The sequence below is a fragment of the Festucalex cinctus genome, chromosome 1 (genome assembly GCF_051991245.1).
Source record: "Festucalex cinctus isolate MCC-2025b chromosome 1, RoL_Fcin_1.0, whole genome shotgun sequence".
Classification (NCBI taxonomy): Eukaryota; Metazoa; Chordata; class Actinopteri; order Syngnathiformes; family Syngnathidae; genus Festucalex; species Festucalex cinctus.
In genome coordinates, this window is record NC_135411.1 from 42,928,536 (window position 1) to 43,041,848 (window position 113,313).

The 113,313-nt window shown below is 40.2% G+C and overlaps 6 protein-coding genes and 2 long non-coding RNA genes across 12 annotated transcripts in view; 5 read left to right on the forward strand and 3 right to left on the reverse strand.

Moving 5' to 3' along the window:
- coa1 (cytochrome C oxidase assembly factor 1) overlaps nucleotides 1–1,898 on the forward strand; it is a 5,036-nt gene extending 3,138 nt beyond the window's left edge. For all 5 annotated transcript variants that reach the window (XM_077536392.1, XM_077536385.1, XM_077536368.1 and 2 more), the window contains one exon: nucleotides 1,293–1,898. In XM_077536392.1, the coding sequence (XP_077392518.1) occupies nucleotides 1,293–1,392 (100 nt within the window). In that variant the 3' untranslated portion in view covers nucleotides 1,393–1,898. The remainder of the gene's footprint in view (nucleotides 1–1,292) is intronic.
- Nucleotides 1,899–12,626: 10,728 nt separating this feature from the next.
- Nucleotides 12,627–16,087, forward strand: LOC144029907 (C-C chemokine receptor type 5-like). The gene is made up of 2 exons (XM_077535765.1): nucleotides 12,627–13,227; nucleotides 14,521–16,087. The coding sequence occupies exons 1-2, from the start codon at nucleotides 13,203–13,205 to the stop codon at nucleotides 15,612–15,614; spliced, it is 1,119 nt and encodes a 372-aa protein (XP_077391891.1). The 5' UTR covers nucleotides 12,627–13,202; the 3' UTR covers nucleotides 15,615–16,087.
- Nucleotides 16,088–27,835: 11,748 nt separating this feature from the next.
- On the forward strand, nucleotides 27,836–30,549 carry LOC144030234 (C-C chemokine receptor type 1-like). The gene is made up of 2 exons (XM_077536355.1): nucleotides 27,836–27,943; nucleotides 28,935–30,549. Exons 1-2 carry the CDS (start codon nucleotides 27,919–27,921, stop codon nucleotides 30,017–30,019), a joined length of 1,110 nt encoding a protein of 369 aa, XP_077392481.1. The 5' UTR covers nucleotides 27,836–27,918; the 3' UTR covers nucleotides 30,020–30,549.
- An 831-nt stretch (nucleotides 30,550–31,380) lies between these two features.
- cntnap2b (contactin associated protein 2b) lies at nucleotides 31,381–55,773 on the forward strand. Its single transcript, XM_077536341.1, has 25 exons — nucleotides 31,381–32,043; nucleotides 35,532–35,642; nucleotides 35,890–36,083; nucleotides 36,413–36,560; nucleotides 38,915–39,118; nucleotides 39,210–39,394; nucleotides 39,465–39,608; nucleotides 42,790–43,048; nucleotides 43,145–43,294; nucleotides 44,181–44,343; nucleotides 44,421–44,527; nucleotides 44,599–44,718; nucleotides 48,885–49,000; nucleotides 49,084–49,168; nucleotides 49,415–49,571; nucleotides 49,659–49,786; nucleotides 49,874–50,044; nucleotides 51,282–51,500; nucleotides 51,639–51,875; nucleotides 51,957–52,190; nucleotides 52,358–52,491; nucleotides 53,483–53,576; nucleotides 54,235–54,462; nucleotides 54,535–54,609; nucleotides 54,678–55,773. The coding sequence occupies exons 1-25, from the start codon at nucleotides 31,965–31,967 to the stop codon at nucleotides 54,875–54,877; spliced, it is 3,942 nt and encodes a 1,313-aa protein (XP_077392467.1). The 5' UTR covers nucleotides 31,381–31,964; the 3' UTR covers nucleotides 54,878–55,773.
- Nucleotides 44,762–48,701, forward strand: LOC144030265 (uncharacterized). Its single transcript, XR_013287225.1, has 3 exons — nucleotides 44,762–45,779; nucleotides 46,221–46,451; nucleotides 46,723–48,701. It is a non-coding gene; the product is annotated as an uncharacterized LOC144030265 (long non-coding RNA).
- LOC144030270 (uncharacterized) lies at nucleotides 45,548–48,507 on the reverse strand. Its single transcript, XR_013287226.1, has 3 exons — nucleotides 48,094–48,507; nucleotides 47,640–47,726; nucleotides 45,548–47,558 (listed from the first exon to the last, which is right to left on the reverse strand). It is a non-coding gene; the product is annotated as an uncharacterized LOC144030270 (long non-coding RNA).
- A 4,980-nt stretch (nucleotides 55,774–60,753) lies between the features above and the next one.
- On the reverse strand, nucleotides 60,754–91,640 carry xrn1 (5'-3' exoribonuclease 1). The gene is made up of 40 exons (XM_077536431.1): nucleotides 91,445–91,640; nucleotides 90,086–90,318; nucleotides 88,432–88,529; nucleotides 87,177–87,286; nucleotides 86,983–87,093; nucleotides 86,812–86,897; nucleotides 83,029–83,116; nucleotides 82,759–82,927; nucleotides 80,545–80,612; nucleotides 79,948–80,085; nucleotides 79,677–79,846; nucleotides 78,561–78,650; nucleotides 78,246–78,402; nucleotides 77,367–77,486; nucleotides 77,118–77,287; nucleotides 76,344–76,461; nucleotides 75,184–75,279; nucleotides 73,019–73,122; nucleotides 72,755–72,889; nucleotides 72,489–72,651; nucleotides 71,980–72,093; nucleotides 71,783–71,881; nucleotides 71,586–71,701; nucleotides 68,993–69,139; nucleotides 68,820–68,909; nucleotides 67,970–68,105; nucleotides 67,794–67,850; nucleotides 66,756–66,888; nucleotides 66,571–66,640; nucleotides 66,209–66,404; nucleotides 66,049–66,138; nucleotides 65,860–65,946; nucleotides 65,138–65,215; nucleotides 64,889–65,029; nucleotides 64,600–64,720; nucleotides 64,342–64,514; nucleotides 63,392–63,505; nucleotides 63,167–63,272; nucleotides 62,816–62,991; nucleotides 60,754–61,853 (listed from the first exon to the last, which is right to left on the reverse strand). The coding sequence occupies exons 1-40, from the start codon at nucleotides 91,517–91,519 to the stop codon at nucleotides 61,536–61,538; spliced, it is 5,061 nt and encodes a 1,686-aa protein (XP_077392557.1). The 5' UTR covers nucleotides 91,520–91,640; the 3' UTR covers nucleotides 60,754–61,535.
- Nucleotides 91,641–94,771: 3,131 nt separating this feature from the next.
- On the reverse strand, nucleotides 94,772–112,879 carry cop1 (COP1 E3 ubiquitin ligase). Its single transcript, XM_077536457.1, has 20 exons — nucleotides 112,146–112,879; nucleotides 111,766–111,825; nucleotides 110,012–110,109; nucleotides 109,274–109,338; nucleotides 109,042–109,161; nucleotides 107,454–107,522; nucleotides 107,263–107,322; nucleotides 107,037–107,113; nucleotides 104,840–104,903; nucleotides 104,634–104,748; nucleotides 103,253–103,388; nucleotides 101,739–101,882; nucleotides 101,547–101,655; nucleotides 101,351–101,432; nucleotides 101,068–101,184; nucleotides 100,222–100,339; nucleotides 97,094–97,218; nucleotides 96,785–96,945; nucleotides 96,613–96,657; nucleotides 94,772–95,653 (listed from the first exon to the last, which is right to left on the reverse strand). The coding sequence occupies exons 1-20, from the start codon at nucleotides 112,505–112,507 to the stop codon at nucleotides 95,636–95,638; spliced, it is 2,145 nt and encodes a 714-aa protein (XP_077392583.1). The 5' UTR covers nucleotides 112,508–112,879; the 3' UTR covers nucleotides 94,772–95,635.
- Nucleotides 112,880–113,313: the final 434 nt, after the last annotated feature.

Sequence of the window (113,313 nt, forward strand, 5' to 3'; positions counted from 1 at the left end):
AAAGTCTCAAAGGGCTTCACACGCCCACAGTTGACAAATATTAACGACATCCCCTCATCGAACCACAAAAGGGCAAGGAAAAACTTCAAAAAGAAAAAAAAAAAACAACCCTTGAGAAGGGGGCACAGATGTGGTAATCCCCCTTCCAGAATAACCAGGCTGCAATGGATGCCGAATGGGCAACAATTTACATAGCTTGTGATACTACACATTAGGAACTAGAATAGTCCAAAAGTCCATTTAAGAAGTTGAAGCACTCCAAGAAGATGTCATCAGGGAAGTTGGTCATCATCCAAATCCACATCATTCAGCCAAATGCAAGAGTATAAAAATGTGTCTTAAGACGTGACTTAAACGTTTCTACAGAGTTAGTAGCTCTGACTTACAAGGGTTGGGCATCCCAGAGCACTGGAGCCTGGATTGAAAACGCTCTTGAACCGCGGACTTCTTTTTAGCTCTTGGAATCACCAAAAGACCAGCGTTTTGCGAACGAACGTTTCGCGTCAGAACGAACGATACTATTAAATCGACGATTTTGGAAGGCGCCAAGCTGTGTAATGTTTTAGATGTAAGTAACAAAACCTTAAAATCGCATCTCAAGTGGACCGGAAGCCAGTGCAATTTGGCTATATACGTCTGATTCCACATTACTTACAGTATTTGCACAATTTAACTTGTAATATCAACTTTTCCTCCTTCATTTTCAATGGGACAGACATTGAACTTTTTCTAAGTATCACTTTCCACGCCCACTTCCATACATATAACTTACCATCATTACCAGGTGTCTTACACTACTCACACAGTTGGTAAAGTGCATTGTCCAGTAACCAAGAGGTCATAATTTAACAATTCATCTCTCAATTTACTTCATTCCACATGCATTCAAATCTTAGCATTAAGCTATTAGCTTTCAGCATTCCCACGCAATTTCTCCAGCAATTGCACTTAGTGTAGTTGTAACTATGATTGTATTTTACCCACAAGCACACTGTTTACTCTCAAGTCCTTTTCTGCTCTAACAAAACAAAAACACTCAATTAGTTGAAAAGCTGGAAAATTGCAGTGAGCAAGTGGTCACTGATGTCATTTATCAATATTCCACTCACCATATTGTATATATGCCCATATGTTTGGAGGTGATCATGTAAATGATAGTTATTTGGTAGGTGTTAGACGAGCAGCAAAATACCAGTTTTGACTTGATGTTAAGATTTGATGACAGACACCACAGTCATAGACAATTTCGCCAACTATTTTAAAGCCTGCATTGTTGTGTTACGCCCTATAAGATGGAGTGTGAAGCTGGCAGTTTTGAGGCTCAGAGAAGGGCAGATCATCAGTCTAATGGATCCTCCAGCAACACAATGCAGGACAGAGGATGCTGACTGACTGCATCTATTCGTCACATCTTCAAGGTAGAATTGACACTCCACCAATTGCTGGAGAGTGATGTGTGTTGGGCATTTTAGGAATATCAGCAAGGCCAAATTTGTAAGTAATTCACAAGCTCTTGTTTGTTTTTATCTTATGAACAAGTCGGTGTTTTGATATTAAGACAAAATGGACTACGTAATGTCTTCTCATTAACATTTAAAAATTGATTTGGGGGCACACAAAAAAAATATCAACTGACACACTAACCAAAACTTCCTTCATTTTCAATCAAGTACAATGTATATAGGAACCACATGTATAGTATGTAATGTATTTAATATGTATTGAGAGAAATTAGTTATTTCATGCTTAGTCTTTTTTTTCCTCCACAATTATTTATGTAATTTCACTATTTTTTTTACTGCTATGGAGATAAGAAGATTATCTGAATTTGTGTGTGAAATTGAGCCTATGAAAGTAAATTTAAGTCAATGTTCCAAATAAATGCCACAAAATGTAAACATTTTTGTTTGTTTTTGTTATAATTCTTTTTCTTTTTTCCCTTTTTTTTTTTTTTTTGAGAGCTCAGTATTATTTATTCGGCAGCCTTTCCGAGTTGACATATCATCATCGCGCTCTTTTTTTGTTTTGGGCTTGCGCGTTTGTGTGAGTTTGTGCTCTTTAATTCTCCTGAAACCTGTTATAAATCCCAGACCTTTCACCTTAACCGGAAAGTTCAGAGTCCCGCCAGAGTCGTGAAGTTGTCAGGAGACCAGTGGAAGGAAGGAAGGATGGATGGATGGATGGATGGATGGAGCGAGCAGAGTGAGCTTCACAAACACCAGCTTCCACTGATTCAGCGACCAGTGGGAGAAGCAAATTCTGTTTTAGTTTCAGTAGATTCTGATGTGGTAGCTCCGGCATGCATGAGAACCTCCACCAGAGCCGTCAACCTCGGCCCGACAAGACAAGCACAGCCCCCAGGGCCCCCAAGGCCGCGGCAGCACCAGGGCACAACCCCGCAGACCCTGTGGGGGCCACCGGCCGGAAAGCCAACCTAGAAGCCTGAAGCACACCCCCCCCACCCCCATTAGTCACGAATATGCGGATTTCGCTGCACCGCACCGTGTCCCAGCGCTCCAAACGCATCCTCCGCGCCGCCCCACGCACTTTCACACAAAGTACATTGACTGCAATGCAAACGCGCCCCCGAAACGCCTCCCCGTTTTTGCCGTGAATGCAGCATTAATGTCAATTGAAACAACTTTGCATTCAATTTAATTTAATTTAAAACCACATATTTTGAATGGGACTTTTTCTGGCTGCTGGATATTTGTTTTTCTTTGTACTTATATATGTATTTTTAGTTCATTTTGTTGTATGTGTTCGATACTATACGTACCGGTATCTTATGAACAAATGGGAAACGTGTAATGGAAAACTGCCATTAAATTCATGTAATTTAAGGGAAAACGACATATTGGAATACAAAGGGGACCAGAAAAGAAAATGTACATATTGGTCGGGCCCTAGTGTTGCTATCACGAAGGGTGGACATTCAACAGAGAAAGATGATGAAGCCATGCTAATTGCTAAGCTATCATACATGTAGTTTACAAAAAAGTTAAATAAGTGATTGGTTGATACAGTACACTTGTCACATAAGTCTTTCTGGGAGCGTAACCAACTTTAAATGGCAAAATCCATCCATCCATTTATGCTTACTCTTCACAAGGGTCGCGGGGGTGCTGGAGCCTATCCCAGCTGACTTCAGGCAGTAGGCCTGGTACACCCTGAACTGGCTGCCAGCCAATTGCAGGGCACACAGAGACGAACCTTCCACACTCACCATCACACCCAAGGACAATTTAGATACTTCATTTAACCTGCCACGTATGTTTTTTGGAATGTGGGAGGAAACCAGAGAACACACATTGGATAGAGAAAATAAAAAAAATAGCATGCCATGCCAGCTACCAACAGTCTGTATTTTTTATTTGTTGTTTTTTTGCTATCATAAAAAAAATAAAAATGTTTTTACCAGTTACAAATGTATTTTTTTGGTCTTTTAAACCTCGTGGTCATGCAGAATATACCTTTTTTTTTTTTTTTTTTTTTATTGAAATGAAAATGAAAGGATCACATTTAGTTTATTATCATTAAACCTGCTGCAGAACAATGTCCAAAAACATCAATAACCACATTTGTCAGAGATAATTGTTGTGATATGAGGAAATCAAATCTTTATTAGGGCCCGAGCAGCGACCGCTGCGAGGTCCCTATTGTTTTTGTAAAAATTATTATTATTATTATTATTATTATTATTATTATTATTATTATTAGGGCCCGAGCAGCGACCGCTGCGAGGTCCCTATTGTTTTTGTAAAAATTATTATTATTATTATTATTATTATTATTATTATTATTATTATTCTTCTTCTTTATTCTCCGCAAACAATCGCGATTTTGGGTACCTAAATATTCACGAAAACTCACCAAACTTTGCACACTCCTCAGGTCCGGCGAAAAATTTGATATTATGAAGTCGTTATAACAACGCGACTCTATAGCGCCCCCTAGAGTAGAAAAATACAAACCAAGCCCGACACGTTTGAGCTAGAGCAACGAAAATTGGCAGGCACGTGTAGCACCCCGAGACGCACAAAAAAGTCTATTGGGACCATGTAGCTAAAATGTACAGGAAGTGAGCTATGAATTTTTTAATGTCCAATTTTGGCCTATTTTGGCACATTCACTGTGGTCATGCTTTTTCCCCCTTTGCAAACATTTTTCATCCAATTGACTTCAAACTTGGCATTTATCATCTCAAGACCTAAGAGAACAGCTGGGCAAAACATCTTGCCTTTTCGAAATACTATACGACGGGGGCGGAGCATCAAATATTGCCTTTAAAATTTCATTTGTCCAGAAAGAGCAAATGCTTAATAACTCCCATGTTCAAGCTCCAAAAAATCTCAAACTTCTCAGGCAACGTAATAGTCACAGCCTGAAAACATCTATATGACAAAATTCAGTTATACATATAGCGCCACCTAGTGGTTACAATAAATGTCATACTTTACATTTTTAGCTACTGTGCTGAGCTTGTTGAAGGGATCCATGTGAAAATTGGTCAGAAAAGCCTTAAGATGTTGATCATGCCCCACACCGAATATTGTAACTTTTCGTCAAAGGGCGTGGCCGCTACGGTGACGCAAAATCTGAAGATTTTTCGTGAAAATAAAAGCTGCATTAACTTGACCGAGATCATCCTATCTTCTCAAAATTTCACACATTTGATGAGAGTCCAGCTCTAAAGACATCTACTAACTTACATTTCATCTAACTGATAGCGCCACCTAGTGGCAATTTTTTTTCTTACGAATTTTCTTCTACGTTTTTCTCCAAACACGTTAACTGGACCTACCTCATATTTGCTCAGAGGAGGGTTTCGGCCTTCATGATGTCACAACACGAAGTTTGTGAGTTTTCGCGAATTGCTGTAGGCGTGGCTAAGCGCTGTTCGCCAAGAAAACAACGCCAGTTTTGAGGGTCTAAACATGCACAGAAACTCCTGAAACTTGGCACACACATCTGGCCTGGTAAAATGAGCAATATTTTATTGTTGATTGTGCTATTTTTACAAAAATGACTCAATAGCGCCCCCTTGAAATTTTTAACGAAGCAGCCCCGGTTGTACGTTTAAGCAAGAACGCCGAATATTTTTAAGTGTATGAGGGAGCCCAAGACCTACAAAAAAGTCTCTTGTACCCATATGCTAAAATGAACAGGAAGTGAGCTACGAATTTTTGAATGTCCCATTTTTGACGATTTTTGCACATTCACAGGGGGCAGACTTTTGCCCACTTCTCCTACACGTTTCATCCGACTGAGTTAAGACTTGGCCTGGACCATGTCAAGACCTGAGCCAACGACAGGGGGAAAAATTTTGACTTTTCGAAATACTATATGATGAGGGCGGGGCATCAAAATTTGTGTTTCACAATGAAAAAGGATATGCTTGATAACTCCCCGGTACATGCTCCAAAAAATCCCAAACTTGACATGTATGTTTATCGTCAAGGCCTGAAGTTATCTCTATGACAACATTCAGTTATATATGCAGCGCCACCTAGCCCTTGAGGCATGAAAAAAAAATACCCCACATACGGTATTTTGTACAAAAAATGTACACTCATTCTAAGTGTGATAACTAAGTCATTTATGAATATTTTTTTAGTTTCCACCACTCAAAATGTTCACTGGCATCAGACTTATCCAAACATATATATATTTTTATTTATTTTTGATAGCCTCTATGGACATTAAAAGCAATATCGTGAATGAAGGATATGCTTAATAACTCCACGGTACATGCTCCAAAAAAAAATCCCACACTTGACATGTATGCTTATAATCAAGGCCTGAAGGTATCTCTATGACAACATTCAGTTATAAATACAGCGCCACCTAGCCCTTGAGGCTTATATAAAAAAAAATAAAAATACATCCCACATACGGTATTTTGTACAAAAAATGTACACTCATTCTAAGTGTGATAACTAAGTCATTTATGAATATTCTTTTAGTTTCCACCACTCAAATTGTTCACTGGCTTCACACAATTCCAAACGTATGTACGTTTCCATTTTGTTTTATTCATTTTTGATTGCCCCTTTGGACAATAAAAGTAACATTGTGCAATGAGTACAACGAGCGATGATGTGTATATACACTTTTACAAAAAAATACCAATCAGGGCAACTCATTGCCTAAAAATAAAAAAGGACGCTGATTTTTGCAGGTCTTAACAATCACCAAAACCCGTTGAGCTTGACACACACACTGGCAAAAAAATATTCTACATGTAAACGTTTATTATGCCATTTTCAAAGAAATTTTGCTTCCAATATGCCAGTACCCCAACGTGCCAGTACCCCAATGTGCAAGTACCCCAACGTGCAAGGACCCCAACGTGGCCCGGGCTGCGAGGGCCCTTTATAGCTGCTCGCAGCTCTAGTTAGGGCCCGAGCAGCTACCGCTGCGAGGTCCCTATTGTTTTTCGATCGGATTATTATTATTATTATTATTATTCTTCTTCTTCTTCTTCTTCTTCTTCTTCTCCGTAAACGATCGCGATTTTGGGTACCTAAACATTCACGAAAACTCACCGAACTTTGCACACTCCTCAGGCCCGGCGAAAAATTTGATATTATGAAGTCGTCATAACAACGCGACTCTATAGCGCCCCCTAGCGTAGAAAAATAAAAACCAAGCCTGGCACGTTTGAGCTAGAGCAACGAAAATTGGCAGGCACGTGTAGCACCCCGAGACGCACAAAAAAGTCTATTGGGACCATGTAGCTAAAATGTACAGGAAATGAGCTATGAATTTTTTTATGTCCAATTTTGGCCTATTTTGGCACATTCACTGTGGTCATGCTTTTTCCCCCTCTGCAAACATTTTTCATCCAATTCACATCAAACTTGGCATTTATCATCTCAAGACCTGAGAGAACAACTGGGCAAAAAGTCTTGCCTTTTCGAAATACTATATGATGGGGGCGGGGCATCAAATATTGTCTTTAAAATTTCATTTGTCCAGAAAGAGCAAATGCTTAATAACTCCCATGTTCAAGCTCCAAAAAATCTCAAACTTCTCAGGCAACGTAATAGTCACGGCCTGAAAACATCTATATGATAAAATTCAGTTATACATATAGCGCCACCTAGTGGTGACAATAAATGTCATACTTTACGTTTTTAGCTACTGCGCTGAGCCCGTTGAAGGGATCCAGTTGAAAGTTGGTCAGAAAAGCCTTAAGATGTTGATCATGCCCCACACCGAATATTGTAACTTTTCGCCAAAGGGCGTGGCCGCTACGGTGCCGCAAAGTCTGAAGATTTTTCGTGACAATAAAAGCTGCATGAACTTGACCGAGATGATCCTATCTTCTCAAAATTTCACACATTTGATGAGAGTCCAGCCCTAAAGACATCTACGAACTTATATTTCATCTTACTGATAGCGCCACCTAGTGGCAATTTTTTTTCTTACGAATTTTCTTGTACATTTTTTCTCCAAACACGTTACCTGGACCAACCTCATATTTGCTCAGATGAGGGTTTCGGCCTTCATGATGTCACAACACGAAGTTTGTGAGTTTTCGCGAATCGCTGTGGGCGTGGCTAAGCACTGTTCGCCAAGAAAACAACGCCAGTTTTGAGGGTCTAAACATGCGCAGAAACTCATGAAACTTGGCACACACATCTGGCCTGGTAAAATGAACAATATTTTATTGTTGATTGTGCTATTTTTAAAAAAATGACTCAATAGCGCCCCCTCGAAATTTTTAACGAAGCAGCCCCGGTTGTACGTTTAAGCAAGAACGACGAATATTTTTAGGTGTATGAGGGAGCCCAAGACCTACAAAAAAGTCTCTTGTACCCATATGCTAAAATGAACAGGAAGTGAGCTACGAATTTTTGAATGTCCCATTTTTGACGATTTTTGCACATTTTCAGGGGGCATACTTTTGCCCACTTCTCCTACACGTTTTATCCGACTGACTTATGACTTGACCTGGACCATGCCAAGACCTGAGCCAACAACAGACGGAAAAATCTTGACTTTCGGAAATACTATATGGTGAGGGCGGGGCATCAAAATTTGTGTTTCGCACTGAAAAAGGATATGCTTAATAACTCCCCGGTACATGCTCCAAAAAATCCCAAACTTGACATGTATGTTTATCGTCAAGGCCTGAAGGTATCTCTATGACAACATTCAGTTATATATGCAGCGCCACCTAGCCCTTGAGGCATGAAAAAAAAATACCCCACATACGGTATTTTGTACAAAAAATGTACACTCATTCTAAGTGTGATAACTAAGTCATTTATGAATATTTTTTTAGTTTCCACCACTCAAAATGTTCACTGGCATCAGACTTATCCAAACATATATATATTTTTATTTATTTTTGATAGCCTCTATGGACATTAAAAGCAATATCGTGAATGAAGGATATGCTTAATAACTCCACGGTACATGCTACAAAAAAAAATCCCACACTTGACATGTATGCTTATAATCAAGGCCTGAAGGTATCTCTATGACAACATTCAGTTATAAATACAGCGCCACCTAGCCCTTGAGGCTTATATAAAAATAAAAAAAAATACCCCACAAACGGTATTTTGTACAAAAAATGTACACTCATTCTAAGTGTGATAACTAAGTCATTTATGAATATTCTTTTAGTTTCCACCACTCAAATTGTTCACTGGCTTCACACCGATCCAAACGTATGTACGTTTCCATTTTGTTTTATTCATTTTTGATTGCCCCTTTGGACAATAAAAGTAACATTGTGCAATGAGTACAACGAGCGATGATGTGTATATACACTTTTACAAAAAAATACCAATCAGGGCAACTCATTGCCTAAAAATAAAAAAGGACGCTGATTTTTGCAGGTCTTAACAATCACCAAAACCCGTTGAGCTTGACACACACACTGGCAAAAAAAAATTCTACATGTAAACGTTTATTATGCCATTTTCAAAGAAATTTTGCTTCCAATATGCCAGTACCCCAACGTGCCAGTACCCCAACGTGCAAGTACCCCAACGTGCAAGGACCCCAACGTGGCCCGGGCTGCGAGGGCCCTTTATAGCTGCTCGCAGCTCTAGTTATTATTATTCTTCTTCTTCTTTATTCTCCGCAAACGATCGCGATTTTGGGTACCTAAACATTCACGAAAACTCACCGAACTTTGCACACTCCTCAGGCCCGGCGAAAAATTTGATATTATTAAGTCGTCATAACAATGCGACTCGATAGCGCCCCCTAGCGTAGAAAAATGAAAACCAAGCCCGGCATGTTTGAGCGAGAGCAACAAAAATTGGCAGGCACGTGTAGCACCCCGAGACGCACAAAAAAGTCTATTGGGACCATGTAGCTAAAATGTACAGGAAGTGAGCTATGAATTTTTTAATGTCCAATTTTGGCCTATTTTGGCACATTCACTGTGGTCATGCTTTTTCCCCCTTTGCAAACATTTTTCATCCAATTGACTTCAAACTTGGCATTTATCATCTCAAGACTTAAGAGAAAAACTAGGCAAAAAATCTTGCGTTTTCGAAATACTATATGACGGGGGCGGGGCATCAAATATTGCCTTTAAAATTTCATTTGTCCAGAAAGAGCAAATGCTGAATAACTCCCATGTACAAGCTCCAAAAAATCTCAAACTTCTCAGGCAACGTAATAGTCACGGCCTGAAAACACCTATATGAAAAAATTCAGTTATACATATAGCGCCACCTAGTGGTTACAATAAATGTCATACTTTACGTTTTTAGCTACTGTGCTGAGCTCGTTGAAGGGATCCAGTTGAAAAATGGTCAGAAAAGCCTTAAGATGTTGATGATGCCCCACACCGAATATTGTAACTTTTCGCCAAAGGGCGTGGCCGCTACGGTGACGCAAAGTCTGAAGATTTTTCGTGACAATAAAAGCTGCATGAACTTGACCGAGATGATCCTATCTTCTCAAAATTTCACACATTTGATGAGAGTCCAGCCCTAAAGACATCTACGAACTTATATTTCATCTAACTGATAGCGCCACCTAGTGGCAATTTTTTTTCTTACGAATTTTCTTGTACATTTTTCTCCAAACACGTTAACTGGACCAACCTCATATTTGCTCAGATGGGGGTTTCGGCCTTCATGATGTCACAACACGAAGTTTGTGAGTTTTCGCGAATCGCTGTGGGCGTGGCTAAGCACTGTTCGCCAAGAAAACAACGCTAGTTTTGATGGTCTAAACATGCGCAGAAACTCATGAAACTTGGCACACACATCTGGCCTGGCAAAATGAGCAATATTTTATCATGTATTGTCCTATTTTTACAAAAATGACTCAATAGCGCCCCCTAGAAATTTTTAACGAAGCAGCCCCGATTGTACGTTTAAGCAAGATCTACGAAAATTTTTAGGTGTATGAGGGAGTCCAAGACCTACAAAAAAGTCTCTTGGACCCATGTGCTAAAATGAACAGGAAGTGAGCTATGAATTTTTGAATGTCCCATTTTTGACGATTTTTGCACATTTTCAGGGGGCATACTTTTGCCCACTTCTCCTACACATTTCATCCGACTGACTTTAGACTTGACCTGGACCATGTCAAGACCTGAGCCAACTACAGGCAGAAAAATCTTGACTTTTGGAAATACTATATGATGAGGGCGGGGCATCAAATTTTGTGTTTCGCACTGAAAAAGGATATGCTTAATAACTCCCCGGTACATGCTCCAAAAAATCCCAAACTTGACATGTATGTTTATAGTCAAAGCCTGAAGGTATCTCTATGACAAAATTCAGTTATATATGCAGCGCCACCTAGCCCTTCAGGCGTGAAAAAAAAATACCCCACATACGGTATTTTGTACAAAAAATGTCAACTCATTCTAAGTGTGATAACTCCCATGTTCAAGCTCCAAAAAATCTCAAACTTCTCAGGCAACGTAATAGTCACGGCCTGAAAGCATCTATATGATAAAATTCAGTTATACATATAGCGCCACCTAGTGGTAACAATAAATGTCATACTTTACGTTTTTAGCTACTGTGCCGAGCTCGTTGAAGGGATCCAGTTGAAAATTGGTCAGAATAGCCTTAAGATGTTGATCATGCCCCACACCGAATATTGTAACTTTTCGCCAAAGGGCGTGGCCGCTACGGTGACGCAAAGTCCGAAAATTTTTCGTGACAATAAAACTGCATGAACTTGACCGAGATGATCCTATCTTCTCAAAATTTCACACATTTGATGAGAGTCCAGCCCTTAAGACATCTACGAACTTATATTTCATCTTACTGATAGCGCCACCTAGTGGCAATTTTTTTTCTTACGAATTTTCTTGTACATTTTTCTCCAAACACGTTAACTGGACCAACCTCATATTTGCTCAGATGAGGGTTTCGGCCTTCATGATGTCACAACACGAAGTTTGTGAGTTTTCGCGAATCGCTGTGGGCGTGGCTAAGCACTGTTCGCCAAGAAAACAACGCCAGTTTTGAGGGTCTAAACATGCGCAGAAACTCATGAAATTTGGCACACACATCTGGCCTGGTAAAATGAACAATATTTTATTGTTGATTGTACTATTTTTACAAAAATGACTCAATAGCGCCCCCTAGAAATTTTTAACGAAGCAGCCCCGATTCTACGTTTAAGCAAGATCTACGAAAATGTTTACGTGTATGAGGGAGCCAAAGACCTACAAAAAAGTCTCTTGGACCCATATGCTAAAATGAACAGGAAGTGAGCTACGAATTTTTGAATGTCCCATTTTTGACGATTTTTGCACATTCACAGGGGGCAGACTTTTGCCCACTTCTCCTACACGTTTCATCCGACTGAGTTAAGACTTGGCCTGGACCATGTCAAGACCTGAGCCAACGACAGGGGGAAAATTTTTGACTTTTCAAAATACTATATGATGAGGGCGGGGCATCAAAATTTGTGTTTCGCACTGAAAAAGGATATGCTTAATAACTCCCCGATACATGCTCCAAAAAATCCCAAACTTGACATGTATGTTTATCGTCAAGGCCTGAAGGTATCTCTATGACAACATTCAGTTATATATGCAGCGCCACCTCGCCCTTGAGGCAAAACAAAAAAATACCCCACATACGGTATTTTGTACAAAAAATGTAAACTCATTCTAAGTGTGATAACTAAGTCATTTATGAATATTCTTTTACTTTCCACCACTCAAAATGTTCACTGGCATTAGACTTATCCAAACATGTACTTTTTTATTTATTTTTGATAGCCTCTATGGACATTAAAAGCAATATCGTGAATGAAGGATATGCTTAATAACTCCACGGTACATGCTCCAAAAAAATCCCACACTTGACATGTATGTTTAGAGTCAAGGCTTGAAGGTATCCCTATGACAACATTCCATTATATATACAGCGCCACCTAGCCCTAGAGGCATAAAAAAAAATACACCAACTTAACGGTATTTTTACAAAAAAAAAAAAAATCCACATGTCAAGGTTTATCATGCCATTTTCAAAGAAATTCTGCTTCCAATGTGCCGTACCTAAACTTGCCAGTACCCCAACGTGCCAGTACCCCAACGTGCAAGTACCCCAACGTGCAAGTACCCCAACGTGGCCCGGGCTGCGAGGGCCCTTTATAGCTGCTCGCAGCTCTAGTTACTCTTGTTACACAACTGTGAGAGTTCGGTCTAAACTTTGGATAAGATTGTGTTTGTAAAATGTACTATAGTACATTTTATGACCAGACTATGTATAGTCTGGTTTTTGGTGTGCATGTGTGAAAGGTGGTATGAGAGATTTCACATGTATACTTTATCAAGTGAGAAGACAGATTTCCTGTAACTGTTGCACTTTTCTTCAATGTTTCCTATGACTGAAACTGATGATATCCAACCTGAAATACAAATAGCAGTAGTCAAGTGAGCTCAGGACCTGCATTTATGTTATTGACACGATTTGATTGCTGCACACCAATGTAAGAGGTGTATGTCTGAGTCATACAATATCCCAAATCATTTAAATGTTGCTCTGTTGTCTTCAAATTTCCATTTTTTTTTCTCAAATAAATGCTGACTGGTCAACATTTTTTCGTGACGTTGCACATGCACACACCCGACACCAAGTGTATGTGCACATTACATCTGTTTGCACGTCCCCTGTGGGTGCCGACCTCCCTACCTTCACAGTCTTGATTTGCAGCCACAGATTCAAAGTGCTTCTTTGTGGTCGCTGTCCTGTATGCCTTCCATGGAAAGCAGCTTTGGTAAGTAAAATGAAAAAGTGTGAATTTGCAGAAATAGTCAAACCAGGTTCTTATTCAAATGTAAATTGCCGTCTTTATGCCATATGCAATCATAATCTTGAATCAAATGCTAGTAATCTACTTATAACTTAAAGGCAAATAATACTGTTTTAAATTATGTCAATTTGTGTGTGTCTGCATAAATATAGGCTATCAATTCCTTGATATTGTGTGCATGTATCTTTAGAGGATATGAGAAGGACATATACTGATATTGAGCAACACCGTTTGAGGCAAATGGCAAATCAGCACCGTCTTCAAATAATGTTTCTTATTGACTGCATGGTATTTCCTCGTAATACTGTAAAACGATCAATCTTGCAACTGTTTCATTTATGGATCAGTTCCATAGGAAATGTGACTACTGACTACTTTTTACTTATCGGTACTTTTTATGATTGAATTTTCACCAATTCAGTATGCTGTTGTCTGTGTTGGAAATACCATCCAAATTTTTATTCCGATATGAGATGAGCAAATGTGCTTATGATATAATTAATCAAATCTTAATTGACTACTGAAATCACACACAAAAAAAGCTCAGCTTCATTGTGTTCCAACGCAATAAAAGTGTAAAATAAAACAATGTGGCAGTGACAAAGTTGTCTTATTTTTTTTAGGATTCTTCAATTCCTTCAATATAATAAAGCAATTATATTAAAAACAAATGATTGTCATTTTGTTTATGTGCAAATAGATTGTCAGATACCCTATCATCTGGTTTTCACAAATCTTACATTTCAGGTTGGTTCTTGTGCTACTGGGAATGACAATATAGGCCAGGTTTGCTGTAAATAAATTCAATAACGCCTCCTGGGATTTTGATCTGTAACATTGCTTTTTACTACTTTTATTAAAACTCCCGAGAATGAGTCATTTTGGGGAACAATAGTATTGCACACCACACCAGATGGTGGAGTCGGAATGATTTTCTGCAAAAGTCAGCAGTTTCTGTTCTCACTTTTGAGTGAGTAATAATAGTATTAAGTCATAACACACTCTCCTCACAACATGCTGGATTGTTTAGAAAGCAAGACCAATATTGAAATATTGAGAATTTGTCCTAATATAAGTTTTTATCCCTGGTTTCAGTTACAAATTGCTTTAGTAATTTGAAATTGTTCGTACCTGTGGTCTAACCATTTTCTGCATTATATGGCTTGGCATTCAGTTTTAACAATTAAGACACATTTGATTAAGTCCAATTAGCAAATTGTTAAACTAATGCATATTGCAAATATCTCTGTGCCTCAGAACAACCGCCAACGATGGACACGTTCGAAGATCAATATGCCCTCCTCTTGGAACTTCTCAACACGAATGAGACGTATGACCCAAGCTATGTGGTCAGTGAAACTGTCAAACTCTGCATGAAATCAAATGTCAATAATTTTGGCTCGCAATTCAACCCAGCCTTCTGCTATGTCAATTTCCTCCTGAGTTACATTGGTAATGGCCTCGTCCTATACATCATCTACAAGTATGAGAAGCTCAACACGGTGACCAACATTTTCCTGCTCAATCTGGTCCTCTCCAACATCCTGTTTGCCACCAGTCTCCCATTTTGGGCGACATATCATTTGTCTGAGTGGATTTTTGGTAATGTTTTGTGTAAGTTGGTCAGCAGCGCCTACTTCATTGGCTTCTACAGCTCCATTCTTTTCCTCACGCTCATGACCTTCGACCGATACCTTGCAGTGGTCCATGCTGTGGCTGCTGCTAAGAGCAGAAAGAGAAGCTATGCTTTCATTTCCTCTGCGGTGGTTTGGTGCATCAGTATTATAGCCAGCGTGAAAGAGCTGGTTTTTCAGAACGTGTGGAAAAGTCCTTTCAATGGGCTGGTGTGTGAGGAGTCAGGATACCCTGAAAGCACCATGGCATTCTGGCGTCTGGTCACTTATTATCAACAGTTTCTGGTATTCTTCCTCCTCCCTCTTCTCATGGTCGTCTACTGCTACGTCAGCATCACCGTCCGCATCCTATCCACCCGAATGAAGGAGAAATGTCGTGCCATCAAGCTCATATTTATCATCGTCTTCACCTTCTTCCTCTGTTGGACCCCCTACAACGTCGTCATCCTCCTTCGAGCCATACAGAGCTCCAGTCCGGATGTGGAGTGCGCTGACTCAGACAGGCTGGACTACGCATTGTTTGTGACCCGCAATGTAGCCTACCTTTACTGCTGTATTAGTCCAGTCTTTTACACATTTGTGGGTAAAAAGTTCCAGAGCCACTTTAAAAGGCTGCTAGCAAAGAAAATCCCATGTCTGAGGAGACACTTAAGTCTCAGCAGCCAGAGCACACGGAGCACGTCACAGAAGACGCCACATTCTGATTATGAGTACTAGACTGAGCCACACAAGTACGTGATGTAAATATACATTTGATGGAAAACAACGATAATGAACAGTCAAGAAAAACGTAGTGAAAATTGCCGTTGTAGTTTCTTAAGTAGTACTTCCATTTATTTTTTTTAATGGTTTGTCTATGCTTTTTTTTTCTTTTTTTTTTAACATTATTAATCGTTTAATTGTTTTATGTTGGTCTCATTTGAAAGGATGTTGACTTGAATATTACCTGGCTGAACAATCACATTTATGCATGTATACACGCACATTATTGGAGGAAAATTACTTGCTGGATTTTTATTTTTTATGTCTTGTATATAGTTTTGGAGACTCTCTCCTGGCCTCCGATGAAATGTAAATGCATACTGAGGTAGTAGTAGTACACATTGCATATGTCCATCACGTTATCAGAACATTCAATTTCTCTGTTGTGATGCATGCACCCCAAAAATATCACCATTGAATTGCTTTCTGTTTCCTCCCATCTTTGTGTGGTTCTTCTCTGAGTTCACAATCCAAAAACATGCACAGGCCTATGGGTTTGTTGAAAACTCTAAATTGTTCTTAGGTGTGAATGTACTGTCTGTGCCCTGTTATTGGCTGGCTACCAGTCCAAGGAGTACCCTCTCAACCCATGTCAATAATCTACAAGGGCCGAAGTGAGTTAAAAGTTGACATTTCCCCATTTCTCCATATGCATTCACTCAGATCACCCATCCACATACAGCAAGGTTAAGTTAACTGTTATTTCCTCCACATCAGGGTTCACCAACATTGCAGGTTTTGTCTCAATTTTGCTCCTTCTGGACCAAAACAGCATTGAATTTTGCCTAAATGTTGAATTGTCCCTGATCCAGATAGACTACTGAACCCTAATTTGCTCCCTGAGGACCTGGCATTGCCTTGCATGTCAACAGCCAGCCATTGGAAATGAGTGAATCTGTATTTCATCCTCACCTCCAGTGGTGTGCGATCAGCACTGACTTACCCCTGACAGCATTCCGTGACACAAGTTCTGGTCCAGTTTTGGTCAAGAGGAAAGTAGGCCGGCAAGTTGGCTGGGATCATGGAAATAAAGCGTTTTTCTTCTAAAAACAATTTGAGTTCAAAAGAGTGATACATTTGCATCACAATACTCCTTTCTGAAAAAAGTCAGGCGCCATTACCACCAGGCACTACTTTTCTTTTCGTTCGTATTACTGCGCGGCGTGCTGCATACAGCTGATAGACGCGCTGCATAGGGGCGCCTTCCGCCCTAATTATAGCTTTGAAAAGACAACTTGTAGATTAGTGCGCCTCTACCAGCTGTATGCAGGGCACCGCGCAGTTATACGAACGAACAGAAAAATAGTGCCCGGCGGTAATGGAGTCTGATTTTTTTTCTAGGGCGAAGTTTGGTGATGCAAATGTATGACCCTTTTGAACACAAATTGTTTTTAGAAGAAAACGCTTTATTTCTGTGATCCCAGCCAACTTGCCGGCCTACTTTCCTCTCGACCAAAACTGGACCAGAACTTGTCGCAAGATAAATTCTCGCGGTATTTGTGAGTTGACAAACTCCGGAGAATACATCTTGTACCGAGCCCGTTGATTTACACCGATCCGAAGCAATCCCAGAGCGATACTGTGTTTGGGGCAGGACACGCAACTGTGACGCAACCAGGAAGCCAGCGCCGACGCACGGGAACTCCCCCTTGAACTTGGAAATTCCACTTGCGAAGTTGGGGGGAAGGACCCCGACTTCCCCGTCCGACGGACTACAAGTGACGTCACTCTACAATGGCGACCACAGATCGTATCTCCAGTATGAAACTAGATAGCTTTCTTCATTCATGAATATTCGACATAACTTCACCTAACACAAGGTACGTGACAGTATGCCGCTACTCCCTGAATAAAATTATACTGTGAATTATTTAACTGTATGCCATGCTTATAAAATAAGTTTAAAACCATAAATGAAACAAAATTGCGAAAATATAAGTTTGCTGGAGGTCAAAATGAGTTTTGAGAACCAAAATAAAAACAGTTTATCACTATCCGCCATTTTGGTTGTTTACTTTCACCTCGAACACTTTGGGGAAAAGCCAACTCGGATATATTCGACTTCCGACCATCCTCGAATGCAGCATAACAAACAAACCTAACATGGACGAATGGACGCTACAATTAATTCTGTTCTTGCAGAACTCACCGTTTTCTTGTTGAATATTGAACAGCGAGAGGTGCTTTACATTTCTAGCTGGTAAGATTTTCGTGTGTTTCCCCCCTTTGACAAGAATAAAGATGAAATTTTCACCCGTGGCCGTGATTGGTTAAAACAAACGTGTACAATGCCGCATCGTCCAATCAGCTCGAATTATTGTACAGAATGTTCCGCCTTTCCCGAGCAAATTTCCGTGAAGGGGTACCAGATGGATGTTGCGGAGAACTCCCTTAAGTGAAGCGCAATAGCAATCTGGCTATTGCCAGGTTACCAATTCTGATCTCTGAGTCAAATCTTGAGCACGCCAAGTTTCATGTCATTCCGTGTGGGGGTGGGGCGGTGGCTGCTCCTAATGTGGGCTAAAGCGTGCTTAGCACACATGTAGCTTAGCCTAGCAGAGTACAAGTCACCCGGATGTTTACTGTCCACTTCAACTCGCCGGTGGCTCGATCGGCCAGTTTCATCCAGCTTTCGGTTGGAAACACATCTTTGGCGAGTCCTCCGTGGCTGTACTGCTTTTGAAGAAGTGCTTCTTTATTGTAAGGGGTAATTCCACCTTTGATGTCCGCCGTGGGACGTGAAAATTCCTCATGAGTTCTTTGTTGTCACTGACAGCCATGTCATTCAATCTGTAGTTTACGCACGCGATACATCACGATGATCCCGTGACTGTCCAAAATGGGCAATACAGTACTTAACGAAAAAATATTAATAAAAAGTGCTATAAATTCATAATCGCTCAACATAAATTGACAATTTTAACAGGGAAGAATTGAAATTAACCATTTCACAGAATAGCTGGTTAGTTTTTCACAAGTCTTGTGTTCCTTTAACCTCCCACAGGTCTGCACAGAGGTGTTATGTTATGTTATGTCAAAAGTATCTATAAACTTGTTGAGTCATAGTCATGCAGAATAAGTTTGAAAGCACAAATATACATTTCTTTGTTAAAAATCTGATGAAAGTGAAGGTAAACATCAAATGTTTATTATCACGAAACCTTTCACACATCAGAAAATCATCACATCCCATCTGTGAGGGAACATCATTGTAGTTGCAATATAAGGGAATCATATTTTTATCACTCTTGTCTCACCACAACTGTGAAAGTTTTGCCAACAGTTCAGGTTAGATTATTCTGTTTTGAAAGAGTTGTAAGATTTAATCAGCTTCCTGCTGTGCCTGTGTGAAAGGTTGTATGAGTTATTGACACATACTTTATCAAGTGAGAAGACTCATTTCCTGTAACTGATACACTTTTCTTAAATAAACAACATATATGATAGGTCTGTATGTAAAATGATGTCAGCACTAAAATTCACCCACCTGAAAAACACAGTAGAGGTTTCAGTTATTTTTATTTTTTTTAACGTGACTACATTTCACACATTTTGTGCAATCCACTTTTTGGGTGTGGCCTGCCTTTCCCTCCATCTCACCCTGTCGACGTCATTGATGGAAGGAGGCAAGCGTCGCAATGTTTCCTGGCTTGTTTTGTCACTTTCTATTGAAACCTAGTGTATGAAAACAATGACCAGTCATCACCAAAACATGCATATTATACACATTCCTACCCTTGTCCAATTTAACCTGTGAAAATATAATCAGCACACAACGAAACAGACAAGGTTTTTCGGAAAAAAATACTGGTCAGACATGGGGCTCCGTGACCCGGCTGTCACTCCCTCAGGTTGCCCTGTCGAAAACTTGACCTTTGAAAAATCCTGCATACCCGCGCCGTGCTAGTGAGGTCCAGAAAATGTACGTGTGGAAGGACTTTGAAAAATTCGGACCAGCAGAGCTCCAGCGAGGTGGCCAGCCTTCCAGCCGAGTGTGGCTGTTTTCGACGCGTCATTTTCGGTCGAGCGGTTCAGTCTACGCCCTTGAGATGGGCGTGAGGGAGAAGGTAAGTCACGCTAACCCTTTAGATTGAAATTGAATATATGACCTGTGAATAATTCAGGTTAAACGTAACCCCGACTGTAATGACAAGTTTGTTCCATATGATTTATTTGGTTATTACATGTACAGCGAACATGTACAATTGATTGGGGCCCATATGGGCACCATTTGGTCTAGTTGGGCTTTGGCTGGGCATGCATGGGCATAGAGTGGGCTTTGTTGTTGTTGCTCCCCATTTGGGCAATAGATGGGTGAAATTAAGTATGGGCAATAAGTGGGCTCTGGATGGGCTGCACTCAAGAATATTCAAATTTTGTACAATAACAGCATGTACGATAGAGCTTACTACCTATTCTATATTTCTTTACAGCATGATTTTATTTTTGAAAAAAAATCTATATAATATTTCAACTTAAAATTGGCACCTTCTTTAAAAATTTTCCCCAGATTTTTCAGGAAACAAAATTAAACCATCATCAAAAGGAGATGTACGAGATGATTTAGGGGGGGTTGAAAAAAAAAAAGACTGGCAATTATTTTAAGAGGGTGATGATATGTATTATTTGAACTATTAATGGTCCATTCCATACAAGTTTGATAGCACAAGATTAATATTCAAACCTAGAAGAAAGTAATGCACAGCATTCCGAAAAAGATATGGGAAACGTACATGTAACAAAACTAATGGAGTGACGGTCATGTAAGAACTTGCTTCGAGCCCCAAAAGAGATCATGACGTCCCAAAATGGCCGTTAGTGCAGCCATTTTGGCATGATAGAAAACGCATCTGCCACTTTGAGTAAACGGCAAACGCCACACTGCTAACTTCAATGGTATTTTGAGCACACTTAAAGGGGAAATAAATCTGGATTGTACAAACTTGTCAAGCCTTTGTATAATCAGATTTAAAAGCGCTCATCAGCAAGAGAGGAGCTAATTCCACATAGCAGCATCGCAGAGTTGAGAAAAAAAAGCACTCTGACACTTCATCGGCAATCCTAAACATGTCCACCTCACGCATGTATATTAGGGCTGGGAATCTTTGACTGTCTCACGATTCTATTCGAATACGTTTTTTGGGTCTACGATTCGATTCAAAATTGATTTCTGAATCTCGATTCAAACAATTTTCGCTTCAAAATTATTTGATTGACAAATGATTTCTACTTCTATTTACAGATATGCACAACATTAGTTAGAGTAGTTATTGATGATGAATTATGTTGGAAGCCACACATAGAAAATGTTAAAAGGAAAATGTCAAAGATCATAGGGATACTCTATAAAACTAAGGATGTCTTAAACATCCATCCATCCATCTTCTTCCGCTTGTCCAAAGGTGGGTCGTGGGGGCAGCAGCTTTTGGAGGGAAACCCAGATTTCCCTCTCCCCAGCCACTTCAACCAGCTCCTCCGGCGGGATCCCATGGCATTCCCAGGCCAGCCAAGAGACATAGTCTCTCCAGCGTGTCCTGGGTCGTCCCCGGGGCCTCCCGCCGGTGGAACATGCCCGGAACACCTCCCCAGGGAGGCGTCCAGGAGGCATCCGAACCAGATGCCCGAGCCACCTCAGCGGCTCCTCTCAACATGGAGGAGCAGCGGCTCGACTTTGAGTCCCTCCCGGATGATCGAGCTTCTCAAGGAAGAGCCTGGACACCCTGCGGAGGAAACTCATTTTGGGCGCTTGTATCCGGGATCTTGTTCTTTCGGTCACTACCCACAGCTCGTGACCATAGGTGAGGGTTGGAACGTAGATCGACCCGTAAATCGAGAGCTTCGCCTTTTGGCTCAGCTCTTTCTTCACCACAACGGACCGATACAGAGTCCGCATCACTGCAGACTTTGCACCAATCCGCCTGTCGATCTCCCGCTCCATCCTACCCTCACTCGTGAACAAGACCCCAAAACACTTGAACTCCTCCACTTGGGGCAGGATCTCATCCCCGGCCCGGAGAGGACACGCCACCCTTTTCCGACTGAGGTGGTCTCGGATTTGGAAGTGCTTATCCTCATCCCAACCGCTTCACACTCTTTACAGATTTCTCCAAACTATAATTTTTCCTGATTTAAAAAACAAAAACAAAATATAATAAGAGTTTATGGGTGAAAACTGGGCCATCTAATGAGCTGACTAAATGTGCCTTTAAATCTTTATGTCATGGTTCGGTTCTCAGCCTGTTGTGCTTTTTTGTGTGTGTGTTCCAGTGCCAACAACGAGGGGGGCGTTCCCCAGCCCCGCACATGCATCGCGTTGGCAATTAGGCCTTTAAAAGGACTCCGAGCTGCACAGCAAGCTGTCGGATTATTATTTGCTCACCTCCGTGTCCAAGTGTTCTCCGCGTTTTCCTGTTGGTAAAAGTTTTTTGAATCTGCCGTCGTCTTTAGTTTACTTGTATTCACGTGTGTGTTTCCGCGTCGCCTTTTGTTTGATATACTCGTGTTGATTGATTCCGTGTACATTTCGTGTCGTCCTTGCCGGTTGCAAGTGAGTTATGTTTTTCTTGTCCTTGCTGTTAGCAAGTGTTTTTTGTTACGTTAGTTCTCCTTGCCGTTTGCAAGCGATTTTGGTTATGTTAGTTTTCCTTGCAGTTGCAAGCGCTTTTTGTTACATTCGTGTTCCCTGCCTTTTGCAGGAGATTTGTGTTTTCCAATTCCTCCTTGCCTTTTGCAAGTGCCTTTTGTTACTTCCGTGTCCCTCGCCTGTGTGCAGGGACACCTCTGTAAATTTCGCCTACTTGCCTGCGAGCAAGCTTTTTGCAATCGGTTTATCACCAAAAATAAATCGAGATTGTTTTCCTCTTCTGAGCCTGCATTTCTGGGATCTGTTTTTCACCGACTCAGCTGAGTCGTGTCAGAATAATCCGACCATGGATCCCGCAGACTCGGAAAAGGTGAGACGGGCTTTGGCCAGCCAGGGACAACGGGTCGGGCAAACCGAGACCACCTTGATCGGTCTTCAAGAGGTGGTCGGCGGGCTAGCTCATCGTTGTGAGGAGATGTTCGGAAAACTCGAACAGCTCAGTTCCCGCGGGGTGCAGACCCCGGAACTTCCGCGTTCGGACACTGCCATGTCGGCGCTCCCGGTTACGCATAGAGAACCTGTTTTGCCCCACCCGTCACGCTACGATGGACAGCCTGGAGGTTGCGGTCAATTTTTGCATCAGTGTTCGCTCGTTTTTGACCAGCAACCGTTGACTTACGCTCGTGGTCCGTCCAAAGTAGCGTTCGTTATGAGCCTCCTGACTGGTCAAGCCGCTACCTGGGCTATGGTGGTGAGCAACGCGCGACCAGACCTTCGGTCCTCTTTTTCCAACTTTGTGGGTGAGTTTCAACGCGTGTTCGATCATCCGGTTAGGGGGAGAGAGGCCGGGGGTCGGTTGCTAGACTTAGTTCAGGGGAAGAAATCGGTCGCTGATTATTCCATCGAGTTTCGCATACTGGCCGCCGAGAGCGGGTTTGGAGACTGTGCGTTGCGGAGTGTCTTTCGTCGAGGACTTAATACACAGCTCAAGGATGAACTGGCAGTCCGCGACGACACAAGCTCGTTAGACGGTCTCATTGAACTCACGATCCGTTTGGACAATCGGATACGGGAACGGGGCCGAGAACGCGCTGTGGAGCGGCATGGAGCAGCCGCGAACGAGGACAGGTGCAGACTCTTCCTCAACGACGCCGCCGCCCGCACCCTTTCTGGACCGCCGGACAATGGAGGGGAGCCCATGCAAGTGGGTGGTGGACGTCTGCACCCAGAGGAGCGTCGTCGCCGGTGGCTCGCTGGTGCCTGCCTGTACTGCGGTCAACCGGGGCATCGAGTGGCGTCGTGCCCAGCACGACCTACCCGCAAGACGCGACCGACCGCCCGACTAGGGGGCCGGGCCGATCAGCTCCTGAAGGCCGAGCCGGAAGCTGACCTGGGTAAGCACGAACCGGGGAGAACCGAACCAAACCCACCGTCGGGGTCGTCACTTAGTGATAGACGGCTAGAATTGTCGGGGGAGCTGTCGGGATACGGGTTGAGTGTTAGGGTGAGTGCGTTGATCGATTCTGGGGCGGATGATTGCTTTGTAGACCCGTGTGTGGTGGAAGCATTAGGAAGCCCGGTAGAGACCTTAGAAAAGGTTAAAAAGGTTTTCGACCTCAACGGGCACTTATTGGCGGAGGTCCGACTGTCTACCGGTCCTCTGAACTTAAAACTCTCGGGAAATCATGAGGAAAGAAGGAGGTTTTTTATTATGCCGTCCCGTTCTGCGCCCCTAGTGTTGGGCCTTCCCTGGCTACGAACCCATAATCCGGATATAGATTGGGAGAAGCCGGCTTTGGAGAACTGGAGTCCCTTCTGCCATGCCCACTGTCTGAAGTCGGCAGGAGGGACTACATCGGTGCCAGCAAGTTTAACCCCCGAACCGGTATGCCTAGACCACGTCCCCAAGGAGTATCATGATTTACGCAAAGTCTTTAGTAAAGATCATGCACAAGCATTACCGCCCCATCGTCCGTATGATTGTGCGATTGACCTGATTCCCGGGGCACAGTTGCCGGGGTCACGGTTATATCAGGTGTCCCAGCCAGAACAGGACGCTTTACGGGAATATATTAATGAGTCGCTAGCATCTGGTCAGATACGCCCGTCCAAGTCTCCCGTAGGCGCGGGATTTTTCTTCATCGAGAAAAAAGATAAGACACTCCGCCCTTGCGTCGACTACCGGGGCCTAAATGATATCACAGTTAAGAATAAATATCCCCTTCCCTTGCTCGACTCAGCGTTCGCTCCGTTACAGTCGGCCCGAATTTTTTCTAAGTTAGACCTGAGAAGCGCCTATCATTTGGTGAGAATTCGGGAAGGGGACGAGTGGAAGACTGCATTCAAGACACCACTCGGACACTTCGAGTACTGTGTCATGCCTTTTGGGCTGACTAATGCCCCAGCCGTGTTCCAATGTTTAATTAATGACGTCCTTAGAGACATGTTGAACACTTTTTGCTTTGTGTACCTCGATGATATCCTGATCTTCTCACGCGATATTCACGAGCATAGGCAACATGTCCGCCTGGTCCTCCAGCGCCTATTAGAAAACCGGCTCTACGTGAAGGCAGAGAAGTGCGAGTTCCACGCCAAGTCTGTGCAGTTCCTGGGTTTCATTATCGAGGGAGGGCAACTGCGGGCGGATCCGGTAAAAACTCAAGCCGTGGTCGAGTGGCCGACCCCCAAAACCCGTAAACAGCTACAACGATTTTTGGGATTCGCTAATTTTTATCGTCGCTTTATCAAAGACTATAGTTTACGGGCAGCCCCCCTTACTAAACTGACGTCAAGTAAAGTACCCTTTAGGTGGTCACCTGTTGCTGAAGATGCATTTCTGAAATTGAAACAGCAGTTTGTAAACCCGCCAGTGCTCATCCACGCTAATACAGATTTGTCTTTTGTGGTCGAGGTTGACGCGTCGGATTCAGGAGTGGGGGCGGTCCTGTCCCAGCGGTCGCCAGAAGACGGGAAGCTCCATCCCTGCGCCTTCTTCTCCCGGCGACTGAGTCCAGCTGAGGCGAACTACGACGTCGGGAATAGGGAACTTCTGGCAATCGTCTTGGCTCTTCAAGAGTGGCGACACTGGCTGGAGGGCGCCAAGGAACCCTTTAGAGTGTTGACGGACCACAAAAACCTGGCATACCTTCGGTCGGCCAAGAGACTCAACTTCGCGGCAAGCACGATGGGCCTTACTGTTCACAAGGTTCAACTTTGTCGTGGACTACCGCCGGGGATCCAGGAACCAGAAGCCAGACGCCTTGTCCCGGATCCACGATGCGGCCACGCCGGAGGCAGAAACGGAACCGGTCCTACCCGCACATTGCTTTATGGGGGCAGTTCGATGGGAGGTCGAGAGACGAGTCATGGAAGCACAGGAAGGGATTGCTGTTCCGGAGGAGTGCCCGGCTGAGAAACTGTTTGTCCCTGAGCCGGTGCGGGCTGAGGTCCTCCAGTGGGGTCACACCTCACGAGTTGCTTGTCACCCGGGAATTAACCGGACTCTTGCCTTGGTCGGCCAGCGGTTTTGGTGGGCCGACATGAAAAAGGACGTTACTGAGTTCGTCAAGGCATGTACCGCTTGTGCGTGCGGGAAATCGTCCCACCAACCGCCGATGGGACTGTTAAGGCCGCTACCCATCCCGGCGCGGCCTTGGTCGCACATCTCGCTAGACTTTATCACCGGCCTCCCCCGGTCCAGGGGAAACACGGTCATCATGACAGTGGTCGACCGATTTTCAAAATTAACTCACTTTGTTGCCCTCGCCAAACTGCCATCTTCCTGGGAAACTGCACAACTCCTCGTTCGTCATGTCTTCCGTCTTCATGGCATTCCAGTGGACTTGGTGTCCGACCGTGGTCCTCAATTCATCTCCCAGGTCTGGAGGAAATTCTGCAAGCTGTTGGGCGCCACAGTCAGTCTGTCTTCCGGATATCACCCCCAGACCAACGGCCAAACGGAAAGGGCCAACCAGGACCTTGAAGCTGCTCTGCGATGTGTTTGCCTGCACAACCCGGAATCCTGGTCGTCGCACCTCTCCTGGATCGAGTACGCCTCGAACACTCTGCCGTCCTCTGCGACAGGTCTCTCACCCTTCAAGGCGGCGTACGGCTACCAGCCACCTCTGTTCCCTTCTCAAGAAGGTCCCGTCGAGCTGCCCACCATTCAACATCACCTCCGGCGGGCCCACAAGGTATGGCGGGAGACCCGAGCGGCGCTATCCCGTTCAGCGGCCCGCAATAAGGAGATTGCGGACCGTCGGCGGCGTCCGGAGCCTTCGTACCAGCCAGGAGACAAGGTCTGGCTCTCATCCCGGGACATGCGTCTGGCTGGCTGCTCAAAGAAGTTGGGTCCACGCTACATCGGACCATTTGAAATACTCACCATCATCAACCCCGTAACTGTGAAACTCCGTCTGCCGCCTTCACTCAAGGTCCATCCAGTGTTCCACGTTTCCCTCCTCAAGCCAGAGACTCCCAGCCCGCTGAACCCACCTGCACCCGCGCCGCCTCCTCCCCGAGTGGTCGATGGGGATCCTGTCTACACGGTCAAAGAAATCTTGGACTCAAGGTGCAGGGGCCGGGGCTTCCAGTATCTGGTCGACTGGGAAGGTTACGGACCGGAGGAGCGGCAATGGATCCCCCGCTCCTGGATCCTGGACCCGTCTTTGCTCGACACCTTCTATGCTGCTCATCCAGATAAGCCAGGTGGTCCGCCAAGGGGCGTCCGTTAAGGGGGGGGTACTGTCATGGTTCGGTTCTCAGCCTGTTGTGCTTTTTTGTGTGTGTGTTCCAGTGCCAACAACGAGGGGGGCGTTCCCCAGCCCCGCACCTGCATCGCGTTGGCAATTAGGCCTTTAAAAGGACTCCGAGCTGCACAGCAAGCTGTCGGATTATTATTTGCTCACCTCCGTGTCCAAGTGTTCTCCGCGTTTTCCTGTTGGTAAAAGTTTTTTGAATCTGCCGTCGTCTTTAGTTTACTTGTATTCACGTGTGTGTTTCCGCGTCGCCTTTTGTTTGATATACTCGTGTTGATTGATTCCGTGTACATTTCGTGTCGTCCTTGCCGGTTGCAAGTGAGTTATGTTTTTCTTGTCCTTGCTGTTAGCAAGTGTTTTTTGTTACGTTAGTTCTCCTTGCCGTTTGCAAGCGATTTTGGTTATGTTAGTTTTCCTTGCAGTTGCAAGCGCTTTTTGTTACATTCGTGTTCCCTGCCTTTTGCAGGAGATTTGTGTTTTCCAATTCCTCCTTGCCTTTTGCAAGTGCCTTTTGTTACTTCCGTGTCCCTCGCCTGTGTGCAGGGACACCTCTGTAAATTTCGCCTACTTGCCTGCGAGCAAGCTTTTTGCAATCGGTTTATCACCAAAAATAAATCGAGATTGTTTTCCTCTTCTGAGCCTGCATTTCTGGGATCTGTTTTTCACCGACTCAGCTGAGTCGTGTCACTTTACTGTGAATGAATAAGACCTTTTGGTACATAAAATGTCTGTTGCTTCAAAGTTTTTTTCCCCCAAAGAAATGCTAATTGGCCAACACAATATTATTACGTGACATGACATTGCACTTGCACACCAGTGTACACACACAAATACATCTGTACGCACATCCCCTGTGAGTGCCGACCTCCCTACTTTCTCAATCATAGACTCGAGTGCTTCGTTGTGGTCGTTGTCTGGTATGCCTTCCTTGGAAAACACAAGTGGTAAGTAAATGAGAATGACTTTTGCAATTAATTAATCAATGTTCCTATTAAAATGTAAGTTGGACATAAAATGAATTGCCTTTATATCATATGCAATGATGATCATGGAGCAAATATTCATCGCCTACGCAATACCTAAGAGCATATACTGTTATAACAGTTTGTGTTGTCTTTTTGTATAAACGTTATCATTGGCTATAATTTCTTTGATGCTATTGTATACATATCTCCTTGGAGGACAAGAGTATGGAAAGACCTTTTTCGATTGACTGAGTGTTGTTGTTAGTTCGGTATGTGTGATTCCAAATACAAAATGAATGTCTATTTATGCGGTGTAAAATGTGACCGTGTACTCCTATTTAATTGACATTTAGATTACAGTACTAGTACATATAAACATTATTTTGTGAGTTTGTGTATGTCCGAACAGATTGTCAGGTACTAAATTGCCTACTGTGATCTGGTTGGTTCTTTCTGTACTGGGTAGGACAATAGCCTAGAACAATTTATCATTAACATTACTTTACACTATTATTGTTAAAACTCTTGAACAAGTCAAAAGTAGTATTGCACACCAGATGGGAGAGTCAGAACATTTTACTGCAACAGTCAGCAGTTTCTCTTCTCTCTTTTGGGTGAGTCACTGCAATATAAACGTAACACTCTCTTCTCATAACTTGCTGGATCGTTTCAAAATCAGGATCAACACTGAAATATTCAGAATAAATTATGATTGCAGGAGTAGCTCTAGAATATAGTCTATATTCTTGGTTTGTTTCAGTTAGACATTTGCATTAGTAACTTGTAATTGGGCCTAGCTGTGGTTTAACCGTTTGATACATTTTACGGCTTTGCATCTAATATTGTAATTTCAGGTGAAGGGATGAAGATACATTTTGTGTTACTTTATTTTGCACACATTTACATCTATGTATTTCTTCAACAAGCGGACCATGCACTAACAAACTTTGCAAATATCTCTGTGCCTTAGGACTCTCGCTAAACATGTCCATGGTTGAAGACCCCTTCCTTGACATCTGGGACATGCTCGCGAATGTGACATACAACCCAAATTACGTGGACACTGAAACTGTCAAAAACTGTAGGAAGTCAAATGTCAATAATTTTGTCTCGAAATTCAACCCAGCCTTCTGCTATGTCAATTTCCTCCTGAGTTACATTGGTAATGGCCTCGTCCTATATATCATCTACAAGTATGAGAAGCTCAACACGGTGACCAACATTTTCCTGCTCAATCTGGTCCTCTCCAACATCCTGTTTGCCACCAGTCTCCCATTTTGGGCGACATATTATCTGTCTGAGTGGATTTTTGGTGAGGTCTTGTGTAAGTTGGTCAGCAGCGCCTACTTCATTGGCTTCTACAGCTCCATTCTTTTCCTCACGCTCATGACCTTCGACCGATACCTTGCAGTGGTCCATGCTGTGGCTGCTGCTAAGAGTAGAAAGAGAAGCTATGCTTTCATTTCCTCTGTGGTGGTTTGGTGCATCAGTATTATAGCCAGCGTGAAAGAGCTGGTTTTCCAAAAGGTGTGGGAGAGCAATGGGCTGGTGTGTGAGGAAGCTGGATACTCTGAAAGCACCATGGCATTGTGGCGCCTGGTCACGTACTATCAACAGTTTCTGGTATTCTTCCTCCTCCCTCTTCTCATGGTCGTCTACTGCTACGTCAGCATCACCATCCGCATCCTATCCACCCGAATGAAGGAGAAATGTCGTGCCATCAAGCTCATATTTATCATCGTCTTCACCTTCTTCCTCTGTTGGACCCCCTACAACGTCGTCATCCTCCTTCGAGCCATACAGAGCTCCAGTCCGGATGTGGAGTGCGCTGACTCAGACAGGCTGGACTACGCATTGTTTGTGACCCGCAATGTAGCCTACCTTTACTGCTGTATTAGTCCAGTCTTTTACACATTTGTGGGTAAAAAGTTCCAGAGCCACTTTAAAAGGCTGCTAGCAAAGAAAATCCCATGTCTGAGGAGACACTTAAGTCTCAGCAGCCAGAGCACACGGAGCACGTCACAGAAGACGCCACATTCTGATTATGAGTACTAGACTGAGCCACACAAGTACGTGCTGTAAATACACATTTGGGAAAAAGTAGCCTCTAGAAAGCATCTGTATACATGTACCCTATATGCAGCTTCACTGTCATTATTGCTTTCAATAAATTTAACGTGGCACATTAACATTGCAAACAAATTATAAAAGCATTACTATAAAATGTTTCTTTTGGCAATGTTTTTGTGTATATTTTATAATGCTGAACCTTTCTGGGCTACTTTCCCCATGAAAAATAAAGCTTTTGATGAACATGGAGAAACAATTGTGAACTTGAGTTGAACATCATTGTGATATGTTGAAATGACTTGAGGAGTCATTCTGATGACTGTATTTACAGTTACTTTTAGGATCATGCTGAATTTTTGTGGAACAACGTATTAAAGTAAGGAACCAGAGTATCAAAAGACACACACACACACACAGCATACTGGACATGCACGACACACCTATCACTGTAAAACATTTATGAATGATGTGTAAACTATTCAAGCATTAAACTCCAAATGGCTAAGGCTACTGTATATGTTGTGTTTTTATTTGCTGTATTATGCCACATTTATTGTCACAACCATTCACACAGGCAGACAAAGACAATAGTCATTTTTCATTTAAACCTTTTACTGAACTGCCAATATGGGTTTGAGAATGTTGAAAAGCTTGAAGGGAAAAAAAAGAACACAAATTTAACCGTGACAGGCCATACACATTTCTGCAAATATTTAAGTATATCTTTTCATAGGACACTACTGATGAAATGACAAATTGACAGATTTGACAATGAAAAGTAGACAGTGTACATTTTATATAACAGTGGAAATTTATTCTATCAAAATAACACGAAATAATAATAATAATAATAATAATAACAATAATAATAATAATACAAAAGTGAGTATAAACCACACCCAGTTATTTTTTATTTTATTTTTTTGCAGTATTCCAGTTACTTCACAAAAATTGGGGAATATCAAAATAAACATGATTGGACAATATTTTTTTTCCTGGTAGTCAGGAGGATATGACTCATTAGTGTTACAAGGTCTCAGGTGTGAATTGGGAGCAGGTGTGTCCCATGAAAAGATGTAATTAAATAGCTTCAGAAATGTGAGGGATGTACTCACTTTTGTGAGATACTGCATTATGCAAAAAATGCAAGATAACAGCACACATGATACTTACATCACTTGAAGCAATTCAGAATCAATATTTATCTAATAACATTACTAAAATAAAATAAATTAATAAATGTATGAATGTAGACGTGTTTTGCTCGCCAACCCCGGTTCTTCTCACCAGCCAATCAGAGGATGGAAAAATGCTGAGTTTATCGTGGGCCAAGTAGCTGTCCCTGTTCGGCATATTTGAAATCTGATTGTAGAGGCACAGCGATACGCCTTGCTGGCCCTTTTGCCAGCAGCTGGAATTACAGTATTGACTTGATTTTCTTTTACAATCATGCCGCAGGCCTGTGACCAGCACCTACTATGAATCTTTTCATGCGCGCCTGTTATTCCCTCGGGGCCAAGTGCGGAGTCGGACCCTTCTGTTCCCCCTCACCTCCTCCTCTTGATATTTTGGGGGCGCATAGCGTCTGGACCGTACCAAGTATATCGATGAGAGGGGGTGCATTGAATGCTCCGTTGCTTTATTTAGCGGTTGGACAGCTCCTGTCTGTGTGACCATGCACCTGGGGTTCGAGGCCACGAAACACCATTTTTTTCGAGGTGCTCGCTCACACCCGCCTTAATTATCCATAAAGGAGGTGCAAACAAATCCACGTAGGTAGGCCGATTTTATTTTTCAGTGTCTTTACAGCGACGTCTTCAGCTGTTAGGGCAGCCCGTCAAGAGGAGGGGAATCAGCAGCATCCCGCCTGGATTCGCTCTATTGTCTCGCCTGGATTCGGATTTTTTTTTTGTGGGTCTCCCCATAAAAAATGTCTCATGTGACAAAGTTGTTGTTGCCAGTCCTGTGTAGCATCATCATCACATGCAGAGCTGCGTCCTCGGTTTACCGTAAGTGCAGGCTCAAACACACATTGGGGTAGCATAGCTAGCTAATTATGGTGGTTTATTTACTCTGCGGTGAAGTGACGTTCTAAGTTGGAGAATTGTCTATGTGGCCAAACCCACTGAAAACTACTTCATGACGACATACACCTTTCCAGTAACGCTCACCAAGCACACATTATAGGTACACTTTCATAAGATCAAATACAATACAAACACTATCTACTGCATTTAAAAATATAAAGATGTAGTTTTTTTTTAAATTGACAGGTATGAATGTATTTTTAGATTCTGTGGTTATGTAGCACTGCACTCAATTATACCAAGGTCTACAGTAACTTTATGTATCTCATGTAACTTTATTATTACTATATGCAATTCTTCATCACTCAGCAACACAATAGAGATGACAGAAGGGTGTAACTTTGTTCATATGTCACTCATTTTGACCAAATCCATCCATTTTGTGGTCTTTTGTTTTGTCCCACACAAATGGGTGATTCTTGTGCAAAGCGTGAGGCAGTATAATAATTAGGTGAGTAATGTGTTTGTGCGGAGGTAATTGTGGATCAATTGCATCTTGAAACAACTAAGGTAAAATGGACTGCACTTCTTGACTGTAACCAGCAGAGGCACTGGTCATTCATTCCTGGCTAGTTTATGATCTAAAGATGAAGCAAAAGTGCGGAATGTAAACCTAACCTGTGTGTCTGTGAGTTACAATTCACGATAGTGAGATAACATTCTCTGAATGGTCGATGCAAACAGTGAAGTTCGCTCTTTTGTGAGGCTCCCATACTGGGATTCTAGTAGTGGCAATGTAAAATGGCTGCCCTCTGGCTTCAGCCACGAGGGTCCTATTGACAATGCAGTATAACAGTAAATATATTCACACTTATTTTTGATTGAGATTGAAATCCCAATAATGAAACGATTATTCACTGATTTAAAACGTAATTTTTCAACTACCGGTACTAAAACTCAACTACTCAAAACTATGATCATAGCCTTACGCCCATCCCTTCACGTTGAACACTTTGTTTTTGAACACTATTCTTTTTGTCAAGTATAACACAACCTTATAAATATCATATGAAATTCAAGCCTCTTGCATTTTCATTCTTCATTTTCAAACTTAAAGGTGTATTCATGGATCTTCTCAAAAAGTAGAAGCCAACGTCCGTTTGTCACTTTTTAAAAAATGAGCATGGCAGACATCCTATCAGCTCTCCTGTTTGTCTGCGGGGGTGGGGCCGGGGGCGGGTTCGGGTGCGAATGCTCAGCTAAGAACGAACATGCACGAGGTGGTTACGGCAGATTGATTGACAGGATCGAGAAGCAATTGTTAAGATGATCCACCCGGAAGACGGCGAGACAAAAGATCCTTGAATGCACCTTTAACATTTTTTCACATTTATTTTATCTTATGTTATTTATACAAGTCTCGAGACCTTGTGGGCTAACCTGGGACCTCAGGGATTGTATTTTGTGCTATGTCATGTGTAAATGTGTGTTGGTATGACAAAAAAAAGCTCTTGAATATATTTGTATCCTTGAATTTTGAGGAAAAGAAAATTCTATGAATCCTAAGACTAAAAAAAATAAAGATCTCCTGAAATGAGCTTTGCAGCAATGACACCAACCATACTCTGGATGCCCTAATATACTGTATCATAAGAAATGTTCACGAAATTGTACCTTGTTGTAGAGTTGCATTCTGCACTAGGAAGGTCTACTGTTAGCCTAGCATCAAACCAGCGGATTTTGGTGGGTGTGGCCACAGCTCGCCAGACTTCCGTTTGTTTTTGACTTCCGTACGTACTTGTAAACAGGTGGTTGGATTTTGCATGTGCTTTTCATGACATTTTCGCTAGTTAGAAACTAGAGAGGCAAGTCCTTTTTATTATTTCCATTGTGGAAATTCAAGATTTTAAACCTTAACGTGTCTCTGTCACATTTCTTCATGTGTGATAAAAAGCACAAAGACTACAGGTCAGTGATCAATGGCCTGAAATAGGGCAAATTGTCCTAACATGATCCAAGCTGTGTTTCTGTGCTCACAAGCAACACACAGCTGCTTCAAAATGAATTTCAGGAAATTGATATTGCAAAGAGTCTGTTTTGGGTGATCTAATGTCTTGCTACATTCCTAATTATTTAACTCTTTTTACTGCCACAGGTTATCAAAAAAACTTTAATATGACAAAGGCTTTGATCATTCACGAAAAGCGTTACAATGCTTCCATCTGCTGGTCATAGTTAGTGTTTTTGATTCCACAATCCATTGACCAGGCAGTGCTGCACTTAGATGTCGCACTGAGGAAAAAATAAAAAATAAAAAACTTAGTTGACGTCATTTAACTTTTATGGCAGCATACGTCCTGATTTTATTAATCGTTATTAAACGTTTTTGGCGGTCAAACAGTTAAAATGTGTTACCCTATTACAACTGATATTACCAATACCTGGACAACATTATATTGTCTATAATCGGGGACACCAGCCTTACACAGCCCTGAAAGTGAGAGCTTCATGGCTACTGATAAATGCGAAGGGCTCCCAGTTTCATACAGCTTGCGAAACAACTAATTTGCTCAAAATTAATTTTGATTACTGTAGATTATATTTTATTACGGCATTGATATCCCTTTATGTGAAGACACTGATCAGTGTTTAATGATTTTTCACTATATTTATCAACAACTATTTAAAAGAGCTTTGAAACAGATGAATATGCAATATTTTATTCTATAAATATCTAAGTCTTTACATTTTCAAAAGATTGCCCTTACAATTACGTAGTCCCAATAGCCGATTGTTGGTGAGCTTTTCTTAGAACAGAGCGACCCATGGTGACCTGGTGCATGTTGGTGACCCGTGGCCTATAACCATTTGTATTAAGATGACCGATGACCTCACTGTTTAAAATGTTGTTTTATTGCGCACAATCAAGCACTTTGTGAGGTTTTGATCTAAATATAGTCCACAAATGGGTCAATATGCATAATGAGTTGAGTTTTGAAGTGCTTGTCCTTTTTTTTTTCTCTTTTTTTTCAAGCTTTTATCAAGTAGGTAAAATTTATGGCCCACTATTAAGTGCTTATTCCCTGCACAGCTTGGGGTTTTGTCATGTATATAAGGAAGATCATTACAATGCATCTCGCACGCACGCACATACACACTGTGACCCATCCCCCATCAAAAACTACATTAATGTGAGATAAATACATGGAAAGGAAAAATGTATGCATATTGCTTAACCCTACTGCCAATTGACTAGAAAGTGTAGAGAAGTGAACCAACAAAATGTTGAGGTAATGTAAAAAAAAAAAAGAAGAAGAAGAAGAATGATGACTCATCATTCAATGGATTTGTGTTGCATACCAATATTTGGACCTCAATAATATATTTTTTACATTGATACTGATAATAAAACAATTTGAATATAACGGAAACAGTGAACAGGTATTGAAAATCTTTTTGTGTCCTCTTAGGAAGGTGTGAGGACAGTTTGGCCACACCTCTTCCTTATAGCTCCTTCACCAGCTCATCAGTTTATGCTCGAGATTATGGGGCTGGTTATGCCAAGCTTAATCGGAAACAAGGTATGCAAATGAAATCAAATGTCATGTTGTGTGTCCGTGTTAACCATAAATATAAAAATATACACTTGCTTAGTTTAAGATAATTCAATTGTATTATTTGAGTCATGACTATTTGCTAGCATCCCTTTATCAAGTCTGTTCTGCAATTTCTTTAGAGATGTTTCACTATTACCGTAATTTCCTGACAATAACAACGTTTTTTTGTTGGGGTTGGGGTGTCCATTTTTTGCAATACCCGCAAAACCAGGCGCTGGAGGCTGGTCGCCTTTGGACTCGGACCGTTACCAGTGGTTACAGATTGATTTGGGGGCCAGAAAGCAGCTTGTTGCCATAGCAACCCAGGGCCGCTACAGTAGCTCCGACTGGACCAGCAAATATCAGCTACTTTATAGTGACACACAGACAAATTGGAGGCCTTATGTACAGGATGGAAACATCTGGGTAAGGAACATTCTGATACAATTAAATATTTTCCAATACCTTTTATGTCAGCAGCATAAATGCAGCATGACATATATGGTAAAATTTCCAGTAAACTGGAGGGGTATAGTTGTGAATTACTAAAATTCCATTGGCTCAAAAAACTATAAACACAATAGATGTCCAGCCCTTTTTTGGTTTCTGTATTTTGGTTCAACCATATTTGGTACCATATTTATGGTACTTTTGAAACTGACCAAATCCTTTAAGTTTTGAGGGTCCAGTGTTCTACAGAAGCAAAGAGCTATAACAATATGGAGCAACCTGTCTCTGTTTCTCTCTACAACCAGACGTTTGATGGTAACGTGAACAGCGAAGGTGTGGTTCGTTACCAGTTGCAGCACAACATCCTGGCCCGTTACATCCGCTTTATCCCATTGGACAAGGGAACGGAGGGCCGTGTCGGGCTACGTGTGGAACTATATGGCTGCTCATACTGTGAGTGATATTCATGTGGTTCAACCATGTTAAAAAAAAAAAAAAAGATTTGCAAGCCACCCTCTAAAAACAGTTGGGTCAAAAATAACCCAAATTGGGTCAAAACATTTTTTTTTTTTTCAAAAAGATTGGGTCAAATTAATATAAATAAATGGGTTGCTTTATGGGTTTTTAATTTAATTTGTATGAAATTAAATGGGTCAAATTATTTAAAGGGATACGTCACTTATTTAGCCCATTATAGCAATAAAAAGTTGATATTTTGTCGATAATTAACTTTTATTATTTTTCACGTACAATTAGTACTTTTAAAAACGCATTTCGCAACTTGCTGTCGACCGAAAATGACATCACAAGGGATCAGGTAACCAATCACAGCTCCCCTATTTTCTAGGTTTGGTCATGTGACATTCACAAGCTGAGCTGTGATTGGTTAACTGAGCCCTTGTGATGTTATTTTCAGTCGACAGCAAGTTGCAAAATGTGTTTTTAATGGTACTAATTGTACATGAAAAATAATGAAAATATCAAATTTATTATAGGCAAAATATTAATGTTTGACTGCCAAAAATGGCTAAATAAGTAAAGTAGCCCTTTAACCGATATTTTAGGGTTAAGTAAGAAAAAGTTGCGTATGTTAATTTTTGACCAAATTCATTTGGGTTATTCAATTAACCCAAAAAGTTGGGTCAAATGAATAGCCCACAAACAGATTGTGTTGCTTACATATCCATATTTCCTTGATCCTGAGGTCCATAGTCAAGTCCTAGCAGACTGAGCTACTTTTGCCCCATTAATCAACTCAAGTTAAGTTTGTTATCACCAGTGTTGGGAATAGCGGCGTTTTAACTAACAGTGTTACGTAATGCCGTTGTTTGTTTCATAAATGGAGTAATCTAACATTTTTTGAAACAGCGTTATTGTTATTGTACATGAAATGAGTTGTGTTACAATTGATTTATTAGTTTCAAGGCTGTCGTATTTGCTTTTCCGGAAAGCTTGCTCGGAGTCCTTTCATTAAAAGTGTCTTGATAGCTGTGAAGTCACTTTTATTTTGTAGGTGCCAGGAAGTGTGTCGCGACATGTCCTCCTTCACAATGAAATTATTAGCATTTAGCAAGAGTATGTCTCTAGTATGATTCGGGCTTTGACAAGCCTGACGTTGGTGAAAATAACATTGTTAGAGATGTGCCGAAAAACGGTCGCCATGAAGAACAATTTGCTGACAATTCTGTTCCACCAAGATCCATTACGGGGCATTGCAACTCCCCAAGCACCATGACAGTTCTAGAAAAGTAAGTCATAGTGACCAGGGTTTTTCCTGGCTCAAATTGAGGCAGAGGTGGTATCACCCTGACTATGATGGGTGACTACCAATACCAGGTATCGCTTTCTGTGTCTTATTTTAAGGTATCAGTATCACGGCGGTGATTGATACCATTATGGGTCGCCCTCCTGCAGCCATTTTATGATCAGTGACGAGAAATGTGCCCTGCGATTGGCTGGCAACCGGTCCAGGGTGTACCCCGTCTACTGCCCAAAGCTTCAGAAATTCTATGAATACAAAGTTGCCATAATTTTTTGCCATTTTTTAACTACAATCATTAAAAACTCATCCACTAGTATACATTAAATTGTAAATATAGTTCAGCGTTGTTGTAAAACACTATTATGTTTATTATATATACTGTGTTTTTATGGCTTTGGTGATGGCTGGAGCGCACCACCTCTGCCTCGCACCCAGGAAATGGCTGTGCGCAACGGTTGCTCGATCATCTTGAAGAAAATACTGTCTGATTAGACCTTTTTTGAATTTCTTTTTGTTTCTATTGTCTTGTTCAACAGGACGGTTCCGTTTTGTGTACTCAGTTTGATTTGGATGTTTGTTGACTTTGGTATTAATAAAGGAAAGAAAGAAAACAAATAAAATATGTTTCTTTTTCGGTACATTAAAGTTTAAATAAAAAAAAGAAAAAAGAAAGCTGTTTCTTCTTCAGTTGTTGCTTCAGGTCTTTCTAGTGCACTGCTGCGATATCAGTGGCTCAGGCTGGAGGTGGGGAGCAAATTAGGTCGAGGTGGCCGCCTCTCAATTTTGAACACAGGCGACACGCTTGTGAAAAACTCACCTTGTCTAGTAGTGTAATTAACAGTGCCAATTTTATTCCTCTTAAACAGTCTGTGCCAAGCCTGTCCACAAATTGGGAGACTGGCATATGTGCCACAAATCATCATATATACATTTTTTTTTAATTTGTTATTTTTCTATTCTTATTGCTGTAGTAATTGGCTGTGGTAGAACAAATATGACACCTGTCATTATGAAGTGAAACGTTTGTGTGACATACTCATTTTAGGGTCTGACGTGATCGGTTTCGATGGCCATGGAATCCTCTCCTACCGCTTCAGGAGTAAAAAGATGAAGATTGTGAAGGATGTCATTGCTCTTAAGTTCAGAACCACAGCTGGAGATGGCGTCCTACTCCACGGGGAGGGACAACAGGGAGACTACGTTTCTCTGGAGCTTCGAAGGGCGAGACTTCAGCTAAGCATGAACCTTGGTAGGTTTCATAAAGGGACAGGACGAGCGCTGCTCCTGTCAAACTACAGTATTCCTTTTTAGCCGCCAAAGATACATTCTTGTGCTCTCAGGCAGCAACCAGTATGGCTCTATCCAGGGTCACACCTCTGTGACCAGTGGGAGCTTACTTGATGATGATCACTGGCACTCAGTTGTCATAGAGCGATACCGGAGAAATGTCAACTTCACTCTGGATCATCACGTTCATCACTTCAGGACCAATGGCGAGTTTGCTCACCTCGATCTTGACTATGAGGTAAAGCACCACTGACATGAGCCAACATTTCTGCCTCACTGTTTTCCAAAATGCTGTTTTTGTTTTTCAGATTAGCTTTGGGGGGCTCCCTCTCTCAGCAAAGTCAAGCTCAGGAGGTCGAGGTAACTTTGTGGGCTGTATGGAGGGGATCACCTACAATGGTGACAACATCACGCACTTGGTCCGCAGGGGGAAAGTGGACACGTCCAGCTTTGTAAGTCATTTCTCTTTTCGTAGCTGTGCTCATTCGGAAGCTGCTACTCAATTCAAATATTTGTTTTTTTTTGTGTTTACTAATACTACCGCTTTACTGAAAAAAAATTAAATAAATAACACAAAGCCATTTTAATCATTTGATGTTGTGACCTCACAAATCGGTGGTGCTGTATGTATGTTGATGACGAAAGGCTCAGCAGTCAGCAGTGTTGCCTAAGCCAGTCTGACTCACATGTTTACTGGAAGAGGAAGAGAACAGGTCCATTATGTGCCAGCAGTATATTACAACAGTATACTTCCTTCATTTTTTCGGAAGGCATTATTCGTTCAGTGGTTCAGAATTTAACATAATAAAAGAAGTGTTGTTTGCTCTATTAATGGTTGTGTCTCATTGGAAACGAACCACTGAACCACAGTGTTAAGTACAGCTTTTGTTACCATAACGACCAAAAGTGGAGATCTAATGCACTGTGATGACATGATAGCTACTCATACTAGCGCAGTGCTTCTTTCTTGGAAAAATGATTTATTTATTTATTTATTTTTCAAATTCAAGACACAAGTAAAATGGTTTACTCGTGACAAAATGAACCGGGAGCGTAGCCTTTTCTTTGGATCTGGCTTTCTTCACCTTGAATTCAGTAAGTGTTGTGTAGCTTGTGTTCTTGTATCCCCCACATCTCCATGGAGCTTAAAAAGTGTTTGTTTAGTTTTGCTAGATGAGATAGCTACTCTAGTCATGCTGGACTAGAATTGCTCAAGTTAGCATAGCCAAACATGCAGTTAGGACACTGACTCCCAGCGACTCAGCTCAACTATTTTTGTAGAGCACTTTAAAACAACGCCCGCTATTTTCTTAAGATGGAATCCAGGGGCAGCAGATACAATGAAAACAGCAGAGGCCCCAGAATTAAAATCTGTGGAACACCATTTTCCATCATATTGCACATATTTATCCAATCACTTTCTTTTTTTTTTGCTTACCATAGTTAATTTGAAGGTATTAGAATAATAAAAGAATCACAGACATACCATCACAACAGTCACAAGTCAAATATTGAGCGCTCCAGATTCCCTGCAGTAGTCCAAGCCAATGATGACCAAGTAGGGTGTCATGAATCATATGAGTCGGGCAGTGTTGCCACAGTTACCTTGAAAAAGTAACTTAGTTACTTTACTGATTACTTGGTTTTAAAAGTAACTAAATTGTGTTACTGATTACTTGATTTTAAAAGTAACTAAGTTAGATTAAAAGTTACTTTTTTAGTTACTTTCAGCAGCTGCCGATAACACCATCTCAACATAAAAATAATGCAGTAGAAACGGAGTTCCAAATACTTTATTGAAAGTGCATTTTTAACATGAAAATAAAGTTTTTTTTTATGAAAAACAAAATAGGCAGTCTCTCTTGACTTCTTGTAACGTAAATACTTTTTATAAAACAAAAAATAAAAATCTATCCAGGTTGAAAATGAAAATCCCCTAAATTCCTCTATTGTTTGTTTGTTCCGCTATTCCAGTGTGTACACATGTATCAGTTTAAATATTTATTAGTAGTTATTGACAGTTATAATTGTTTTTTGGTTTGTTTGTTTTTTCTCTTCAAAATAAGGATCAGGAAAACAAAAGGTTGATAATTTAATGTTAAATATAAATATTTAACCTTTAGACAGACACCAACACAATTAAACAGAATATGTGCACATTGTGAAGTATTTCAGAAACATAAATTTAAGACATGAAATAAACCTACCGTCCAGCCAAAAGAAATATGAAGCCACCTTATGGAACAATAAATCTATCAAACACATTTTAACCACTTAATATATGCAAAAATATTTCCAAAAGTTCATTTCCCTTTTTAATCAACAATTTTTGTATTTAACAATTTTTTTTTCTTTTGTCATCACTTTCATTTTTGGTTAATGTATGACATCTTTTTTTTGTTTTTTTAATCTGAGACACGATGATGACCACAGAATCACTACTGTTTATATTTTGTTTTTTGGGCTGTCGTAATCGCGGGCACGTCTCAGTTCTCCTATCTGCTGCTCATGCTAGTTGTAGACATTGACAGGGAGCCACAAACTGAGAAATGAGATACTTGCAGTGTGCTTTTAGCTTAGCTGGTGTGTTGGCTGTGGGACATACCTGTGTCGTTTGAATCCATGCATTGGATCGTCACGGGAGTTGTTCTTTTTGGCTCGCGCGCAGTACCAACGCCGGCCCGGGACATACAAGTGCACCGAGAGGACTCGATAGCCATGGGAAATACCGAGATGTACGGCACCGGCTTCTGCTAACTGTCTCCATTTGTATGTTGTCACTCGTTGTCGCGAGCACGGAAACACGGAAGTAGCTTGAATGGTGATGCTACTGAAATGTAAACAAAACAAGTAGAGCACGGCGCAGAACTCTTGCTATTGTTATGAAAACCATAAAGCCTCACTCGCAACCGATACGGTCGTTTAGCTCCCCTTGACGAACGATGGTTCGGTCGAATCGTTTTTTTGTTCCACCCCTACTGAAAACGTAACTTGTCTGACGTCACTCCCCCTGGCGAGAGGGCGGAGACGACCTCATCCCATAATGCTTCACGGACCAGTTGAGGATGGAAATAAATTTTTTTTTTTACCACTTTTATGGTCCATAATGCACACTTTTTTTGTTGTGTTGTGTGCCTGTTGGTTAATAAAACTAGTAGTAAAAGTATCATCACTTTTGTTTTGAATGTGCAAACCATTCATGACCAGACCATGGCTGAATTCAGTGTGGTGATCAATGACTTCTGCCTCATCTTCGTAGTTAGCAGTAGTTGTTTGTGACTGTTACAACAGTGAGATAGTTTGCCTTCTTCATGAAAATGTGGAGTAACGCATTGATTCTCTGGACAGTAACTTTAATCAGACTACTTTGTAGAATAAAGTAACGCGTTAGACTATTAGTTACTTTAGAAAGCAACTTTTTTGAGTAACGCGTTACCGGCAACACTGGAGTCGGGTTTGTGTCTTGACTTCTGCGAAAACCCTGGAACCAGAAAGTGAGTGCCTATGGAGTCGACTCTCCATCACCAAGCTGCCAAAGAAAATCGAATGCATAATATCCTTGTTGAAGTACTTCCTGATTGTTGGTGATTTCACACTACTCTTCTTGTTACCCCCCCTTCTTTCCCACCGTAGCGCAATTTAACCTTCTCCTGCGCTGAGTCCAACACCTTCCCTGTCTTCTTCAACTCCACGTCCTTCCTGCGCCTGCCTGGTCAGACTGACAGTGACACCCTGTCCGTCAGTCTGTCTTTCAAGACGTGGAACCCGAACGGACTGCTGATGTTCACAGCGCTGGCTGATGGCTGGGTGGAGGTGGGACTGACGGAGGGCAAGATCACTGTTTATATGAATGTGACACAAAAGAAGAACACGCATATTGATATTTCATCAGGTGAGACTCACTCAGTTGCCTGCTGTTTTTTTAAAAAAAATTTTTTTTATACATATGAGGTAGCAAATTGAGGTGCCGTGTGTTCGTCGTTCTCAGGCTCCGGCTTGAATGACGGCCAGTGGCACAGCGTCCATCTGAACGCTTTGGAGAACTATGCGATGCTAACGGTGGACGGAGACGAGGCATCCACAGTCAGAACAGCCATCCCAGTGCAGATCATGACGGGAGGAACATACTACTTTGGAGGTTGGAACTTGCAACTTGCTTTACTGTCCTGGCAGATGTTATTGAATAACTCGGGTCAGCAAACTTTAGTGTCAAAAGAGCCATTTGAGGCCAAATAAATGTCCAAAAATCTTTCTGGAGCCACAAAACATTTGAACAACAACGCAGTATGTTTTCATACATTTTGAGACTTCTGCCTTTCTGTCCAGTTTCGGACATTTTGGTCAGTTTTATTTGACATATTATGGTCATTTTCTGCCTCGCTTGTTCCTTTAAAAAAAATGTATTGCTATTTGTTGACATTTTTTCTGCCTTTTTTCAACATTAATTTTTATGACATTTTTGGCAATTTTGTAGACTTTTTAAGGCCATTTTGGGGCTTTCTTCATTTGATTTTGGACATATAGTTACTTTTTGATCATTTTCTTTTTTGCCTTTTTTATTTAATATCTGATATTTTGGGCAATTTCATGGATATTTTATGGTAATTTTCTGCATGTCCTCTTCCATTTTTTTTTTGACATTTTATGGTCATTCTTTAGCTATTTTAAGATGATTTTTAAAACTTTTCAATATTCATGTACCGGTACCTTTCATCTCTCTTTTTGACAACTTACAAATTTGGACTCTGGCATTTTTTCAATAATGAAATATTTTTTTTAACCACTCATTAATTCATTTCAAGAATATTTCATGCAAATTTTTAAAAAATAAATAAAATTCTACAATTTTTTTTTTTTTTTTTAGAGATCAAGGGAGCCACAGGAGAGGGACTAAAGAGCCACATGTAGCTCCACTATCTAGAATTTAGATTTTGTACAGTTTGCCATGGCGAGAGCTTGCACCATTTACCTAAAATTTCTGAGTAAAGTAGTGAACTTTGACCCCCTTCTATCCTGTTTTCAAGGTTACTTCCCACATACAACCACTCACACACTTCAGCGGCCCTTCCAGGGCTGCATGCAGTTGATCCACATCGATGACCATCTAGCGGACCTCAAGGCTGTGGAACAAGGTCTCATTGGAACCTTTGAAAATGTCAGCCTGGATATGTGCGCTATCGTCGACAGGTACACAAATGGAGAGCGTAATTCAGAAGGAGACAACAAAGGCTGTTTGATGTAATTGGGCTCTGCTGTCATTTCAGGTGTGTTCCCAACCACTGTGAACATGGTTCCCATTGTTCTCAGACATGGGATGCATTCAGCTGCAACTGTAGTGGCACCGGATACGCTGGAGCTACCTGCCATTCCTGTGAGAACACACGGACACGCACATTAGCTCACGTTAGTCGTTTTGGCTGCTGAGTTGTGTCTCCCCTGCAGCCATGTTTCAGCAGTCCTGTGAAGACTACAAGCACCAGGGTCGAAGCTCTGGGACTTACTGGATCGACCCTGATGGCAGCGGGGCCATCGAGCCTTTCAGGGTTGTGTGTGACATGACAGGTGAGCAACGTCAAAGTGGGTCTGAATAAGACTCCCACAGTGAAAAATGATTTGTCCTCTTCTGGCCAGATCAGAAATTCAAACCGATTTTTAATACTATGTCTCACACAGACGTGCCATGCAAATTTAAAATGCAGTTTCTTTTTATTGATTATGAGGATAAAATTCTTTGAGCTTTTAATAATAAAAAGTTGTCCAGGTCCTGAATTCACACATTAGCCCCAGGACCGTAACACCTTCAAAAAGTTTGTCTCTGCAGGCCACAGAATATTTCTCTGGAAGTATTGAGGATCAACAGCATGTTTTTTTTGTCAAATGTGACACATTATCCGTTATTGCAAATGCTTTTCATTGTTTTCATTTCAAGTGTGGCACATTTTGTTATTATGTTTAGGGGACAATTATTTTTTTAAATAGGGTTAGATATGTTTGGGGGGTTTTCTCCATGAATAAATAATAAATAATAATAAATCTGTTGTCTCTGTGAGATATTCAATTGACTTGGATGTGATAAATATATATATTTTTTAAATCAAGAATGTGACAAATGCCTAACTCATGCCAAACGTATCATATTAAATACAAGACATTTTTAGCCCTCAATTTCACAAGTATAATATTTTTTTTCCCATTAAAAGCCTGACGTATATGATTTGACACATGCATTGCACGGATAATCCATTAGAGGGCGGTATCACCCAGCTGATGGCCTTTCCAGCGACCATGCAAGATCACCACAATTGAGAAAAGAGAGACACCTATAGGTCGCTTGCACATGTCGTCACTTCCGCCTCGGATTTCTCGTAGTCGCCATGCTGGGTGGCCTCCATTTACGTAGCGATTCGGTCTAACACGTATCTATCACGTTTGTTTTCTGCGATTAAAATGGTACATTGTTGCTGCATCGTTGGCTGTTCGAACAAAGCCAAGGGGGAAAATGGTCGGTCTTTTTTCCGAATTCCGAAAATAATTAGGAACCAGGGCCTGGAGACAGAGGAGTGCGGACTCCGGAGGGAAGTCGTTACTTTGGGCTCGTGTGTGCAGCGATCACTTTGTGAGCGGTAAGCTTGTTTACCTTTATTTAATGCATGAGGATTAATAACGTTTCGACCGCCCATATATGGGCAAGTTGCTTATGTTTTGGATTCATGAGCAAGCAAGTTCGGTAGTACAAGCTGGCTAGCGGACGTTAGACGAAAGCTAACATCGAACATTTTCACCCAAGTAGTGCCAGTGCAAAGTGTTTACTGCTGAAATTGGATTGATTAGTCTTGGGCTTTTAATGCCGATAACATGTTTTTTGGTGGCAAAATGTAAACTTGGAAAAAAAAAGAGACAGAAGGGGCTGATGCAAGAAAACAGACCCCCGGGGGTGATGCAAGAAAACAGAGCCCCGGTAGCCTACACATCATGCTAAAGAACTTATTCACGGCCACCCTACTGCGGTAAAATAACCAGTCTTTCCATATTTTATTTGTTTATATATTTGTTTATTTTAACAGGTCGCCCTGCGCCCGTTTTTCTGTCCAATCATCCCGACTGGGCTCCAACATTAAAGTTGGGTCCCAAGTTACAACATCTATGTCTCAGCCCAGTCGGTGCCAAGATATGAACGTGCACAGGAGAGACAAGCAAAGAAAAGACGACTCGAAGTGGCAGAGATTGTTGCAGTTATGCAGCCAGATGGCTCCAGTAACCTGTACCCTCAAGTACTGCTGACATCATTGACTCTGGTATGCCACTCAGAATTCATTACATGATATATTGTATGCATGAGTGAATGTATGTGTTTGTTTGTGTGTGTACACGCACCTTATATTTTAGAGACATTTGGAAGTGTTTATAGAAATAAGTATTTGCCTGTAGCAATGTTCATACATTAAAAAATGCAACAAAATGTGTACATTTCTTTTACACTGACAAAAAAACTATACTACTTTACTATATTAAACCTATTACTGGTACCGTATTTTTTTGTGATTTTTTATTTATTTTTTTCTTTAGGGATCTCATGCCACACCGACTTGATTGCCAATGACATGATGGAAACGAAGGCGAGCATCAAAGCATTGGAGGAGGACAACATGCGACTGTTTGTTTGGCGCTAATAAAGGCAGCGTTTATACAAATTCTATTGTTGGGTTTGTTTACAAAGCTATACATAATACAAATGACAGGATTTGACTCAATGTGCAATATGGTCCCTCTTAAAGTAATGGCATAAATCTCTATTTCTAAAAGCACAAAAAATGAAGTGAATAATGATTAGATGTAGTAATTTCAGGGTTAAAAATTGAACTGTTAATTAATGTAGTTTATTTTAGCACAGGTGCCTACCATCCTGAGATGACGGTATGATGTAATGTTGATGGGGTACGCAATGACTTTCATTATGCTATGTACAGAGGAAAAAGTTGCTCTCTTTTAAATTTGTTTAATGTAAGACAAGTACCAGTACTGTGTTACAGTTTTCCCAATAATCCTTGTTTCACACTTGTCACAAAACCACTGTCCTTTTGGCAGTCTAGATTGGCACACTTCAAGTGATATCATTTGATTTTACAATCTGCTGCAGCACAAAAAACTACTTTATTCCGCATCTTTGAAGTACATGAGCAGGTGGTAGGTGACAGCGGCTGAGCAGGAACACTGGAAGTCCACTGCTGATCTAGTAAATGCTCTCCCGAGCAGTTCAGGTAAGGAGGGGATTTTGGGGAAAAAAAAACTCTGGCTTTTCCAACTGGCCAAAACGAGCGATCTGGGTGGACTCGCTCAATCACACTTTGTCCACACCACAAAGTCGCAGAAGTCCGTCCAGTTAAACTCATCTGTGCCTGAATCTGAAAATATTACAAACATTGTAATGAAAATATGAAACATAGAATTAAATAAGAAACTACAAAAAGTAAAGCCATACATACCTGGTAATACTATTGGTGTTGTCGTGACAAGTGATGGGAATTGTTGCCATCTGGCACCAGACAGAAATTGGGTGTTGTGACAGCCTCCTTAACGGTGAGATCATAAGAAAAGCTGTCAGTATGCTCAGTAGTTACCATGAACACGTTTTATTGTACTGGAAACTGAAACGAAAAATACGTCCTCTGAGAGTGGTTAACCTTAACCATTTAGAATAAGTTGATTAAGTAACATGTAACTAGTGAAAGGGTAGCATTAAATTTAATTAAGCCACGGGGAGGCTGTGCAGTTACTTTTTATTCTTATACGCTCTGCCATATTTGCCTGTTATAAAATGATTAGAAAAACCACATCAGGTAAAGCCAGCTGTGCATGTAAACACAATGATAACAGGAAGCCTGAGAACAAATCAACATTTTTGTGTGCAGAATTACCAACACCATGTGGTTTACTTACGTGCAACAGCAACCGTTTCTTCTGATGCGATGTTAAAGTTTACACTCTGTATCCACCCGCTTACAAAATAATTGTAAGCCTCCAGGGATTTGTTGGCGTGTTATGGAGCATGTTGTCAACACGAGGTAGGGAAAGATGTCCAGAGATGTCACATTTGGCCAGCAAGCTTTCTCCGTCAAAAAAAAAATCACCCTTGGTCAGGACGTAATTAGGATCAATCCCGCCACACAGAGACACCTTCTGCCTGTATCGTTGTTTTTGATCATCCGGTAAATCGTGAAAATACTGCGAAAATTACATCAGGTTGATAAGCTCTACCGTGTAACTCGCGAGTGTACCTTGTGAACCGGCGGACACCCAATATGGCGCCCGAAGGAAAAACTCCCATGATGCATTACGATGTGCAAGCGACCTATACTTATTAATAGTGGGAAATGTTCTTTCTGATTTTTGGAAATAATAATATGTTTGATATGTCTGTATATTATTCTATTTTTTTACAGTTATAAATGTACAAATTTAAAGCATTGTGGCTGGATGTATCAAATATGACACAAATCAAAAGTCATATGTGGAAGTTGATTTAAAAAAAAAAACTTGTTTGTAAAAGGGAGCAATAAATACAAAGAATCAGACTATTCTCTCATATGTTTCATGATTTAATGTCACTGTAGTGTGTCAATCTCAGTTTCTTAAAATTTTCACTATATTATAGTTTTTACACTTTTAGAATTGCTCTTCATTATTGATTAAATATTGTATGAACTTTTTTTCTTTTTTTTTTTTTAAAGAAGAAAAAGTTTGGACCACAGTGAAGAACAACCTTGCACCTCAGACGTCAGTCATGGCTGCTAATCCCGACGAGAAGGCAGTACTGCAGATCGCTTACAATGTAACAGATGAGCAGGTAACACAATCGTTTTTGCTCTTTGTGTCACGAAAGAGAATGTAACTCCTGCGATGAAAAAGGGATCATTGTTTATCTTTCAGTTGTTTTCGGTCACCAGCAGCGCTGAAAAGTGCGAACAATATCTAGCCTATGCCTGCCGAATGTCTCGTCTGCTCAACACTCCAGGTAAAGTATCATAACAAATATATAAATGAATTTTCAAATATGAATTGCTATACTGTATAATAAAAGTGATATGAATGGCTTTTTAATTTTACAGTATAGATTTTCCGGCTCTGGGTTCCACTTGATCATTTGCTATTGACTCAACATAGACAGTCCATGATGATTTCATTTATAAATGAAATCATAGTCTGATATTAGAATAGATGAAGCATTGAACATGACGTCGTCGGTTGTTTTCACTTGCAGGCAGCGAACCGTTCACCTGGTGGTTGGGACGAGCCAATGAGAGGCATTACTATTGGGGAGGTTCCGGTCCAGGGATCCACAAGTGTGCATGTGGAATTGAACACAACTGTACAAACCCCAAACGCTTTTGCAACTGTGACGCCGATCAGCGCTCCTGGTGAGTGGACTATCTGAAAGTCTTTCTGTCCAAATAACGTTGATCATTTGCACAGCGCGCGTGTATGAGTTTTATTTGCGTTTGCAGGAAAGAGGACGCGGGCCTGTTGGTGTATAAGGACCATTTGCCAGTCCGGCAGGTTGTTGTTGGTGATATGGGCAGAGCTGGATCTGAGGCCAAGCTGACAGTGGGGCCGCTCAGATGTCAGGGGGACCGTGAGTTTCAAACTCAGCAGGAGAGGAGATTTCAAATACATTCTGACCCATTAATAAATAAATAATATGTTGTTGCTGCCTTTCAAGGAAAATACTGGAATGCGGCATCCTTCACAAGTCCAGCTTCCTCCCTCCACTTCTCTTCCTTCAGAGGAGAAACCAGCACCGACATCTCCTTCTACTTTAAGACCTCCTCCAGCCACGGCATCATTCTGGAGAACTCGGGAACGGCTGACTTCCTTCACATTGAACTAAGAGGTGTGTCTGAACGTGCAGACTTTGTTGAATGTCTGTTGGAGTTTTGGAGACGGACGCTCCCACGTTTGAATCTTGCCTCGGGCCTTCCTGTATGCTGTTCGCGTGTTCTCACAGTTCTTCTCCCTGGCACACATATGCCAAAAACTTGCATGTTCGGTTAATTGAAGACTAAATTGGATCAATTCATTCGCTACAGCAGTATAATATTAATGTCTTCCTAATCCAGTTATGGGCAACTAGCAGCTCTTGGGCCACATTTGAGTGGCCCCTCAATTAATTTTCCCGCACAAAATAAACCTACTTTTTTCCGGAAGGTGTTTTTCAAAACAATTTTTTGGGGTGGAAATGATAAGCATGTTTCCTCTAGAACGTTCAAAATGAATCGAGTACTGTAATCGATTATCAAAGTAGTCTACAACTATTTAAATAATCGAGTAATCATTTGGAGCCATTTGATTTGAAAATCATATCAAGAGTAATTGTTCATTGATTACTTCATAAAAGAAGACTGAATATCTTCTGTGTTTAAGCAAAATAAGACATTTGCAAACATCTGTTTTTACTTTGGAAAACAACGGCTGAACCGGGTAACACAGTACAACATCAAATCCCCCCCCCCCCCCCCCCCTCCTTTTTTTTTTTTTTTTTAATCACCATACGAACATGAAATACGAAATAACCACCAATCACTGGTGAATAAACAGTAATCAGGGGGGAAATGCTTTTGTAATACACTTTAATGAAAAATTAAAATGAATCCAAAGTAGTTGATGAATTGATCCTAAAAATATTCGATAGTGACAGCACTAGTTTTCTCTACGATAGTTTACCCCCTCGTACTAGCTATTCGGCAGTCACATATTCCCCCGTTGCCGGAATTTTATTTATTTATTTTTTCCCTTTTTGTGGGAGCCAAACCCTTTTTTGTGGGAAATGCATGTTGGAGGTTTGTCAGTGTTTTTAAAAATAAATAAAATAATTTCAATGGGCGTCACTTATACTCACATTTTTTCTGTTTGCGAGCTGGCATGTATCATTTCAATATTTAAAATGTCATTGTTGTCATACATGTATGTGGCGCTGTTGAAAAATTGTGGTCCCCTCTATCATTTAAGTTGCCTACTCTAATCTCTCTCAAAGATCATCACCTGAGCTAAAATAATGATTAATAAAACAAAACAAAAAAACAATGTCGACTGTGAGTCATCCTGAAGTGAAGAACGTTGTTTTCTGTCAGGAGGCTCCTCGGTGTCGTTCTCCTTTGACGTGGGCAGCGAGCGCATGGAGCTGACCGTGCACTCTGCCGTGCCTTTAAATGACGACCAGTGGCACCGCGTGGAGGCTGAGAAGAACGTCAAGGAGGCGGTGCTGCAGCTCAATGGGCAGCGACGAGAGGTCCGACTCGCACCTCCGCAGGGTCACACCAAACTGGAGTTGTACAGCGACCTGTACATTGGTAAGAAATGTGGCCTGTTTGATACATTTCCCCTCAGATGAGGAAAAGATGAATTTTCCAAAATGGTGCAACCCGGTTCGTTCCATTTACGTCACTGCCCTGTCTGAGTAATTTTCGTCTTGCAATCTCTTCTGCCAGGTGCCTCGGGAGGTCAGAGGGGCTTTCTGGGCTGCATGCGAGCTCTGAAGATCAATGGATTGAACTTTGACCTGGAGGGGAAGGCTAAGCTGACTCCAGGGGTGAATCCAGGCTGCCAGGGCCACTGCAGCAGTTATGGGATGCACTGCAAGAACGGAGGCAAGTGCGTGGAGCAGTACAACAGATACGCTTGCGACTGCTCGCTCACGGCATTCGACGGGCCCTTCTGCACCGAGGGTAAGGGGCCACACATCCTCCAGCCAGGTGACGCCACGCCAAGAAGCCCCCACACGACCCCTTTGCCCTCTTTTGCCGTAGATGTGGGCGCCTACTTTGAAACCGGGACCCTGGTGCGCTACGACTTCCTGCCGGAGGCGGCCCCCTCCGTGGTGCAGGAGGGGAAGATGGTTTCGAGCGTCGCCGTTCCCGTCGAGGCCAACCTGACTCACGAGGAGCTCATTTTCAGCTTCAGCACTTCCAGTGCTCCCAGCATCCTGGTCTACGTCAGCTCCAGGACTCAGGACTACCTGGCCGTGGTGCTCAGGCATAACGGTGAGGTCATCGTCTCACTAACGTCACCTGCGTGTGTAAATATGTCACATGTGCATTTACAAAAATTCAATTTTCTGTTAATATGCTTAGATCCAGCTCTCAGACAAAAAAAAAAAAAAAGTTTTGAAAAAAGAAAATGTTCTAATCTTTAGTCCGTGTGTTTCCAGGCACGCTCCAGATCCGTTACAGATTGGGAGGTCTAACCGAGCCTTTCACTATCGATATTGATCATCGTAACATGGCCAACGGGCAGCCTCACACAGTCAACATAACAAGACACTTTCGGGAGATACGATTGCAGGTGAGTGTACTAACGCCTAAGTGTGTCTGCCATATTTTTTTTAACTCATTCAAACCCAAAAACGTGTAATCACATTTTTTAATACTTTGTCCTTCACTTCCAAAAACGGATTGACATGTTTTTTTTGTTTTTTTTTAATGCAAGAGCATACAGAAGGCTTTGACGCAGCTTCTGGCATGAAGAGGTGGCTTAAAGCAATGGTAGTTATTACAAAAAATGACCAGCAGGTGGCAGCAGAGTATAAGAGTTAAGACAGGCCCATGTTGCAACAAACTCTTTTTGTCACTGTTTTCACTAGGAATGTGAATATTGATGAAACTTATTCTAATGATAATTGCTGCAAAACGAAAACAGATAAAAATATATTTCTTTTTCATGATGAAAGAAGAGACTCTAATCTTTCTTTTGGTAGGTTCCATGTATTTATAGCAACAGAACACAATATTCTGTGGGCCTTGCAAAGTCAGTCAAAATCCAGTAAATTTGCCGGGAATGAAGTGAAAATGGCTGGGAGTGAATGAGTTAAGATATTCTTTTATTTTTATTGAAATTAATCATTTAAATTAATTCATTTAAAATTAATGAATGGATTTCAATTTTATTTTATTTTCCATTGTCACGTCGGTTTATGTTGAACCTGCATAATGTTGAACTATGCCTCTTAATAGTCAGATAGGTGATTTGAGCTCGGCCCTTTGGTTGCTGTGTCCTTTTCTTCTCCTGGTTCGGCATCTTCCTATCGATCTATCTGCACTTTGGCACACATATCTAGTTGGAAGCAGTTCAGACCGTAAAGTCACACGTTGTCACATGAGCCAGGCAGAGCTGCCCTCTTTCGTGGGTGTGGTTCTGGGAGTAGATTAGACCTTCTTCCGCATGTTGCAGAAATTCTTCTTGACGTTCATTAAATAGTTCGACCGAGAATATGCAATATCTAATTGTTAAGACGCCGATTCTAACAATTTCTCTTTTCACTTTCCATATTTTCCAGCTGGACCACTACCCAGTATCCACTTACATATTACCTGAGGCCTCCGATACAGAATTCAACTTGATCAAAAGTCTATTTCTCGGAAAGGTTTTCGGTAAGTGCATAGTTGAATCTTAATGTTTGCACTGATGTTGCTCAGACATGAGGTTACCTGGTGAGTTTTAGTCTAAATTCTGCACTCTGTCCATAGGTAGACTGTATCCAGGAAGTGTTCTTACCCTTTCACTTTTCCACATAGTATACTATGAACCTGGAAAAAAACCTCAGCACTTACAGCCACATTAGAAAGATGTGGGAAGAAGGCGGTGATAATACGGTTTTGTGTGCAGGATGTTATTGTGAATGAGTGTGTGTCAATGTCCTAGCTGGTACGCCAAAGCATATCGTCTCGTTGTTGTGGAGACAACCTCCGCCAGTCTATGGACCACCAACGTCCAGAAGTGGCAGTCCTCATTCAGATCAGGATTGTTTTGGGAGCAGGCTGACAATAATTTCGGTCACCCTTGCCTGTGACTTAGCAATCAATTCCTCAAGAATTCTTCCCAGCGGGTAGTCAAACTGCGCAGTGACTTGAGTTGCATAGAACTTGTGATTTGAGTTCACTCGTCATCTGAGTGTTGATCGCTCATCCATCCAAAAGGACGGGCAGTTTGCTCGCTATTGGAAATGATTTCATTTCTGTAAAGACACACATTAAAGTGAGTTCACAACTGAGTAAATTATGTATTTTTTGGTGGTTCTCATTTGTGTAGAAACAGGACAGATCGACCCCATCTTGATCGAGCGCTACAACACGCCGGGTTTTGTGGGCTGCCTGTCAAGAGTCCAGCTGAACAGCGTGGCGCCACTCAAAGCCGCCCTGCGCTCCGGACAGGCGGCGCCCGTCAGCACCCACGGGATTCTGGTCCCGTCCAATTGCGGCGCCTCTCCCCTGACCATCTCCCCGCTGGCAGCGAACGACCCCTGGCACATGGAAACTGGTAGGCTCACAGGCTTGTGCATGTCACGCTTACGAGCTCACGCAAAGTTTTCCGTGTTCACTTTGCTCGCAGACGGGGCTGTTTTTCCATTCAGCGAGGAATCGTCCGGCAGTAATGGCGTCAATCGCAACTCTGCGGTCATTGGAGGTAAATCTGAAAGCTTCCAATCATGTAAAACAAGGTCAGGGGATTTGATCTATTTATCGTACTTGCAGGCATCATCGCCATGGTCATCTTCGCAGTGTTGTGCATCATGGTGTTGGTCATCCGCCACATGTTCCAACATAAAGGCTCCTACCACACCAACGAGGCCAAGGGGGCCGAGTCCGCGGACTGCGCGGACGCGGCTATCATCGTCAACGACCCCGCCTTCACCGAAACCATCGACGAGAGCAAGAAGGAGTGGTTCATCTGAGAACAACATCACAAAAATGGACTCAAGACTGTAGGATGTACTGTATGTAGTTTTTAAGCATAGTGAGAAATAGTGGAACTTGAAGGACTTGTTTGAGGGCGTTTGTATGAAAACTTTATGGACATCAACACATTGTGTACACATGAGTGTTGTGAACATGCTAGAGCATGTGTGACAATGGAAGGCAGTTTGTTTCGACCATCTAGAAGCAACTATGAGAGACAGACATTGCCATATGGACGAACGTGTGAATGATGAGACGTGTATGGTCAATAGCTTAATTTATTCATATTTAAATTTTATTTCCTGTTATTTATTTGCCTTCTCGCAATAAGAACAGTTAGGCAGCGGTGACAAAAATCACATAAGCTGTTTACTTTGTGCCAACTAAATAATACTGCACATTCGTAGCGGTTCATTTGTCATAATTCTGTTTTGTTTTATATGCAAAAATAACATTTCAGCACGCATGTATAAAGGAAATGTAACACTTTTAATTTATTTTGTGCCTACACAACTTCAAGTGTCTCTTAAATGAATAAACTGCACAGATTTCATTCACCTTTTTGCTGCCAAAATCAGGTGCAGGCATCACTCGAATCCCGTCAGTCCTAAATTGTCTCGTGCTGCCAACACTTGAATTGAATGTGATAATTGGGGGGGGATGTAGTAGAACTCCAGCTCAGTGAATTAGTTTAGTAAAATATCTTGGCCATTGCGAACAGCTACAATCAACTGGACTGAATTGGCTCACCTGATTTCGCTACATAAAGGATGTTGGTCAAGGATGTTGGTTACTACTCACGTCCTGACATTTGATTGTATCCCATTTCTTTGCATTGTGATGTAATGGCATGACATTTTCTTCATGTTCAACGTAAAAGCTTTGCCTGATTCTTTTTAGCATGTTCCTTTTGTCTCTGCACTTTCAAGACACATTTGAACACACAAACATTTCAAATGCACCCGGAGCTTAAACGACCCCTCAACTGCTGCTCACTGTGGGTTGAACAAAGACACTACATTTTTATTTTATTTTTTTAAAGTCAGTTGTATATGATTCAAGATGACGTTGTTTTACGACCAGTAACTACAAATTAGAATACTGTAATAGAAAATTGTCATTCAATTTAATGCAATTTTAAAGCAAGACCAAGGAGCTTTCGTTGATTATGGTGCCACCATATGGGCAACAGTGGACCAACGCATATCGTGTCGTCTTTGAGCTAACGCCAGAAAGTGAAATGTTGATTGTCTTTTTATCCGGGTAGCCTACCACCCTCAACACCACCCCCTTGTTTGACTCCTCAGATAAAACTTTTAAGTAGTTTTGCAGCTTCTGCTAGCTACACGTTCGGATCGACTTAAAGTGACGTATGACGTAAAGCAGTCTGCATGTTTGTGGATTTTTGTGTGGCAATGTTCCTACCACCCTCCTCAGCTAGCGCCAGTAAAAGCGATACAGACCCTCTCAAGTTATGACAGGTAACATTCAACTAACTGTAAGTCAATGTTTCATCAAAAGAGTTTTGAAAACATTTTTAAGGTTGAAAGGGTCTCAAGTATTTAAGGTAAAATGCTATATTTAATTAGCGTTTTATATATATGTAAAATACACACATCTATCTATCTATATCCATCCATTTTCTTGACCGCTTATTCCTCACAAGGGTCGTGGGGGGTGCTGGCGCCTATCTCAGCTAGCTCTGGGCAGTAGGCGGGGGACACCCTGGACTGGTTGCCAGCCAATCGCAGGGCACACAGACAAACAACCATCCACACTCACAAGCACACCTGGGGACAATTTGAAGCGTCCAATTAACCTGCCATCAGTGTTGCCACAGTTACCTTGAAAAAGTAACTTAGTTACTTTACTGATTACTTGGTTTTAAAAGTAACTAAATTGCGTTACTGATTACTTGATTTTAAAAGTAATTAAGTTAGATTAAAAGTTACTTTTTTAGTTACTTTCAGCAGCTGCCGATAACACCATCTCAACATAACAATAATGAGTTCCAAATACTTTATTGAAAGTGGATTTTTAACATGAAAATAAAGGGTTTTTTTTGTGAAAAACCAAATAGGCAGTCTCTCTTGACTTCTTGTAAATACTTTTTATAAAACAAAAAATAAAAATCTATCCAGGTTGAAAATGAAAATCCCCTTAATTCTTCTATTGTTTGTTCCGCTATTCCAGTGTGTACACTTGAGTCGACTCGTGCATGCTGAAAACTAGGGGTGGGAATCTCTGAAATGAGGCCGATTCGATATGTATCTCGATTGAAAAACGATTATCTTTCAGAACAGAACGGTTCGATACGGTTCGATTAAGTTTGGGAACGATACAATTTTCGATTCGATACGATTCATTTCAATATTCAAAACTTATAGTGACATTTGTTGCTTGTAAACATTAATCTTAAAACACCACAAATTTTTACAGTATCTACAAATGTGAACAACAACAAATATGTCTTCTATATTTTCATATTTTGAATCAATTATTTAAATATACCGCAACAAAGGGCTGGGCGATATGACTGAAAAATGTATCAGTTGAAATATTTATTAGTAGTTATTGACAGTTATAATTGTTTTTTTTGTTGTTTTTTCTCTCTTCAAAATAAGGATCGGGAAAACAAAAGGTTGAAAATTTAATGTTAAATGTAAATATTTAACCTTTAGACAGACACCAACACAATTAAACAGAATATGTGCACATTGTGAAGTATTTCAGAAACATAAATTTAAGACATGAAATAAACCTACCGTCCAGCCAAAAGAAATATGAAGCCACCTTATGGAACAATAAATCTATCAAACACATTTTAACAACTTAATATATCCAAAAATATTTCCAAAAGTGCCCTAACCTTTTTATCAACAATTTTTGTTTTTAACAATTTTTGTTTTTCTTTGCCATCACATTCATTTTTGGTTAATGTATGACATCTTTTTTGTTTTTTTAATCTGAGACACGATGATGACCACAGAATTACTACTGTTTATATTTTGTTTTTTTGGGCTGTCGTTCATTTTGAGTTTGATGACGTAATCGCGGGCACGTCTCAGTTCTCCTATCTGCTGCTCATGCTCGTTGTAGACATTGACAGGGAGCCACAAACTGAGAAATGAGATACTTGCAGTGTGCTTTTAGCTTAGCTGGTGTGTTGGCTGTGGGGCATACCTGTGTCGTTTGAATCCATGCATTGGATCGTCACGGGAGTTATTCTTTTTGGCTCGCGCGCAGTCCCAACGCCGGCCCGGGACATACAAGTGCACCGAGAGGACTCGATAGCCATGGGAAATACCGAGATGTACGGCACCGGCTTCTGCTAACTGTCTACACTGTTGCATGTTGTCACTCGTTGTGCGCGCGCGCGGCGTCGACGGTAGGCTCCCCCCCCCCACCCCCAAGGTGCGTAACGTCTTTGCATTATGTTTACAACATCCGGGGAATGAAGCGTCTCTGAGCGCTACTTTGCTAGCTCTCTGTAAACACGGAAGTAGCTTGAATAGTGATGCTACTGAAATGTAAACAAAACAAGTAGAGCACGGTGCAGAACTCTTGCTATTGTTATGAAAACCATAAAGCCTCACTCGCAACCGATTCACAGCCACGCGATATTCAGTCCACTACTGAAAACGTAACTTGTCTGACGTCACTCCCCCTGGCGAGAGGGCGGAGACGACTTCATCCCATAATGCTTCACGGACCAGGATGGAAATAAATTATTATTTTTTTTTACCACTTTTATGGTCCATAATGTACACTTTTTTTGTTGCGTTGTGTGCATGTTGGTTAATAAAACTAGTAGTAAAAGTATCATCACTTTTGTTTTGAATGTGCAAACCATTCACGACCAGACCATGGCTGAATTCAGTGTGGTGGACTCAACCAATTCTCAGAACTTCTCGCTTGCAGGTTTAGTTCTACTCATGAACATTGATGTGCGAGGCCCCGTAGAGGTAACTTGAGCAGGGATTTTTGCTCTGAGAAGATACACCAAATGCATACAGCTAATAGGCAGGGTTGGGGAATCCAGGTCCAGAGTTGAGAAACCCTGAAACAGTTTGACCTTATCCACAGGTGCTTCTATTCTATCATTGACCTGATAGAATGTTCCTAGAATCCCCAACCCCGCTAATAGGCTATTTGAATGGGTTATATGCCACGGAAGAGGCGGGACTGTTTTTGCACAACAGTTTGTTTCCGGTTCAGTTTGCGACGTGTGGGCTGCGTCAAAAATACTTGTGCTTCTGACTTTGTGCCCCTCGGTTGCGCGTTCGCAACCCGGACCGGAAACAAACTGATGTGCAAAATCATGTCCCGCCTCTTCCGTGGCATATACCTCATTTGGTTCTGCAAAGTGCGCAAATCACTTTAGAGTTCTCCAACAAGCACCAAGCAAGTAAATCAGAAAGTAAAACTACCTGTAGTCCATGTTTATTCATCTTCCCCGCCAGTGACTCTTCCAAAGTTTAGCTGCACACTGAGTTAAAAAAATAAACACTTTAATAAATTTAATAAAATTAATCTCCAGAGTTAATGCTTTGAATTTGACAGCCCTAATACACACACACACACACACACACACACACATATATATATATATATATATATACATATATATATATATATACATATATATATATATGACAAAAGTGGACGTTTGGTCACCCATATTGAGAGATATATAGGTCTTTCTTTAAAATTGTCTATTTTGGGGGGGAGGAAATTTAATGTATCAAAAGTACTAGTGGCATTGGCACTTATTGTATCAGATTACTCAAGCGCTTATTACGCATGGGAACAAAAAAAAAAAAGTGACATTGAACATCCCTAATATTGCAAACTGTGTTTTTCTTTTCAAACATCAGAGATAAAGTGTATTTATTTTTTTTTAAAGTGGACGTTTTGGAAGAAAACAACTGTATTACACTTCTACTTAGCAGTATTTTAATTCCAGCATACACTACACTCTGTACATACAGTAAATGGCAGTACACGTATTGTCACTGTGCCAAAATTTGACCCCATTAAAAGAAAAGAAAAATCACGAATGTGACATCATATGACATGGCAGTGTTGGATTTGAACTTCAAAACGTTTTTTTTTTTTTTTTTTAATTCCAAGAAAAAAAAAAAAAAAAACGGCTGCTTGAGTTGTCATCTTTTATTCAACCTGGACTTTTGCACCAAAGTCATATAGACTTCAGGGTTTGGCAAATCAGAGCGTACACAAATGCATCTGATCAAATAAAGAAATCCATTACGAGTCTTTCAGTTATTTATTGCATGAATGCAAAGTCCTCAAGCCAAGCAAGTTGCCTCCTGGTTTGCTGCGTGGAGGGTGTGTAATCCTCCTTCCAATCTTTGGAGCAGGCAAGCCTCTACGATGTGATCCATTGTTTGCTCCTCTCCACATGCATGCCCCATCTGTGGAGACTGGCCAAGCAGGGGGCCATGTCCAGTCCTGAAGCCATTGAGTGTAGACTACTGTCTCCTTTAGTTGGTGCCGGCTGGGACCTATTGGTTGGGGTTTGACACCAGGTGCTTCTTTGGGACCTCTGTGGTCTCCCATCCCTTTTGCCAGGCTGTCGGGATGGTGAAGTCCACTGGGGGAGGATTCAGTCTGCTCTCAAAAACATTTTTGAGTCTTTCCGTTTCACTTCAATTATACAATTTAAAAGAACTCAAGACATCTAAAAGTGAACTCATGGGGCCGGAAGGATTGAAAAATATTTCTTGCATTTCTTTAATAGCAGCAACATTGTACTGACATAAGAAAAATCAAAGACGCACACTTGCGAAAATCACACACATATACACCCCCCCCCCACACACACACAAACCCCCCCCCCCTTTTTTTTTTTTTTAACCCCCTTGGCAGTTCAAACAAACATTTAAACACTTGGCCTTATTAAAATGAGTGTCCAATTGTAAAAATTGGAAAAAAAACCCATTTCAACTCTCACAAGTGAGCTTGGAATCTTGTCATGGCAATATAATAATCACAACAGTTAAGCTACAGATTTTTACTTGTGGGTTTGCAACCAAATCCTTAAAATCATAAAAACGCAGTCACTAGATTAAATAAAAGACAAAATAAGAACTAATAAATCACAACACAGAAAAGAGAAGTTACATTTCCCAATGTATCAACACAACACACCATTATAAACCACGTGTGCTATGTATTCAAACCAGTCTTTACACACTAATATGCTTGTCAGTCAAAAATCAAATGAAGGCAGTTATTGCATAAGCTGCCAATAACTTTGGGGGGTGGGGGGTTGGCTGGCTTATGCTCTAGCCACTGTTGAATTTTTGTCCGCGTGACAGTGTCTGTATTTGTACCCAAAGTGAGTTAGTTGGCCAGGCGGTGTTGAGGCGCATAGTTCAAGCCATGGGCTCACACTTCAAAGTGTCAGGCTTCATTTTGGGAAGTATGTTGCCATCTTGAAATTCTTGTCTCCAAGATCTGGAGAGAAAAATCCAAAGAAACCAGCTGACTTTTTTTTTTTTCTTCCTCTCTCTCTTGCACTAAAATTAGACTGTAAATGAACATGGTTGTGATTGGTAGATCAATCGGTCAGTGGAGTAACTGCAATATGCAGCAGAGGCGCAAGCGCGCACACGCCGACACCGAGCAAGCTCATTGGTCATACAGGTTAGCTGCCTCGAAGTTGACAGCCAGCTTCCTGTGCTTCCTTTTGGAGGCGGAGCCAGGGGTGTGGCCCGCATTGGGCCTATTTTGCCGAGGGGGCGTGAACGGGTGCGGTCTGGTGGCAGAAACCTCAATGGCCGGAGCTGAAGAGTCATCTTTGACCGGCTGAATCTGAGGCTGCGATTGGACAGGAGGCGTGTCCTGCTGGCCTCTCCGGGTCAGATTCCTGCTCGCCGTTTGGGCTGCTGAGTAAAACTCGCGGCTGTCTTGAGGCTTCTTGTTGGATGACATTCGCTTCTTTGTCACCTGTTGAAATTCAAGAGCACAACCAACACCTCAGAACAACCACATTGGATTTGCACTAGACTTTTTATTTTTTATTTTTTTTTATTTTATTTATTTATTTTTTAAAATCGCTGGGGTTATTTTCCAAAAGATACCCGTAATAAGTGAAATCTGTGAAGCAGAAGTTGATTTTTTCCCCCCACCGTTTGTATGTTTTTTTTTATTATATGGTTTTTCATTCATGTATTTTTTTTTTTATATTTTGTTAATTATACTGCATGTCTTTTCATTTACTATACTTTTATTTCCTTAGAATGTTTATGCTTTTTTGTTTTCATACTTTGTAAATAAATGAAAAAAAAAACAAATACAGCAAGATTAATAAATGTTTTTTTGTTTATTATAATTTTTTCAATTATATTTTTGTGTATTAAAAATTTTGTTTGTTTTATCATTTTATATTTTCCGCTTATTATACTGACTGTCTTGTGTTTTCCACTTATTGCATATACTGTATACATTTTAAGGCTGCAAAACCTCTTACCACTCACTTTTCTACGGCATGCAGGAACATATTCTTGCATTTCTATTAGTTTAAACACAAAGTACAAACGTTCCTAGAAGAGAGAGAGAGAAAAAATAAATAAATTCGCAAAAAAGTGAGGCCGCGAAAGATGAACCCCGTTTTCGCGAGAGAACATTGTATTGGAAATGTTTTCCTCAAATAAATAAACTCACTATTTCTAAACTACATTTTTTTTTTAAAAAGTACTTGGGTTGTATTCATGACATTAGTTTGACACTCAGAAATTTCTAAGTGTGACAAATAAGCAAACATCAAATTACTAGGCAGACAGTAAGACTATTCTGTTCAAATGTGACTTTCAATTGCTATGTCCTGTGTGAAGAAACGAATGCAAGCCAATCAGCATCTCAGAATGAGTCGTCTTCAACTTGGGAGGTTGACTGACATGAAAGCTGACCTGTAGCGGGATGAACTGGTTATGTGAGCCGATGGGCAGAGTTGTGAGCTGCTGTGGCTGCGCGGCACCGGGGAATGTTCCCGCTGCTCCGTAGAATGGCGAGCTCTGGTGGGGAGGCAGGGGCATTCCCCAGATAGGGGCAGGAGTGCAACCCCGCGGGGGCATCAACAGGCCACCTACAGAGAACGAGGCAAAGCGTAGTGAGCAAAATCTGTTTCAGTTACAAGAGGTCTTAAGGAGAATAGAATGGACATTCAAACTCATGTGACGTGAAAGTTGGCGCCATTTTAGGTGCCTCCGATGATCTCACAAGTTGGCCATGCACAAGTGGATGGAAGCAAATGGTCTGACCTGACTGGTTGAAGACGGGAGGCATGCCTCTGATGGCCGGAGACTGCAAGCGTGCCACTCCATGGAACAGAGGCGCTTGAAGAGGGAAACCTGAGCCCAGCGAATTCTAACCAAAACAAAAGTTACACTTGTCATTTATTTACAAAACAACACAAAGTTGTAATACGAGTTTGGGTTGTGACGTCTGATCACTCGAACCATACACACACAAAATGTTTGTCTTACCAGTCGTTGTAAAGCAAAGAAGGCGGCTTTCTCCTTGGCGTCGTTTTCGGATTGACACTGAGGCCCATGAACGGTCAAACCGTTGGACAGCTTAACCTGACACACCGCAACACCCTGCGCACACGCACCACCACGTACACAACATTGAGCGATGAGATGCATCCTGGTCAGCCATAACCGCAATATATGATGCATGGCTATCCTCCAATTGTTTCATTGATTTGATGTTAATGAGCAGGCATAACCGCAGACTACTCCAATCTGCCAGGAGTGCATTTTTCCCACTGATCTGAATATAAGACTGGATAGCCAATAGGCCAAGACTTTTGAAGTCGCGAGGCCACCATATTGCTCTTCCCAAGAAACGTTTCTGCGCATACAATTCTATTTATTTAAAGTATCGAAATTGGGGAACATTTGAGACAGTACTTAGCAGAAACAGCATAATTTTATGATCTTTTAAAAATTTGTTAAACATAAGACAATTTCAGACATTTTACGACTTGCCTTAAATACATGTATAAATTATATGCTTAATGATGAAACTTGTATATTCTTTTATTAAAGAATTATAACTGTAATTCAATAAAAGATGTCTATCTAATATTGGGGTCTAAGGAACTGAGCAATAAAAGAAAAAGGGGGTCTTCAAAGCAGCACATACCGTCCACTTGTTAATTTTTATTTTATTTTTTCCTTATTAAAAAATAGTGACCACCCACAAACCCACTACCAATGCCCCTGGCCTTATACTAACTGCCTACGAGCTGTATATTGTCTAATCTGTACATATACTGTATAGTTTATACAGTAGTCTGCTCGCAAGATGGCCGCCCTGTCGCCTCAACGGCTTGCGCGGGCGTTTATGAGCTATTGGCTACCCAGTCATATTCAGATGAGTGATTTTTCCTTCCCGAGAGAGAACCGAGAAGAATGATGAGCAGTATTACCTGTCTGTTGTGTATAAAGCTGAACTCAGGTGGTCCCATGCCTAAAGCCACACATACGCATGCCAGCTCCGACACCTTGCTGGCCATTAATGTGTTGGTCTGGTGGACGGGGGTAACAGGCACAGCAGAAGATGAACCTGCTGCATCGCCATGCGGAACATTCATTTGCGCCGCTGGTTGGTGGAGGAGTAAGACAGCTGCTTTACTACCATGATGATATGGTGACATATCACCCTTCACATGACAATAACAAGTTACCTAGTTTTTTTGGTTTTCTTCTCCTGCTTTGCTTGTAGTCGTTGGCAGTCTCTTGAGGGGCGGGGCTTCCTGTTCCAGTGCCGTCTATCTTCAGCATCTCCTTCAACACCATTGTGCCCTTCTACAACCACAGACAGTTTCAACACATTCCTAGTAAACAGGTGATAGTAGACTAGACTTCAAGCAACATTCTTATTTCGCAGATTTAAAGCAATCATAAAGCACCTCCCATTTCTAAACTAACATATTAAATATTTTAACATCCACTAGTTGTAAGTTTGATATTCACCATGGCGAAGGACTGCGGTGACAAAGGCCCATCGGATTGACTGGTGTGTGTTTGTGAAGGCGCGGGAGGATTTGAAGGCGTCTGCTGGTTGTCCTTGGAGATCTTAAGGCTGGCTATCAGGTCCTCAAATTCAGTTGATGTCTAAATGAATACAGCACAAGAAAAAAACCCGATGAGTCTGCAGCCAATTCAACACAAGCGAAGCTTCTGTCCGACCACAACCGCCATCCCCCCCGTGTGCGCACATACCTTGTGGCCTGTATTGTGCTGAGGTAAAAGGGAAATGGCATCTTCATTTTTCTTCAACAATCTAATAAGTCCAGAGGGCTGCAAAGCACACAAAAAACATTCTACATTTGTTACACTTGGACACTCATCTACAGTATACACTGCAATTATGATGATTTCAATCAACATACAACAAATACCCATTTGGAAATCTTTTTGTATCACTTACAGTTGGAAATGTTTAGCAATTGTGTGCAGGTTCTTCTCCAATAAACATTTACAGTGCTTTTAGAATTTACATCAAATCAACTTTCAGCGTTGTTTCTACTCAGTTATATTGGAGGATTTTTGAGCACAAACTGCCACTCCAAATCCATTGTTTTTTTTTTTTTAGCCATTCACAGGCAGACTTGGCATGTTTCAGATTGTTGCCATTCTACATAATCCACGAAAATTTGAGGCCACCATCACATTTGACTTCGTTTTTTTTCTCTCCATTAAATGGCAGTACTTACTTTTTACATAGGGCCAAATATTTTTTCCCCCTTTAATAAATACAATCATCATTTAGAGATCACATTTTGCATTTACTTGTCCATTAAAATTGGGTTGATGATCTGGAATATTTAAGTGGAAATCATATGAAAAAAAAAATTGCTTTTCACCTCACCATGGGTACAAAGACAAGATACATATATACATATTTAAATAAACACACAAAGAAAAAACATATGAAAGCATACATTATTTTGCCATTGAGCAGGAGGTTGATGGGGTTGAGGTGCAGAGTCTTGCAAGGACTGCCATACATTCACGTACGCCTCATTACTCTGTAATGACAAGTGGAGAAAATGTAAAATCCATGGAGAAATTTGTTCCTGTCCCCATCTGTCATCTGTCTTAAGTTGTACATCCTGGCCAGATAAACTCACCTTGGCCTGTTTCTTCTGGACAGGAGTCTTAGAGGTAGAGTTTTTGCTGCCTTGGTAGGTTGGCTTCACCTCGCTGTGTTTATTGTTATGCTATTTGGTTCAAGGTATCATCAGAAATTTTTAGAATAACCACAGGGACAAGATCAAATTCATCTCTTACTTGCGTGGATATGAAGGGTGAACGCGGGGAGTGGTTGAGGCTCGCCAGATGATGGTGTGAGTTGAAGTTGGCGGCGGCAGCAGGCTGAGGTTTGACAATGGCGGTGAGTTTGTGGTATGTGGGATCCATTCGGGCACCATGCGATAGGTTAATTAGCGCACAGGGCGGTAGGCGGTAACAACGAGGTGATGCACACCTGAGGGATGTCAGAAAATTCTCTCTTAAATCTGAGCAGCATTCTATTCAAGGTCCGTACACAATGTCATATTTTCTGACATTTAAAGAAAGGACGTTGAGCTGCTGAATTGATGCATCTGCGACAATCAGATAACGTAACTCTCATTATATTGGGCTCGGATTACCTGATGTTAAGCCCTCCAGGGAATTCTTCATCAAACAACACCTCATAGAGAATCTCATCCTCACGCTCGGCTGAAAGGCCAAACACATGTACAATATTAGTTACATCTTCATTCTTGACTTTTTGCACACAAGTATTTTACTTGGCACAAATGTAATGGAGGAATTTGAAATTGTATGCCATCACCTCCTTTAATGCCAATAATAGTGCCTCTGAGACCCAACGGGACAGTGAAGCTCTCTCTGACGTTGATGACACGGTCAAACAAGCGATAGTCTGCATTGGGGTCAGGGACCACACCCTGTTGCTGTTCCAAGGGCTACATGGAAATACATCACAACATGGATGCTAGAGAGAAATTCGACATTGGGTGATATTGTAGGTCCGTAATGCTTGCTGTGCTACCAGCTACCTCTCAACTTGTACCAATGATTAAACATCACCAATACAGACAACACAAAGAAGGTATTGAATTCACAACACAAACGCATAAAACATAACCATATATGTGAGGTGGTAACCAAATGTCCACCACTACAGTACCGTAATTTCCGGACTATAAGCTGCGACTTTTTTCAAATGCTTTCAACCCTGCGGTTTATACAATGATGCGACTAATATGTTTTTGTTTTTTTCCTGATGGCCAGTGGCGCTCGAGCAGAAAAGGTAAGAGTGAGACAGGTGGAATATATGTGTCGAGGAAGACGTAAGTTCAATGTAACTTCGCACTTTGTGCATGAATAAAATTGGCATGAACAGACCCTCATCATGGAAAATACAAGAAGTCTCAGTCTCAGTGACTTTTACCGGTATGTTATTAACCAGCCCTGTTAGTGCAGTGTTACTACCGTATTGCTGGTGTGTTACTGCTGCGTCACAGGCGCTGTTTGGAAATAAAAGCTAAGGTATATTATTCAACCTTTGAAAACTCTTTCTGTGTACCGTCTTTCTTTGTAAATATCTTGTGTTTTAACGTGGGCACATGCAGCTTATAGTCAGGTGCGGCTTATGTATGTGCAAAATGCTTTTTCCTTTGGAAATGTACTGGGTGCGGCTTATAATCAGGTGCGCTAATAGTCCGAAAATTACTGTACTTTAATAACCACCAGACATGGCTCAAAGCACAACTCTAAGAGGACACCTTTAATACAATAGACAGATAAATAAACTATGTGAGGCAAATATGTACAATTTCAAGACAATTAAAGAGGAAAACATACGAACCCTAAACAGGAGATGTGGCTTGACGGTGACACGAACTTTCTTGGTACTCTTCTTCACCTGGGAAAGATGCCAGGCGTAGGGAGGGGGGGGAGAAAAAACAAGGTAAAGTAAGAGCTGAAAGATACCAACATTTGTGCACATATAAAAAAAAAGTTGTGTGTGCGTGTGCACAACACCTTGGTTTTCTCCACAGCCTCCTCAATTTTTTCAACAATTGCAACGTCCAGCACTTGCAAGTCACATGATGTCCTGCTGATGGAGCTGACGGGGTGACTTTTCAACCATGTAACAATTTCAGCCACCTTTTCTGCCCTGTGGATATAAAAAAAATAAAAAAAAAAAAAAAAAAAGATTCCTAAGAAACGTGCATTATTTTACATGAGAAGCGCCCTCACTGTACTGACAATTCGATGAAAAACAAATCAGAACAAAACAGAATGAAAAGACAAGAATTGCGATGCTGTGATAGCCCTGTCAGTCATTACATAGACTACACTGAAATTCTGTGTCAGAAACTTTAGGATATGGTCTAATTTATAAAAAGGTTTAAGCAAGCAAAGACAGGCAGTAACTAATTTGGTCACACAAACAGATGAGGATTCAGATTTACTAGTCGGGCACACCCAGGTTTGCGATGGCCAAAGATGCTGGACACGATCAACACAGTTTATTAGGAAGAACCAAACATCATACTTGACACACACATCCACTAAAAAATGAATGATATGTTATCAGGTGATTTGAAAAAAACAAAAAAAACAAAAACAAGATTTGACTACTGCGTTTTGGAATAAGTCAGAATCTCTGCAAATACTTTGCAAGACTTAGGAATGGAAAAATGTTGATTTGTTGTGATTGTGTTGTATTGCTGTGACTTGACACAAGATTCATAATGACATCTTAATGTTTTGCTGTTTATGTGACACCTGTAACACCTTTTATTTTTTTATTAGTAAAAACCTGAAAGAGAAGACATATATTGATTATACATGAGGGTAAGTAAGTACAAGACAAGTATGCCTTTACCCATTGTGGTCTTCTCCGGGCCAGATGTCATCCTCATAGAACACATCATCATGATTGTTTCTTGAAACTGTGTCAAACACCTCAGAAAACCTATTAAAGCGACATTTAAATAATTCAGCGGAATTCCAATAAATTACTCAAAATCACACTTAAATGACAACATTCTGTTTCACCTTTCCAAGTATTCAGCTAAAAGCTCCTCCACAGCAACAGAGTAAAGCCATTCCTTCTCAGTTCTCTTTGTGTATCCAGGAACTTCCTCATTCTTCTTGTTGAACTTCAGGTTCAGGCCAACATTAGCTTTTTGCTCCCCACAGGGACTAAGAATGCATTTGCAGAGAGATATCCATGATAAAACAATTTATGCATGATGAGTGGTAATGAAAGTAGGTTTCTGAAATACATCGGTTTCCAAGATTGATGAAATACCACATAGTATTTGTATTATTGAGTAGTGATGTGATGTTCACGAACAAATCGATTCTTTTGAACGGCTCTTCAATATGAACAATGGAAACTCTTTATAGAGAGCCGTTCCACCCCCTAATCCCCTCCTCCTCCCTTCCGTGCGCGCCAACCATTCACTTTTGGAGGGAGTGTCATCTTCCCACGTTAGCGTCAAACAAACAATTAACTTGTAAAGTGGGTCGTTAAACTTTGAAACAAGCAAAAAGTTAAAAAAATAAAAGAACACTGCTCACTGCGCATGCCTGCTTTAGTGGCAGAAGTTAGAACACAAGTCATGAGTTGGAGCGAAGAGGAGAGGAGGTGTACAACATCGATCAGTGCGGGAGGAAACGGGGCAGGGGGAGAGGAGAAGCTGTCGGAGAACTCCCGACCAAGTAGAAGTGAGTGGCTACAGGATAGATGTGACAGCTAGACAGTCAAAACATCGCTGGTGCAGTGTACACACGTGCTAGCCAATGTATGTAAAGTGTTGTACATCTATATATTGTTTATGTTCTAAGAAAATAAAACATTATTGCATGTTGGGGGTTTTTTTCCACCCACGTCATTAAAACTTAAAAATATTTTAGAACAGTGGTTCACCACCTTTTTTCAGTGATGTACCCACTCTGAAATAATTTTTTTTTTCAGCCAAGTACCCGTAAACCAGCGCAAAGCATTTCTGATTGAATAAAAAACTAAATTAAAACCGAGTGCTGTGCCATCATTGTCTGATTTATTATTAAACTTTGGAACTCTATTTGTATTTATGTGGTCTCAAAACTATTTGGAAGTAAAAAGACATAACGGAAAAAAAAAATATAATAATAAATACATAATTTAATTATGAAGATTTATGCACATACATATTATTAACAAAATAAAGTGTCATGTTTTGGGATCATAGTAAAGCTCTGTTCTCAAAAAGAAACGATTAACTGAATTTTAAATAAAGTTTTCAAGTGATTGACAGGTGATTCTAGGGGTGGTGTATGACAAGTTGGGTCAAACCATTTTGGTATGGGGGAAATGCTAGGTTTTTAGGACACTGAAACTGAATTGCCTACTGAATATAAAATTCATTTTATGAAACTATTTATTTATTTAGATATATCTATTTTTTTAGAAATATTTATATATACTTTTTAAATATATTTTAAAACCTCATGTACCCCCTGGAGTGCCTTCACGTACCCCAAGGGGTACTCATACCCCCATTTGAGAACTATTGTTACAGAACACCATGTTTATTGCCTTAACTAACTCCTATACACTTAAAGTATACTGTATACACTCACTATGACATGAATTGCGATGTATCCCTAACCTCAGTGCTGATTTTATGAGTAAAACATTGATGATTTGAAATAATGCTAAAAAAGCATAAAAGAGCCTTTTGAATGGTACTTTTAAGTGAACGAATGGGTGAATACGAGGATTTGTAAAGCGCTTCAGCACCATAAGTGTACATAAAGAGCTATAGTAAGTGCAGTTTAGTTACCATAGAAAGATTTAATTACCATAATTTCTCCAGATTAAACACCAGTGTATAATAGCCCCCGGGCCCTAATATCGCCCTCCAAAAAGAGTTTTTTCTAAAATCTGTTTTCATGTATTACACAGTCCACCGTTGGTTGTTAACCACTCTGAAAAACTGAAGTATTAGCTGCATAGTACAGTAATTTAACAGATTGGGATTTCTTGTCTTCAGACACACACTTTTTATGTGAAGGGAAGTGCTTGCTCACAGTTTTAGTTGTCAGAATTTTCACGGCTCACCAAGAATCATGACTGACTACGAATAGGTCGCGGAGAAGAACAAGGAAATGATGATAAATAAAACCTTTGTAGAAAAGTGGGCTCCCCAGACAGCAAGAAGTATTTTTCTGAAGAAAGCAACATTTTACAATGCTCTCACCTTGGACACACTTGTTCAACATCCGAGACGATCAGCAGTCAGCACATATGCGGGACTTTTTTTAAATTATTGTTTGTTTGTATTTTTAGTGACGTCACATGAGCGGTATCAGTCTCACGTCAGGCCGCACCCTCACTAGCTTGTGAGCTATATCTCACAGCTGTCACTGCTTCCTCATGCAAGACCAAGTCCTTTGAGCATTGTGACACCCCTTTACTCGTGTGAACGCGCACCATCAAGGGATAAGGGGTAGAATTGAGAGTGGCCCTCAAGGTATTGTTAACGTGATGCTCGTTAGCCAGTAAAAATCCATACTGTAAATTAGCCACATTAAGCCACAAGTCTCAAAGCATTGAAAAAAAGGTTTAGCAACTGAAGAGTTCCAAAATTCTGGTACTGACTTGTTTTTAGATCCTCTACCAATGAAGATGCTTCCAGAAAAGCGGGACACAAGGTAGCTGCTGATACCAAGACGGGATGCCACAATGTACCCAGGGCTGTACTTCACACAGTACTTCTATAACATACCAAAGGAAAATGCATTCAGAAACAACACTTTGCGACATATTTTTAGTATAAGAGTATGCATTTGTCTTACATGCTGGTTCTGGATTAAAACTTCTAGTTGGGGCTCATGCGGTACGTTGAAAATCACACGTACACGCCCTTCTTTGATGACATCACTTGAATCTTGCACCTGTTCAGAATGCACAACAAGTGATGGAAATGCAGTTGCTATAGTTGGGATGGCATCATTCCAAAGTGTTACAACTGTAGCAATTGCAGTTAACTGACCTCGCCCATGGCAGCATAGTACGGGTTTCCCACCATGAAGACAGTGGTCCGTGGAGGATAGAGGTCTTCTAATCTCTTAAAGCGGGTCAAAGACGAATAAAAGGCCTCGATGTCCTAGGAAAAGTGAGGACAGAGTTTATAAGCACAGTAGATGTTGACATGATACACATGAAATGAATCATATTTTCCATGTAATTGTATAATGGGAAATAAATAACATGAATGAATATCTTCACAAAGCTTGATGAAAATGATTAGCCAACTAATTTGCAATAGTTACATTAATGCAGAACTCTACTATCCAGAATTAAGTTGCTCACTATAACATTGGCAATGAAACAGGAACTCAGAACATTCCAAGGGATTCTCCCCCATAGTCCATCAAGGAAATGTCATCCTATACTATAACAGTTAGAACTCGTCCTTAATCTACTATAAATCAATTGACTGTTGATTCTTCAAGTGTTTGCTTGTATGTTATTTAGTGAGCACGAGTTATGCGCATGTACCTGGACCACAGTCTGGTAGGCAAACGGAAGAACCTGCTTAGCCCACTGTTTCTCCAACTCAACTACACCGTTCGATTTCGGGATGTATTTTCTTCCTGTCAGCAACTGTCCATATAGAACCACTGCAGTTTCATTCACTATGATGCCTTTCCTCTTCAGATAGCTATAAAATATGAGATTACGGAGAAATGGCAGATGAGTTCATGCAATTAAATAACTTGGGTGATCTTCATTCTTTTGTGTTTTGCTATTGTTTGAATCCTTACTGTTCTGTTATCCCTTGGATGTCTTTCACCCAGTCCCTCTGCTCCTTGTCTGAGAGGTAAGTGACATTGGTGGGGGGAGGGGAGGAAGGGCTCTGGTAGACCCGTTGGACAACTGGTGGTTCTTCGAGAGCAAACCTTTGAAGCATTTAAAAAAAAAAAAAAAAAAAAAAATGGATTTAAGCACAGGAGGACTAATCTAATCCCCCCTGTTAATAATTGAATGTTTTAAAAAGGCTTTGTCCCCAAAAATGAAAGATTTCTTACTTTGTGTCTCCATCTGACACAGCAACGATGCGAGCTTCCTCTAAATGTGGCCAGTTGACAAACACGGACTTTCCCAGTACTTCTGCAGCCACATCATCGCAAAGCTAGACAATGCAAGACAGGGCATACAACAGTGACACTTTATTTTTGTGTTTGTAGCTTGCAATAGAGTAGGCATATCTAATATTTTGCACCAGTTGATGTACTTAGTAGTGATGGGTCCGGCAACACCGATGCATGTATCAAGTTTGTAGAGGAACCCCCATGTCAGTAGCCTGGCAATAGCCAGATTGATATTATGATTCACTCAAAGGAGTTTTCCACAATATCAATCTGGGACTGCTCCATGGTGATTTGCTCGGGAAAGGCGGGACATTCTATACAATACTTCCAGCTAATTGGACGATGCAGCGTTGCCCGTTTGTTTTGACCAATCACAGCCACGGATGAAAATGTCATCTTCATTCTCATCAAAGGGGGGAAAAGCACGGACATCTTACCATCTAGAAATGCATGAATCGCCTCTCGCTGTTCAACATTCAACAAGGAAACGGTGAATAATTCTGCAAGAACAGAATTAATTGCAGCATCCATTCATCTATGTTAGGTTTGTTTGTTTGCCCCGCGGCGTCGGCGCTGGCTTCTTGGTTTCGTCACAGCTGCATGTCCCGCCCCAAACACAATGTCAATCTGTGATTGGTCTGAACCATGGAAATCAATGGGCTCGATACAAGATGTATTCTCGGGAGTTTGTGAACTCACAAATACTGCAAGAATTCATCATTTGAGGATCAATAATTCCCTTCAAGTCAATGTGACAGGAATTCCAAAAGGAGAAGAGAAAGGATTGTCACGATAGAATCTTTTGATTTACCATCATATATATAAAGGCATTTAAGGTTTCATTTTAGATACATCAGCAATTGGCTGGAAACTAGTTTAGGGTGTACCCCGCCTACTGCCTGAAGCCATCTGGGATAGGCTCCATTATTACATACATTTTGAATTTAAATCAAATAAATACAAAGGAAATAGCGAAATACAATGAGTTATGTAGGCTATTTGAGGTCATCAAATTACTGTCATTTAGTCTGTCACCTCGGTTGCATTTGGTGTATTGGAATATGGTAAGATTACCACAATCCCATGCACAATTTTACGTGACAAACCTTAGTTTTCTAGTTTTTTGTGTGTTTTTTTTTTTGTTTTTTTACAAATCTGTGCATAAGAAACAAGCCTTCACGGAGTTTTTTTATATCCATGAAGTTATTTTTCATAATCATCTACTTGTATTTATCCAAAAGCTGTGAAAACATACAATAGCTGTAAACGTTATTTATTTATGTGACGTTGCACTATTTTTTTTTATTTTTATTTTTTCAGCTTGTATATGCTTTTAACCTCCCTGGCATGTTTTGTGTGTGATTTGTTTGTATACAATGTTTGTATTCAATTTTCTCACATATTTATTGTTAAACTAAAGTTTATAAGAAGAGGGAAAAAAAAAACACCTCTGCTACTTATAGTGATATTTAAGGTTCAGCAGGTGTCATTATTCAGTGACACAGTAACTATGTAGCAGGCATAGCCAGTCAATTTTGGATTGGAGCTAAATCACCTCAGTTAACTAAATGTGTTTTTCGGTAGTAGATTTTATTGTGTTGTTTTGTGTGTTATTTTTCTTCTAAGAATGTTTTATATTTGTCTGTCAAATAGTTGCTAAAAGATGACGCAGTCTTTTTTTTTTGTGTGGAGATGGATCGTTCTGTGATCTACTGGTGATGTCTTGGGAGGAAGTGGGGAGCTGCGTGCTCTCATTCTTTCCCGTTTCTATCCCCTTTTTAAGGGTACTACAACACAGTGTGTCATTGTGTCAACACGCTTCATGACGCCTCATCGACCCATCACGAGTACTTAGCAATCTCAAATATTAACCAAATAAATTAGTAAAGTAGTGTAAAGTAGTTCTTCACCCATTTTAACCAGAATAACAAACGTAGACAAATCAATACCCCTCTGATGATGGTAATCAAAACTGATTATCATTTGTGCAAAGGCAGGCGTTTTTATATAGAATTATATAACATATGGTTGATGTACCAAATGTCATTTTATATGGGCAATGCATATAGTGCTGCGTTAAAACTAGAAGGTCAAGAGCTTACCAATTCTTTTTCCTGACTGAGGATGATCTCCAACATCATATTGTCACCTCTGCTACTTTGCTGGAATACCAGCACCCCGTTCTTCTTCATATAAAACTAAGAACAGGTGAAATCATGAATGAGAGAACATGTACTGTACAAGAAGACATTCATTATAAGTCACTGATTTAATAAACAATATATCTAAATGGATTTTTCTATTTTGTTCAATGAAGAAATCAATGACCACCCCAAAGGTTTAGCTATGAAGCACTTTTTAAATAGCACTGTAACCAATCTCTGCTGACATTTGACCTCAATAATGTAGTTGTAATACCTGAATCAATTTTTTTTTTTCATGCATGAATGACGTTTTAAGTATTGTGGGCACCCCATGAACTGAGGATAAAATAGTAACAATAAATAAATAAATCCAACTACCGTATTTTCCGTACTATAAGGCGCACCTAAAAGCCTTCAATTTTTCAAAAGCTGACCATGCGCCTTATAATCCAGTGCACCTTATATATGGATCAATATTGAGCCGCAACAGATCTCGCTGTCAAGACGCTATCGGTGACCCTGCACGATCGGTGACGCGCATGCGCAGAAGATCCCGCCATCTTGGATCGTTAGCTAATACTAATACTTTAGCTCAGAGAAAATAAAAAAACAGCTGTTTATTTATTTTGGGAGTGAATTGAGTTGTCAGAAAGCTGGTTTGTTATCTATTAATAAAGTTTAACTGACCTATCTGACTGTTTTGTTGACATTCCCTTTAGTGCAGCACCATCTAATGGATGCATAACGTAACCCCAGCCTCTACTGTAGCGCCTTATATATGGAAAAAAGTTTTAAAATATGTCAATCATTGAAGGTGCGCCTTATAATGCAGTGCGCCTTATAGCGCGGAAAATACGTTACATTTCTTCATTTATTGCAGTATCCACAAAACAACCACAAGGCTGAACGCTCAAGTTTCTCATCTACTGTAGATAAAACATAGAGCTGAGCGGAGAGAGAGTACAAGGAACAAGTACAGTGCTGATTAGACATTTGGCCATACAGTGTGGGGGTGAATAAAATGACTAGTGCCAGCTGCTGTGCCTCCTTCGAGATACTGCTCAAAATGATAATGGCCTGTGTTTGTCATCCATTGAGGAAGCAAAATCATAATCTACCTTGTGTTTTATATGATGTAGTGTGGGGAAGCCACAAAAATAGAGCGCTGAGCGATCCACACTTCTGCCAATGTGGTTCAGTGGAACTTGCCAGGCATCCGTGGGAATGTTTTCTTTCCTGGAAAACCCAAGCACATCACAAATCAAATTGAATTGGACATTTCAAAGAAGTGCTGTTGGATGAATGCATTCTATTCAAACACACCTCTACAAGATAAGATATCGCTCTTTTTCCACCTACCAGGATGAGAGGAAGGCTGCGCGCTATCTTCAAGTCTGAACATATTACATATTTCTAGGTAGCAATAGCAGCAGGATCTCTGTCTCTCTATCTTTCCAGCTATATTACAATACTTATATTCTGGTAACAGAATGATGGGGTAATTGCAGAGAGGTGACAAAAGGCAATCACAAAACAATGAAGACAAAATGTAAACAATATTAATAATATGCCACAATGCAATCACCTTATTTTTCAGACGATAATTAGCACTACCGCCCCCCCCCCCCCCCCCCGCCCCCCCCCCCAAACACAGTTTGGCTGGTCCTGCAATTTATGCTCAGGGGCGACTAGAAACTATAATTCTCCAAGAAATGCAACTTAATAGTGATTTATGGGGCTGATGATGCATGATACATTTTTTGACTGGTGCAAGTTTATCGTTCCAAAAATGTGGCCCTATGGGTCCATGTGATTTATGTTTGAGAGAAGATTGCAATCTGACTGTGCTCAGCCCACCAGTGCAAGTGTTCAGAAGTGACGTATGCATCTACCTGACATGGCAGTGGATGATGTTTGGGAAGTTCTGAGGAAGGGTGGAGAGGTATGTGAAGTCTTTCTCATGGTCATATGTATATAAAGCACACTCTGTATGATGATTCCTGGCTTTCTCCTCTTTTCTTAGGTCATAATTGCAGACTTCCATGGCTGCTAACAAACACCTCTGTTAAAAAGAGAAAAGAAAGCCCCCCAAAAACATTAATGAAAATGTAAAAACAAAAAAACTTGAGGGAGTACTGTACCTCATCAATAAAAGGAATTAGCACTACGGCCTCCCACTCCTGCTGCTTGCCGTTGAGGTCTGTTTTGAAGTCTGTAGGGTAATATTCAATAATGGGAGACATTTCACTGGTCATCAGGTGCTGGGGAAGGAAAAAATACCAGCACATTATTTACTTCCACTGTGACCAAGCCCTGTATTAATTGTGTCTACTATTACTATCTACTACTACTGTTTAATCTTAACTTTGTTCAGTTTCTGCTAGCAACATTCAAAAGTTTACCGTTTGGAAAGGCCTATGTCTGTAAAATATAACAAAATTAAAAAGGATTTGTGACGTGTTAATACATTTAAAGGTTTAACGTCTACATAAAGCTTTGCAAATGGCCACTGGAACCTAGAAAAATTCTGATACATCCAGAATCAAGACAGTTCTCCTGCCCTAAACTCACTCTCTTCCCTTTTTCCATTCTTTGCTTTCCCTGATGTCCTTTATACTCTCAACTGGCGAGTTGCCACACAATTTTTGACTGTCCTTTTGCAGGTGGGGCCAATTTGCTGAAGATTCCTGTTCACCAATCCAATACTTGTTGCATGTTACAGCCGCAACACATATGCCAGCGCAAAAAGGACAGCTGCCTTCACCAAGCCAAGCTCTACCTCCATCACCGAGAGACCAACATCACACAGCCATGTGGGACCTGTAGAGCACCAGACTATTTTTTTATATTTGCTTTTCTTCTACTGGGAGCTGAGTGGCCCTAACTTAAAATTTTAGTGGCACAAACAGAACATTTAAGGGAACATACTGTAATTCATCTTATGCAGAAATCCAGGTAAATACAAATGACTTCTTTATCTTGCTGTATGTGTGTGAGAGTCCACAAGATGTGTGTGTTACCCTGTAACATTCAGGTAACAGCTCCATGCTGGCAGCGGGCAAGACTGCCAAGAGTTGCTGGAAGGGCATGAAGGGTTTCCCTAGATCAAAGGTCAGCTTCAACTCTGAAATGTTTTTGATGTCTGACAGGAACGGTGCATAGTGGTATGGGTAAAACCTGGAGAGACAAAAATGTTTTTACTAATCCTTAAAATGATGTTTACCTGGCTAAGAGTAACAAAAACAAAAACTCAACAAATGAGCAATTTGTTTGGGGAGTTAGAAAGTAAAAAAAACATCAGGTTGCTGAAAAATTCAATGGGAATAAGTTCTCACCAGCTCCAGGATTTCACCCCATGGTAATAATAGTGGAGAATCCACTGAATGCCTTCAACATAACATTTGGCCTGCGTTGATAGAAAATCACTGCAAAAGAATGAATACAAATCTTTTCAGGTCATTTTTCATGTGCATTGATGCATGGATACTTAATTGTTATTTCTAATTCCTTAAATTATAAATGACCAATTTTATATGCTTATAATCACAACGACAGATCTCTTCCCAAATGCACATGAAAAATATTACTATATTGTGGTTCGATCATGGGATGTCGTTGGTATTTGTCAACTGTGAGCATGTGAAGCCCTTTGAGACTTTTGAGTGATTAAGGGCTATATAAATAAACTTGACTTGAAATGAAAATGACTGCGCCGTGATTGAGTGGCAACCAGTCTAGGCTGCCAACATCAACTGTGATAGACTCCATATGGTTCCATATGATGTCATGCTTCTCAACGAGGAGTGGACGGCCAGCGAGCGCAACATGCTTCTCAATGAGCAGTGCGCGCGGCCAGCGAGCGCTACCGTGTTCAGTGCGTGAACCCATCTTCCTGCACCCTCTCGTAAACACGCTGAAAGAGGCGGGCTGTCTCATATTAATAATTAAGTACCGGTACTTTAAAAAAAAAATAAATAAATAAAATAAAAAATAAATAATAATAATAATAATAATAAATAAATAAATACATGTGTGTGTGTGTGTGTATATATATATATATATTTATTTATTTATTTGTTTGTTTTTTTAAGTACCGGCACTTTAAAAAAATTAATATTATTAATATAATTAATAAATAAAGTTTTACTTTCTTTCCATCAGTCATCTGAGCTTTCATGACATAATTGAGCTAACATGCATATGTTGATATTTTGGTGTGGCTGTGCCACAGGTTATTTTCTCCTCAGGGGAAACTAATTGTAGCATACAAATAAAATTGTATTGATGTGCTTTTGAAATGACAGAGTGAGAATATTCACTTATCTTGTAAATAAATTATTCAATGCTGTACACCCATTACCCCTAGGGGCACACCTACCCCTGGTTGGGAAACACTATATTAAGCTCCTTTTTCATACAAATTTTGAATAGGTGTGTGGTAATAAACTCACTCAGACACTAAGTCCACCCCCATCTTGGTCATATAGTATGTGCGCTTGTATTGTCTGAACTCAGTTTCAAATATATCGTCGTCCTCATCGTCATCCTCGACAGTAGGGACTTCCCCACCATCTAACACTTTATCAGGTGATGTCAATTCTGCCAGAGTGAGAGAACAATCCTGTACGGCACACAAGAAGTGGTGTCATTAGCACAAGCACATTTAAGTATGAAGGAAAACAACAATGAAAATTGGGCAAGGTTTTATCACCGCTGTCCTACCTCTTCTTTATGAGTGTGTTTACTGGCAGCTTCCATCTCTGCTGCTCGGCCAGCTGCCTCATTTAGGTACTTGTTACCAATTTTACTCTCAAACCACTTCAAGTCCACAAACACCTCACTGAAATGTTCACGGTCAAACTGGAAAGACGGTAAGGAAATATAAAAATAATGTTAAATCCAGCTGAGGGGAATACATTGAATTGGTTCCAAAACTGAATGACACAGCAGTCAGAACATTTTGGATTCAAGCCAGACAAATGCAGAGTGCCTGTAGCATCATCAATATGTCACATTTGTATGAAGAAAATTAACATTCACAAAAAATATGTCTGCAGAGTGTGCATAATTTTCTCCCTATATTTTCAAAGTGTGCTGACATTATGAGGATAAACCACTACTGTATTTTCTTTTTATTACAGACTCAGATCCAGCCATTAACAGATTTACTATAAACCGTCATTAAATTTTCTTACCAATTTTGGGAATCTATAATGGGAAAATGCTTGCAAGTATTCCTCGTACGTTTTTATGTCTATGTAAAAAGCAACACACAATTACAATTGACAAAGAGCAAATTGATGTTTCTAAAAGACACACCTCAGACAGTTTCTCCAAGTATTTCTCAAAGTTTCCAAGGTTAAGGTGGCCATTCTCGTTCAGATAACCTGAGCACAAAAGAAATCAGTACGAGTTATGTCAATTAATGAGCAGCAGAGATGAGTACTGACTGAGGTTTGCACCCATGAAAATTTGCCAAAACTTCTCCGCAAATGCTATACAACTGTGTTGCCAATTAGGTGTCGACCTGGCAGGGCGAGATAACTGCTCCAAGTATCAGTATGCCTCCTTTGACTGATCTGGATAGGGCAACTTCAATATCCGCATAAACAGGGTTTGGCTTTTTATGGAGTGATCTCTCATACCTCGAAACTGAAGGCCAAGTTTCACAGAAGTCAGACAAAGGGTGTGAAGTGGCCATTCTAAGAAGACAACACCTCAACAATATCTGTCATCTACAGATTTGCCGTCAAGGTTTGCAGGCCAATCTTGATTGCTCTCTGCCCAGACAATGTAGAAAAGACTGCACACAGCCCACTCGCATAGGGCTGCCAGGAGGCCTGTCATAACTGCCCTTAACCATCAGGCCCATCTGAACAGGCCTCAGCAACACACGCACTTGGAACTTGAACATGTGCGGAATGTTATGTTCAACAATGAGTCCAGATTTTGCCTACGACAACTGGATCAGAGGATCAAAGTGTGGAGAAGAGAGACACAGAACTCCATGCTCATTTCTGACTGATCACGTAACATCATTTAGTGGCGGCAACGTGATTGCGTGTGGCAGCACCTCCCTCACTGCAAAAATGCTTGGCTTGTTATCATTGGAGGCAATTTCAACACAGAGAGCTATCGTATCGAGAGAGAATAGAGATGGGATTCTGTAATCAGTGGCACACCCGAACATCAACAGTATGGGGCCAAACACTATCCTCCAAGATGAGAGTGGGGTTTATCAGAGACGACCCTCACAATTTGGAAGTAGAGAGGGTAAAGCTACCTACCAGCAGTTCAGGCCTTGACCCCCATTGAACACCTTGAGCGTGCTGTTCGTACTAGAGCAGGGGTGGCAAACTGCAGTCCTCGAGGGCCGGAGTCCTGCAGGTTTTATAGATTTCCCTATTCGAAGTGCAGCTGATATCAATTAACAGGCTCGTTATCAGGCTTCTGCAGAGTTTACTGATGAGCAGATCATGAATCAGCTGTGTTGAAGAAGGGGAATATCCAAAACCTGCAGGACTGCGGCCCTCGAGGACCGGATCTCGCCACCCCTGTACTAGAGTGACCAACACAACCCCACTGGCCGACTTGCAACAAACGCTTGATGAAGAATGGGTTGCCACCCCACAGCAGTGTGTGAGCACGCCAGCACCCAGCTAGCGGAGGTGGTCGCAGGCAGTTGTGGCGGTGTATGGTTCATCCACAAGTTACTGAGGCTGCTGATTGTTAAATTTGTAATTCTTAACTTGCCAACATACCCCCCCCCAAAAAAAAATCACCCCCCGAAGTACCCCTCCCCCCCAAAACTACAATCTTACAATTCAACAAACACCAAACAAGAGCCGATGTCATAAGCAAAATAAGCAGAGATTAGAAATAGACAATTTTTTCCATGGATGCATCTCACACTCAGCTCTATTGCTCATTCCACAAATGCATGCTCCATAAAATGTGGACCCACTTATAACATAAGGGTAAAGACTTACCATTGGTATAAGATTTATTGCCAAGTGTTGTTACAACAGAGAAATAACCTACCAATTTCATTTTTCCTTACTTTCCCTGCTAGGTTTGTTAAAATTGTATCCTCTAGACCAGGGATGGGCAACGGGTGATCTCACAGACCACATGTATGTACTTAAAATGTTTACTATTGCGGAGAAGCTTCAAATTGTAATAACTGTGTTCAAAACTTGATGCCAGACATTGTTTACGAGTGAGGTGAGTGGGGGGGGGGGGGGGGGGGGGGGAGGGGCGATACATGCACACATTTTCCTTATTTAATAAAATGCAATTTTTTTTCATACATCTGGTTCGGAAGTGTGCGATCTGATGTGGGCCCCCAATAAAATGTGTAATCACAACATGTGGCTCCACCCATCTTTTATGTTGCCCATTTCTTCTCAAGACCATGTCAAACATAAGATTGTTCGACCTCACTTGTAAAAAAATAAATAAATATTGAATTAAAACACGGGAGAGTCATCATACTGTGTGATGCAAGTATAATTTTGTTTGTGTGTTTCTCACCATCAAGGCTGGGCAGCACACTGATGTAAGTCTTATACAACAATGGCAGAGCATCGTGATTAATGTGAAGATTCGGAAGATGAGGGATGAAATCATTCCCCACTAGGAAGCTCATCAGAATCCAGTCATCTATTATCTGCTCCAAGTCATAATCCGAGCCCAGCTGACTCTGGTGGGGAAGAAAATAAGAAAAAAAATCCATCAAGATCAATCAGAATCAAGATGGCTTTATGTCTGCTTACGTCATGATAAAAGTGTCTAATATCCTACCTTAACCTCAGTGAACTCATAGTTAATGTATTCCCTCATCAGTGACAAGTGAAGCAAATGAAACGTTGTCTCCTCTGGAGCAGTTACCCTGGAAAGGATGAGACAAACAGGACTGATTCACCATAACAATTTTTAAACACCTTGAAAACCATGTCAAGTCATTTTCATGTTTAGTTAAATTCTACATACATGAAACATGTTTGAAAATAAGTACTGAAAAAAATTTGCAAAGACTGAACAAGTACTAGTAGTAGTACTGAAGGTGAGGTATAACGTTAAATTCTTCATTTCTCAGTTGTCCAGATTTTTTGGGGCATGGCTAAAACGGGGCCCTCCAGTCTGAGTTGTCTCCCCCTCCCCTACTATATAAAGCCCTTTTCCATTGTACTGTACTGTACTAAAACAGCCTGGTTATGTCCTATGTGGTCTCGTTTCCATTGTCAGTTTTTCAGGGCTGTGCAGTTACAAATTTCCTCAGAACCTCTTCTAACCTGGCTCAAGAATGCACACCCAGGGGGGCCGTGATGTCACAGTCATCTGATTGGCCAACAGATGTGGTCATTTCTTCAAGCGATGCGGCAGGTAACTCCACTGCACAGACCGTAAACTAAAAATATTAGATTTTGCAAAACTTCCCTATGCTCTACTGCTGATTACTCAACTTATTTTCTGGTAAAAAGAGTTTTTTTTTTTTTTTTTTTTGGGAGATTCTGTGGACAGCACTGCATATATTTGTAACAATGACAATATTATGTGGGCCTTGAAAAATCAGTCAGAATGCTCTGTAGGTGTTGCCTTTTCCTGAAAGGGGCTTTCTTTGAATGAACTACAGGTGTGGGAAAAACTATTTGCAGCTCACTAAAAATATACCCCCCCCCCCCACCCCGCCCAGTGTATTCTTTTGTAAACACATATTAACATATTTTTTATTTTTTCTATACAGACTCTAAGATGTCACAAGATGACACCAAAACTCTAGCTAATAACGCACACACGTGTGTGAATGATCAAAATCAGGGATGTACGGTCAGGGTTACGCAGAGCCTCCCTGCCCCCTTGCCTGCATGTGAAGAGTGCATACAAAACAAACAAAAAACATAATAATAATTACATTAGTTACATTTACTTTTCTGGTTCGTGCTTGACGTTGTTTTGTTTTTCAATTCAATAATGTTGATGATTTCATCATTCAAGTTGCATACTTCCTCTTCAAATACATGGGTGAGAAGCCAAGAGTGGATGCAAGAGGCACTGTAAGGCTCAAGCAACACACTGATGCAAGCTGTTAGTGGGGCTTGCCCTCACACAAGAGACATTTGTTGTTTTTCTCTATATTGCCAATAGTAAGTTGTAGTATACGTATAGTGGTAGTAAGAGTAGCTGCTGTAGTAGTAATAGTAGTATATGTTTTACCATACATGCACTGTATGTTTAGGTTCAACAATCTATATTTAGTGAATGTGTGCCACATATTGTGATTGGCCAGAAAAGCAAGTAAAAATGCATGGTGGAGACCAGAAAGTACTGTGCCGTTCTTGGCAGGTGGCGCAATGTGTAGAAGGAGCGCAGCACTTTTCCTATAGATATACAACCACCAGAGGAACTGCCGGCTTGTTGAGGACCAGCAGACCAAGTCGATCTTTAACAGGGAGTCCCCGGTGTCCTCTTCCATTCATTCATTCAGGTCAAAATTGAAAGGCTACTCTAGGTTCATATTTTTTTATTTCGACTCTAGAGGGGTCAGTGCCTCTCCAATCATGAACTTCACTGATCAGAACAGGCTAATATTTTCAATATTGACAATTGGGAATTTTATTTTAGAGTGGTATACAGTTGCAAGAAAAGGATGTGAACCCTCTAGAATTATCTGGATTACTGCATAAATTGGTCACAATAGGTGCACTGGTCTTAAGTAATAGACACAGTTCTTTAACTATTTTCTTCTGTCAAGCATCAAATGGCGATGAGATGGGGATCGCCCTTACATTCTCGTGTAAATTTTCTTTATAATCTTAGAAATTCACCTGTCAGTCAATGTCAAAATCCTGGCATGCCTTGAAATAGCAAAGCAATCCCTCTGCTTCAAGCACCTTATTTCATAGCTGGGAGGAGGTTTTGATGGAGAAAAAAACAAAACAAAACAAAACAAAAACAAAACAAAACCCCCCCCACAATACTTTCATTTAGGTTTCTGGGATAATTCACAACGTCCTGAAAAATGTGTTATTGTGACAGGCCTAACAATATTGGAAAATGAATTTGAAATGATAAATGCTTTGGGATCAAATGTTGTGCTATAGTTACGGTTTATACTATTAAGAGAGGGATTTACCGGTACGCATTTTTAATTTTAATATATTTTTGGGCGGGGGTCAATTACTCGCAAGATTTCAGTATCAGCGGCAGGGCTCCGTGCCAATCCCCTACGAACATGGTATGCTATATACTAGGGCTGTACGATTATGGAAAATAATCTAATTGCGATTTCCCCCAATCCCCCCCGATTGCGATATCATATGCGATTATTTTTTCCAAGGTCCATTTCAGTGAATTTCTTACCCAACAAAAAGTTAATTATAATAAACAATATCAGATCTATTATAGATTACAGGACCTGAAGTAAAAAGGCAAATGAAGCATTAATATCACATTTGTGACTTTATTTCAACATATCCGACTTTTCATGTTGCATGAACCATGACATGTAAACACTGCACTTTTTAAACTGAATTTATTGATATATATAAATGCAATATATATAGTGTATTTAAAAAATAAAACTTAGTGATCTCCAGTCAGTAAACTCACACATGCTAAAGTGAAGGCAAAGTAAAATTATACCTGCTTATATGACGTAACATTTTCCGATAAGATTTCAAAAACCACTAACATTCAAAGTAATCCTTGTGGGTGGGTCGCGGGCTGGGTAGTTTCCCATGGTCTGGACGGGCCGTGAAGGAAACACAGACTTTTGTTTTGGTAAACTAAGCGCCTTTGTAGCTGTTGTGTTCTGTCTTTGTTACGGCCGACAGTTACTTGCAAATTGTCATTAAAGAATTATTTCGCCGCTTGGCCCGATTAGTTCACCAACGCTACAATATGTCAAGTCAAGTCATCTTTACTTATATAGCGCTTTCAAACAGCCTTAGCTGAGGCTGTGGTGGCACCTCGTTAATTAAATGAGTAATGATGAAAAATAATCATTTTGTTCATCCTAATTTTTATTCATGAAATCGGACGACAACATATGTTCACATACTAACCTATTTAGCCTCAAAATATAGGACAACTTTGCCGAGCGCTTCTGTTTACAATTTGATGTGTTTGGACTGGTTACCGCAGAACATCAAGACACATCAATTGACATCAACGCTTTAATTGTACATGTGCAGCACTCATCAGACTGCTGTGGTGGATCACACGAGAGGTTGTCGAGCATACACTCATATTTATCAACCACACAGTTGCGTGCACAATCAGTTTACAAAACGTGCGATACTACGGCAGCCAAAGAGTCATAACACACAACGGTGAAGTTTTGTTTTAAAAACCGAGATCAAACAGATTAAACATGTTAGACACTCATCTCAAGGTCTCATTAGACAAGAAAACAAAAAAAACAAAAAATTACATTAACTTATGGAGCTAGGCTTTAGTTACAACGGTGACGTTAATGCCCTGTGTTTGGGGGACTTTTTAAAAAATGCATTTCCATGACTAGAATTTAATAAATTTTTAGACTTTGAAATTCAAAATTCAAGCTTAATCAATAAAAATTCAAACCTTTTCTGGGATTTCTTTCCTCCAAAGCGAACCTCTTCTCTGAGCAGGGAGAAATTTGGCTCATGGCTAGTCAAACCCAACATGATCTATTAATGGGCCAAAACAACATGAGAATCCTGAGAGACACATTGATACACATCCACATCAAACACACGTGCACAAATATCATACCAGGTCAGCATCCAGGCCGTATAAGCAGTGCCGGGTGTTGGGGTCATGAAGTGGCTTTGCAGTCTCTGAACGTATGAATTCCATTATTTTATGTTCTCCCTCGCCAGGGGTCTATAAAATAGATGGAAAGGCTCCAACTTTGGCAAGATGTTTCTGAATGTAAAAAATGTCTACATTAACAAATGCACACACACCTCATGACCTGACAGGTAGATTTTGACATTCTGCCAAAGTTTGTCAGTCGAGAGCTTGTTGTGGACAAAATACTTCAGCTGCTCTTGGAGTCGCACCATAAAGTCAGTGCCTGGAATGAGACGACACGCTTTAATTTCCTAATGCTTTCAAAAAATAAAAATTAGGTGACTTAGTCCATTTTAATTGGTACCTTATAAGTGCAACATGAATACATTGTTGCTGTGTTTTTTTGTTTTTTGTTTTTTTTAAATATAATTAAAAAGAAAGGCCTGGTAGCTTTATTTATACAGCAATTTCATAACCAATAAGCTCTCCAGCATGATTGCAAGCACATTTAAAAGCATTTAAAAACAAATTAGACATTTAAAAACAAAGTACAGAAATAAACATGAAAAAAATTGGTTGTTCCAGTTTCACTGCCTTTGACAAGTATACGTGTCAACTCAATTACATTTTATTTTTTTTATTTTTTTTCTCAATTGAGCTAGATGGGGGAGAATCTGACTATGCTCCACTGTAGATGTCATACTTGGAAACAACTTTACTGATGCACAATAATAATAATTTTGACCAGAGTCAAGTAAAAACGAAACTTCAGGTACAAAAGTATTAACAACCTTTGCTCAATACTTTGTTGATGCACCTTTGAATGCAATGATTCCCTCCAGCGTTTATTTTTAATATCACAAGTTCACCCATTCCTCTCTGCAGCACCTCTAAAGCTCTGAAGATTTCTCAAGGACATCCAAAAACATTTTCTGAAGCCACTCCGACATAGACATGTGTGTGACTTTGCAAATCAAAATTTAGTCCAACCAACTGAATTTACCAGGGCAAAGACAGTGTGTATTCTGTATATTTATTTTATTTTTTTTCAAATTAATTTAAAATAAAACCCTGCCAAAACCTTTTTGTTATTGTCATTTTGTGGTGTTGCATGTAGATTTTTTGAGGAGGGAAAATAATTTATTTAGAAATAAGGCTGTAACATTAACAAAATGTGAAAAAAGTAAAGTGCTATGAATACTTTCCAGATGTACTTTGAATTACAATGGGTGATATTGGCCCATTGAGCAATCAAATTAAATGTCAAATATGTACCGGTATTGTGATTTGTGAACAAAGATGTTGGACAAAAGCAAGAAAAAGAAGAGAAAAAAACAAAACAAAACAAAACAAAAAAAAACACCTTATTGCGATACAGTTAGGTCAGAAGTATATGAACATTGAACAAGGGAGAAAATTAGGGCCTACCTGGGGTGATGCAGTTTGAGTCGAAACGAGCTTCTGTGGGCAACACCTCTCCTTTTTCCAGAGCTTTTTTTATTTTCTCTTCTGCTTCTTTGGCAGATCTTCATACACAAACACACATGCAAAGATACACATAATTAACTGATTTTCATAAAAGATAAATTTAGTCATAGGACAAAAACAAACAAACCAAAAAACAACAACAACAAAAAAAAAACCCTAACCATCCTTACTGACAACTTCCAGTGGCTCATTCAAGACCTATCAAAACTATACAAATCTCACTGCCATGGTGAACTTAAAGGGATAGTTCGGATTTTTTTTTACATGAATCTATTTCATCCTCACCTCCAGCGTGTGCGATCATCCCTGACTTACCCTTGACAGCGTTCTGTGACACGAGTTCTGGTCCGGTGTTGGACGAGAGGAAAATAGTCCAGCAAGTTGGCTTGGGTCAGGGAAATAAAGCGTTTTTCTTCTAAAAACAATTTGTGTTCAAAAGAGTGATACATTTGTATCACTCAACTCCTTTCTGAAAAAAGTCAGACTCCATTACCGCCGGGCACTATTTTTCTGTTTGTTCGTATCACTGCGCGGCGCCCTGTAGACAGCTAATCGACACGCTGCAGACAGCTGATCCGCCCGCCTTCCGCCTTCGAAAAGAGAAACAACGTGTAGATTAGTGCGTGTCTATCAGCTGTATGCGGGGCGCCGCGCAGTGATACAAACGAACAGCAAAGTAGTGCCCAGCAGTAATGGCGTCTGACTTTTTTTCCAGAAAGGAGTTTAGTGATGAAAATGTATCACTCTTTTGAACACAAATTGTTTTTAGAAGAAAAACACTATTTCCCTGACCCAAGCCAACTTGCTGGACTATTTACCTCTCGTCCAACACCGGACCAGAACTCGTGTCACAGAAGGCTGTCAAGGGGTTAGTCAGTGATGATCGCACACACTGGAGGTGAGGATGAAATAGAGATTCATGTCAAAAAATCGGAACTGTCCCTGCAAGGCATCCATCCCATAAGTGCTACTGTTCCTTTGTGCTTGTCCAGTTTTGATTTTACACATGCTTTTATTATTCTTTGGCCTTTTATGCAAGACTGCTTTCAAAGTATCACGAACCTAAACAAGTAGTTTTAAGAGAAGAACGATAGGAGAATATATACAGGGAGGTACATTAACTTAGTAGACTTGCATTTGAAGTAGCGATAACGTAGCACCTAGAACGTTTTCTGTGTGCTCACTGCATGCGATTTATATTTATATGTTCCACTATTGCTGGCAGCTGCTGACATGATGCCTATTTCCCCATTGTAGGACCAGACTAATAAAGAGCACCATGTTTAACCAAGTAGTATATAAAATGAATATATTGTAAAGCATCACAATATCAAATGAACCCATTTGAATGTAACTGGTTAAATCTGAAGACAGCCAAAGCAAAGCACCACTTATAAAAAGATGTGCACACTTAAGCAACCACATTCTCAGTTGTGTAGTATTTGTACTTTCCCTCTTGAAAAGTTTGTTGTTGTTGTTGTTGTTGTTTTTTTTTTTACTGCGTTTTATAGGTTAGACAACGTCAAATTAGTGATGAAGAAAAAGTTGTCAAATAATTAATATTGGTCTCAATTTTTGTGAATCCTAAACCTACCGGAATCTCCGTCCTCTCTGCTGGTTCATCTTTGCCCTTGGCGCCACACCATCGACGGCCATGAAGAAGACCTTGCGTGGCTTGATGATCCTAAAAAGCACCTCCAGGTAATGGAAAATGTCTGCAAAAATCTTCTCTTCAGAGATGCGGAAGTGAACATCTTCATCATTTGGGTGAGAACACTGATGGATGATCCCGTTCATGTCCAGATAGAGATTGTCAAATTCTGGGATCTGAAAAATCAAATTATGATTTTGTATGTAATGATTAGAAGTGAAATTCAAATGCCTTAGGAAACTCATATTAAATGTGCCAATATTCCTTTAATTTACAGAACATTTCCAACACCAATAGAAAATATATTTTGAGTCATTACATTTTCATCCATGAGTGGTGGAATTCAAAGGATTTATTTTGCCATCAAACACATTATCTATAGTTACTTTCTACTATTGTGGACAATAATTACCTAAGCTGAATTGACCTAACGGAATTGATAAAGGCCATATTTAGAAATGTAAGTGGAGCCTTAGCTTGCAAACACAGGTGCATCTGATTCTGAGATGAAAAGTGTCTTGGAAATGATGTTGCCCAACTAATATTCAGCTAATCAACCACATGTGGAAGAAAAACCTCGTCGGCATATTCAGAATGGATACTAGATTAATTTTGGGCAGGTGTCCTTTATGAGGACCTGATTTTCTGTCCGCTTATTGTGACGGTGAAACCAGATCAACGTCCACAAAACATTATGAGTGCACACACGCAGACCCAAAATTATGAAACTGTAACGCAAGCTCCGCAATACATTGTAGGCTTAAAAAACCCCACACACATTATAAAACCACCCCAACAAAAACATTTTGGGGACGTTGTATTATATATCGAAAATACAGCAAGTAATCAATTTATCGGAGTTGCTTTAAGTATACAATGATTGTGTATTACATGTTGACATGGTGGCCACATCACCAAACCAAAAGGGCGCAGCTGTCAATAACGAGAAGAAAACTTGTTTTTATCAACAACGTTAGGTTGCTCACTCACGGACTCTCTAATTACACACAATAAAAGTTGTTTAAAACAATTTACTATAAACAATAATTGTGTTAACAGCTGGGTTTAAATGAACATTTGCAAGGCAATGTATACCGTCGCGTAATTGACGGCAGTAACTAGACCGTTGATTAAATATATATGTATATAAATAAACGGATGCTAACTAGGGATGACAGTTCATCGGACAAAAAAATTGCCAAGTGCGTTAAAACTTCTACAAGCCGTAGTTACGCCGATAGCCAACTTGCTAAGCTAACGCCGCTACGGTCGGAGCAGTCCACGGTCACTCTGCTGTCTTACCTGATGTTCCTTGACAACTTCACTGAGACAGGGGTAACGCTCTGAAATCCATCGATAAAACTTAGGGACCCCCATTTTCACGGTGACACTGAATGCCTCTGCCTTGCGAACAAAACTGAGACAGAACGTTTAATTTAATTGTTCAAGTAGAAACCAGTTCCGTTTCCAGCTGCTGCAATCTAGCTAAATTGTCCGCGGTACGTCTGCTAAATCAACCCGCATTTTTGTTGTCTACATTAAGTTCCTATCTTGTCACCATCGCATAGACGGTCATTACACAATAATAATAATAATAATAATAATAATAATAATAATAATAATAACAACAACAACATTGTAGATTTATCTTTAATTTGTTTAGCCTCCTTTAAAGAGTATGTTCTGCTTTTTCGATGCTGATGTAACTATCAGTACCTCGGAAAAAGGCAGATAAAATAGCTTGGGACCAAATTTCTGCTGAAAGAGTGACACAATTAATGTACTTTTCCTCAACCAACGTAGTGGAAAAACTACAAGATAAATGTTGACAATTGACACCCAAATAAAAGTAAGTAATGTACACAAATTGTGTAGCCATAAGAATTTCTTACAATGCAGCCACACAAATCGACAATTCTGAACATTTCTACTATTTCAGGACAGATTAAAACAAGCTTCAAGTTGCATCCGAACACTATGTAAAGAATGGGCAAGTCGGATTAAAAAGTGTGCGTTGTCTGTGAAACTAGGCCAGTGATATCTATTGTGGAAGGCAGAGATAATTAGCAACCTGAAAATGAAAGTGTGTAGTTCTATTGATCCCGATTCAGCTACACACCGATACATTTGTCAGTCGGCTAATTCTCTGTTAAATGAAAGAAAAACACAATGGGCACAAAAAGTAACTTGAAACTGACAAATCATTTCCTGAAACTTAAGCCAATGAATATTGACATTGCTTTTGAATGGCTAGTAGAATCAAGCAAATGAAAAATGTAAAAAAAAAATAATAATAAAAAAAATGATAGTATCAGGTTCAAAAGACGAGTCCAGGTTCGAGTCCAGGCTCGGACCCTCCTGGGTGGAGTTTGCATGTTCTCCCCGTGCCCGCGTGGGTCTTCTCCGGGTACTCCGGTCTCCTCCCACATTCCAAAGACATGCATGGCAGGTTAATTGGGCGCTCCGAATTGTCCCTAGGTGTGCGTGTGAGTGTGTATGGTTGTTCGTCTCTGTGTGCCCTGCGATTGGTTGGCAACCAGTCCAGGGTGTCCCCCGCCTACTGCCCAGAGCCAGCTGAGATAGGCGCCAGCAGCCCCCGCGACCCTTGTGAGGAATAAGCGGTCAAGAAAATGGATGGATGGATGATAGTATCAGTGCACACTTTCTGACACTAGGCAGTAGGCGGGGTACACCCTGGACTGGTTGCCAGCCAATCACAGGGCACACAGAGACGAACAAGCATCCACACTCACAAGCACACCTAGGTACAATTCGGAGAACCCAATTAACCTGCCATGCATGTCTTTGGAATGTGGGAGAAGACCCACGCAGGCACGGGGAGAACATGCAAACTCCACCCAGGAAGGCCGGAGCCTGGACTCGAACCCTGGACTCGAACCCAAGTCCTCAGTACTGGGAGGCGGACTTGCTAATTAGCCACTCAAACACCGTGCCGCCCTCCAGAATACATTGATAGTGTAATAGAAATAATCTTGTACCCTGCACAGATTCCAGACACCCTGTGCCAGATGGCCCAAAACAGCTCCAGATTATCAGAACAAGCAGGACGGATGCTAGGATAGGTTGGATTTGTTTAAAAAAAAATGTTTCTTTGGTGCTCTTCAGTAAAGGGATCCGCAAAGCATGTCCAAAGAGAGAAAAAACTGACGCATTCAAAGGGGTTCCAAGTGAAAGGCCTTTATTTCAACATGGCCAGTTGATTAAAAATTGCCTACGCATTTCGGCCTTGGTAGGCCTTCTTCAGGTCAAGCTTGAGTGCCTCAGTTTTTTTTTCTCTTTTTAGCCTCAGATTACAACTATTGTACAGTACAGTAAGAGTAAGCCTCTTCCATGTTTCACAGCAGGGACAGTGTTCATTTCTTGGTATGCTTCATTTTTGTATCTGTGAACAAAGGGTTGATGTGCCTTGCCAAAAAGTTCCAGTTTTGTATCATCTGTCAATAGGACATTCTCCCAGAAGCTTGTGGCTTTGGGACATGCAGTTTGGCCAATTCCTGTCCCGAATATTTATTTTACTTTTATTTATATATATATATATATCTATATATATATATATATATATATATATATATATATATATATATATATATATATATATATATATATATATATATATATATATATATATATTTTATTGTCAACACTGGTGTCGTCCTTGGTCCTCTCCCATTAAATGAGAAACCTTGCATGAAAAGGCTTAACAGACCTATGTTGATGGGACAATCTGCGCACCGAGAAAAGCGCACAGTGGCGGGTCTTTTCCGTTATGTATATCGGAGAATATGACCCTAGCTCAAGACAAAACAGAAACCAGAATGCCACACAAACAATCAGCAACTGAAAGCAGCTGCAGGAATGGCTTGGAAATGCTTCTTTAGGGAGGAAATGCCACCGCCGATGACATCCATTGTTCCAGACATCATGCAGTGACTGACTGGAAAATGCTCATCTGAGTAAACACAGGCTTTTCATTTATAATTTGCAATATATGTCCATCAAGTTATGTTTAAGTTTCTGAACATGTAATGGTTGTAACATTTTTGTTAAACCAATTGAATAAAATCTGAAGGTAAACGCAAATCTTGCTGACCTTATTTCATATTGATTGTGGTAAGAGGCAGATTTGATCTTTCTGTAGAACATTGAATTAGTCAATATTTCCAAAGAATAACACACATTACAATTGAACAAGATTTTGTCTGTCCAGCTACGCAGGAATATGCTATGACGATCAAAATGAAATTGTGGTTTCATTTTGATCGTCATAGCATATTCCTGCGTAGCTATTGTTGCAATATGCAATAACCTTGCTTTCATGAATGCTCCGAGGGTAAAACAATTTACTGGGTATTCTTGTTCGGAGAATAGACATTGGATAAACATAACAGAGGCATTTGGTGTTTAAAAGCACACAAGGCATCTGGTCTGTGGCAAAACTGAACATTTTGAACATACACCATTTCAAATAAGACTGAAAAAACATATGGAACCCATTGTCAAGGATAGCCGTAAACACATAAGTCATTCAAACAAGCTCAGTCAAGAGAACACTGGGAAATACTGAAAATTGGTGTTGTTGTTTTTTTAAATGACCTGGCACAACAAAAATAGTTTTGAAATAATTTATTCAGTTATACAAATAGAAAGCACCTCTTCTTCCATCCATCCATCAGAAAATAGGTAGGTCTTAGTGGGGTTTATCACATCCTCTTGATGGGTTCATGTTAACATGGACCACGTTGCGGCTATACAAAAACTATGAGTTTGTCTGACTTACAATTGGGCTCAGTTGTTTTCATCTACAGGATTATTTATTTCCACTGCTACTTTCAATGTGGCGTGTTTGATCCATGCCTTTGGTTACATAAGAAAAGTGATTACACATAAACGAAGGGTTTTCTCAACCTTTCCATGACAATTCATCTTCCTTACGCGTCAAACAACTCACATTCCACAGTTTGACAACTGACAATAAATTTGACAGAATTAAATGCATGTCTGATTTATTCCAATTGGTTTCTTCCATCTTGGAAAACAAACTACACATAAGGTCAGACAAACATTCAGGGCTGACAGTTGAAGTTGAATGTGAAGACTAACTTGTCAATTAGTCAAGTGCTCTTAGCCTGTAAGGTGGAGAATGATGCTACAGGTAGCATCTAGCTGAATTTGAACCATCAAGAGCAACACTTAAAAACAAAAAAACGCTAAAAAGTATGGATCGGAGTGAAAACAATGGAGATGCTATACTGTAGCAGATGTAACTTGAACAGAAATCAACTAAAGTCCCCTTCCCCCATCCACCCTATAAAATGGCAGCATTTCATACTTTGAACAGATGCCCGAGTATAAAGTCTCTCTCTGTCCAAAATCCATAGCTCATTAAAATAGTCATTTACATCAATTCTCCTGGGGGGTCGGTCGGGTGTTCCGAGTTCAGTAGGCAGCTTGGCCTCTCCCTGCCAACAGACTTCAGACAAGCTCAAGTACCTGTGCAAAGATAAAAGATTTATGTCAATACAAACGTTACCATTTATGACATGCCTGTGCTGCTTTACTTCAAATTGTTTGCCAGCCTTTTTGATTTGCAGCCAGGCATCCAAATATAATTTACAGTGAGATGTAGGTTTGATGTGTTTCCTGGATTATTTGATATTTAAATTATTGTTGTTGTTTGTATTTAACTGTGATCTTTTTTAAGAGTTTAGATGTGTGTTTACCACTTGTTTTTTCTCTGTTTTGCTGAATACGTTTATGTTCAAGCATTGTTGTCCTTCAGGGGGGTTACGATTTAAATACGAAATAAATAAATAAATAAATAATTGTGAAACAGAAAAGTAAAGTTGCCATTTTGATATTGTTTGACGGCTCAGCTGCACAAATCATAATTTTGAGGTCCATAAGAAATACCTTGTAACTGGACCCCCCCAAGTATCCTTGAGCAAATTACTAAACCCCCAATTACTCCTGATACTGCGTCATCAGTAGGTGAATGGGTAGTCAAAAATGTAAAGCGCTTTGAGAGCCTTGCAAGCGCTATATAAATGAAGTGCCATGCCATTTACCATGTTATATCTTTTCTCAAGCTGCTATGCCTCACCTAAATGCGAATTGCACCCTTTAGCTTTGACAACAATTCCTGTACTATATATAAATGAAAGACAAATGATGTGTGTTTTTACACTAAGTCTGAGCAAAAACATTTTCACTACATTTGAAAAACACAACTGACATCAGAATAACTAATGGTTTGGGCATGCATAGTTCTCATACTTGAATAGAGAGGATGCGTACTGTGTACAAACATTTGAATGGTACCAATTAAAAAGTAAGTATTTGAAAGCACAATTAATAAGCCTGAACTGAAAAAATAAATAAATAAATAAAAGCTACAGGCTATGGTGATGTAACTTTGCATACTACCAGATAGTTGATAGATGTACACAAACCTTGATTGTTCCTTGACTGTTTGCAGCAATCAACACATTTGACTCCTGAAAAAGAAGACCGTATCAAAAACGGAACTACGAAATGTCATTGGTTGATCTTTAGAGTGAGTTTGTTAGCATAACCTTCCTCATTACAATGTGAAAACAAGTGATGATCGCATCAAGAACTCACTCCGTCAGGTAAGGCCCTCCAACAGACAGCACTGACAAACTCATTGATGTCGTCTTCCTTCTTCTCTTTATCCAGCACACTTTTTACCGTATCAAACTTGAATGTTAATAGTGTCTTGGAAAGTCCTTTGTAGTACAAGTACAAGGAATTGTTTTCACTCCCTGCACACATAAACATAGACATAGTTTTGCATTGCAGCAGTGTCCCTGCTTGGATGGGCCAATCAAGGAAATGCAGCAGAATAATTTAATTACATATGGTTCATTTTTTTTGTTACATATTATTAAAGACTAGAACTACAACATTTACCACAGGCAATATAGTCTCCATTGGAGGCCAGGCCAACAAAGTTCTTCTCATTGATGTGACCCTTGAAGGAGCGCAGGCAATGAGGTTTGTTGACATTCCACAGCTTCAGCTGACTGTCTGTTGACCTGAAACGTGATTGACAGAATGAATACATTTTTGAGTGGCTGGGGTTAGGTTCCAAAAAATACCCGCAATAACTGAAATCTGGGAAGTAGTTAGCTTTATGTTTTATATTTATTATAAATGTTTTAAGGCACCAAAACCCCTCACCACACAGTTTATACACTTCTCTCATTGAGGCATTTACTTTTTGTTACATTTCTCTTTTTGTTTAAATGTTCTCAATGTTCAAACCTTCATACATTTTATGAAATAGAAAAAAAATCCGTGACACAGCGAGGCAGCGAAAAGTGAACCGCGTTATAGCGAGGGAATGCTGTAATTGCATTTTGCTGTGGAGAAACACTGTCAAAAGAAGCAGACATAATAGAGGATGAGGGAGTCAGGCAGCAGTATTGCACTAAAACCAATAAAAAAAAAACAAAAAAAACATCATGGTTCCGACCCATTATATTTGATCAGAAATGCTCTGGTATATTTTGGTGCAGAGTTGGGAATTTATTTCTGTGGTCGCCTCGACAGACTCCTTTCACAGGGGCCTACCTAGTAGTACAGTGACACATCTGGCTGAGTATTGCTGGTGGCACGCTTCTATGGGAATGCTCTTCATTATATCAACAAGAGTTAGATGGCCACAATTAAAATTCTTTGGCCTCGGCCTGCATTAGTTAATCCCCCTGGGCTCTTACACTATGTGCACTGCTGTTTAAACTCTTAACAGTCAGCGAAGGGAAATGTAATGACAATGACTAAAAAGGCCAAAAGACGCACTCACCATAAGGTTTGATACATACAGGCGCTCATGAAAAAATTAGAATAGCCTCGAAAAGTTGAATAATTTCTACAATTCCATTCAAAAAGTCAAACTTTCATAGATTATAGATTCAGGGCCCTTAAGTGATTTCAAGTATTTATTTGTTTATCTTTACATTATTTGGGCTTTCAGCTCATAAAACCCATGAAAACAGGATGTCAAAAAATAGAACACTGTGAAGAAATCACCATGCATAGTTCAGAGTGATTTGCATGGAAAAAAAAAAGGATAGATGGATGTTAATTTTAAAAGGATATGTCAATCTTCAGTAGTTGGTTGGGAAATACTTTGCCTTTAAAGCCGGGAGAGTGGATACGTTGTTTTGACCAATTCTTGGTCTCTTAGCTGATGAAACACATCAGAATATACACGAGAGGGTGACGTGGGGCCTCGTAGCATGTTCTGTAATTTTATTCAAGCATTTATGCCTGACACAGATTTGTGGGAGTTATGAAATAAATGACACGATTGACGACGGCGCAGGAGGAATTCAAATAGTGTAACCAGTCGACAGTGACATATTTGTAGTAGAGCTGTCAAACGATTACATTTTTTAATCAGATTAATCACATCTTAGAATTTTGATTAATCACTTAATTAAAAAGGCTTTTTTTAAGCAACATTTTTTCCCCGCCAAATTTGAAGAGCACTTTGTTTATGTGTTCATTCTTTTGACATTTAATGTTATGAGGACATCTTCACACTCATCCACCCCTCTTTCTAGCATAATTTAAAATGGAAAAAAAAAATTGCCCCAATATTTTGAAAGGAACAAATGTTCTGAATGTCATATGTAAAACATTTATTAAATGCTTTACTTTAATGCATGTGGTTATGTTTATTGCTCGAACACAACCTGTGCTACCTTTAACGTAGCCACCCGTTGCCAAGATAAAGGATAATCTGTGGTCAAAATAGTGTGATTAATCTGCGTTAATACATGATTAATGCGATGTTTGTGATTAATTAATTACCGTAGTTAACGCTTTAACTTTGACAGCACTAATTTGTAGATGACGAGGATGTTGAAAATTGCGACGACTTTGTAATGGACAACGAAAAATTACCACTCAATTCCCCTAGGTTATTACAACTGCGCTCCAAAGGTGAAGGAAAATATACCCGCAGATGTGACATAGTTGTTCGCTGATTATTATTATTATTTTTTTTAATATTGAAGGTTTATAATAATAAACTTGCTTGTGTGAACGACACAAGCGTAAGCTTTGAAATGTTTTTTGGAATTATGTCTCTATTTGCTTCAGGAGCTGAGATATCAATTATTTAGTAGGCATTGACAATATTGTTGAATTTCCAGGAAAACTTCTGGCTTTCGGGGATGACGCTAAAGTCATCCATAGGTTTTAGAGGGATGTTTTGCCAGGTGCTTTAGACCTTAATGGGTTAATCACTGCCACGATGCGCCGTGGCATTGCCTGGGGTTTTCTTGATGCTTGCTGTCAGCTCTTTGTTTTTGGGTCTGGTGGCCCTCATTTTGCTTTTGATAATACTCTATTGTGACCCTCATTTTCTTCTTGTAATACAGTACTACCAAGAGGAAAACGAGGGCTACCAGACCCCAAAACAAAGAGCTGACATAAGTTGAATTATGGAAACTATTCAACTTTTCGAGTATATTTTATTTTTTTGACGAGTGTCTGTATTTCATTGTTTTAAAGCAGCACCGTTACGTTACTCTTAAATGTTGCCCAAAATAACCATCCATGTATCAATTTCCGTAGCCACTTTTCCTCACAAGGGTCGCGGGGGTGCTGGAGCCTATCCCAGCTGGCTTCAGGCAGTAGGTGGGGTACACCCTGAGTACCTGGAAAAAACCCACACAAGCACGGGGAGAACACGCAAACTCCGCCCAGGAAGGCCAAAGCTCGGACTCGATCTCACATCCTCTGCACTGAGAGGCGGATGTGCTAACCAGTCATCCACTGTGCCGCCCCGCCCAAAATATTCCCTGAACAGTATTGAAACATTTCATCACGGCTGATGATGGGCTTGAGGAACAGATTGTTTCAATTTTCATAGAAATGTTCAATTCAAAATTCAGATAAAAGTTGTAATGGATTGTATTCAACTTTTGAGGGTTCACTGCACTTCTCAAACAAAATAAGTGTTACAACACATAATTTGACAAAAACAACAACATGTAGCTAGCTAAACACAGACAAAGCAGACTTACGCAGAAACGATTTCCTCTCCATTAACAAACTTAGCATAGGAAACAGCTTTTCGATGGCCTTTGAACACCATGATCGGCTGCTTAGTGTTGCGGAGGTCATAGTAATGGACACAGTGATCTGCAAGAAAACAGAAAAATCGATATGTAGTATGGACAGTATTCCAATTTACATACAGTAGCTGAAAACAATTCCTCATTTGAGTTCATGTATAAGATTGCCAACAGGCAAGAGAGTGTAGCAATATCAAATTCAATTGTTTTTAATGTGTTAAGTATGAGACGCACAGGGATAAGTTGAGTCCAAAGCTTGTGCTTTACAAATGAAAAAAAAAATACACCAGTAATAGTCAATCACTATTTTAAGCAATGTCAATCACTATTTATTGCCTTGCACTTTTGGAATTTGTTTATTCCATTTTATTTTTTACATGTAGTTGCGGTATTAAGTTTTGTACAGTTTAAAAAAAGTTAACGTTTGTCTTAATATTTCTGTGATGTTTTCATCAAAATAAAATGATCAAGAATTTCAGCCCCATCACCCTCAAACCACGTGTTATCAGTCTGTATTGAGTACACCAACGTGAGATCGGCTTTTGTTACAGTGGCGACTACGGGATGACACCAACATGAACATTAAGATAGACCGAGAAAAATGTGATTTGTTTTTGCCCCCAAATTTGACAAAGCTGGACAAACTAACTGACTTTCAAGAAAAGCTGAAATAACAAGTACAAGACATCATTTTACAAATTATTTCACTGAATCATGTAAGTCTAATCATGATAGTGGGCCAATAACAGTTGCACAGAGAAAAACCTTTAATCCCAACTATGACGACAAGTTTACCTGCACAGCCAAAGGCCAGATGATACCGGGATGATGGACTGAATTTAACGCAGCAGACATTAGCCTTGGCTTCAATGCTGGCTACAGAGTTGTTCAGATTGGTCGACCACAACTTCACTAACAATCAAAAGTACACAAAACAGCAGTCAATCATGAGTTAAAGTCAGGTGTAACAAGTAATTTTACAGTGAGAACAAAGGCAGTGAAATTTTAATTCAGATGCTGGAAAATGACAGTACTGATTTTATCTGGTGCTGAATCAAAAACGATATTTTTCAGTTACCTTTAGCATCATCAGAGCCAGATGCTAACAACTTGGGATCCATCAGGTTAAAGTCAACACTCCAGCACCGTTTCTCATGCTCCTGTAAAGAAAATATCAGGATCATTAAAACATGTAGTAAGTGATTTATTGATAAGTACAAGCGGAAAGCCAAAGTTCTGTAATATATTCAAGGCTAAAATCTGCCAATAAGTACCTGGTACACTTTGGACCTATGGCCGGTAAATCCATCCCATAATATGACTGTACCCTCATAGTCGCTGCTGGCTAAGAGGTTCTTGTGATAGCTGCTCCAGCTGATACAGCTACAATGAACAAGGTTGGGATTACATTTGTTGGAATATTGACATTAAGCATGACCTAAATACTTTATTTTATTTATTTTCACCTGATTTTAGAATTACATGTCATTTCGTTGACAGGGTAATGGATGTCCACTGCGTCTTGGATCACAGTACCATACTCAAACACCTTGATCTTCTTGGTCACGCCAGCGATAGCAAAGTAGTCACAATCACGGTCAAATTCAATGCTGAAACACACACATCAATTACCATGTGATTGCTATTGACACATCCCTCTACAGCTCAAAGCAATTGGATCTTTCAACAAAAGAACCACCCAATCTAAACAAAATGGATTTGGAAGGAAACAATAGAGGCAAGCAAAACGTACAAACTTTGATAACTGAATCCAAGAGGTCAAAATAACAGACATTCATTACTTTTCTTTGTTTAAAACCAAGACGTTCCCACTATTATATACAACAATCTTTATTACACATTTTTTCCCTGTCAGCAGTGCACACACACCCCCACGCACACACACCCCCCCACACACACAAAATCCAAACAACATGGCTTCCTACTAGCAGGCGATTATGCCATTAATAAAAACAAAAAACAAAAAACAAAAAAAACAAAAAACAAAATAAATAAATAATGCCACAAAAACCAAAATGAAAAGCAGAAGCTATTTAGAATTTGTTCTTTTTAGATTTGTCTGGGGCTGCTTAACCACCACTAAATGTAATGCTGCCCAGCTGTTGTGGCTCTTCCATTTCCTATGTGGAGTGCACTGTGCAAGACAAGTGGCCATCAGTAGCAGCTGGTCAATAGAGGGCGCTAGGGCACCACCCACCACATGACTTTCCTTCAAGACATAATTTAAGAACAAAATAAAAAGTTTGAAATATACATTTATATATATTTAGACGAGCAGACTAAATAGTATATAGTTAGAAATTAGCAAAGTTGAACTCATGTGCGTTGAATCTTTTCCCAGTGACTCGACAGTAGCCAGCAAACAGACTGGCATCTCACCAACAATTGTCCACAGCAGGACTTGAACTCGTGAAACTCTGGTTCCAAAGTCCAAGTCATAAAAGATGAGCTATTACCGCCTCACATGATGCACAATCGTGCTCCTCGTAGAATCACTTCCATGATTTCAAAATACTAATAAATTGCAGTACAGTATGAGGCTTTAAGTATTTATTTGAAATCGTAACCTATACCTGATTAACATTAATCGAAATACTCACTCTTTAGTTTTATTGTTGATGTAGTTTAATGCAACTACAACCCCCCAAATATATAGGACAAATCATACATGAGATTTCACGTAGCAAGAATGGATTTCATGATTTCATGTAGCAAAAATGGTTTTCTCCCCCAAATACCCGCTCTGATGCTGCATCACTTGTGGCCTCTTTGCTAAATGATGGCTTCGCATTAGGGTGAGGTGTAATATTCGGTCAGACACTACTTTGACCAATTTTGCGTGGTTTAAACAACTAAAAGCATTATATTTAGGTTCATATTGTTTCAGTTCAGTTCATTAACTACTACATAAATACAAGATTTTTTATAAAAAAAATATAAAAAAAAATCCTCATCATACCTTGAAACAATACTAGAGCCATTATAGAGGTCGCTGGCATAGGAGAGAGTGGCCAGGGGTCGCACAGAATTGTAGCGAGTAAATTTGGAGAGACACTCCATAAAGTCATCCAGCTGGTTCAAGTTCCTGCTGTCCTCTGAAAAAAGAAAAAAGAAAAAAGAAAGAAAAAAAACACACATGCGTTATGCGTTAAAACAGTTGATACCATTGAAGATGAGAGAGAGAGAGAGGAGTTCAGGGTATTTTATGTTGGGGAGCAGGTATAATGTTAAACCACTGAGTGCCAACCATATGATTTTCATTGCCATACCAATTCGTAGATCGATTGAGACTAACACACCCAGCAACATAATTATGTACTTTTTGGTGCGGCATTGGTTGCACAGAATGGATGTCAGAAAAGATTGGACCTTTAGTCTGTCTTCTGAGCAATATTTTGGCATTTTAGAATGTTTTGTCATTCAACTCCCCCTCCCCCCATTCTCATGGGTTGCGAGTACCTTGTTGCCAGGTATCTAATCACCAGACACAAAGCGACAAGCATTTACAGTCACATTCACACTTCGATTTTGATTTTTTTTTTCCCCCTAAAAAAAAATAAAAAATATTGTCCTTGCCTTGTGAGGGCCTTGGAGCCCTCTTGTGCATTTTGCTGCCACTGGATGTGGTGTTTTTCTGGGTGCTTGACAGTTTCCTGGGCCTATACAGTTCGGGTGATTCCTATCCTGAAGCCCTGTGTAGCTCGGCATTGTGGGGTTTACTGTCTAGCATCTGTTGATCCCTGAAAACTTGGGTTTCAGTACATGATCTCTCTCTGCTTCAACGTTGTTGACGCTGTTTGTGTGTAAGTGTGAGTCTCGCGGCTCTCGCCTCTCACACCAGCGAGCAAGTTGATTGACAGGAGAAGTAAAAAAAATAAAAAATAAAAAATAAAAAAGCACCACGAATTAAAGTTGATGACGAATGTAAAGCAACACTTGTAAATCAAGTGTGTGTGTGTGTGTGTGTGGGGGGGTCGAGGGGGGTGGTTATGGGTGAGGAACCACAAACAATTTATAAAGTGGGTTGAGGACCAGCAACAGCAAAAAAAAAATCAAATTTATGTATTGAACGATAAGTCAATATAGTAATTACCGTGACAGGCCTAGCATACATATTTACAAGACACTCCAAATAAATACGCACTGCGAGGACCATTCACGATCAATTACTGTGGACATAAGAGTTGATAGTAATGATTCACAGAGATGTTTGACTTGTGGCACAGAGAAATAAGGTGGCCTTGGAACTGTGAGCAGAATATCAATTAAGGCTGTCATCAGTTGAATGATGGAACCCTTACAGAGTTATCAGAAAGCCCAATAGTGACAGTGATTTTTACCTGAGATGCGTGACATTTTGTTCGAGAAGTAACACTGCTCAAGATCTTCAAAATGAGCAGTCAACCGTTTCCTCCTTGAGGCTAGCGTGCTGTTATACCATGTCTGCCTTTTCCCCTGCATTTGAGAAAAACGTTTGTAAGATCACAAGGCATGGAAAATAACAGATACAAATTTTTTGGTAAATAAAATCATTTATGTTGCTTACCTGGGTTGTTCCACCAAATTCTGGCGGCTGGTTATAGCTTGGTGGCTCAATTATGCTACTACAGCTTAAAAAAAAAAAGGAGAGAGAGAGAAAGGTATTTTCAAATAAATTGTAGAAATAGAATGTGCAGTGTAGCTTGCTGATTCACACAGATGTAAGAATAGATTAAATTTAAACTGTAAATTAAGAGCGTGAAACATTTTCATTTAACCAAAATGAACAAAACAAAATCCGCAGGGAAAAAAAATATATGGCAAAAAGAAAAAAAAGAGATCCATTACATCCAGATTGTAAAATAGATATTAGGGGTGTTAAAAAAAAAAAATCGATTCGGCGATATATCGCGATACTACATCGCGCGATTCTCGAATCGATTCAATAAAAAAAAAATCGATTTTTTTTTTTTTTTTTTTTTTTTTTTTAAGAGCTCAGAATTGTTCATTAGGTAGTCTTACCGATTCAACGTCTTATCATCGTTGCCTTTTTTTTTTTTGTGTGTGTGTGTGTGTGTGTGAATCGATTTTTAAACTTCCATTTTTAATGGAAAAATATTCAATAAAACGTCTGACTTCGGGTTAGGATTCACACCTTGAGCATGGAAGAATGTTATATGAACGGAACATTAAGCCTTAATATTTCATTTTAATGCTGTTCAAACATGAAACAGATTACAACCTCTATAAGACTGAAATTTCAGATAAATAAATAATACATTTTCATATAAATCTTACACTCTACAAGCTTACTGATTAGTATTTTCTAAATTTGAATGAAAAAAAATCGCAACAATCGAGTTATAAATTCGTATCGGGATTAATCGGTATCGAATCGAATCGTGACCTGTGAATCGTGATACGAATCGAATCGTCAGGTACTAGGCAATTCACACCCCTAATATATATATATATATATATATATATATATATATATATATATATATATATATATATATATATATACATACATATATATACTGATTTTTCAGAATGTAGCCAACATTTTTTAAATAAATAAATGATAAACAAACTATGCTTTTTAGCTCAAACAAAATCTTAGGAGATTGAACAACATGAGAAATGAATCAATAATGTAACCGTGATTTTGATTTTCGCTTCTCAAAATCATAAATACATTGTAATTTGAAGAAAATTGATTAATGTGCCAAACGATACAACCAAATATTTTATCATATTGGGTGCACCCTAAATTAAAAAAAGATGTCATAGAATTTACTATCGGCCAAAATTTGATACTGAGAACATAGCATATTCTTTTTTTTTCTATTGTATAACTCTTTGTATCAAATACTGTTTACAATGTTCCTACATTTGTTTACTAAAGATGGCAGTATAATTCAATTAGTCTCCGTTCTCATTTGAACACTCCAGTCACCTTTTGGAGCCGAACCTACTGGTCCATTGATGTAACTTATTACAAATAATTATAAATTATCCTTCCTGTGTTACACTTGGCTACTGTCAACAAATCACATTGTTCACATTGTGTTCTTATTTGAAATGCTGTATTGTAGTAATAGTTTTACAGCCCCGCCCCTATTGTCGAACTGGGGAAAGGTCGGGCATACACGCGCGGTGGATTGTTTGTTGTGTTGTTAATGGCGGATGGCAAGCAGGTGTTTGACCACTCAGTGGAAAAAACGTTTGAAAATACTACAAACACTGTGTGTACGTACAAGTCAACAACATCACATCAATGTAATCACATGGGTTTTCACTTATTATTATTATTATTATTATTATTATTTCGCTCTGCGTTCATTCACGGTGATGCAAGAATGTGCGAGAGAGCGAGAGAGAAAGAAATATTTATCAGAGATACTAGATATGTCATACTTTTATCTTATGCGGTTGTCATTTGTTGTTAAAGTTATAACGTGTTATAAAGTGTTATTTTTAGATATCTTATTAACATTTTGAAATATATCATTTTACAAATGGATGACCATTAAGCACGTTAAAATGTTGTACAATGATGACAATGTGAAACCGGAATGGATTATTTTCCACAAGAATGATTTGAAATATGAAACAAAATCACAGGTTGAACAGCGTTGTAGAATGATTCAAGGTTCTCGTTTATCTCTGTTTAGCTTTAGCAACTTGAAACATAGACCTATATTGTGGATTACAAAAAAACAAAACCTGAGACAAGACAATTTGATGGGATCGAGCAGTACCTGGGTGATGGTGAGGGCGCCTCAACATTGGGCACTGTACACTCTGCCTCCACTGGAGAGTACAGCCCGCTCATTTCCTGGAAAGAAACATAAATAAAATAAGACCTTTGGCTGACTGGAGGGCAACCGCTTCCAGTTGGTCATCGGTTCAAAATAATGAGCATTGGTCCTCCTGTCTTTATTTTTTATGTTTTATTTTCATGTTTAGTTTTATAAATCATTGTACCTCAACACGCTTAATGTCCTCCTCAAGAAAGTTAAGCTCCTTCTGTAGTTGCTCTAATTGCTGTTAAAACAACAAAAGAGATAAAGGTAAGTTTTTTTTAAAATTGATCCCCAACATGTTTTTAGTAAACTATTTTTGCAAAATAGTTTGCTACTTTTAGCTACATACAGTATGTTTACATGGAATAGTACCTCTCGCTTGTTTCTCCTGGCTTCATTAAGGAACTCCATGAGAATTTGTCTCTGAGCTGCTTGGGATTCCTAGTTGACAAACAAACTGTGGATTATATTATTGTCAAAAAACAAAACCAGAGTGACAACATACTGTATTGAAATCATTATGTTTCCGAGGAAAAGAATAACAAAAACAACAAACAAACAAACAATATAAATTTGTGTCGAAGACACCACAATATCAGTGCACATGATCAAGAAATGCAAAATCCTCCTCACTATTGGATAAAACGAAGAAAAGTATGACAATAAAGTCCTACCACACGAGTTTGTGTTTGGCAGTAAAACAGTTGATGCCCTAGAGCCCATCTCAGTCCTGTTGCATGTCAAACTGTTATGAGATGTTGACAACTGAGGCCAGAGGCTTTGCATACTTCAAATACTTTTCCTTACAAAAAAAAAAAAAAAATCATTGGCAATAACTGAGATCAGATTTGTATTTGTGAACTAGTATGTTACAAAACAACAATAGTGCGAAAAAACACTTCACATGGTTACTATTAGGATGGTAACTGATGTGTTTATGAGTTATTAAAAAAACAAATTATTGTATATACTGTTACACAAGCAACCTTTTTGGACATTTGATCACAAATTAACTTTTTTGTATTATCATTATTGTAAATGTAAAGTATATTGGTTTTACAAGACAGTAAAAAAAAAAAAAAAAAAAGTAAACCAAAATGATGTCATGATAAATCTGAAACCATGGAAACAATAACGGAAAGAAAAGGAAGAAAAATGTTAAATAGTAGAAAGACAATGACGGGAAACCATCTTATTATATTTTGGTGAAAGCGATGTGTTTTGTAGGTATTGAAGACAAGTGGTTGATGTTGTGATGTGAGTCTTGTTAGGTTTTATCAAAGTCAGTCACCAAAAATGGGTCTTCTGGCAAAGTCCATTCTTTATTTAATGTTGTCATATTGTCCTAACCTACTGTTATTCATATTAATCAAAAGAAAATGATATAAAAATGTTTGTAACCAAGCCACCCAACAGCATGTGAACTTTTTTTTTTTTTTTTTTTTTTTTAAAACAAGGTTTGACATGAGAGAAATGTGACTTTATGTTGACAGGTGTCTGTGGTGGGTTTGGATTTTTTTTTTTTTTTTTTTTTTTTTTTTTTTTTTTTTTAAGTGTGTGAGGCAGCTAGCTATCTGTAGGTTATTTTCCTCATATCCATATAAGTGAAACAGATCTCCAATGTGTGATGCTTAAGTCAAGCAGAAGGCACTACAGAAAATGGGAAAGTGAGCTAAGACTCCAGGGGGATTCATCCGAAAAGTAAAATTTGTAGATGGGATGAAGTATATCTTCTATGAAAGCAGTCCTGGAACTTTTCTGATACACCTTGTGAGACTCATTCATGGAAAAAGTTTTGAAATGATTCATCTTGGTCTAATTTTTTACATCATAACAATTGAACAGGGGCGTGCAGACTTTTATATCCACTGCATTCACACAGAATGAAGACGATCGAAAACCTTCAGGGCTTAGGCGATAAAACGACTTGAGTTCTTTCATGCTGAGCATGATGTCTTACCGCCTCCAACTGCTTCTTCTTCTGAACCAGTAGCTCCAACATTAGATTGACATTTGCCAGGTCCAAGTTTTCTTGATCCGGACTCAACACATCCTGGAAAACATGCCACCTGGATCCATTCTAGGGGGTCAGAGAAACTTATTAGTAAAATGTAACACCCCCCCCCCCCCCCCGCCTTTTTGTCAGCCTGAATGTCATAAAAGTGAGACAGTTGTGAATGAATTTTACTTACAAGATTATCTAATTTGAGCCTCTTCTCCTCTGATCTTTGCTTCTGTTTAAGGATTAGTTCATTTACTGGTGGTGGTGTGAAGGAGAAAGAAAAGCTCTGTGAGTAAACAACAGAAAACAGGGAAGCAACCCAACACAGTGGAATACCTTCACAAACTACCGTCACATTTGCCACTTCCAGTTTCATTATCATGGTGGCCCACATATGACAATAAATCACTTCGCACTTTAATTTCATTTTCTTCCCCATTGGCTCTACTTAAACATCTTTTCCAGGTAACGTTAACATTAAGAAAACCCTTACAACCCTTAGTGCTATGTTTAAAAAAATAAAAAAATAAAAAAATAAAAAATAAAAAATAATAAAAATAAAGTGCAGCCTCGAATGCTAAATGTCGTTGACGTCATACAAATCAGAAATGCTCTAAAAATTTAGGTCAAGAATAGGACTAGCACCAATGTCTTTGTCATTAGCAATTAGTGTTTTATTCTTTTGACATTTTATTATTAACAATATCGAACTTTTATTTACACTTTTAAAACAATAATGTTTAAAACGTTACTTTAAAAATGAACTTTACGGCTAATAAAGGTTCTATGTGGTGTTAATTGGATCCCTGGAAAATATTCTTTCTAGTTCCAACAATGGGAGAACAGGTTCAAAATCTGAATAATCTACCAGTGGAAAGGATTTCTTTGAGCTTGGAAATGTAAATCACACTTTCAGTTATCACCTTACCAAGAAAGTTTGGGTATAGTTGATCCACATTATCAACAATGTAGTTGCATTTGGGACACCTGTTGCTATCTTCCAGACTCTGGCGGATGCATTTGAAGCTGCAAGCAGTAGAGGAGAGAAGTTTTATTTTATTTATTTATTTATTTATTTTTTATCATCGCACGTGACGTGATATCTAAGATCCATGAAAGCATGCTTGGACAGAACTTGACTGACCCTGACCTCAACCCTACTAAACACCTTTGAGATGAACGAGAAGACAGATGGCGATGCAGCAGGTCCTCTCTCGCATGCAATTTGAATGACTTTTCAAATGTTCTGATTGACTGGACATATAGGCCCACAGAAACAATCTAAAATATTTGAAAACACCACTCCAGACGAGTGGAAACTGTTGAAGAAGCAATTCACTTCTGACTTCTGGCCCAATAAATATTTAAGGATTCCAGATAAACTGATAAGTCCCCAGCCTTTTTTGTGCAATGGGCCGATTTTACCAAGGACATATGCTGACAGACCAACATAAGAATTCATCCATTCATTCAGTTTCGTAACCGCTTACTCCTCACAGGGGTCGGCTCGGGGGTGCTGGAGCCTATCCCAGCTATCTCCGGGCAGTGGGCGGGGTACACCCTGAACTGGTTGCCAGCCAATCTCAGGGCACAAAAGACAAACAACAAACCACACTCACAATCACACCTAGGGACAATTCAGAGCGCCCAATTAACCGGCCGTGCATGTCGTTGGAATGTGGGAGGAGACCGGAGTACCCAGAGAAGAACCACGCAGGCACGGGGAAAACATGCAAACTCCACCCAGGAAGGCCAAGCCTGGACTCGATCTTGCGTCCTCAGAACTGGGAGGCAACTGATGTAAGTGAGAATCCTCAGCCTTTGGTGTATGACCGATTCTATCACTAGGAGACTAAAACATTTATAAAGAACATTTTGGGTATCACAGCAGGTTTGAAAACACATACGAGAGGAGAGGACATATATTTGGCCGTAACAGAAATGCTGAAAAAGAAAGGAAATAATGTGAAAATTGTTCGATTCATAACTAGTGATGGGGGACCCTTTTGAAATTAATGAAAGAAATATTTGAACAATAGACTAAAAATAAGCTGAATTATTTAAGAAATTTAAGTTTTTGTTAATTAATGGACATGTTTACAATTGAATAAAAGAGCAGAAAATTAAATTATTCCGGTTGGGTGTTTTTTGTCCAGAACCCGGTCAATTGGGCTGATCGGGTTAGTGGACCTCTTGCCAATTTAGTTGGGGACCCATGCTCTATAGCCACTCAATTTCCTCCTGTCACGGAAATGCGGTCATTTTACACAAAGCTGTCTCCTCTCAGAAAAGCCCATGTTCATGTCACATACACTTCTTGGGGGAAAAGTTAATTGAGTGCAGCATTTTATTTATTTTTTGCTCAATTTCTCAGCCATAATTTGCTGTCCTGCTGTATTCAGTCTTCTTCTTCTTCTTTTTTTGTAAACTGTGTAAAATGTGTCCCTGTGATGGCCAAAGCCCCAACATGATCACGAGAGCTGCATGGAATTGATACCGCAAATGGTTTGGCCGTGAGAGCAATTCATTAAAAGTGAACATTCTCAGCGAAATACATACAAACAAAATGCTTTGACGTTCTGTCCTTAGGTGCTAATCCTGCACGTGCGCACACACAAGACTCAAGAGTGCCATCAACATCAATCACAATCTCTGCATAATCAATGGATGAAATTCACTTACCAAAAACTGTGCCCACACTTGGTCATGTGTGCCTCTTCTATCATTTCAAAGCAAATAGGGCTAGAAATAAACACAAAGCTGTGTTATGTACATGCAACTACACCACCCTCGGCACACGTGTAAAATGTGTGTAAGTTAGTACACAATAATGAACAGAAATCTTATCTGCAAGGATGATAATTTTTGAATTGACAGAAACAATATGACATTATAAACGACATTACTGTAGCATAAATTGTACTGTTTGTTACTATCTCTCTATAATAACGAAAACATGTAAATTGTCAAGGTGTTCCCATTACAATATAGTAATGTTGTGATTGCACTTATCACACACAGACACGCCAAGTAAACCATGAGTGCATTTGCCAGATACTAACCAGACAAAATCGTTGCTTTTATCTTCATACGAGTTCAACAGGCCGTTGCAAAGAGGTGCTTGGTGGAGGGACCTCTTCCTGCTGCCAGAGGACGCGGAGGGTCTACTCAGGGAGGCGAACCCACCTCGAGACGACGACACGGCGACCAAACTTGGCACCGACATCCCGCTGTCACCTGCTGCTGCCAGTGTCCGCGAGGGCACAACATTTACAGAGTTGTTTCCATTGCTTGTGACGCCGTTGCTTCCGCCACTCGGGTTCACGGTGCCTCCTGTGCCACTGCTGCTACTAGTACTGCTACTTGTGCTGGGCACAGAAGTCGCAGCGCCAGCGATTTGCGGGGACCGCTTGTTTGACATCATGCAAATCCCACTCAAAACTCTCCAAAATCCACCGTGGCACTGTTCAAATCATCCGGACGCTACTGTTTGGCTACTTGTGCAGACTGTCCAGCTAGCTGGTTAGTTTATATGCTAACATTCTGGCAAGGGTGGCACATCATCGAGCGAATCTAAACTAACTTGTTGGTGTTTGCCTCGCCTGTCTCGTCACTACAGACCTACTCAAAACAATTATATATCAAAAGAAATACCTGAGCACCGAAAGAGGAAAAACAAAAACCTTCTACGCTGTGCAGACGATTAGCCGGCTAGCCACATTTAGCTACAGAGAGAGGAATAGCTCAAAGCTTCCTCGATTGCTCAGGTACGCGGTGTCTTCCTAGTTTTCTACCTACCACCATCTAGTGGGTAGAAGTATAATTGTGCCACATACAGTCAATTGTCTTTTGCCATCGTTTACTACGAGGGTAGTGCTTGTTTTGATCAACAAACTATCCCGTTAATCGCATGATTTGAACATTTAATGTTATTTTGGTCGCAGAAAGATCCTTTCAATAAGATAGATACACTATACGACAACAATTCTATTATTAGTTCGCAGTTACTCCTTACTTCCCAGTGGACTACTGAGCTGTGAAGTGCATTTATGTATTTATCTTTTTTTGCATCCCCTATTTTCTGGTCACTACAGAAGACTGGGGTCACTATCACATATTTAACTACTTTCTCTGGTAAATGTCTACAACCCCAATTCCAATGAATTTGGGATGTTGTGTTAAACATAAATAAAAACAAAATACAATGGTTTGAAAATCATGTTCAACCTA

Excerpts from the sequence above, each read along its gene's own strand:
- LOC144029907 (XM_077535765.1), top strand. The coding sequence starts at position 13,203 with ATGCCTTCCATGGAAAGCAGCTTTG. Across the intron at positions 13,228-14,520 it reads TTCCATGGAAAGCAGCTTTG|AACAACCGCCAACGATGGAC; the intron begins GTAAGTAAAATG and ends TCTGTGCCTCAG.
- LOC144030234 (XM_077536355.1), top strand. The coding sequence starts at position 27,919 with ATGCCTTCCTTGGAAAACACAAGTG. Across the intron at positions 27,944-28,934 it reads TTCCTTGGAAAACACAAGTG|GACTCTCGCTAAACATGTCC; the intron begins GTAAGTAAATGA and ends TCTGTGCCTTAG.
- cntnap2b (XM_077536341.1), top strand. The coding sequence starts at position 31,965 with ATGTCTCATGTGACAAAGTTGTTGTTGCCAGTCCTGTGTAGCATCATC. Across the intron at positions 43,295-44,180 it reads AGGAACATACTACTTTGGAG|GTTACTTCCCACATACAACC; the intron begins GTTGGAACTTGC and ends CCTGTTTTCAAG. Across the intron at positions 49,001-49,083 it reads ACAATGTAACAGATGAGCAG|TTGTTTTCGGTCACCAGCAG; the intron begins GTAACACAATCG and ends TTTATCTTTCAG.
- xrn1 (XM_077536431.1), bottom strand. The coding sequence starts at position 91,519 with ATGGGGGTCCCTAAGTTTTATCGATGGATTTCAGAGCGTTACCCCTGT. Across the intron at positions 75,280-76,343 it reads TACATCATATAAAACACAAG|TTTTATATGAAGAAGAACGG; the intron begins GTAGATTATGAT and ends ACCTGTTCTTAG. Across the intron at positions 71,882-71,979 it reads ACTATGCTGCCATGGGCGAG|GTGCAAGATTCAAGTGATGT; the intron begins GTCAGTTAACTG and ends CATTCTGAACAG.
- cop1 (XM_077536457.1), bottom strand. The coding sequence starts at position 112,507 with ATGATGTCAAACAAGCGGTCCCCGCAAATCGCTGGCGCTGCGACTTCT. Across the intron at positions 101,656-101,738 it reads ACATGTAATTCTAAAATCAG|CTGTATCAGCTGGAGCAGCT; the intron begins GTGAAAATAAAT and ends TGTTCATTGTAG. Across the intron at positions 101,185-101,350 it reads TGGCTCTGATGATGCTAAAG|TGAAGTTGTGGTCGACCAAT; the intron begins GTAACTGAAAAA and ends TTTGATTGTTAG.